Source organism: Arctopsyche grandis, chromosome 6 (genome assembly GCF_051622035.1).
Source record: "Arctopsyche grandis isolate Sample6627 chromosome 6, ASM5162203v2, whole genome shotgun sequence".
Lineage (NCBI taxonomy): Eukaryota > Metazoa > Arthropoda > Insecta > Trichoptera > Hydropsychidae > Arctopsyche > Arctopsyche grandis.
In genome coordinates this window covers 23063194-23207372 of record NC_135360.1, presented here as the reverse complement: position 1 = coordinate 23207372, position 144179 = coordinate 23063194, and positions in this window count along the sequence as shown.

The window sequence follows — 144179 nt, the reverse complement described above, 5'->3', positions numbered from 1 at the left end:
TATGGTTACTTTCTTCGGGGTTAAAAATCCAGAAACACTTAAGTGCCTGAAAAGCAACGTTTGAGTAGTTAAATTTGAGAAAAGTTGTTGAAAAATTTCATCTTCCGATGATTGATTGTAAAAAATTCACCTAAATGATGTCTAAATCAATCTCTAAGATCAAATATTCAGAAACAATACATATTACCAGTTCACACTCATAAATTATGTATTATTAAAGAAAAACATTCGATCCTTTGCGTTAAACCGTCCCTTATAATAAATAATCTGGAACGGACACAACATGCGAAATGAGTGTATCTTACAATATGTATAATTAGGTCACTTTGTTTTATAATAATACATTTTATAATAATATAATAATACATCATTCAGGTGTCAACGGAAATGTCACATGTAAAAACATTACGAATTTGACATCTTAATCTGCTTGATCTATACAAATGGACCTTTATGTGCATATTCATAACCTTTATGTGTCACCTAATGGTACATGTTTAGCCGAAATATGTACATATGCCAACTATTATATTTACAACACAAACAACAGTTAGCATACATATAGATTAAATAATAATTACGACATATGTTTTGTTTTGAGAGAAGCTATAGAGGAAGCAATGAATTACATTCACATTAGTACGGATCAATCAAAATTTCAAACAAAGTGTAATATTAAAGGTTCAGAACTTACATATGTATGCATGTTTGTACATGTGTGTGTGTGTGTTATTGAATTGTATGTAAGTTGTATGAAAAGTTCTAGCGATTTGGCAATATGTGAAAACTTCAAAGACGGGTCTCGATCTTTCGACACTTATCTCGCGGAAAATCACAGGCTGCGGAATCAAATAGTAATTTTCTGCATTTTCGTCGTGGAGGGTATACACACATAAGGTTTCGTATGCAAAGTGTGCCGGTTCGTACGCTTACGAATGATCGCATTTATCACACGTATTGCCGACAATTTGTCAAGCAGTCAAATGAAAAACTCTCGTTTTGCGTTCGAGTAAATCTGCGTCCAAACCTTACGTTCTCCTGTGTCGACTCAGAGCGGGAAAATTTTGGAAAATTTGCCAAACTTTGCGAGGAAACGAAATGCATTCGAACAATAGAAACAGTCGTTTGTCAACTTCGTATGAAAATTTGATCAAAACAATAGAAGAATAATACGTACATTTTCGAACAATATTCAAATAAAAATAACAAAATATAGTATTTATTTTTTATACGTCATATGAATATAAAATTTAAGTACAATATTGATGCATAAATCACCCAGCGTCGCCCAACTATTTTAAGTGTAATGACATAATGATAAATAATATGCATATTATTCAACAATTTTGGCATGCATATGTAATATATTATAATATATGTATATAGCTTTTGATAAAATACATAAATATACACATATGTAATATATGGAGATTATACACGTGTACAAATGTAGATTAGTTTTACATATTATAAAACCATTGTTGTTTGAATAATATATATAAAAACGGACGCGATGTATGTATGTTTGTATGTATTTATGTAAATCGACAAGTATGGAGGTTTTTATTTACTTATTTTTTACAATTTTACAATAGTGACATTACAGATAAGCTCCAGGTCGTCACTATGGCTAATTTATTACAAGACATTGAAAACTCATAATTAACGAGAAATCTAAATACATAATTACTACATATGTACATACATATACATGTAAATCGAAACAATACCTGACATCTATGGTCAGATATTACAAACATCGTATAAATACGATAAATAGCATTTTTTATGTAACATTACGAATTTTTCACATTCGATAAACAACCACAGAGACATATATGGTGAAAAATCTGGCGAAACCTGAGATATAACAATAACTCAAGGCATGCAACAGAAAATTGGGAAGGAAAAGCCAATTTTACAGGAACCGTTTCATTGAAAATCAGAAAAATTGGCAAATTCTGATAAGAAATGATCGAACTCGACAAACTAAGGTCTGGCCAACGACGAGACGCTTAGTGGGAATCGAACCCGTGACATTAAGCACGAAAGAATTCAATACTCACCACTAGACCACGCTAATGGTTAATTTTAGAATACCAAGAGTAGACGTTATTCATAGGGATGTGGCGTGATGACCGGTCGTGTAAAGGAGACGTGGGGAAGCGGGGTAACGGAGAAGTGGAAGGTGGGTAAAACGTCTGACATGTGCTCCTGATATTGAGCACCTGACTTGGAACGGTTGACGTCAGTGTCAGATGCGCAGCGCGGGAGCGTACACACGCACATCACAAAGACCTACACACATATTAAGTTATCATTTCAAACGGGTGAACGACGCCTATAAATTACCTTACACTTTATTTATATATAACACAAAACTTTATTTTAATTCGTGTATCAATTCCTCTCCGAAGTCACCCATTGAAATCAACGGGCACAACACTAGTGTAAAACAGAGCTTATTTTAAGTCCATGGAAAATCCATAGATAAATAACAGTTAAAATGTGGTATGATAAATTTTACATCGGAGTGTTTTTTTAATAAAATATAACTAATAATCTTTATTAAATTATACTGCATTGATTAAAATTTATTGGCAGGATTGAATATGCATATTTTTGTGGTATCATTATAAATTAATTTAAACGAAAGAAGATCGTAAGATAATATACAAATTATCCGCATTTTAATTAATTCGATACTTATTTTGGAGTCTTCAAAAGTGTTTCGTAAATATTTTCACTAACTTTTCAGCCTGCTTCTTTTGTGTTATTTTATCTCTCAGACATATTTTTACTTAATTTTAAATACGACTAATTGAAAGATAAATCATTGAATGTTCCTAAGAAATTTTTACACGGGCGCTTAGTGGGAAAGTGGGAAGAATCATGTAGAATAACATTGTGCTGAAAATATAAGGACTTTTCAAAGTCAAATATTTTACAATGTTTATATTTATGTTTTTATTGGGGGCTTAAAATAACTGATTTATGGTTTTGAAAATGTGTAAGAACAACAAGGTAATGTTGGAATCTAGTAGAATTAATAAATTGTTTACATTGTTTTAGTACTAACGTGGACAATAAATCTTTGGAGATTTGATTTTCAATTATGTATATACATATATACATATGTATATTTGAAAACAATAGTTAATAAATAAAATAATATATATATTTTTTCACTGGAAAATAACTCTTTCTCTCAGCTTTATATAAGTATATGATATAATATTGGTAGAGCAATATATAGGAGTAAACACGGAGAGACGGATCCCCGCAGGCTTACATCGCAAAATAAAATTACGTCGACGACAAAACCGGCTATCGCTTTCGCAAAAATAGAATAAAAATATTAAAATAAAAAATATACACGAAATGAAAAAAATGCACGGAGACGAAGAAGGGTTGTGCAAATTTCGCTTTTGGCGGGAAAAGCGCGCGCCGGGATAAAATACGCATTTGGCTATAACGCAAACAAACGTTTTCCGGGGAAAATCCCGTGAAAAATTCGTGGCCACGAAGACTTATATTTTCGTTGAAAAATTGACGTCAATTTTGAAGGCTTAAATTTTATTTTACATCGCTGAGCGTAACAAGCGCCAAAAAAGCGACCATAGCTTATGCATACCCGCATCATTTTTCTGAAGAAAATTGACGAATTTTACATTTTTCGCATATAAATTTATACACAAAAATGCACCCTTAAGGGCAATTGAAACCGACCGGTAAACAAATAAGAAAGAATCCCCAATATTTCGTCACACCTTATTATTATACATACATATGAACGCATGACAATCTCTCTCTCTCTCTCTCTCCTTACCAACTTTTCACGTAAAATCAGATATGTACCTATTTATATTTCATAATTTTAATCTTTTACCGTCATATAAAATCATTGACTATTTCAAATTATTTAAATTGACGAATCAAAAACTACCAAAAAATTTTTGGTTATTAAAAGATAACATTCTGTTACAATACAGTTGAAAGTAGGCTTTAATATGATTTTTTCATAGACTGATTGAGCTTTGATAATATCATAATAAAGAAATAAATAAAAAAATGACCACGTGTATACATAATACATTAATATTTTTTATTTTAAAAACAGAAACAAACAGCATTACAACGCATATAACACCAAAAAGGTTCTAAAAATTAATAACAACAATCAAAAAAATAATAAAAACTTTGAAAGAAAAGCATTGAATAATGGTATTGTGATTTTTGATTTTTAAATGCTTTTTATTATTACTAAATTATGTTCACAATACATCTTATATCTATTTTAATAGCTACTGATCTACTGATCAATAATGGTATATATACCAAGAAAAATGATCAAACAATAGATATTTAAAGCAAGAAAAATAACGACAAATAGGATCAATATGAAGGGGAATATTGTTAAAAGAAGAGCAAAGTCTACATATGTACTTAAATAAATAGGAATTATTGGTATAACAGGGAATGATTGGACATAATGAAAAGTTACGGAGATATCTGATTGGACATTCGAATAGGATCGTACTTAATAAATAAATACTATCAATTGTATAATTCAAAAGCTTAAACAAAAAACATAAATCATAAATCAGAAACAAAACGACCATTATGAAGAAATCTAGAGTTGCAGTAGAAATGGAACTTTTTATTTATGCGATCTAAATTATTAATATTTACTCAATAGAAAGGATTTCAAACAGTACTAGAAAATTGCAGATTAAATAAAATCAAGGCTATGGAATTTAAAAGGCTTGGATAGTCTTAAAATGGAACCCAAATTCCTATATGCCTTGTAAGTCTTTGGAATGTAATGTGGAAATACTTGGTAGCATTGAGGATCAACTGGTTATTAAGACAGTATTGAAAAAGATTTTTTTAAATTTTGATGTCGAATTTATTTATATTAAAATAGAGAAAATTTATTGGTAAATTATATATACAATATAAATTCGCATATTTCTAAAATTAATATATCAAAGTACATATATTAATTTTAATATACATATTTCATGACGGGATAGAGAATAGGTGATATTGCAATTAAAATTATTCATACATTCATAATTACAAAATAATTATCAAAGATCATTATTAACGTTCAAATTAATCTATTAACTACTATAAATTTGAATAATTTGCAATATATTTACAGCGATTAATATTTAACTTCTCGTGACATTTTTACTGCAAATGACTCAACCGGCCATCCCTCGGCCATAAAATTTACAACACCCCCGACTATAACTGTACATAATATTCAATTCAACCTTGAAAATTTCACACATAATTATTATTAGGAATAAAAAGGAAACGTTTTATCGCCATGTCACCAAACGTATGCGAATTTTTCACGACTTCGACTTGACAAACGACCCGCCCGGTGAGCTTTTAGCGCTTTTCATTCTTCCCCTCTCTAGCTTTTCTAGTTGGCCAAGTGAGTAATTAAGACTGAAAATTGGCGCAAAGAAGCTGCGCTCAACGTCAGGGTCTAAATCGCCCGGTTGGATAGCCGAGCAGCTGCTAACTGCTTAATTGAGCCGCGGGCACCATAATGGATCGGGGAGCTTTTATGCAACTTTAATTTTTCAGCCAAATTGACCTCGAAAAGATACCCGTGGTACATCCGCCTCTTCGCCCTTTCTCGACTCGGTGAGAAACTTTACAGCTTCCAGTCAAAATTACGGGCGGTCGGGTAAAGTGAACCGCGCCCGTAAACGCTAACCGGCTAGCTCAAGTCTTAAGTTCACTCTTCGAGACGCGGTTGAGTCCTTAATCGCACAAAACTATTAACAAATATGAACGGCTTAAAATATATACTTGGATTATACCTTGAGGATAACGTACAGGTAAATTTTAACGTTGTCACACCAAAGCTTCTGGATAAGGGTGAAATTATGTAGCTACTTTTTCATACTAAACTACTTAGACTAGAAAACATCGACTCAGCTCGATTAAGTTAAATTTAAAACAAATAAAATATACTAGTGCATACATTTTAATCCTAACTCATTGCACATATAAACAAAGAGAAGTATGAAATTTAGGATACAGTGCAAGTTGGGTGAATGAACGCCGTATTTTAGTCAAAAATAGTACTTGGTCTGAAAATAGAGATCTTCGATCAATGTATTTTGCCAATGATAAAGTATGGATGTGAAGATTGAATGCCATAACTTCTTAACAAAGTTCAATGTACTTTAAAAAATATGAAACACTGTATGCTTGGCATAACGAGGAGAGGTCGAAATCGGAATATATGGGTGAGAAGTACGGCAAATGTGGTTGATATAATGATGAAAGTAAACAAATATGAAATGGCAATAGGTGAGTCAGATGAACAGATGATATATTGACGATAGGATTGTAGGACGATAGGACGATTGTATGAATGGTACCAGAGAGAATGCTATAGGAGAGAATGTGCAAGGAAGGTGACAGGGGAGATGGGTCGATGAAATCAGAACAATATGTGGAATGATGCGGATGAGAGTTGCATAAAATTTAGCCAGCAGCATAGCTCGGTCGTTAAGCTTCTGCTTAGCGTTGAGAGGCGGCGGGTTCGATCCCTGGGCCCGAGCCTCGAATGAAAATGAATGTTTGTATGCTGTTGGTTAGACCTGGATTTGTGACTTCAGGTTGATCGTTTTCTATCAGAGTGTGCCAATTTTCTCTGATTACATTGTTGAAACGGTTCCCGGAAAAAAAATTGGCTAAAAATCCCTCCTATACGATATGTCACCTATAATTTGTTATTAATTAATGTACAATAAATAAGTTTGTGTACAAATTAATAGGTGTCTCATTGATTTACGAGTTTTACAGTGTGTCGTGATTCAGTGATTTATATAAAAAAAAATGCTGAATTGTAATTTGTAAATTTGTAATTGGCCAGGAAGGCGCATTGGGGTTTACCTGTAAGGCCTTCCTGGTATATATGTAAAAAAAAAAACAGAGACGAATAGAAACGTGTTGGAGAGGCTTTCGTGTAGCAGTGGATGGCGAATGACTTTAAATGGTGATGATATTTGTTCAAAGTTCAATTTATGATTAATCGATTTAAGCAAAGAGACTAGGCTTTAAAATTGACTTATTAACATCGAACGTACGTACTAGGATCCATTTCTTTTCCCGAAAAATCAGAAACCCTAGTACATACACCTACTAGGGTTTCTGATTTTTATGTATGTATATTAAAGCTAAAACAAAGTTATGGGTCGGATCATTTTATTTATAATATTAATGTAAATAATCGATTTTAAGAGCTGCACTTTATCATGCAAAGGGCCCCCCGTTTCTGGCCACTAATTTAGAATAACCAAAAAGCTTATGAGAAAAGATTTAATTTAATTATGTATATGTAAATATTATTAAACCAGCAACGTGGACTAGTGGTTAGAATGTATGCTTTCGAACACAGTGGTCACGAGTTCAACTTCCACATAATATCGATACACTGATTGTATCGTTAATACGAAAAGCATAATAGAATGATATAATACAAAACTGTATATTTAACTTTGAATCGTTCCGTAGCGTTGTCGTATTTAATGTTTCGTGTTAACTTGCGATTGTTTCGTAACAAAATACGACGACGACGTGAATGCGAACTACACAAATAAAACTTAAACGTATGTATCTATTATATGTAGATAATGTCTCTAGGTACATTGTTGATGTAATTCGCGGGTTCTGAATTATCTACAGTTACACTATTTGCCTCTGCTTTTCGGTAACATCCGGAGCATTGAAATTTATTACATTTAAGTGAGGCAGCCCCGCCTATAGTTTACGTCTTACTCTATTACATTATATTTATCTCTATAAGTAGGTATGTATGTTTAAATTGAAACGTTCGTAAAGTTTACCGTCGTCCGTTTTCGGCACGCTTCCTGTTTGTTAAATTGACCATGATAAAGAAAATGTTTCTGAAAGCCGACCTTTTGCGTTAACAATTTATACAAAAAAAAATGCGAAGAAAAAAAGGGAGGAAAAAATCCGTATTTTATGTACCCTTCATAGGAATAGCAATTCCATTGAATACCGATTCTCGCTTTTTAATGTTGCGAAATGAGTGCTATTGATGTGAAATGTCAATGAAGTTCATTTGGACATTTAGAGAAAGCAAAAGTGAGAAAGAGCGACACGTCATCAACTCACATATATGTACATATAATGCCGAGTAATTTATTACGATATTTAAATTTTTTTGAATTGAACTGAATTTTTACAAGATTGTTCGTCATATATTTTATGACGAATAAGTATCACACACATCTATAACAATATTTTCATATTCACAACTGAACTAAAACATATTATACTTTATATATGTACTATTTAATAACTAGTTATTTATTCAACATTTTTTTATTTTTGAAATTTTCTAAAAATATATTTACTAATTTAATTTAACGTAGAAATTGAGTGATTGGTGCTCATCAACTACTGGTTTACTAGTACTGATCATCTGATCTCGCGTTTGCGCCAAAAACGCCGTATGAATAAGCCGTATGCAACAACGAATAAGGTCTCGCGATCCATTGACCAATGACCTCTCTGTGCTGACACTACATATATGCTGTGTATAAATATTCCGCAGATATGTTCCGTGCTTCATTTGGAGCTGGATCGTCAACGGAACAACAATAAACTACCTCTACTACAACTCGCTGCGTCTTTCACTCCAATCTTGGAAACCCCTCTCCACGTCCATGCTACGACATAAAGTTTTGTATGGAATAGTCTTTGATCGGATAAATTTATTTGAGCTCTAAATTATTTAAATATATATATATATATATATATATATATATATATATATATATATATATATATATATATATATATATATATATACATATAATATCATATGGATTTATGTAAATCTTTAAGGATTTAAGATTCGTAGCATTTTAGTTGATTATTCAATAGCTTGCGGTATCTTTGTATTATTCAAATAAATTTGGTACAAATCTGGGCTTTCAGAAAAAATATATTATATATTTTTATTTTATATACAAAAAAATTAATTTGATTCTGTAATAGATTGCGCATTTTATTTCTTACTCGATCAGTAAGTCAAATAAAAATACTTTATATTTTCACAGATGTGGAAAACATAATTTTTGGGCAGATTAAATTGAAATTGGATTTTTTAATCAATTTCTTTATAAGAATGAGGGAAATTTAAATTTAAATTGGAGTTTAAGAAACTATCTTTAAAATACCCAAATAATAAGCTTAGTATGTATGTATTTGTACATATGTATATATGATTATATAAAGCGATGTGCTATTTCCATTCAATATATGTTTCGGATTTTATTTGCAGAGCTAGAACAAACTTTCAAAGCAATCAATTGAAATAAAATCTATCGAACTAATTATATTAAAATCATTGTATGCACATACATATGTATGTACTTCATCCCTAGCGCATCGTGTTTAATATTCAAATGAAAAAGACAAACATCACCGTGAAACGAACGCAATTGGAAAGTATCGTTGTAAATTTTCAACTCGTCAAACATTCAGCAGTGAGTGATGTTTAATTTTCGCGCCAATTTAACGCTTCGAATAACCCACCGATCACACTTTTGACACGGTTTTGATGCGAATTTTCGACATTTAAACTGCAAATACACATGCAGAGACGTCGTTAAATATTTACCCAGAGGTGAGAGTCGACAGTGATAGGGTGACACCTAACACTGGACAAACACGTGTCGAAAACAAGAAGTTACAAATGAGCGCAAACACTCGCGGCCACAAACACTAACAGGATAATCCAAATACGCCAAACATAGGAACCACTTTTCAACTAAAGAACCACCTGGGGATAAATTGGAAAATTAAAAAACGTCTGAGAAGTCTCTTATCATAGTTTGGCAATTTTTCTGAATCGTGTAGATTAAAAAAATCATGTATCACTTTTAATGCTAATATTCAGATCGCTTATATGCGTATATTCGGTCGGGGTTTTTCTAGAATTAGGGCCAAATGTGAACCTTTCTTGACATCATTATCGGCGTGCAAACACAAGGGGATCGTCCCGATTAATTGAGACGGATTGTGACCGGGTGGTGTGTTCTGCCTATTTAAAGAAGGTTTCACGTCATATTTGCTCAGGCCCTTCACGCGCGTCAAAGGGCCCGTCCGTCGCAATCGGATACCTGGATGAAATACATATGTATATGTATACATAAAGTATAGTATAAACGTGCTTTATAGATACCTAGGCGGTGTTCCCAAAGCAATTTTCGATTCGTATGGTGGGTAGGTAAATAGGTTGCTATATACATATTATACTATCTTCTAGTGAAGCCTACCATTAGAATTTCATACGAGGGCTCGTGTGCTCGTGTATCTACGCTTTCATTAAAACTTTGAACGAATCTATACATTATGTGTGTACTTTTGCTACCTTTCTATGGGGTTTAATTTGGTTAATTAATTATGAAACTATTCGCTTGTTGATCAATTTTGGATTTACGTTGACGTTTGATTAAAATATTCCATTTTAAATGTATATATCACGCGAGGACTGTATTTTTGTACGTTTTTGAACATATGTATGCGTACAGTACTTTTAACGTACATAACAATATCAGAATGATCTTCTCACTTGCCGTAAAACTCATGTACATATGTATTATTTATATTATTTTATTTTACATGTGTAGGTATGTATAGTGTATATGTATATAGCCAACAGTGTGGCTTAATGGTAGCGTGTATGTTTAGCACCAAGTGAATCAGTGGGTTCGATCCGCTTTACTGCTGGTTAGATTTGGGGGTATTTGTGACTCCAAATCGATCGATTCTTATTCTGCCAATTGCCAATTTAATCTGATCATTGTTGAATCGGTTCCTCAAAATTGGCAAAAAATCATCTTTCCTGTTGTCACAATTCTTCTGTATTTATTGTATGTACAATATTATTACATAAATCACTGTATTTCCAGAAGCTGAAGAACAAGTAATAACAATTAATTAATTAATTAATTACAAAATTAATCCATTGAGACATCTATGGATTTTAGATTTGTACATAATTTTAAAAATTGAACATACAATAAATACAGAAGATTTGTGACAACAGGAAAGATGCTTTTTTGCCAATTTTGAGGAACCGATTCAACAATGATCAGATTAAATTGGCAATTGGCAGAATAAGAAACGATCGATTTGGAGTCACAAATACCCCCAAATCTAACCAGCAGTATAGTGGATCGAACCCACTGATTCACTTGGTGCTAAACATACACGGTACCCTTAAGCCACACTTTTGGCTATATACATATACACTATACATACCTACACATGTAAAATAAAATAAAATAAATAATACATATGTAAATATACCAAGAAGGCCTAACAGGTAGACCCCAATGCCCCTTCCTAGACAATTAATTACAAACATGGCAGCATTTTTATTACATAAATCGCTGTATTTCGAGTAAGCCATAGAGACATCTATGGAGTTAGACTTGTACATACATTTTTATATTTTGTACATAAATCAAATTCAGATATTTGTGTCATAGCGAGTAGAATGGTTTTAGACAATTTGACGGAGGAACTGTTTCAACAATGAACCCAGATAAATTGTCAAACTCTGATAAAAAACGATTGACTTGGAGTCACAAATATCCAAGTCTGACCAGCAGTATGAAAAATCAGCACGGGATTGAAACCGGTAACCTCTCAGTGCTAAACATAAACGCAACCACCGAGTCATACTTCGGGCTATTATATTATATTATAAATGTAAATCTTTGAATCAAAGTTTATTTTTTCGTTTTGGTGTATGTACATACTTATAGAATAAGTATAAAACTTTTTATTAACCCTGTTATTATCTATTATATTGCAATATATGTATGCTTACTTTAAATTATATTATAAAAGTGGCTTATATAGAAAAGTAAAATATTTGAAATTTAATTATTTTACGGAATAATTTGACACCTTTCTCCATTGTCAGTTATAATTTATCTTATTTTAAAATACGACCTTGAATAGTCAAACCCTACTATAAATTATTAAAGATAATTTAATTACAACCGAAAAGAATTTCAAAATCCTTCAATTTCATTTAAAATATGATGAGATTATAATATAAAGCTAATAATAAATTTAAAGTTTATTACATAAATTCTATTGTTATCCTTCAATTACACTGAGCAACAAAAAAAATTACCGGAGCGTAGACTAATCAATTTATACTAAATTTGACTCAGTAAATTCGAATTTGACAAATTTTTTTGTTGGCTTCTTCTGGTTTAATACACAAAAGTGACTATTGGAATTTATGGTTTTTTTCTATAAATTTTGATTTATTGTTGCTTTAAAATACATACTTGTAATTAATTATCTAGCGAAATTTGTAAAATTAATATAAATTTTTGACTTTAAAAATCGCTAGATATTTAAATTTTAAAGCAATAAAAAATCACAATCAATAGAAAAAACATCTAACTATTGATTCCATTACACATTTTTAGCACTGCAATACCAGATTTTGATTTGGAGACTGCAAATGCCAAAAATCTGTAAAAATTGCGCTTTTTTTCAACGCTTATATCTCATAAACGAGAAAAAGTCAATAAAAATCATTGTCATATTCGAATTAAGTCAAATTTATTATAAACTAGTGGTATTACCCGGCTTTGCTCGGTATTTGTAATATAAACCGCTTAAACATGACTAATCTAATAGTAAACATTTTATTAAACTATTTATATAAAATAATATATATATATTATTTTATATAAATTTATTTGAATATCCATTTTTTTTTTATTAAAATGACAATCACGAACAAACAAACATATATACTAAGTCTCTTTCGAAATTATATGTATATCAGAATCCGGCACCTGCACCCCCGGAACCTTCGCCCCCGGAGACTTTGCCCTTGGCGCCTTCGCCCTCGGGGACTTCGAATCCTTTGAATCGAAAAAAATCAAATCGGCACCTATGAATTGAAAAAAAAAATCGAACGTGTCGTCTACGACCCAACGAACGAAGGTTAAATACATACATACATACATATATACAAAGTCTCTTACCAAATTATATATTAGGTTGATTAAGCTCCACTACAGTAAGAATAAAATGTTATTTTTTTGTTGCTCAGTGCAAAAACTTTGGTCTTGCAAATGTTGATATAATCTATTGTAAAAATTAATATGCATACTATTTTAAACGAATCAAACAAGTAAAATTAATTATTTTTAGTTTTGTTTTAAATACATAAATATATCAAAATGTGAAATTGATCCATCCAATTCGTATACATATGTACATACATACATTACAATGATTGAACTTTCCAAGCGTAAACACACGGAGAATATTTCTCTTTAAAACTGACACTGTCCCATATTTTATGCAAACTTTCAGACCATAGCTGGGTAGATTGATCTAGGTATTTCCTGCCTTTTTTGTTTTTTGGTCACTATGTCGTACCTACAGTGCGGTGTAGTACCGTGACGTTGCGGTGGTGATAAATGGGCCCAGAAGGAGACTTCGCGTGAGGGAGATTGCGGCAAGAATGCACCTGTAAAGTGCATCGAAATAATACACAAACACTTACAAATGTACATATATCGCATAGGATCTTTCGCAACATAGTGGGATACCACTGCAGTAGGCTTACTGAGATACTTCAGAAGAGACATCAAATAGAAATAGAAAAACGAGTCTTGTTGTTACCTGCATTTGACGTGATTTATACGTAAGTACTTCACGTAAAATAGTGTCGTTTTTGTTCATGTATTTATAAAGGATATTTTCCGCATTTTATATAAACGTACTTTTGAGCTATTTTAATTCGTGAGGGTGCATATTAGCGGATATAATAACACAAAAATACGTCTTTATTAAAATTGCAATACATAAATCCGAGATTATTCCTGTGGAAATAGAATTCGAACCGAATTAGAATAAAGTTAGCTATAATATGATGAATATTTAATCTGGTGACGTATAATTTAATTTTTTTTTATTTTTAAATGCTTTTTATTATTACGAAATTATTTTCACAATACATCTTATATCTATTTTAATAGCTACTGATCTACTGATCATTTTCTATTTTACAATTTAATTTAATTTGGTTAGTAATCACAGTATTATATTATTCTAATGTTAATCTAAAGCATAGTGCGAAAAAGAGCTCAAAAACCTATTTACAATCCTTATAAATGTTCATAATAAATCTAATACATAATATTAATTAAAGACTCTCTAAAGTCGATGACCTAAAGCAGATTGTGTTTAGGTAATCTGTGTTTATACCAGAAGGGTATAGACATTTTGTTGTAATCACCGAGACTCTTCACAAGTGTGTTAGTATGGTTATTAGTGATTCTGTAATAGAATCTACTGGTTAGTTTGTTAGTAAACGTATAATTTAAAAGTCCACAATTGAATCAAAAGTATGTATAATTGGATGAAATTTTATATGAAACTATTGTTCACGTCATCGATGTATACTATGCTACAGTTGAAGTATATTTTCAGTTTCAATACATTCCAACTGCAAATTTAGGTCATTCATCATCATATTCTTATACAATATTCAAGTAATAAATTTCTACAGCTGCAAATACACTTTCAATAAGGTGCATCAATTGTAATGCAAATGTAATAGTTGAGCTTTGACAGCTCTGATGTTTTAACGAATGCTTTCAATTTCAATAATGTGTTAATATTTGCTAGATATTACGAATAAAGGTAAGCACCGTATTACGATTATACTAAGAATGTGTTCAAAATAATAATGTAACTTTTAAACTCAATTTACTAGTCGAGTGACGTTTAACGAAAACATAATCTTTCCATCTTACCTACATAGTTCCAATTTATAGTTAAGCTGTATTGTCAGTTGTAATATATTTTGACCAGGTGGAATGATTCGCCATATGAATCAACTAGTCAAAATATATTACAACTGGAAGATACACTTCAATTGAAACATACACAAAGAATATAAGAAAAATCTTAAGCTATGGTGAATTTAGTTTAATTTTAAATACAGCGTGTAAATCTTTTCGGTTCTGGTATTTTTTTTAATGATGACGAAACGTATTTTAGGTGAAAATTTATTAAAAAAAATTCGCAATAAAGTTTTGTCCGTTTTTTATCCCGTCAATTTAACTCAAAATGTTAAAGCGCAGTTGAACGAGGCTGTTAAAAATTCATGACGTTAACAACGCTAACTTCCCTAAATAATAAATACTAATTAACAAGTCCGTTAAAATTTTCCCGTGATTACTTTTCATTTTGCAACTCAATTTTTGGAATAAATACCGTTGGGAAAAAAATAGCCATATTTTCAAGATTAAATCGAAATTTTACACATTTAGTGTTAATAAAATAGTTTGAAAAATAAAATTTTAATAAAATTGAGATTATTCCAACGAGTTTTTGGAAAAGGGGATGGGAGGTGAGTACAATGAAAAGGACCGCTGTGAAATTCCTTAATAAATATTGACTGTACACTTTGGTTTAAGCCGAGTCAATATTATTCAATGACTTTAGCGTTTAAGGTCGAGACGTAAAGGGGGTAGGAGAAAGGAATGAGACGAAGGAGAGATTGTGGGATGGTAAACGGGCACCTATACACCCCTGAGCAAAATCGGAAAAAGGGCAAGTTCATGTCCATGATGAAATTAAGTTGAACAGATGTCCGCTTCTAGGCCGGGGACGACCCTTATTCGAACCCGTACGAACTTTTCGTCCGTTCGAAATGTTTTGAATAAATTTTGATAGGAAAACGAATGAACCCCCGATATTCGATTACACGTACACGTGGCCTATTCAATTACGGACTAATAATCTAATAAAACCGTGTTTATATCTAACGAAATTTTACTTAAAATCTACCGATCCAACTATTCGATCAAGTAAAAATGATGATATAACTAATGTAATTTGAAGGACGCGGTAGAGAAATGTATGTTATAAAACTTAAAATGTAAAGTTAAAACTGAAAACATTTAAACTGCATTAAAGTTGGACAGCTTTACTGAAAACTCTGAGAATTGTATTAATTATGAACTTTCAAGTTGCACACCAGACAGCTATAAGTGAATATATGAATACTTCATTTGGAGCGAAACTATGTATATGTAGTTGTAACCAGTGCCGTAATTAGCTTATTATGGGCCATATACGTTTTAAGCAAGCAAAATTTTATACATGTGTAGTATATAATAAACAAACATATATTTACTCAGGATATATGTATGTACATAGCCAGTGGCGTGGGGTGGAAATTTCTCTGTTTCTATCGAACAGCTATATATGTATGTAGGTGTGCGCGAGTAGGATACAAAAGGATGCGGTATGACGTCCCAGCATCTTGTATCCTATTCCCGCAAATGTAAATAAAATTGTGCGATAAAATCCTAATATATTGAATATACATATGTAAATTCAGAACCATGCGAAAAAAAGTTCCCACCCCCCTCATTTAAAAATAATATTTATATTTTATTATATTAGATATATACATATATTATATTAAAAAATCAATTAAAACTTTCTATATTTGTGTAAGTAATATATGCACATATGCTACCTATGTATGTGTACATATATTGTCAAGAAAAGAGACATCTATTATGAAAAAAATATATATTCAGATTTGACAAATGTAAATGCAAAAAAGTATTTGAAATAATATTTATTTATTTATTTCATGTTTGGACCATTGTAGCATTACAAGAATACCTATTGCGCCACAATGGTCAATAATATATGAATGTATGTAAACTATTATTAATTAAACAAATATAAAAAGAAAATAAATAATAATAGTAATTATAATATTTGTAGTTAAATATGTGTCTCGAATAGGCTCCTAAACCACTGAACCGATTACGATGGAACTTTCAGGATTTGTTGTATGCATGTCCGGAAAGATTACTGTGAAAAAAATCGCCCAAAAACCTGAACGGAAACGAGAAAAATGGGAATGAGTGTTATTGCAACGCTATAATTTCAAATGTTTTCGTGTACGTGTACACTGCCTGCGTTTTTCTGACAAATTGGAACGAGAACGGGAACGGGAACGGTAATTGTATGCGTTATTGTGGCATTGCAACGCATGCCGGGTTCAGCTAGTATATTATATAATAATGGATCATATACATATATAATATCGTTATTCTGTGTATCTGTGTGTCTGTGTATCTGCGATAACGCTCGACGTACTATAATAGTCTTTTCGATTTGACATATACATATATGTACGTAACAGTTAAAACACTGCTAACAAAACGTACGAATATTATAATGAAAGGAAAAAAACTTGTACAATGTATGTACATATATATACTGTTTGCTACCAATTTTTCCTAGTAGTACAATGTTTCCTCTAGGCAAGTCTCTGAGCATTTATTGAAAATTTATCTAATTAAGTATTTTTTCTATTGGTGTTTTATATTGTTTATATGTAGGAAGGGAGGTAGTTTTTACCATTTTTTTTCATATTAAACAATTAAATATAAATATTGAATTAAATATATTTAAAAGGTATTTGTAAAAAATTCGACCTCGTGCGGATCGAACACAGGACTGACACATTTCTTTTATTTTTTTTTATTTAATGACTTAATATGCCAACACCCATCTGATGATATTTCATCGGGTACAACACTAGTTATATAATAATTTCATATATACATAGTAATGTTATACATAGGTATAATAATGTTACATATTAGCTGTTAAAATTGAAAGTGGCATAAGTCCATTTTTCTTTTTTTCCCTGTAATAAGTTTATTCTGCTTTTCCGAGATTCTGGACATAACAGTTTGTGAATTTAATCAAACAAAAATTGTGTTTTTGGAATTGAAAATTGCAATATGGCCACCATCAAATATTTATTTAATAGTTTTGGACCATTGTGGCATTACAGGAAGAACCTAATGCGCCACAATGGCCTACATTTGAAAAACATATAAAAACAAGTATACTGTAAATAAAGGAAAAAAGCAAAAGCAGAAAACATGGTAAAATAAAATAATAAAAAAAGGTAACAAAAGGAAAATAATACCTCATTCAGAGAGAAAAAAAAAATAACAAAAGTGTAAAAATTAAAAATAAAATCCATAAATCCCATTCTTTGTTTACACTGAGCAAAATTAAAATAGTATATAAAAATGTACAAAAGAGAAAGAAAAAATAAAATAAAATAAAACAAAATATGAATAAAAAATAAAATCACAGCGAGGTCCAAATGGAAGAGAGTAGATTAAGATTCCACTCATTCATCACATTCAAATTAAGAAAGTAATGATGAGCGCAGGTTACCAGATAAATATGTTAAGATAATATCCGACAATCTACGCTCCCCAAGGTGGAAAATATCACATTCAGGGACAGCAGCAACGATTTCATTGAGAAGTCGAATAGCTCTTGGAATAGGAGCCATTCGAAAAAGAACTGTGCGAGCAGCAGGTACAACCATTAAATGATGATGTCTACCACGCACATAATTATTAGGGACATAAAGTCCCAACTGTTCCAGCAACAACGGGCATGACGTATTACCACGCAATAGCTGGAGAACGAAACGAATTAACGAGAAGTTTCTCCGAAGTTCAAGGGAATTATACCCAAGCATGCCCAAAAGGAAAGGAGTAGGATAGAGATATGGGTAGTACCCATACTCTTTCTTATAAAGAAAACGAAGAAATGCTTTTTGCACTTTTTCTATAATAAGAGAGTAGTTTGCTTCATGCGGATTCCACACAATTGCATTATACTCTAGCTTACTTCTAACAAGCGAGTTGAAAAGCAAGCGAATAACCGCTCATATATAAATATAACCGCTCATATAATAAAATGTAAGATATAATAATTTAATTAAAATGCGAACGTCATAATTGTGTATTTCATTTATACGCACAGCCTTCAGTTCATTGGTTGCACTATTAACTGTTATATTAAGATAAGTATTTAATAATAAGCTATGTGATCTGTAATTGTGAATATGATTTATCAATATATTACAAACGTGTTGATTTCCGAGTAATGAAAAAATTAACGGACTCAGTCTGAGTGCATACATATTGTGTCAACCCAGTATTAATGTTGCTGTCGATTTGCAGAGAAGTTTGCCTCAAGTTCTCAAAAATAAATTTGCAATTTCACTTACATATCTGCTTTAAATATTAAAAAAATTCTAGTAATTTTATTTAAAAAATATTCTTTCACTCGAACAAATATCCTTCGAATATTAGAATATTTCTAGATGATTCAATATGTCTTTATATGTCCAAATATAAAAGCTTCGGGGGTACATATTATTATTAATACAATTTTTTTACAATTTTATAATTAAAAAAGATAAAAATCAGCCACTTGGCTGTGACGCCCCAAGACGTGCACGTGCCTAGTATGTTGTACATTTGAGCCGGCCCTGATATTTATTTAAAATCATGCTTTTATAACTTATTGAGACATCACCTTGTTTATTATATTGCATCTCGCATTACAACGCTGAGGAAAGGTTAACGCTTTATGTAACTTCTTCTCATGTTTTAGCTTTCCTGGATCTTTGTCTGACCTTTCAGCGATCGTACATATATAGAAAAATCATAAAGCGATGTACAAAACTATAAGTTACACTATCTGCTGGTTTTTGGTATAATAAATAGTATTACCATTTTAAAAGTAAAACTAATAATTTCATACTAAGATAATTCATTTTCAATATCCAATATTTAAGTTGAATACACAAGAACCGCCTCCAAATGTAATATGATATAGTAAATAGTTAGAAATCATTATCATTCGCAATCCACTGCTAGATAAAGGCCTCTTCAATACGCTTCAATTCGTTTCTGTTTTGCGCAACTCTCATCTATCTCATCCCACGCATTTTTCTAATTTCATCCACCCATCTTCCTGGTGTCTTTAATTTCACCATTTTGCATTATCTTGGGTACCATTCTAGTATTTATTTTATCGACCTTTCTTCTATTCTTCTATATGTGTGGTCTATCCACGTAGCTCTCTTTGTTATACTGAGAATACAGCGTTTCTCACTTCTTTAGATGCTTTGGACTTTGGGGCTCAATGTCCAAGTTTCACATCCAAGCATCATTACTGGCAAAACACACTGATCAAAGATATGGGGAAAGTGTATTTTGTATGGGGAAAGTGGTATTTTTATATTGAAAACTGTATTCATTCATTCAAATGCACTCCATCGTAATTTCATACGTTTCTTTATTTATTTATATTATCATCTTATATAATGCTAGGTAAATAGTATATATGTTGGAATAAATAAATAAAAATTTTCGCTTACAAATAGAAGGAAATATGACATCGAAAGACAGTTTCCTATCGCCAGATAGATATCACGACATAAACTCACAGTTTCATTCGACAGCGGAAAGCCATAAATTTCGAATCTTTTAACCCTTTAGTTTTCCACATTTAAACGGCACAATTTAAATTTCACCCATAATTCAATGCCAAAACTCTCGTGAAGATGATCGATCGACCGCCACGACGCAATTCATATCCCGAAACATTCTACAATATATACAATAATTAGTCTCGAATTCAACATCAAACGTCCTAAGCACTCGAATAACACGAATCCAGACGAAAATCTCGCGTTATCGGTAATTACGAGAGCGTGCGTAAGTTACGATACGAAATATTATTACACGAGCGCTATCAAGTATGGTAACCCTATCACCATTAATTTTACACCTCGTCTCCGTTACAAAGGCCTCACTTTATCGTCACCCTAACGGGGCGTTACGACCGCAAAACACATTCGGCATAGCGGCCACCAAAACAACGCGAAACCGTTATTATTCATCCAACTCTGTATGTGTGCCGATTATACCTACATATAATATGGGGGTAAGTATGGAAACGCAGATAATATAACTCACTCGACACTAGCCGTGGGAAAAGTGACGCTAAAAGCATATTATGTTACGTTTTGACGTTGTATTTTGACACAGGCGAAACTTGACAAAATTAAATCAACGGGAAAATGATGCCTCACTATGTACGAGGGTGAGGTCGCGAGGTGAGTTTTCACTATAGGGCAGTTGGTTGAAACTAAAGGGTTCGTTGGAGTTTGGGTATGTTCGCGTGGGTAGTCATTTTCTGCTTCTTTTATAATGTAATGTAATTTTAAAGGTTGAAAGGTTTGAAGTATTATTATATTTCATACTAAAACACCCATTATATAAATTTTTATTCAAAATGTTTATCTGATGGGCTCAAGAGGTTTGGTTATATTTCAAAAGCAAATAATAATATAAAAAAAAATCTGAATAAAAGAAGATAAAAAAAAAACATTGAAATATTTCTTATCTCATTCGTAACACACCTATCTATGTATGTATCAATATTTATTAATAATTCATTACATTACATAATTCTTTAGATTGTGTAATCTTTAATTTAATAATATATAAGTAGAATTATGCTTATATTATTAGATTCATTGAATTCGTATTACTTTAAGATATGATATTATATTTATTATGTATGTATGTATGTATTATATATTCTTCTTACTATAGAGTTTGGGCTAAAATGTAAAGTTTCTGTGGAATAAAATAAAATAAGATAGTTCTGTCATATAAATTAAGGCGTTCAAATACCTATACATGAGGCTCTTATCATTAAAGATGGCCAAAGGCGCTTTTTGGAATTTTATATGTTTTAACGTTATTTTGTTCTGCTAGTCCGTAATTAACAATTGTAACTGTCAAAATCGGCTAAGTTTGGTTCTAAATTACCTTTAAAAACAGGACTTAGTATCAAAACTATCATGTGTAATATTATATTACTATCAAAACTATATTTTATGAAAAAAACGTAAGGGGTCTTTGGCCATCTTTTATAACAGGGGCCTCACATGACCATGAATTAAATATGAAATATTTCAAAGTGAAAAAAAATTGAAAATGATTCGAAATAAATATGAAATATTTTTCAATTGTAGATAAAGAATTCATTTTTATAATGTATGTATGTATATAAACATAATATGATAAAAAAAATAGTTCAAATTAATTTATATTACGATTGAAATTAAGATAGAATAATGTTTGTATTATAATGAATGTTTTATATAATAATATGTATTTCGTTATGTTTTTTCATATTATTTGATAATAATTAAAAAGCATTTTATTAATTTTCAATTTTGATAGTAAAATTAATTTTATGTTATATCAAAAATAATATATTAAAATGCCCGATACAGATCAATCATTTTTAAATAATTACATTTGATTAATTGAATTCTGTTCAGTTTTGAATAGAATGAAAGAAAATTAATCACATTTTTGACACGACGCAAAATACAATAATATAAAAAAAATAGTAAATACAATTTTTTCCCCTTTTATCGAGAGAAAGAGAGAGGTCGAGAGAAATTAATTACAAAAAAAAGTAAATGGGATATGGACGCAAAGGATGGGAAACTTTTCTCAGCGGGCGATCACAAATAATTTTCGGCCCGTGATAAAACGATATTTATTTTTCATTCGACGGAAATTTTCCGATATAAAAAGAAAACACCTTTCTATTGTGGACGGATTCACTTGTTTTCTTAATTGCTAGCATCGTTAAGATTGAAGCGTGATAATTATCGATACGCTTGGAATACATTTTTCGTTTACCTTTTTGATGTTTCAATCATCATCAATACCGAATAATAATAAGAACAATGAATCAATTCATACACATGAAAAAATATCAAATTCAACTGATAAAAAAATTATGTATGTACTAGTTATGGATATAAATTATACGACTGTGACTGTGATTGTGAGTGTACCAATTATTTGAAAATGGAAAATTATAAACGGAAGTTATATCTTATTTTCGCATAAATGACGTTCAGAATTCAAAACGCATTTATTGATATGATAAAACGGTTCAAATTTCATTGTAGTAATTACAACAACTTTACCGTTCATATTTAATTCAATTTTAGCTTGCATTTATTTTAACTAAACCTAGAATAACTTATGAACCAAATTATTCAACTTTATTAAGTTGAATAATGTTAACGACACTGTTTGCATGTAGAATTTAATTCTGACAAATGCAAACACGCACGCTATCATATCCACAACATCGAAAGCAAAAAATTTCAACTAAATAAATATATAGACATAATATAATACACAGACACAAAAATGAAACGATTAAAAACGTCAATAATTACCTGAAAGACACGCAGATCAATCGTGCATCGGCAAAAAAAATAGTAAGCAACGTTTAAAAATTCATGATAAATAGATAAGAATAGACAGTACACACTGACGTTTTGCACGTTCAACCGCTCGAATTTCGGTCAATTAACAAACTTTAATCGGCAGCTGACACGCAAACGTATTCTACGTATCCCCGACAATTATTTGGAGAAACTTTGGGAAACTGTCGCGGTGGAAAGTCGTGAAAAGTTGCGGTCTAAATTGACACGTCGCGGTCGAGGCGTGCTCGCGCGAAGGTTGCTTAGGCGCGACTGGCCGCACACCGGGTACGCCTACCCTTCATGCAATTGCCGCATGTTTGCGCAACACTGACCCTACCGTTCTCTGGCACTTTGGAACATATATCTATGTATATGTTATAATATGTGTGTGGGAGTCGGATGATATTGAAAATGAATGAAAAAAGTGTGATTGAGTTGAGGAAAATCCGGATGAAAGTGCATTCCGATTTGATTCAGCTGCTATGTCTGGAAAATTTTCATTCAATCGCAAGTTCAAATAGTCTACAGAAAGAATTGCTTTTGTATTATAATACTTATATAACCAGTAAAATACCTATAGATTTCCGTTCGAAGTATTGTTGACAAGTTGTGTGCAACTGGTTATGCATAATAGGCAATTAGCACTGATGAACGCAAATTCTGTGCAACAGATTAAAGATTTGAATAGAAAAAACATGTGACATGGTCAAATTAAGATTAACTACATACATATAAAAGACTTTGTTTTTCTGATACGTGATAAATATGTATACAATTCCGGTCTCCGTGACGAGACAGAATGTTAAATTACAGAAAACGCAAATATCGGAAGGCAAAGATCGAAAATCGAAAGATCTTAAGTCGAAAGATAAAAAAAAAATGGTGCATGGTAAACGGTACATACTCACTTACATACTAACTTAATTAAGCGCGAGCAGGATACAACAGGAACAATAGGAACAGGCTTTTCCTCCCGTATTAATGTGCGCGTGCAGAATACGGGAGGAAAAGCATGTTCCTGTTGTATCCTGCTCGGGCAAATTAAATGAGTATGTACCGTTTACCATGCACCATTTTTTTTTGATCTTTCGACTTAAGATCTTTCGATTTTCGATCTTTGCCTTCCGATATTTGTGTTTTCTGTAATTTAACATTCTGTATCGTCACGTAGACCCATACAATTTACATTTATTTATTTATACAGGTAAATCCCATTTAAGAAAATGACATAATAAAACCATATAATGAAATCTTATAATTTAATTTATTGCAAAATAAAAAAGAAATTCAGAAATAATAGTAAAATACCCATTTAAGTAAATTACATAAAAAAAGCATGTAATGAAATGACGATATTCAATAAATTTGCATGATTTGCAGTCGATAGTTAAAGTTTTTCTAACATTCTTTTCTTTAATTTTCACCATAGTGCCAAGTTCGAATTGGCACTCATGGCCAAATTCGTACATGCACATCATTTTAAATATATAATCAATCAGATGGTAGTGATAGTAGTAAATTTGAGGTAAGTAGACGATTAAGAATTTATTACAAGAACTAAATCGGACAAATTGGCAAAACTCTGACAAGAAACGATCGACTTGTATGTAGTCACAAATATCTAAATCTGACTAGTAGCACTGGAAAAATACTTATATTTTAAATACTTATACTAATATTTTAAATACTTTATTATACTAAATATTTCTATAATATTTATCTTATATTTCTTAAATATAACGTATATTACAATCAAGATCTAATCATGATGTGAATCTGGGAGCTCGCAGTCGCTAGCAACACACATTATTTGCATGAGAAATTCGACTTTATTTTAAATGTGATTTTACTAGTATGTGAAATTATATACGGAATAATGTTGTAAACTTTTAAACGCAAATTTTGAGCCTCAATTTTGTATGTACACATATGTACTAATATATCAATAGAATCGTCTTAGATTTAATATTAATATACGTATTGCTGTTTTGAATGAACTCCAAAATTTTATAATAATTTCACTAATGAAAATTTGATTAATCTAAGGGAATATAATAAAATATTATTAGATATTCAACTAAATGAACAATAAAATATATAAAAGTTTTAATGTATAGAACAATGTCCACATCATATAGATAAGTATCCTCTACAAAAATTTCCGTTCCTTTATTTGATAAAGGGTCAGTTTTTTTGTATTAAGTTTGTTATACGAAGTAGCTTACTTTATATAAAAACCTATCCCTACACCGAAAAAAGGACTGGAAAATATGTACATACATATTTATATAAAATATCTATCTACTTTATATATAACATTATCATTTCTTTGTACTTTATGATATATGTAAACCTTGAATATATTATATACCAATAAATAGTGTTTTGATGGAAAATCGCAACATTTTTAGTAATTGATTTAAATGTGGGTAATGACACGAAAGAAAGTAATAAAAAAAATTCTTGATTAAATTAAAATCAATTACGACTATGATCAACCATAAAATTGAAAATAAAACACATTTCTTTCAAACGCTCTCAGTTGAATAAATATATTGGCAATTGAGAACAAAATTGAACCAAGTCCATCCTGCAAAATCGAATTCCCTAGGACGTTTATATCAAACGATATAACTATTATCGATAGTATTGAATTGCGATAAAGTACAATACGCACCATTAAAATGATTGAGAAAGTACGATCAGCGATATCTTCGAGATAAAAGGATTGTTTTTCGAAAGAAATAGATTCAAATGGAACAAAAAATTGTATAAGGCGCTAAAGAAAATTACTTATCTAGTATTATAATCTCTTAGACAGCTAATTTATTTCGTTACATCAAAAGACTATATCCCATTTGACCAATTATAAAAGTTCTTATTTAGGAAATATCTGTTTTTTTAAATTTATTGCAATATAAAACGTGATATTAATTCAGTATTGTAATGAATACAGCTAGAATAATTGAGTTTGGTGACATAGCACTGTCGGATACAAGATAAATCTACTGTTTTTACCAACAAAACACCAGACAAATTAAGTCTGACATAAAACCAAATATATGATTGTTTTGGAAACGACTTTCTTCCCGATAAAAGGGTGTTTTCGTAATTGAAAAAGTTTAAGTTTCAGAAATTTTACCCTGTGGGTGAGATTAGAGCCAGGACACAGAATAACTTGACAGTAACAAAATACTGTTGCGCTGTTGATAAAGGTTTATCCCATCAACGAATGTATACATACAAATGGTTCAAAAGTATTGCAGACACAATGAAAAACAAACACACTCTATTCTACATGCGTAGTTTAGTTATTTTTTACGCGAACGTTTTATATACGCTGACGAAAATACTAAAGTTATTCTTTGTACTTTCGGGGCGATCGTTTGTAGGAAAATCTTTATTGGTTCGCACAGGAATCACGACACAAAGACAAGCCAATACGATAGGCAAACATACACGATATAAGCATACAAAAAAAGAAAGGCCATACAGAAGGGAGTTCGACAGGAACGGTGACAATGGTTAACAAAAGGATTCTCGGTGGTCGTAGTGTAGGCGATAAACATCGCCGCGGAAAATCTACAATCGGGATCGAATCGTCGCGGGAAAATCGGATGAAGAGCCGGTAAAGGGAAACAGGAGAGTTGTGAGAGGGGAAAAATCGAAAAAAAAAAAGTGCCCGTTACGGCCGGCCCGGGAAATAACGAAAATTGGAAAATCTGTCGATGAGGTTGGAAAATGCGCCGATCTCAATTAATACCCAACGAACATTGTTTTGCGATTTTTTTTTCATTGTTTAATATCTCATATGTCATTTGAAATACGAACGTACGGTTGATGAAAAAATACGTATTTTCCTGTGATGTCGTAAATTACTATTTTATTAGTTCAACACATTTTATATCAAATTTGAGGGTTGTTCAAATATGTAACTGATATTTTTCAATATATAGGGATATTTTTCAACTTCACATATATGTACATATAAAATCTTTAATACAATTCGAAGCTTTGAGGATTATAAAATTTAAATTTAAATTTCTAACATAAATCTGATTTCTTCAAAGGATTTTTATATAATATGTTTACATATGTATGTACTTAAAAAATATGTACATACATTTGTCATATTTTCGATGAAATATTCACATATTTACATGCATAACTATAACGTTAGTTAGCTTATAATAATATCAATTGGCCCGGTGTTGCTGGCCAGACCTTAAATATGTGTGACCCCAAGTCGATCGTTTCCTATTAGAGTTTGCCAATTTATCTGATTTAATTATTGAATCATTTAAAAAAAATTGACAACCTACCCATAATTTTAAATTTATAATAACAATGGTATATGTTTATATAAAGTACACACATAAAAATTTCACCATAGGTGTCGCTTTGGGTAATAATGTAATGTACATCTAACATGTACATTCGCCTTCACAAATCGCTTCACGACGAGTGTACTAATACAGATACAATACAATTATACAATTAATACAACCATTTTTATATGATGCGAATTCATACAAACTTCATCCACGGTGACATCTATGGAGAAATTTTTGCGGCATTTTATCATAGAAATTGGCGAGCCTCAAGACGCTGAATAATTTGAGATTTGCAAGAGAGATTGGAAAGCAAATGCCAATTGACAGGAACCATTTCAATGAAAATCACAAAAATTTGCAAACTCTGAAAGGAAACGATCGACCTGGAGTCACAAACCAGAGTCTGGCCAACAGCTACTAGTAGAAATCGAATCGTGACCACTACACTCGAAAGCATAATATGATAACTAGTAGACTACGTGGCTGGTTGTACGTATATTATATATCCTTTTAAATATTATATTTTATTTTATTTTAATATACAAGTATACCACAGTGTCTTTACAGGTCACCCCAATATGATACTGTGACCAGACAATACATAAAAGATCAAAAACATAAGAAAAAATAAAACAACAACAATAAAACAACAAATAAAATAAAACATTAAAAAAAATTGTACATAAAAATTAAAAATTGAAAAATTGAGAATTAAAAAAAAATTGAAAAATCAAAAATTAAAAAAATTAAAAATTACAAATTGAAAATAATAAACAAAAATCACATATATATAAATATATAAATAGTTTAAATTGAATTAAAAGTAAATTAAAAAGCTTGCACATATGCGACAGTTCCATGCTTACATTCTTCAAAGAAAGTGTTAAAGTCCCCTACAATCAAAATATTTTTACTCCTTAAAAAGTTAAATTCCTCTTGTAATTTATTAAAAAAAAACTTCAGAGATCTTATCGTTTTGATTTGGAGGAAAATATAATAGGATTGGAGTTGATATAATAGAGAGAATATATACTGAAATGGGAATGATATGGCGGGTCACATAGCTAGAAGAATAGACGGTTGATGGATCACAGAAGTGCTCAAATGGTCCATGAGAGAATTTAAAGGTTGCACCCTTTAATCAAGAAGATCATTGAGAAGATATGTGTATAAAATTAGAAAAATGTGTCGGATGAAATAGATGAGAGTTGTCCAAAACAGAGACTAATTGAAGCGTGTTGGAGAGGCCAACAGTTGTCTTATTCTTTACCTTGTAATAATATTATACGTATGTTACATTATTACATTGTTATTTTACTAATTAAATGAATATATTGCAATAGATATGTTATATTAAAATGACAAAACACAATAGTTCGCTTACGAGGAACGAATCAATGAAGGACACGGAACAGAAATAGTGAACAACAATGGATGTCTCGTACATATGAAGATACATGAGAATAATAAATAATTATAGTGTGTGTATGTGTGTATGTGGGGAGGAAAAAAAGTCATAACATAAAACATGTTATTACGTACACTATTTTTTCTGATTACGGTACGTAAAAATACGAGCATCACGTAACGATCTTAAGGGTCGAAAATCACCACGCATTTTTTCCACCTTTTTCCGATATATATCGAATTCGCACGGTTCCACACAACAACGGTGATAATAATAATAGTAATAATAAGAATAATATACGAAAGATATAGAACACCGTCGATAAATGTATATAGGAAGAACGTAGTAAGCCCTTTCGGCGGCTGAGAAAAGCGCTGCATCTATTTTCCTCTCCGAGATCACGTACATAGTTTGTTGACTTAATTTGTTGTGATGTGGCTGTCAAAACGGCTAGAGAATACAGAGTTAATTATTTTCGGTCTTAGTATTTTTTCCGGATACATATGTACATGTGTATGTATGTATGTACATATGTACATATGTATGTATGTAAGTGTAACTTCGTCGAAATACAATAAATCTCGACATACCCAGTAGGTGTGAACGTAAACTTTTTGTACGATCGTAAACTATTTATTTTCTTTTTTTGTTCGCCATTTTATGCTTTTCATTACGTCCTATTTCATGTTCGCAGAATAAAATCACTTTAAGTACTACAATACTGTGTCCTTTGAGACGATTAAGCGAACTTTTACTTATATTTTTCGTATAAAAGTATGTATGTACATATATGTACATATTAATGTATATAATAAATGTATGTAAAAAAAAATCTTTGATCTGTGATAACATCATTAATTTCATATCACAAGTCATATCTGAAAACTTATTTTACTATGTGATATAATTTTTTTAAGGAGATATGAAATGTCTGTGCGTAATTTTAGAAACTGTCAATTGATATTAAATATCATATAATTCGTGTATTTAATCGCGATAATTTGGTTTGGCGAAATTTTATTTTACCTACATATATAAAAAAAGACGAAAATACCTGAAAATATTAAATCTCAGTATCAGTATTTTATTTTAAATAAATACTCTTTTAGTTCTGGATTTGTTTTATATTCGATTGAGGATAAATTTACATTATTCTATATTATTTAAGAAAAAAAATACATTAACCGAATTACAGAATTATTTCAATAGTAATTTGACAGGGTATAATCAAAAACCATTCAAACTACATAAATGGGTACCGAATAGATTATGGTGATGCTTTACATACATACATATATTGTATGTTACAGTCTACATATGTATGTGTACATTTCGTTCGTTGATAAACATACTAGTTTGTTCATACACGAACCATTCTGGCCAGTTATAATGCACACAAAATAATAATTTGATAAACGAACTAGTTTATTCATGCACAAATTATTAAGTAGGCTCAATCGTTTGACCTATCTGTGTATACATATATGTGTATAGATACAATAATTTGAATACTAGCGCAAATGGGAATTATAACAACGTTATAATGTGGTTTCAATATAATTTCCCTTTCAAATATCAAAAGTTTTAACAGCTGAAAGTTTCATACGACACCTGGCGGGTCTATTTGAAGATAGATTTTGGCTCTAAACACTTAAATAGTTCGTATATGAATAAACTAGTATGTTCATGAACGAACCGGAGTGGAGACTTGGACTGTAATATACATATGTATATGTATATGCTACAGCCAAAGTGTATTTTTAGTTGTTTTATACATATTCCAACTGGCGTTTTAGGTTATTCATATTCGAACACAACTTAATTTAAATATATTTCTAGAAGCCCAAATACACTTTCAACAATATGCACGAATTGTAATATAGCAGTTGAGCGCTTTTACAAATGCTTTAGAAATCAATAATGTGTTTAAATTTGCTAAATATTATGAATAAAGGTAATGATTACCGTATTACTATAGCTCTAAGAATGTGATCATAACAAAAATGTGACAGTTCCAATTAAATTTACTAATCGAGTGACGTTTTTATGAAAACCTAACCTCTCCATATTACCTGGTACCAACTTATTGTTGAACTGTATTTTCAGTTGTAATATACATATGTATGTATTTTGACCGGTTGGAATTTAATCCGCCATATGAATGAACTTACGTGGGTTAGACGGAATATATTCCAACTAGTCAAAATATATAACGACTAAAAATACACTTCAAATATAATGGTAGTTGGTACCAGGTTAGATGGAATATATTCCAACTTATCAAAATATATTACAACTAGAAGAAACACTAACATATGTATATATTCATATGATTAAATTAATTAAACAAATACACAATATTTCATATATTGCATAATTGAATGTAATACATACAGAAATGTCAATATAAATTTTCAGATATTCTAATAATAGCCCGGCACATTCCGTTTGTAAGTCAACACATATCAGTTAAATTGATTATCGCGCAATAATACTTTTGACACTTATAGTGTTAATACTACTCCAACAATTTTCTTTGCACGAGGGGATTTAGAAAAGTTGTGCCCTGCTGCTGCTGAAGATCACACCTAATCTTTCGATAAAGTTCACGCGCGAGAAAGTTTTCCTTTCAAATAATTTACTTGTTTGTTGAGTAGCATACCTTTGAATACACCTCGGCTCCGATAGACTTTTCGACACTCCAAACGAGTATACATTTGGTCCCGCTTTTTCCCAACGCCCACTCGAATTTTTACACCGAATTTTAATTAAATCTTCCCCTGTGAAACACACGTACATATAATTTTACCTATTTTGAATTTATACGCATTCGTGAATATCGCTCGTATTGCCCATTATCGCTTTTATTAACACTCAAGAGCGAATCGAGCTTTCCTCGACTATAAAAATCGCACAACGACGTACAAAATTTCGCTCGTAAAAGCGCGGTCGAGTCAAATGAAAAATTTTTCCAAATTACGAAAACCTTTTCGGCCATCGAAGTCGTAAAATGGAAGGACTCACGTGCATCGTATGTGCCTACCGACCCTGATCCCTAAAGGCTCATTCACACACATTCGTCACTGTCCCCCGTGCATATCATTCGCTGTTGTAAGCCCTTAACCCGACGCAGTAACCATGTGGTTTGCGAGCTTTCTATATTGGTCATATCTATTTATATATGTATAGAACAACTGGGGCTTTGAATACATATTAAAGAAAACTACATATTAAATCGAATGTATACTAAGCCACGACACTAAGACACGTTTAATTTAAAATAGCTAGAAATACGAAATGATCTCCCCATAACAATCTGACATATGTATCTGAAAAGAGCAAGATTCATGCTTTTGTAATAACAATCATAAGTCGATCTGTTGATTAATAGCCAGTCTACAGTACTGTATCAAAGTTATACAATTTTGTATGAAAGTCTCGTCAATTAGTATAATAAAAACATCTATTATCAATTGTAATAATGTTCAAAAATCAGATACATACAGGAAAACCATGTGAAACGTATAAGAGGTTAGTAAAAATAGTGAGCAGCACTTTTTTTATTGCAACAAAATATTCTAAGCAAGAAAATATCCACAGCTTACTGCACTGGTAGAGCTATTGCATACCAGTAGAGTAGTCGTGGGTTCAAGTTCTGGCGAAATACGCTAATAGCGAGATATTTTGATTATTAAAACACAGATCAACCGTCTCCGGTTAGAATTTTTACGATTTTTCTAGCTTAATTTTTGATACGGATCCAATAAATCGGTATTCTCCTACAGTACATAATAAAAAAAATTCGGGTGTGATCAACCCATGACTATATCTATGTATTTTAGGAATATAAAAAGTATAAAAAACAAAATTCGATTATTTTTGGTTGAAGTAAAAATATTATTGTTCAAAATTTATCATTTTTATTACATGTAAAAAAATTCAGTCTAATCCGTTGAGCGGCTTAGAAGATAATTGAATCCAAAAATTTAAAAAAGAGGACACCTACGTATAAGGGGAGGTACTTAAAAGTACGACTTAAAAATTTTAAAAATAAAATTACTTATGTAGAATCGATAATCATTTTAGCAACCGATACCAAGTTTCAGTTTGATAGGAATTACGATGTTCAAAAAATCCTCATAATACACAGACAAACATTCCAACACACACATTTTTTCTAAATCCAGATCATGAAAACATGTTTAATGATTGATTCTGAGTTCGAATCAGTAAAAATTTCGAGTTACACAAATAAAATGATTTGCTACATTATAATCCGAAATATCTAATTACGGTGTTGCTTGAAAAATATAAGCCGATTTCAAGGTTCAATATTTATTAATCTCATCAATCATCATTTAAACCAATCCGCCATCCACTATTGGACGGAAGTCTCTACAAAACGCTTTCATTCATTTTTATTTTGTTCACCTAACCCCACACGTTTTCCTTACTACGCTCATCCATCTCACTTGTGATCTACTTTATGCCCTTTTACACTTTCTTGGACCCAATTCGAGCATTCCTCTTTTCGACCTTTCGTCCATTCTTCTAATTACATGACCCGTCTAATACCATTTCAATCTCTTCAATCGTTCTATCATGTAAATTTCCAGCTACTACATATGTAAATATACATAGTTGTACCTTTTAATCACGTTTCGTTTCTTGTCTCCCCCCCCCCCGCATCATTATTTGAACGCACTGGACTTTGCACAAAATTCGCACATTCAATGTTCAAATCATATATTTGTAGAAATAAATATAATATGGTGAATTTTCATGCGGTTCACTGACCAAACCGGCTTTGACACACCCGATCTAAACAGTCTGGAAGTATCGCCTTTTATTCGGAAAGGGCACCGTTTCTTGGGATATTTTGTCGATGCTTACGGTGCGCGCGCGTACGAATACCCCGAAAAAGGGGTTTCCGGGGGATGATCCTCGTGGGTGGGATGGGTGGCGAGGCATTTGTATGCGAGGTAGCGACTTTCGGGTCCCGCCCAACAAAATGTTCAACTGCTAAATTAAATCTGACAAGACGCCACCGTCATAGTGTGGAAGCAGGTGAAACTCGGGGAAAGAAATGCCAACGGCGGGTGGGGAGGTGTTGAGAAGAATGTGTCGCCGAATCTTACCGATGATAGGATGGGCGGGCGGGCGGGTTGAAATTTTGCAGATTTGCATGAAAAGTGAAGCGAAGATACCCATCTCTCACTGTACAAGTCTCTCACACCCACCCATCCGCTTCGGTTCACTGATTAAGTTCGTTCTATCCGATCGATGATAACCGAAGTCACTTCGAACTATACTACATGTATTGGAATTCTGTTTCTGCTTAGCACAGTTGTATGAAAAAAAAAAAAAAAAAAAAAATATATATATATATATATATATTAAACATATATTATATACATATATATTTCTAGCCAATAGCCCGAAATTGCTTAAACGAAAAAAAAGTAAAATTCCGAACTTTTTCATGATTGTTATATGTATAAATGTTGATTCTAGGTTCCAAGATATTGTATATATGTACATACATATGTATTTGGTAGTTTATGTTTGAAGCCTTATATTTTAGTTTAAGCCTTGTGACACCAGCGCCCTGTGCATCAAAACGTATTAGACTTCTCCCTTCCTCAATTATGGTACTAGAGAAATTATTTTTTAATATGCTATGGATATCCACCATAGGCATGTTTCATTTTTTTTACTTTTTTGATTATTTATTTTTTATAGGAGCTAGGGCCCACTAAACATCTATAAAATCGCCTCGTTATTATACCCACGAAAAGAGTCTAGCTTGCTAACTTTATTTAAAATTATTTATTTAATATTTATTTATTTAACGGTTTATTTAAAAAAAAATACGAAAATTAAAACACAGAAAATATCTTTCTCATACTGATGATGATTTTTTTTTTAAATTGGTCCAGTTTCGGAAGAGAAAACTGGGGAATACGAAACCTCGATTTTGTCGATTTAAAATAGGTATTATCAGGTCGAGGCGCAACTGTCGCATTCACTCAATATATACATATATCGAAGAAAGGAACGACAACAAAATTAAGGTTTTGGGCAGTGGCGGCTCGTGCATAGGAACTGCGGCGCTGCAGCACCCCCAGAAAAATTACAAAAAAAATCGCATTTACAACTTGTATTTAGATATATTTGACGGGTTTACGTGATGATCCAGAATGTTAAATTACAGAAAACACAAATATCGGAAGGCAAATATCGAAAATCGAAAGATCTTAAGTCGAAAGATCAAAAAAAAGTGTGCATGGTAAACGGTACATACTCACTTAATTTGCGCGAGCAGGGTACAACAGGAACAAGAGGAACAGGCTTTTCCTCCCGTATTCTGCGCGCGCACATTAATGTGCGCGTGCACCCTTTTTTTGTCTTTCGACTTAAGATCTTTCGATTTTCGATCTTTGCCTTCCGATATTTGCGTTTTCTGTAATTTAACATTTTGGCTCGTCACGGATACCGATATTTGACATACTCATTAATAATGATTATGACAAATATCTAATCATTCTTATTTAAATTATATTCACAAGTTGTAAATGTATACAAATGTGATTTTTTTGTATTTTTTCTGGGGGTGCTGCAGCACCGCAGTTCCTATACACGAGCCGCCACTGGTTTTGGGTACCAACCCTCTTAAGCCTTAATTTTTGTTTGTCCGATAAAGGACAAACAAAAATTTAATAGTGTATGGTAAATTAATTACAATTTTTTGTTTTTCTTTGACTTGTTTAAATCATATATTATAAAAATTCTTATTATAAAATAAATTAAATTGACATAAATATATTTTGATCTTTCAGTCATTCGCTTTGAGTGTTTGAATTCGTACTAAAGCGGCGCTCGTAAATTCATTTTAAATGATGCGATGAAATGCTGTCAAGCAGGGTAAATTTTGGCTATTATACGTATTATTGTACATATATTTTGAATTGTATATGTAGGTCTGTATTAAATTTAGCCTGTTTTAAAAGCCTAACGAGATTTTGAAAAAATATGATTTCATAAAAATTCATTTGAATCGTTCATCAAGAACCGTAAAAAACAAAAGCTGTTCGTATAATGCAAGGCTGTGGAGTTGGAGTCGGCATCGTAAAAAATCATCTGACTTCGACTTCTTTTTTTATTATTATTTTTAAATGATCGTATTAAGATATGTTTTAACTAGAGTCTCTAATTTTATTATAATACATTACGACTAATACATTGAAATTTACTAACTTCTTTGTAAAAATCATGAATCTAAATTATGAATATTATACAATATTATAAATGAAATCATTGAATTGCACATATTTTGATGTGTTCTGGCCAAATCCGATGATTTCTCCGGCTCCGTCTTTTTCATTCTTATTTGTTTAATGAATTGATTTGTTTGAGTATGAAATTCATACACATATGTATATGTAGGTAGTATGAATGTGCTTAGTTTTTATTTATACCTTTTTCATAACTAATAATTCAATAAATTGGGTTACATATCAATTTTTAGTGATTTTCATTTTTATTAATTCATTTAATTTTTTTATATTTTGAAAATCGCTATTATTTTTATTACTAGTGATTTTATACGTTGGCAAGGAAAGTCCATCTTACTAAAACCGTTCAAGTTGGAGTCAATAGGTTTTTGAGCTCTTTTTCCTATTATGCTTTAGATTAAAATTAGAATAATATAATACTGTAATTACTAACCAAATTAAATTAAAATTGTAAAATAGAAAATGATCAGTAGATCAGTAGCTATTAAAATAGATATAAGATGTATTGTGAACATAATTTCGTAATAATAAAAAGCATTTAAAAATCAAAAAAATCAAGTTGGAGTCGGGTTTTGGAGTCGGGTTTTGGAGTCGGGTTTTGGAGTCGTAGTTTGGAGTCGCAGTTGGAGTCGAAGTCGGAGTTGAATCATAAGATAAAGCCGGAGTCGCAGTTGTAATCGGAGTCGGTAAATTCTGATCCGACTCCGCAACCCTGAAATAATGTAAACTATCTCCGACCACTATGATTTTATTACACAAACAAAAATTCAAACACAATTTGTCTACATTAATTTTGCATGAATTAAAGCAATCCTTATCCCGTCGTGTACATTGTATGTTCACATTTGATAAATCACCTTTTTCACTAAAAAAAAAGTCACACAAAAAAAAACACGCACAAAATAAAAACTCCGAAGGGACACCGAGATGAACGTCATACGTCACATAAGGAAAACCGATTTTTTCCTCTGAGTGACACTTTTCCCACAACGAACACAGAAATTTTTTTTAGTCCTCACGATCCCTACCCTATGTAAACTTCAAACGCAAATGTGAAGCTTCGCTCATTTTTCCGAGATGTTCGCCTGATTTACAAGCAACGCTTCGGGTACCGGACTGCGAACAAATAGCCCTATCTAGACGATAAATCAAGTTGCGGTCTATTTTCCGAAGGGTATATCGTACGTTGGTACACCACATCCATGCCATTTGCGTATGATACACCATGCACATATACACCCGTATAAAGTCCTCGAGATTAAATGGAAAAACGCGGGAAATTAACCGACAGTAAGTGGACAAGAACCGGCGACCCTTCGGCCCGCTTGATTTATACTGCGACCCTATCCAACGTCGAACTTTCTCTTTTTTTTATTTATTTTTTATACACTGCGGATTTGATATACACTTTCCATGTGTGACTATTTTGTTTCGGTATTTTGCACGAGCGAGAAATAGGAGAGTGTACTGGTCGGTCGGCGGTGGGATGGTCAGTGTCGTTTCAGAGACCGAGATTAGAGTGCCGTTTTTAGGTGATCTCGTAAGAACGCGACCTGGGACAAAACCGACCCTTAACGGCGAACACTACTCCCACGGGAACCATATCCACTGTTTGCTTCTTTCAGAACAATATTCTCTTTTCAGTATTTGCTAATAGCGAAATAAAATCCATTCCAACCTCGTTACACAATGCAGACTTCCCTCTAAAAAGACGACTCTCTATCTATCTGAGAACACACATATGTAAGATGATTTTGGCTCCTACATATGCTACATATTATCCCAAAAAACTACTATTTATATACGCACATATTTCATGTAAATTGTGTGCTCAATATTACAAATTTTCCATTTAAGTTTTTTTATTTATTTCATTCTATACATCTTGGCTACAGCAATAAACAACTTTATTATGAACCTGGGGATCAATGGTTAGCGTATAATGTTTTCAATTGTGTGGTCACGGGTTCAATCCCTGACTGTGCTGTTGGCCAGACCTTGGATATGTGACTCCAAATCCAAGGAAAGGATCTATCTGATTTCATTGAAACTGTTCCTACAAATTGGCAACCCCGTCCTAATTCTCACAAAATTCAAGCATACAGCATCTCGAATTTGCTGATTTCATCTCGAAATGCAAATCTATCCATTGATGTCTATGATGCTCTTTAAAATTACTATAAAGTGTTTATCGATATTTGTAATTGGCCAGCCAGGAAGGCGCATTGGGGCGTACGTGTTAGGCCTTCCTGTAAATATTTATATGGTATATATTTATATTTATTTAAAGTTTGAAAAATATAACAGAAAAGAAAATAAACAAAATACTAACTAAAGAAATTAGGCATAACAAAAACAAAACATATATATATATATATATATATATATATATATATATATATATATATATATATATATATATATATATATATATATATATATATATATATATGTTACACCGAATCCGTGAAATTGTCTATTACACGCATTCGGCAAGATAATTGCCGAATACGTGAAAAATGCAAGCATGTTGCCCAGTTCACGGATTTGGCAAATTTTTTGGCGAATTCGTGTATTCGGCAAGAATTTGTCTGCTCAAAGCATGGAGTCGGCAAATAGACAGCAGCGCTCCGGTGTTGTTTTTTAGAACTTTACATAATTTCTACTACTACTATCAATTATAATTGAAATGCATATAGTACATAATTTCTAGTGGCCATTACCTTTTATCATTAATTCTTTACACTGTAACAACTCCTGTGAAATGCGCTAAATTTAAATATGAGCAAATTCTATCTGTGACGGTGAGAAAAGTTGAAAAAGTTGTTAAAATTTTTAATATTAATTTATATATATATATATATATATATATATATATATATATATATATATAAATTAATATTAACCCATTACCATTACCCATATACGTAACAATACGCGATTCACCTTGATCGGAAAATTTGGGCTTGATCAGAACATTAGAACATCTGAGCTTCTCATTGCCAATAACCGTCGCATAAAATATACAAAATTGAAACCAAAAATGAAGAAAATGAAAATTTGGTGATACCAATTGCATTGTACATATGGAGTCGAGACATGGATGGTAAAAAAGAGAGAAAGGGACATGCTAGATTGCTAGATGCCCGTGAAATATGTTGCTGGAGATGGATGTTGCGTACTTCATGAACCACAAGCAAACAAACCTTTCCATCCTCAAGTGGTGGCAGTTTCAGAAAAACTCTCCACAACAATCAAAAAAGGAATTCTTTCTTATGTGCAAAAAATGAAAAAAATAGCGGCTTAAGCAGGTCGTCAATCCAAGGTGGATATCATTCTCACACTGACTGTTGAGTGCGGCTTGTACTGAATTCCCCTTCTATCTCTCGCATCATCGAGGCACATGTACAAAGGGCTTTCCGCGAAAATAATTAATCAATGTTTTTATTTTGTATTGACAAAATTCTAATCATAGAGATTTTGATGAGGAACACATGAAATATTAAGACCCTGCATTCAGTATATTTGGATAAATAAAATAAAATTAAAGTCCTGGTCACTCGCAACCCATCACAGTGCGGCAAGTGCTAAAATGATGAAATTAATTGTATTATACCAATGTAGAGCATACTAGTAGCTCACAAAGCTCGCACATATGCCTTTTTGCGTGCGTACAAAGATTCAGTCACCTGATATCGAAATATCAAAAGACGTGTCATAGCTAATTCCCCCCATGAAAGCTAATCCCCATAGAGACCTATTCCATTTTGAGGTCAGAATAAGGCAATGTTAAAATATATACATACATACATATGTATGTATATATGTATACGTAAATTATGTAGGTTAAATTAATTGAAGAAATCTTAATTATAAAAATATAAAATCATCACTAGGGAGATTTAAAAATAAAAATTCGTCTCAGAGAGGCAAAATCAGCTTTTATTTCTTGGAAATTTCAGAATAAGCTGCTCCCAATGAATAAAGTCTGGAGAATCTTTCCATTCAAAACAGACAGCATTGTATGTGAATTTCGTAGAATTATTCACGTGTCAAATAAAATATACGCAATTCAAATAACATTGTGCAAATAAAACTTTTGATATGTATGTATGTATATTTTTTAATGATGAAATCAAGCATAAAATTTTAAATACAATCTATTATATAAACACATCTCTCAGTTACACATCATTTGACTTAATCCCTCAGTTACACATCATTTGGTCGAATGTGAGCCACTCATAATGTAATGTTACATTCAATATAATTTTAATACGCATATTTAGTTTATTTAAAAAAAATATCTACATATATAATATAAAATATAATAGTTACATTTTTCTGAATCGTTCGATTGTTATATATTCTTGGACTACCTTGAAAGTGTTTCTATAAAATTATTTCCGAAAAATATATATACTAATATAAAGCTGGCACCAAATACATACATACATCCGAATTGAATATTCGACGTCGTTCAAAAGAATAAGCGTCAACCGGAAAAATGGGCGCTATTTTATTTTAAAAGGGTCCCCCTCGTCTTCGCCTGGAAGCTTCGTGCAAAAAACAAGGTAACACCTTTTCGCATGTCCGTGTCCCTGCACGGTAACGACCTTTAAGAATTTTCTCCCGATATTCGAGGATAATGCCCGAACAAACGACGTCCCTTTTCGACGGACACGGGGACGGAGAGTTATTCCGCACTCGATAATAAAGTGAAAGAGAAAAGCCTACGGTAAGAATTTTTACCGTACGATAAGGATGCGCACATCTTCCCGTCCCACGACAAGCGGACCCTCACCATAAATGGCCATTTTTTCCATGTGGAAAGTCCAGGCGAAACGTGTCCATTATCCTCGGCGAGTCCATTTAATGTCTCCCACTCACCCTCCTTAACTCCACATCCAGCAAGACATTTTTAACCGGAAATTTTTTTGATTATGTCGTTCAATGATATGCAAAGTTTCACGCTAAAATATTTAAAAAATATATTATAACGAAATATTAAAAATCAGAATTAAAATTAAGAGTTAATATACTAAAAATAATTTTCCAAATTACATATGTACACACATATGTACATATGTATATACCACCATACAGCTGTATTGAAAGGGTCAAAGAAGAATGTCAAAAATTCAAATCACTTTCATGCGATATGAAGTTGAAAATAATGGATCGTCCCACATTTGAGACTTGAGTAAAAGATTTTAAAAATGAGAGGCGATCTAATCAAAGCTTACAAATTTATAACCACCAGAGTTGTCTTATGGTTAATCTTGTAACATTTAACAAAAACACTCATCTGATTTTAAGTCATACCCTCGGACTCCAAAAAGATTCTTATAAAAACATAGACATTCCTATTTTTCAAATATAATGTTTGAAATAGTCCAACAAATACATTTTTTTATGGACTAATTTATTTATGTTTTTTTATGCACAATTTTTATTTATTCCTCTAGTTTTTGTTTTTATTTTATTTTGATTTTGATCTTTTTTTTTTGGTGTTATTAAAGTATTTTTTTAAAAACAAATAAATTAATTGTATAATTGAATTCAGTTGGATTTAAATTTAATTTCTCATTTTAATCTCAAATAGCAAAATCGATAGTATGTAATAGTGGATAGTATGTAATGCTTTCGATTGTGTGGTCATGGGTTCTATCCCCGGCTTTGTTGCTAGTCAGACCTTGGATGTGTGACTCCTAGGTCGATCGTTTCCTTTCAGAGTTTGCCAATTTATATGATTTCATTGGAAACGGTTCCAACAAATTGGTAATTTTGTCATATTTCTCGCGAAATTTAAGTTCACAGCATCTCAAAGTTTGTTGATATTTAAAAATGCTGCAATAAATGTGTCCATAGATGTATGATGATCGATATTTGTAATTGGTCTTGAATAATACTTATGAACAATGTTGACCATAGATATCATGTTAATAAAAATGGATGTGTACTTGTATAAAATAATTTTTTTTGACATGTTTATATATTTTTTTAAGGAAACATGTAACAAAAACAATATTTCAAACAAATTGATATAAAATAAAAATTCAAGAATTGAAGAAAAATAGTTTTTATGTAGTAAATATCTAAACGAGAGCAAAGAGTAAAAAATGGGCCAGAAATTTTAATGAAATGTAAAGGAGGAGAGATATAACAGTAGCGAAATACTTACTCAGCGGAAAAATTTTTTTTTTGAAAATTTAACCTAACGAAATTAATTCATAATAAACAGCGAAATTTATTAATAATATGTATATTATGTATTTGTATGCGCTTACGGAATATATTATACTAGCTTTATTACCCGGCTTTGCTCCGTATTTGTAATATAAACCGCTTAAACATGACTAATCTAATAGTAAACATTTTATTAAATTTATTTGAATAGTTTTATGTTATATAAATTTATTTGAATTATTATTTTTTTTTATTAAATTTATTGTCACGAACAAACAAACATATATAGTAAGTCTCTTAAAAAAAATTATATGCACACCTCCGGGGTCTGCGCCCCCTAGGGGTCGAAGCCCCAGGGCTTCGCCCTCAGTGCCTAAGCCCCGGGAACTTCGAATCCTTTGAATCGTAAATAAGCGAATTATTTGTACGATGACGTCAGAGCAATGGACTGTTGACGAAAAATACGTAGGTACATAAATACATACATATACGAACAAACTTTAGTGTTTTATATAGTGGATTTTACGATTGTTTCCGCGGACCCATCAAGTCACAGTCGTAAGGTTATGACGTGGTTTAAAATATAATTAATGGAAAATGAATTGTGCCATTCATGCACAATAAAAACGAGCAGACGTCCAAATTTTATTAAATTGTTGGTATGAAAAAAAAGTCAAGTATAATAAAAACATTTCGGGCGGAAGGAAGGAAGGCAGGAAGTGTTTTCCTCTTATATTATATAAACATGTACGTATAAATATGTATATACATCTTTTATTTTATTTTTTATTTTTGAAGAAGACATTGGGGCGAAAAACTCGCAAGAAATCTGCCGTCTGTCTATTTTCATTGTCGTTACTTTTCTTTCCGTACGCTGCGTTACTTTCCCGCGTACCTGCGGGACTATATGAAAAAATTCCTGTCGGCGCGTTTTCCCGAATGTTTTTTTTCTCAGTACAACTTTTCAGCCTGGAAAATTCAAAGAGATTAATTTTCCACTTTAGAGAGTAAACGGTTTGTTGACGTTGCGTTGAATAGTTCCCGCAAAAACCTCGTATGGGCTTTTCTCAGATCAAAGGAAACAAGACGTTAGTTTCAAGAAAATATAAAACCCATACGTAGGCTGCAGGAATACCTTTTCACCGGCTTTTAATAGGAAAATCTAAAAACTTACGCCTCTTACTAGCTAACTCGGAAAAAAAACCAGATGAAAACACATGAACCCGAACTGGAAAAATAGTCGACGAATACGAAATACTAATGCGATTACGCTTAAAAGGAATTATGTGTAATTTTTCGGAACGAAATTTAATCCTGTTATATATTCGGATAAAATTGTCAAAGATCGTACAGCCGCGCCGCGCCGCCAGACTCAAGATTTAATCTTGGCAAGAAACCGGGATTTAATATGGTAATATAATAATCCTCGACGATACTTTACTTATGTCATGTTCGCGCAAAATCTATTTATAATACCGTAAACATAAAGAGACATCATAACCGTACAATATAATATACAGGCTTGTAAATACCGATCAAGTTTTCAGCAGACAAGTATGTAGGTTTACTTATTATTTTATATATGTATATAAATTTATCAAACTATACAGAATGAAGCAGGAATCAATAAAACCAAAGCTGAAAGTATGCACTAAAACCAAAACAATGTCTAAATATAATGTGCTAACAAATTCCAAACTAGAAGTTAATCAAATAGCCATCTACTTTAAATTACATGTATGTGGGTGTATATAATACTTACTGAACATACTAAAATTTTAAATATAATATATAGAAATTTTTTTATGCAGTAGGGCAAAAAATAAAATGATATATTAAAATAAGAGAAAAACTACACACATACTTATATCAAATGATTTAGGTTCCTTTTATTTAATTTATTCAATCAATCACGCACACTCGTATTACAGATCCCTCCAATGTCATGTACTATACAGATCAAGAAATATCAATTTTAAATACATAATTATTATATGATTTCACATTAAACACAACACCTATGGTCAAACATTATAAAGAAGCACTATACAAGGCAAATACGATCAACATCCACAAAGTCATCCATGGAGAAATTTTGGAGCATTTATTTATATTACACTAGCGAAAAACCGAGATGCTGAATAATTCGAAAGCTTGCGAGGGAGGTGGACAGGGATGCCGATTTCGCAGGAATCGTTTAATTTAAAATCAGATAAATTTGCAAGTTCTGATAGGAAACGATCGACCTGGAGTCATAAACGAAGGTTTGGCCAGCCACAACCAGTGAGACTCGAACCCGTGACTACTTTGTTCGAAAACATTATATTCTAACCACTAGTCCTCGCTGCTGGTTATATGTATATTATTATTATTATTATATTATCCAGCACTGCACGTCAACAGCTCTGCTTCTTGAAAAGACTTCTTCTTACATATCTCCTTTACATTTCACATGGTTTTCGTGTAAGTGGTAATTTTTTTATATCTCTTATCCGATCGTTTTCATACTTTGCCATATTGCTCATTTTGGTCATCAATATACGTTAATGTATCGTCTGCCATTATTTTCATACTACATACATGTAAAGCAGAACTTGGCAACCCATGACCCGTTTCATGATTTCAAGTGTCCCATTTAAATTCTGCAAATATTTGCAAAATTTTATTTTTTGGCCATATATACAAGTGCCTGATTGTATTTTACGACTAAACCGCGTATATAGTTGTTAGGACCAAAAATAATTGCATCTTAAAGAAATATTTCTTTACGAAATCGGAGAAAATGACCATGAAATCAAATGATTTTTTTACAAACCTCCTTTTAGCCTCACTTACGAAAAAATTCTGAAAAAAATTTGCCTCTTATCCGATCGTTTTCATACTATGCCATATTGCTCATTTTGGTCATCAATATAAGTAAATGGATCCTCCGCCATTACGATGGCTGCAAATATATCGCGTTAGACGCGTTTGAAACTTCTCCCACGAAAAAGTGCCTGACGTTTATCCAGTATTTGCTAAGACTCTTCTCACTTTTCGCCATGTCAGATTTCAATTGTTTAAACGCCTATAACTTTTTTCTTTTTTCACTCTATATTTTATAATTAAGACTTTTGTTCTTAAGTACCAACTGCTGTATAGTATGAATAGATTGGTTCGGTTGCTGCTGTTAACGTTAAGTCACATACATATTACGGAACATATGTGTCTATAATGAATATTTTTTGTAGTTCTGTTTATGTGCATTTTCCGGTTTTAGATGTACTGTAATGTAATGTAAATACACTTGACAACGTACTGTTAGTGCAATTGACTATTGAATGGTAGATTCCAAGCCTATGTACAAGCTAAAAAATGTAATCTATACTATTTTTATAACCAAAATTTTCATATATTTTTTTTAATATAACTTAATTTAATATGTATATATTTGTGTATAACAGCTATTGAGATGTTCCCGTAAAATTTGTTATCGTCAAAATCTTCACAAAATCATCCATTATCACTATCGATTCCGTCGTTTACCTCAAGAAGGCGTGCGGAAACATTCGAGGAAATCTTTTCAAAAGGAACAACACTTAAAAAAAAGTTAAATAAATTATTATATGTATACATGGTTAATGCATATAAATTAAACATTTAAATAGACCAATGATTAATATGTTTATGGCAAAACTTTCCGAGCGGTTTCACTCTCGCCCGACCGCCGAATACGCACTATAATAAAAGCGAGCATGCGCAACACCGCAAACTATAAAATGGCAAATCCTATTCGTACATTCTCGAGAAATACCTTAAATAATATACCTTCATATAATATAATGTTCATTTTATTGGCAGAACGAAAACAACAACGGAAAACCGACCGAGCGACCGCAGACTCCCTTTGACTCTTCGAACACTCGGCGCGTCCCGACCGCCAATTTCCCGGTCCGTGATTTTACAACCGATATAAAAATAAATAAACGCTCGTACCCCTCCTCGGGACCACCTTTCGAATTGACCTTCTCTCGCCCAGCCACCGAAAGGGCTGAAATATTCAAAACGTCCTAAGAGTGCGCGCGAAGCAAAAAAAATCTTTAAATTTCACCGCAGAATTTCGCGATGTTTATTCATCGCTCTCGTAAAAACGGAACGGGGATCGTTTGCATACATCAAACGAGGATGAAAGGGGATGGGGGATGCTACGATGAAATGTTACGTTAATTTTCCCCTGATTCGCACCAGCCTTAAATACACCCCCTCCTTCGAAACAAACTCTTTGCCTAAACACTGCTTTCCAAACTGAAGAAATGAAAATTATGGGGGGGGGGGTATTTAAATCATTTTTAATTGATAAGCATATTTTTAAAATACGTTTACAAAGAAATTCTTTGTAACTCACATAGTAAATATTTAGATTATGTAAATAGCAAAATTGCCTGGCAATGCTTGAGAGGATGAATGTTGGAAAAAAAATCCTTTCAAAGGTTCTAGTCCCTTCGATAAACCATTCAAAGCCAGAGTAGCATGAAATATTTTACTAAATTTGGTGATCCTACCTTAAAAACAGTAGATTTACATAATGGAAAAACATAAAGACTTTCTTTTTTATATAATACAATGCTTGGTGATTGCGTTAATGCTAACCACCGAGAGGTTCTCAATTCATGTCCTGGGTTGATCTTGATTGAAAAGAATTCATTCGGATTATTTTTGCAGTACTATTGGTCAGACTTGGATATTTGTGAATCATAGTGAAGTCGTTTGTTTCCTATCAGAGTTTCACAATTTATCTCATTTCATTGTTGAAACGGTTCCTCGTCAAAATTGATCGATTTTTCTTCCACTACTTTTTTCGAACCTTTAAACATGTATGCTCTTCGCGATAAAATTCAAGTGTAATCCTTGTATCAATGTGATGAAAAAAAAAATTTCCTCTTAGAAAAGTCAAAAATATTGTGACCACACGATTTATTCCACACCGGTGCAAGTATCAAGCTGGAAATTTATATTTGTATTCTTTACTTAGAATTGATAAGGTTTTGGTCAGAATTTGTATACCGGAAGTAGTTACATTAATTATTTTGATTTTTTATCTTTATAATATTTACATATAGTAACGGTGTCACCCACAAATCATTCACGGACTTCACACTCAATATTTATTTATTTATTTATTATTATTACAATAACAACAATAACAATTACCGCTGTGACCTGACAGGTTACCCAATGCGTCACAGCGGTTATAAAGTATTGTCAAAAATTTTCAATATAAAGCATTGTCAAAAAAACGAATATGGGTAATACCCTCTGTTGTCGTCACTAGGGATTACAATACCGAAAGTACCGATACCGGTGGTATCGGTATTTGACCGAAAATAAATTTTTGGTACTATCGGTACTATAAACTAAATAAAAGCTTTTGAAAATCCACAGATTTATCAAAATAATTTATCTGACTTTTACAAACGATTGCAGTGTTCATAATTTACACGTTCATTTGAACTCTATATGATTTGATACATGTGGTACTAGCAGCAGCGTGGTCTAGTGGTGAATCTAGAATTATTTCGTACTTGATGTTACGAGTTCGATTCCCCGCTAAATCTCGTTGCTGGCCAAACCTTGATTTGTCTAGGTCGATCGTTTCTTATCAGAATTTGCCAATTTTTCTGATTTTCATTGAAACGATTCCTGTAAAATTAGTGTTTCCTTCCCAATTTTCTGTTGCGAACCCTTAGTTATTGTTATATCTATGGTTTCGCCATATTGCTCACCATAGATGTCTCTGTGGTTGTTTATCGAATATGAAATTCGTATTGTTACATGAAAGTTATTCATCGTTATTTATCGTATTAATACGATGTTTGCAATATATGTATACTGACCATAGATGTCAGATATTTAGATTTACATGTATCTATGTAATAATTATGTGGACCAGGAAGGCGCATTTGGGGTTTACCTGTTAAGCCTTCCTGGTATATTTTTATATACATATGTATGTGAAAATATGTATGTAAAAATAAAAATAAATAAATGTGTCATTGAATCGATTAAAAACTATAAACCGTTGAGTGTAAAGTCCGTGAGTGATTTGTTGCGGAACCCTCATAGCCGGTATGTGTGAATGTGTACATATGTATCTTTCATTATCGAATTTTGTTTTTTATACTTCTTATATTTTCAAATACATACATAAAGTAGTGGGTTGGTCGCATTCCAATTTTTTTTTACTTCTATACGGAAAAAAAGGATTGTACATATTTCGGTAAAGTTCAGCATTCGCTGGCCGAATAGACGAAAGGGCGCGGAGTTTGAATTCGCTTTGGCGAAACATCCGCGAAAAGCTCTGTGCAAATACAACGAGGTTCCCGTCAGACCGAATATGCTTCCGGGTGGGAGGGTGGGTGTTGATGGGGTTATATGGGCTTAATTCGTTCAATTTACGACGCACGATTATCGCGAGGTCGTGTGTGTTTTTAAGCACGTGCGCTCGCTCGATATGCCGAAAGTTAACACCTCGAGGCTCGAACCCGGAGACTGGAAACAGATTCGAGATGGGAAGATGGTTAGACATGCGTTACGGTATTCAGTTCGCGAATTTATCATCGCGATAAAATTTATGTGGGATTTTGTGGTGGATGTGCGGCGACACACAAGACCATTCAATTCAACTGAGCAGAATGAAATATTGACTGAAAACTATGAATATACATATCTACTTCCGGCGCTAAGATTTAATTAAAATTAGTTTTATGAAATATGGATGAAAGAGTATGTATGATGCATCTATGTACGTACGTGGTGATTTATTATTCAAAAATATTTATAAAAAAGCATTATGTTTATTATATGTATGTACATATGTCGTTTGAACTTGAACTTGAACTTGAGACGGGAGAATTTATGACTATTATATTATTTATATGTAGTGGTAGATATTAAGAGGATGATAGAATACCATGAGTGTTGATGTTTTAAATTTAAGCTGTTGTTTGGCAAAATGGTCTAAAAGAGCGTCTCTCAATCTAGTTGCATTATGAAATACTTATAGTACTTATACGTATGAATTCAACAATGAAACGTTTTTAATTGTTGCTCATTTAGTCTAAAAAAGGATTAAAATTGTTTTAAAGAGGTATTTAGATCAACGGAACTTTAATTTGTGCTAATTATGTACATACCTATGTATGTATACATTTTAAACATTTTAATTTATATAACTAGCGTTTCTGATTTCTTGGACTTTTTTAAATTCCCAGGACACGGAACACATGTATGTTTGATGTATTTTTTTATTTTATTTATATTTTAATTATTTAAAAGTTATTAAAATAAAGTTTATTTATTTTTTCAATTAATCATGCACACTCGCCTAACATATTGATCCAAAACGGCGAGTGTGCTAAATATATTAAGACTCGGGAAATTATTTATTATATTACAAATATTAAAAACATAATTATTACATACATACACATTTAAATTGAAATATCTATGGTCAGACATTACAAACATCGTATACAATACAAAAATTACATTTTTCATGTAACAATACGAATTTTTACATTCAATAAATATCCACAGAGACGTCTATGGAGACAAATCTGGCAAAACCTGAGATATAACAGTAACTCAAGGTTTGCAATAGAAAATTGGAGAGGAAAAGCCAATTTTACAGGAACCGTTTCAATGAAAATCAGAAAAGTTGACAAATTCTGATAGGAAACGATTGACCTCGACAAACCAAGGTCTGGCCAACAACGAGATTCTAGTGGGAATCAAACCCGTGACACCTTGCACGATAGAATACAACATTCACGACTAGACCACGCTGGTGGTTGGTATTAAAAAAAAGTAGGCAATATATTATATCTATTAACTAGAAAAGTTGTACAAATAAAAAAAAGCATCTTTGAAAGCACTTCAGAAGAATATTAAAATATTTAAATGAGAATTCGAAAGCTTTTTTCTAGATTTGGCACAAATATTTCCAGGAATGGAAATAATTCTTTCAGTTTCGGTCGAAGTTAGCTTTATATGTATTATAGCTAAAAGGGACGAAAACAATTTTTTTGATTATCTATTTTTTTTCTTGTCATCCTGTATATTTTAATTTATTTTTTAAAGTTGAGGCTATTTTTATTTCCGTTATTTTATACTTTTGTCTTTGTTAATTTCTTGTTTAATTCTTCATTCACCGTCAAACACACAATCGTCTGATCTTAATCAGAATCTTAAAGAGTTTCTTCCATTATGGAATCGTCAATACAACAAGGATATATGTAGTACCTACTCGCTTCATAAGAGTTTCAATGTTGGATATACATTTTCCTTTACTAAACCATTTTAAGAACGTTTTGTTTGAAATATTTTTCTGTTTTCCTGGGATTATATACCACGATATCCCGGGAATGTCTGTCTCGGATCGATCCGGACAGAAACCTTAGTTGTAACGTATCAAAATTTAAATAGAAAAACACGATGAGTAAAATTTTCATCATGTTACATAAGTTTATTTACATATGAACCGCTATATTTCAAAATGGTCCAAGTCCAATTTTTAGTTCCATAAACACTATTTCAGTTTGATTTACGTAATTCACAAACTGTTATCACTACTTTTAATTCAATATGACGGGAATATCGCTAAAGCAGAATTAACGTATTACAGGCCACCAGAATTTTGTAGAAGGCAAAATATTATATTCATGTTTTGCGAAATATTTCTCGAAATGAAGAAAAGTGGACTCACGCCACTTACAAATATAACGGCTTATATGTAAAGGTATAAAAACCCTAAAGAATAACTGCAAATTAGTTTCCCTATCATATTTTGAATCAAATCGACATACTTTAATTACATTACAGTACAAAAAAAATGAGCCCATATATAAAACAGCAAAAAAAAAGCCATCCAATTTTCCAAAAGCGAAAACTTTATATTAACAATCAATCCTGACATAACATTTTAATTGAATTTAGACAGGTAAACATCGAAGCCAAGCCCCTACCACTACTACTACCCACCCTTACATCAACTACGGGTCAAAAAAAGGTTTCAACCGCCAATTTATCCGTGGCGCACCTGCTCTAAAAGCGACCCTCAACTTGGACAGGCCTGTTACTCAACCCTGGAGAATGAACGAGAGAGACTTCAATTATATTACACAGACTTTACAGTATCGAATTCCTGCCATATATTATATAATATATAAGTCTATTACAATAGAACCGAAATGACAGCTTGTGTTTCCACCAACTGTATGCCTATACATACATATGTACATATACATATTATACAATACACCTAATGTTCGAATGTAAATCTCGTTTAGCGAGTTAACCCGCTAAATGGGTGCTCAACAACCAACTACCCGAGAGCACCACTTAGCATCATCGCAGCGACGAATCGTAAATTAGGATCGAAACCGACTTTGAAACGGGATCGACAGTCTGTATGTAGATACATATACATACATACATACATACATACTATTTAAATGATATGACCGTGTGTACGTACTGTCTAGTATATCGAAATGACTAAACTTGACTGCCAAGTATCCGGATAGTTGGGGGTAATTCGAGAAGCTTTCGGAAATCTTTACTAATGCCATTGTCACCGAAATCCCGCTTTACGATATCGTATCTATCAAAATCACAATGGATATATCCAGGGTAAAGTGTTTGGGATTTAGCGGCGAGTAGGTCTGCTCGGTGAGTGAGAGTATCCAGTGTGACGAACGTCTCCCATTAATCATCGATTTTCAAATTTGACTCGTGCTAATATACTTACTACGTTATTACAATATATATATGTAAATACATACTAATGATGATGATTTGAACGATCAATCTGCTTGTCGAAGATATTAATTCAATGTACTGATTAGATTTATTGGACTGACTTATTAGTGTGAGATAAATTTTGAGCATTGATATAGTACATTTCGATATTGTTTGAATAAAATCTTTTTTTTGGAAAGGTTTTCGAATAGAATAGTGTTTCAGTATTGATATCATAGTGTGAAATACGGCTAGTAATATTTACATAGTAACACACGCACGGCTTACATTAATTTAATTTTGGATCGATATCATATGTATGACATTTCTATTTAAATTATAAAAATTCTAAAAATAAATTTGAAATTATTAAAACAAAACATTGAGACCAAAATCAAAGGTTTTCTCCTAATTTCAAAGATAATTTCAATTAAATCTAACAGCAACAAAAATAAAAATAAGAACTAGTTACAGAACGTATTTACATATCTAATATATAATTTGGAAAGAGACTTTGCATATATCTAACATGTATTGCATGTATGTATTTGCATGACATATGTATGTTACCTTCGTTCGTAGTTTTTTTTTCGATTCATAGACACCGATTCGACTTTTTTCGATTCAAAGGATTCGAAGTCCCCGGGGGCGAAGGCGCCGAGGACGAAGCCCTTCACGCAGGGGGCGAAGCCCTAGGGGGCGCAGCCACTGATATATATATAATTTTGTATACATATAATTTTTTATAAGAGACTTACTATATATATTTGTTTGTTCGTGACAGTCAACTTAATAAAAAAAAAATGAGTATTCAAATAAATTTACATAAAATAAACTGTTCAAATAAATGTAATAAAACGTTTACTAACAAATTAGTCATGTTTAATCGGTTTATATTACAAATACCGAGGGAAGCCGGGTAATACAGCTAGTACTATATATGTATGTATGTACATATGTATGATCCGTTATATTTGGAAGTGGCGCAAGTCCAGTTTTCAGTTTCAAAAATACTATTTCTGTTCGGCTTAATTCACAAATTGTTATCACTTATTTTAATTCGATATGTCCAGAATCTCGGAAAAGCAGAATAATCGTATTATAGGTCACCAGTGTTTTTAAATATTTTTAAACGCAAAACATTATGTTTAATTTTTTTGCGAGATATATCTCGAAATGAAGAAAAGTGGACTGGGGCCACTTTCAATTATAACAGCTCATTTATACAAACATATACATACATACGTAGGTACATATAATCATCATCATCATTTACAACTATTCCATCATCCACTGCTGGATGAAGGCGTTTCCAAAACAATCCAAAATCACTCATCTCCCTCGCAGCTTTCCTTTTACATTTTAACATTCTCTCGGGTACCATTCAAGTACTTCTTTCATTCATCTATCGTCCGTTCTTATAACTATATGACGCGCCCATTGCCATTTCAATCCCTTCACTGTGTCCACTATATTAACTACCCGTTGTCATATTTCTCACATACATATTCCGTTTTCTATCTCTTCTTGTCATGCCAAGCATATAGCGTTCCATAATTTCAAGTGCATTAGATTTTGTGTGGAACTTTGGCGTCCAATCTCCAAGTTTCACATCCATATATCATCATTGGCAAAACACACCGTTCGAAGATATCTGTCTTCAAAGTGGCATTTTTGTATAAGAAATGGCGTTCATTCGCCCAAATGCATTCCAACCTTATTTCATAAGCTATTTATTTAAACTTATAAGACTCAATAATAAAATATTTGTCCTCTCTTTTAAACGCTGAAAAATAATATATTTGAACCCGTCTACGCCGACGCAATAATTCACGTTATATTTAATTTTACCGAACAGAAATTTTCTTCAAACGGCACGATAATGAAAAAAAATCACCGAAAATTCCGACGAAAATTCTAATCACTTAAATGATCGATTAATCGGACAAGAAAAAATTACTACAACAAAATTGCCGACAAGCTCAATTTTTTTCAATTTCCTTTCGCACGATTAATGTTCAATATTTGAATTTCATTTTGAACGCAATTTTACGTGCGTATTGAAAAACCATCCAACTTCATGTACATACATATACATATATGTGGACCCAATTCTCATTTTCTGGAACCCCTTCAAGAACATATCTCATTCTTTACATAACCGCATAAGATTAGTGAGGCTCAAACACGAGGGCCAAGAATTAGCTATTACATACTTCGAGTCAACACACTTAACGATGTGCTATACGTACTACATTGTATATAACACGTGTAATACATCACATTTTAATAATGTAAATATTGCTCTTGGAGAAAAGGAGAGGGTAAGGGGTATCTTTATTCGGAGAACCTTTTAAATGAGCCCTTGAAATCACCCCATTGAGAAAACCCTCCACCCCCTATCCATCCCAACTCCTCAGATGCGTAATCCGTTCTTGGCGCAAATTGAATGTCGCCCATCAATCATTACCGACGTCGACAAAACAAATTCTAAGTATCAACAGTTTGCGGGAGCAAGAAAGTGAGGAGGGGGATAGAGAGGGAGGAAGGGGGATGAGCGACAGTGGGCGGTGGACTTGGCGGAACCCTCGGGCTAATTCCGCGAAGAATCGAAAGACCGCAATCTTGGTCCATTGAGTGGAAAAACTTATAAGCTCCGCATAATTTATTATTCATGAAGTATTAGGGCGTAGGCTGCTCGGTGATTTAAGGGTGGTGCGGGGTGGAAAAGGGGTCGTGGAACCCCTTTGTGGCGATATTGTGTTTCGCCGCATATTCTCGTGTTATTGTCGAGTGATCTCACTATTATTTGACACTTTGTGTATACACGCATATTGTATGGATGGTGGCGTGATAAAACAAACGCGTTATATTATTACAAGTGAATTTATTATGTTAATGTAATATAATTTTGTTCAATTTATTACCGTGAGTCGTATCCAGGCACGTACGTACCTAGAGTTTTTCTCTAGGGAGACTATTTACATACATAGACTAAGTAAAATGAATTACAAAAAAACGAAACATAAAAAGTAGCATAGGTATAAAAAATTACTTTAATTAAGAAAATTCTTACTTAGATTTATGTATATTTGCGAGGATACATGCAAGCCATGTACATAACTGTGGAATAAAAATGCCGCCTTTAAAATCTCACACTGTCTCGTGTACTTTTTTATTACCCTTATTAACACTTGCCTGACTGTGCTAAAAAATTCCACTAGCGACTGTGCTGGACGCCAAGGGTCCAGTTAAAAATGTGTGTTTTAAGTAAAAATAAAGCAAAATCTGCGAGCTTTATTATTGTAATTAGCTCTATAAATGATTTAATCGTGTATTAAACGTCGAATAATATAAATAAAAAAATCTGGATAGACCGTTAAACGCAACGTATGGGATTTCCCCTCTATCCCGCGTCTATAACATAATTCGAATTATAGAGGCTTTGATGAGGAATACATAAAATATTAAGATCCTGCATTCAGTATATTTTGAAAAATAAAATGAAATATAAATCCTGGTCACTGATAGTACGGCTAGTGTTAAAATCTAACGTATTTTCTATTAATTTTTAATAGAGTAAGAAAGATCCATTTTTTGAGTAGTAATTTACTGGCCTGGTGACTTGGAACTAGTCGACTGCGAGAAAAACATGTTAAGCATGTATGAAATATTATATTAATTTCCGCAAATAACCGCCATAAACGAAACTTCTATTAATCCCAATGAAATAAACGAACTTTTTTAAAGAGCAGCTCTGATATTTTCATATCCGCAAGAAATCCTCATCTGGGGCATATTTTATGCCCTAGATTATTATGTATGTACATATTTTATTTTTATTTTTATGCTTATGCCTATATATGTATACATACATATATCACGAAGGACAGATATATCATCAATTCACTTTCCTGGCCAAGTTTTTACAGTATCATAGATACATCTATGGACAAATTCAATAATACTAATATTTCGGTAATTCACACATTTTACAGAGTGGGTAGGATATTTGAAATATTAGCAAATCCGAAATTTTATTAACTCGAATTTGCAAGAAATGTAAGAGGTTTGCCAATTTGCTGGAACCGTTTCAATGAAATCAGATAAATTGGCAAACTCTGATACGGAAAGATCAACCTGGAGTCACATATATACATATATGCAAGGTCTGGCCAGTAACATCGGGCCAGGAAATGAACCCATGACCACACAGTTGACAGCATTACATACTTATCACTGAGCTATGTTGATTATATGGTTAAATGTTCAAGATAGCTCAACATCGCTATAAATATAATATTACACAGATAAAATGAGTAGTTTTAAATCAAAAATACCATTTTGTCCGAAGAAAATGTTCTTTGATCGATGTGTTTTACCAGTGATGACCTATGGATGTGAAACTTAGACATTAAACGCCAAGTTGCTATACAAGGTCCAATGTACTCAAAGAAATATGGAACGAAATTATGGAGAAAAAACAGAAAACGAAACACGTAGGTGAGAAGTATGACAAGGGTTGCGGATATAGTGGATAGAATAAAGAGATTGAAATGGCAATGGACGAAAGGTGGATAAAATAGGTGCTAGAATGGTACCCGAGAGAATGCCAATGGGTAAATGGAAGACCGCAGGGAAGATTGGTGGATGAAATTAGGAAGATGTGTGGGGTCAGATAAATGAGAGTTGGGCAAAACAGAAAAATGCGGAAGCGTGTTTAAAGAAGTTTAAAGTGTTTAAGCGTGTTTAAAGAAGGCTTTCGTCCAGCAGTGGATGGTGAATAGATGTAAATGATGATGATGATGATTATGACATTGTGTAGAGCAAGCTGATACTTACTTACACACAATTAATTGGATTGATGACATACAGTTACATAGTTCGTAGTATTACATAAGTTTTATGAAGAAAATCGCACATATAAAACACGACGTCTTGGTTGAATATATCAACTAACGCGGCCTTCATATCTAGTCTTCAAAAAGTTTCAATATTTTTTATTTTCTATCCGCAGTATAAAATCCGTCAAAACTGAGCGAACCAAACAAAGCATTTGGCATAATCTGTTTTGCACTTAAAATCAAACGCGATTATCCCCTCTTCCGTATATAGTATTCCAATTTTATCGTCGCAATCAATGAAACTAATGTGTCAAACGAGCCCTAGCCGTAGTTTCATGCAAATTTGTCGAAATTTTTACAGCAACGTGCAATCGTGTCGAGTTCGAGGGGGATTGGATATTGCATCGTTCGGGAAACGCCCGTTTCGTGTACTGGAAGCGCATTCGTTTTTGATTAAAAAGGACATTTGGATCGATTAGGACCGAGAGAGCTCAATCTTGACAAGACCGTAATTTCAATACATGTCAGAAAATGTAAAAAAAACTGTTCAAAATCGTATCAAAAATATATACCACCGTACATGTAGAAAATGTGACTAAAAAATGGCAAGTAATACATATTATAATACATGATAGACGTATGTACGTACAGTTATTATTTGTTGACAGCTCAGCATCACTGGATCCACTCTTGTATTATTTTCTTGCATTTTACGTGCACTGATATATTTTATTTATTCCGAAAATTAAATTACATATTCTTTTGTTTAAATAAAGCGAAAAAATGAACTAAACAATTATTTAATACGACACCTTAACGGCATGATTCAAATACCCAACAATTAATCACAGAAATACAACACCTTTATATTGAAAAGGTGCAATTTTTTAAAATTCACAATCATATTAAATAAAGTGCAATAAATAGGATCACACTTTATGGTAGGATTGTATTAATTAAATTAAATTTTGATAGGAATTGATATGACAGGAGAAAATTTCGTTTGATCAAAGGTTACAATACGACACCTTAGTAAGATATGGGAATTGATTATTTGGTGGGTTAAAAAAAGTGAAGTAAGAAGAGGCTCAGATCAGTTAAAAATTAAGATCAATGATCAGTAATTTATTAAATAAGTGATCAGTTAAACAATATAAATGATCAGTAAATATTCATTTTCCAAAGTAAATATTCATTCATTTATCAGAAAATAAAAATTTTTCGGTCTGTAATTAATTAAGTAAGTGATCGGATAAATAATATAAATGATAAGTAAAACCAAATAAATTATTATTTTTGACAGCTGTATGATAGCGCGTCGCCCATCTTAGATCTTAGCAGCCAACACTTATTTATTTAAGGGTCAGGTTAGGTTAGGTTAATTTAAGATTAGGTTGATAGGGTTGGTATTTATTAATTTAACAGATACGATAAAACTGAGACAGTGAGTCTGAAATGAAGCTGGAGCGAGGGGCGAGGACCGTGGGGGTTGAAAACGGAGAGGGGTCAATATTTGTTTATGAACGATGTTCAAGTTGTTAAGCCGGGTCAAACACATATCTGAGAAAAAGTCAGTCAAAGGGAAAAAGCAAAAATCAGGAAGCCAGTAGCGTCAGGAAGAGAAAAAAAGCCAGTTGAATAACGAATTCGAAGTCCAGGAGAAAAGCGAGAAATCAAAACACAAGTGAATGTCAGATTTTATCAGTCTTTTTTTACTGATCAAAATGTTAATTTTTTACTGATCGGTTAAATAGAGGCCCGGAAGTTATTATGCAATTTATAAATCACTTAATTTATATTTATTAATTTAAATCACTATTTTCTCGCGATTGTATTAAAACTGTTATTAAAACGCGATTGTTGCGCGAAACTGAAGCAGTCGCGATTGACGCCTCTGTGTGACTGGCGGTTTTATTTAAAACAATCGAAGTCTTTTTTATTTAAAAATTTCGTTGTGAAAACAAAACAAAAGACGATCGTTCAATTATTATTAATCGGCTATGGATTTTTCTCGAACGTCAAAACGGTTGTCAGTTTCGCGTTTATAATTGTGTGATCATTTGACGGTTTGCTCAGAACATTTCGCAAGATTACATCACCTGTCGATAATATATCAATCTCAGGTATGTTCTGTTATAATTATTATTTTTTTCTTTTCTACATTATTCCATACATTTTATTTTCGACCGTTTGATCTTCTATAGAAGTATGACGGTTTTAAAAATAGCTAGGCTGCACATTTTTGGAGTGTTTTAAAACAATTTTCATACTATAGATTTTTTATTGTTTTTTTTATGTTTAATATGGCCCAGTGCCCTATCAAAGGATGTCTCTTTGTGACGAAACATAAATTAAAATTGAATAAACTTTTAATTGCGTTTCGTCTCCCCTTGCGTTTCATCGCCGTGAAATAATTTTTGGATGTTTGTTCCGTGAAAAATGTTATTTTATTAAATTTTCGATGTTCCCTTTAATTTAATTTAACGGCAAGCGTATTTTTTCCGGTGGCTGTGAATTCATCAAGACGCAAATTTCACTTTTGGTCTTACCCGATGAGAGTATTTTTAAATAATATAATAATAAAAAAATTCCCAAGATTATTTGGCTGGAGTGTTGACATACCGTTTTTGACCGACATTCACATACAATATGTACATATGTATGTACGTTTTTACAATATTAAATTTACAATAATCATTCAAAAGTTTCGGTACAGTAGTTAATTTATTTATATATTTTAATATATACTAGATATAATTAGCTAAACTGCTGGCTTTATAAAGGGTATCATTCATCGTCCCGGCAAATAAAAAGAATGCCCCTCTCTAAAATAGCTCGCACGACAGATTTGGTTTTCGTCCGGCAAATCAAACGTCAAATGGGTTGCCAGTAAAAAAAATTAAAAATTTGACAAAAATAAATACCGACTCTAACAACCTAATCTTAAATGAATAGGGCCAACCCTAACTTAACCTAACCTAACCTAACCCTTAAATAAATAAGTGTTGGCTGCTAAGATATTACGATTGCCCAGTGAAAATGTAACTGGTTACGATTTCACTGAAACGTCAAATTTTATTTTATTTACTGGCAACCCGTTTGACGTTTGATTTGCCGGGCGAACGCCAATTCTGTAGTGCGAGCTATTTTAGAGAGGTTAATTTGACATTAAATGTCGTGTTGACATTTGTCGTGTAATTTATTTTACAGCCGTGCTCAAAATATTATCCCCTTTATGAAGCATTACTGGTCGAAGTGCATTTCTTGTTGAGTTAAAAAATGAATCCACCTTATGTATTATTATTGCAAGGACTAATTTTTTTCGTCATTGTGTTACGGACAATTCATGCATTTTAGCATAACTTTATCGCAATACTGTTATCCAACTGTAAGTCACCAAGCAAATTAATGTGTAATTATATATGTAAGAAATTTATTTATTCAACGGATTTATAGCGGTATAAAAGGTGACATTTTTTTTGTGTTGTGACCATCGCTCATACATTCATATATAATGTAATGCTATATCAAAATATGTAGTTATAGATATCGGATTAAATTACAGTATACATGACTGTGGAAGAGACACACACACACACACATACATACATATAGACAGAAAAAGGGAAGGGAAGGTTAGAATAAAACACAATCTCTAAACTAATTTCGCAGGACATAAAACTTGTGGACACCGCGTAGGTGCCGGCTAATGGGCCCACTTAATTTACGCGGGTCAAAAGTAAATTTGCGGCCGACATACATCGGCTCAGGGGCGCTCAACCAACGGTCCTTAACCGCCGCCACGTCAGATACCATCTCCTTGTCTGGGTCTTATCTTGTTTGGTCAGGCAGGCAACAAACGGGAGAGATACCATTTAGCGGGAGGGCCTTCTTCTGCGGACCGCAAACACGCGGGAAATTAATCCGATAGAATAAACTTACACTCTGAACGATATAAATACGACGTGGAATCGAAAATAAGTAAAAAAAAAATAATTATAAACAAATATTTTACAATACAATATGTAAATATTTTTAATGGGTCTACCTCACGGCACCGAAAGTCAAAAGATCGAAAAAGCAAATATCGAAAATCTTAAGTCAAAAGATCAAAAATAATGGATGCGGTGCATCCGCTCTAAAATCGCCAGACAAATTGAACGACAGATTAACGGACGGCTGCTTTAAATGCAATTCTCATCTTCTCGAATGATAGATTGCACATCAGATGACGGGTAACCTTTCGATGTGCACAGATGCAATTATTAAAATGGTAATTATTAAAATTGAGTTGGATCTTTCAGGCGAGTTTAATAAGGCAAGATTCGATAAGTTCCGAATCTTGCCTTATTAAACTCGCCAGAAAGATCCAACTCAATTTTAATAATTGCATCTGTGCACATCGAAAGGTTACTCGTCATCTGATGTGCAATCTATCATTCGAGAAAACGAGAATTACGTTTAAAGCAGCCGTCCGTTAATCTGTCGTTCAATTTTTCTGGCGATTTTAGAGCGGATGCACCGCATCCATTATTTTTTGATCTTTCGACTTAAGATTTTCGATCTTTTGTCTTTCGGTGCCGTGAGGTACACCCGTTCATCTGATGTGCAATCTATCATTCGAGAAAACGAGAATTACGTTTAAAGCTGTCGTTCTGTTAATCTGGTGATTTTAGAGCGGATGCACCAAACCCAAAATAATGTATGCATGGTAAACGGTACTATGTATATATAATATATATATATATATATATATCAGTGGCATGCGGTGAAATTATCTCTCTTTTTGTCATACAGCCTCGTTTAATGTGCGCGCGCAAGATACGGGAGGAAAAGCCTGTTCCTCTGGTTCCTGTTGTATCCTGCTCGCGCAAATTAAGTGAGGATGTACAACGGGGGGAGAGAGAATTTTACCGCACGCCACTGATATATGTACATAATAGCCGTTTTTATACGAACGTTTTCGATTTTTTGACTGTCGGTGCGGTGACGGGCACCCATTTTGAATTGCCAGATATGAATCGAAAACTATTATTGAAAACATTGTGTTTTCAATTCACCTTTCTAATGTTGCGATAGTCTATAAATAAATAAATACTCTTGAGAATGGAATACTACAAATAACATAACACCGCAACAATTATTACTATTTCAATAAACAAGTGGAATGGAAACATAAAATATCAAGATATTTAGTTATATTTGGGTCTTTTTACTTTATCTATGTATGCTCGAAGAAACAATAGATGAAGTTTTGTGATTTATATTTCATATATGTTATCGGACATATCGAAATAAAATAAATGATAACAATTTGTGAATTAAGTCAAACAGAAATAGAGTTTTTGGAACTGAAAATTGGACTTCCGCCACATTCCAATATAACGGCTCTAATGTATGTATATATGTAGGTTCCAAATGTAAATTGGAGGCCATTTGTCGCAAGAGCACTTTTCCAATGCTCAAAGACTGAATTAATGCTTCGGCCATGGATCGATCCTCGAGGCCGGCAATGATCAAACAAGCCCCAACACACTAAACGTGTCTGCAGCAAATGATATTGGATGCAGAAAAAAAATGGACGAAACGCGTTGATGTTTAGTATTTATGCGGTGTCGGTTTTCAGGTTGTCGCCGGCGGGTTTTCTTCGCCCGGCGATAAATCTGTCGCGTTGAATATTCGTATCAGCAAGTGGCTTGTTTCCCCCTACAAAACGAAAATGTGTTCTACTAGGTGTACCGAGTAGCATCTTGCAGCACATAGCAAGACGGATGACGTGTGGAACTGAACTGCTGAATAATTTATGGAAGCCGCAGCCAGTTTTGCCCGTCGACTAATTAGGACGAGCCAGGCCAAATGTACGTATTATGTGTACGTATCGGATTTCATTGTACCCCCGCGTCTGTCTCATTCTGCTCGTGTACGTATGTATATATGAATATATATATATATATATATATATATATATATATATATATATTGTATGCTTATACATACAAAAGCGAGGTGTTTCTTTGAAATCGAAATTAATTTCAAAAGTTTTGCACGTAGTGTTTTGCTCCGTTGGCAAAATCACACGTCCGTAGCGGAAATTGTGATATGTATGTATATACATACATAGTTGATGATTGAGCTGATCAGATCGGTGCACTTGATTGTTTGTGTGATTGCGGCATGTGCAACGGTTGTTTAAGATAATGTATGTACTATGTTTAATAATGGCGCAATCTGGGATTGATTTTATGTACTGTGTACAAGTATGTAAAAAACTAGGTTTTCAATGCCTATTTGAGATTTGAATTCAATTTTTTTCATTGTTTTGTATAGTAGTCGGAGAATTAAGTTGGAGAAATATTCTTCAAAATCCTCTGAGATCTTTCAAAACCTGTATTCAATATTTTATTATTATTTTTTATTATCGAATTTATTATTTGTATTAATAACTGTGGAGTTGTTACGAGCCATAGATACATTTTAGATTCTGTTTACGTTCAACATTATAAAAATTGTTATGAGGATAGCTTTCAGCTATATATGACATATACGTATGTATGTATGTATATAATATATATATTTATATATATATATATATATATATATATATATATATATATATATATATATATATATATATATATATATATATATATATATATATATTTGTATGATTACCAAACCTCATGGGTTCATATTTAATTCAATACTTTAGAATGGCTTTACCGCCATTCTAAAGTATTCTTAATAAATAAACGTATAATAAATAAATCATATCATAAAACCAAAATGAATATTTTTATACTCTCGAGATCCACTATAGTACATACGTATATTAATTTTACTTTGTTTATTTGTACAGTTTGTAAGACATTTTTTTTCGTTAAGAAAACCACGTAAGAAATATTGTATGAACATTTTTTTACTTTTTCAAAATAAGAATGTTTACATTGAAATTTTTTTGATGAATTCTTGTCAAGAATGTTTGAAAGGACATTGTTATATTGTATGTATCATATTAAATTTGTTCTAAGAATTTTCAAATATATGAAAAAATATGTATGTATGTATGTGTGTATTCACAATATAAAGCCGTATGAAGTTTTCTTTCTCTGTGCGTCCTGAGAAATTTTCTTATGAAAGGAAAAACCAATAAGTAAATTTTATTTTTAGAATAAACCTGGATTTGGTGTACCCGTGAACGATCGCCAGGCTATATTTTACGGCCTTTCGGTATTAAAAAGGTCTTTCGTATTATAAATCTGAACGAACCGATTTTGCCCTACAGGGGCATCCTTTGGTGCGCGAAGCGAAAGCGTGAATAGAGAAAAGGACATCGTCTATTTTAAATGCCGTCTTTTTATTATATATTCTCTTCGCACGCCTAAAAAATGTCACATTTATTCGGAAAGTGATAACTATATGTGACGTCTCTGCTTTTTATCGAACTGAAAAATAACTATTTTTACGGTTGTAAAATCCAATAATCTCCGAGACGAGTGAAAGAGTAGGTAATAGACACGCTCGAACTGAAACTGTACGTAGCCGCGAATGCAATAGACAGGTAATTTGGTGGAATCGTTAACGTTTTCCATTAGTTTTTCCCAGGCAGAAGCGTTACATTGCCGCCGATTGGATATCGGACACACAGAGATTGGATAACGATTCGGAGTCGGTCCGTTCGCAGTTGTAAGTGGTATGACCGGATGCTGGAAAATTACTTACTGCCAGTTTCAGAACGTTACCGAGGAATCGTCACCGTATTTGCTGAACGTTCCAAACGTGGTCCAATCTCGTTCTTTTAACAATTCATCTGATCCACTACCCCCCCCCCCCCCCCACTCAATCCCTTCCTCTTATAGTTCGCATCCGGAAAATTCTGACAAATGTTTAATATTTAATGCGGTGCAGCACTTTGATCATTTCCGACTCTTGCTGTGCGATTCGTTCTACTCTCGGTGCTACTGCTGTCAGAGCGTTCCTCCCAGATGTTTGTATCTAATTAAACTGTGTGCATCTTTGATGTTGAATAATTTAAATGTTTGTAGGTTTACAATTTAATTACTAAAAAATATATTCTTGCTTTTAAAACGTATATTCGTGAAAGTTGTGAGTACATATATAGATATATTCTATATCTATGCGTGTGTATTGATAATAATATCACCAAACAACAAAAAAAAATTACCGGAGCGGAAGTTTATCAATATTTTCGAAGTTTCGCCCATTTATTTAATTAGAATATTTTTATTAGTTTTTTTTTTTTTAATTTCAAATGCTTTTTATTATTACGAAATTATGTTCACAATACATCTTATATCATTTTCTATTTTACAATTTAATTTAATTTGGTTAGTAATCATAGTATTATATTATTCTAATGTTAATGTACATACATCATAATAGGAAAAAGAGCTCAAAAACCTATTAGTTGAGTTTCGTTTATGACATACATATGTATGTATGAGCGTTTAAGAAAATGCGAAATATTTACAGTTTTTTTTTTGGCTTTTGCAGTATATTTATTCAAAATTTAGTATTGCTGTGCTAAAATTTAGTATTGGAATCAATAGTCGGATGTTTTTTTCTATTGATAATGATTTTCTATTGGTTTAAAATACTTATTCGAATTTAATGGGTCATAGAAGACGTGTTTTTTGTTACTGAGATAAATTTAGATAAATTAAAATTACTAATAAATTTTTTTGGTACTATTTTGTCTTTTTGATGAGATCTTGATATTTAGACTTTTACACTAATTATTAATAATTGAAATTTGTGTAAAATAAATTTTCAAATTTGTGGCAATTTCCACAGACAAATGATTGATTATATATTTTTTTACGATAAAGCTTAACCTTGAGAACTCTATTTTGTTCACCGAAAGGATGATTCTTTAAGGATTTCAATAAAACATTTAAGAAAATAAATATATTTGCACGAATTCTAACCATAAATTATTCTTGATTCACAGTTCCAAGAAAACTGATAAATTAAACACTTTTGTATTATTTTATGCAATACAGACACTATCGTATTCAAAATAAAACCTATTATTCATACCCAAGTGGTATTTAATTTTAAGAATTATTTATATAACAAAATGGATACAATGAAACTGATACGCGTTTACCATTTATATATGTATGTATATAAATCTAGCTTACTAATATTTTATTTAACTTTTCAATGATGAAATATGGCTCAGAGCGAGTACAGGAGTTGGAAAATATAAACAACGACTTCAACGGTATTGGAATCGCACAATATCGAGCTGTCATACATTATATGATTGCGTATGGCAAAAATAACAATATTCGGGCGTTATTAGAGAGGCATGTTTTCCGAACAAAGACAAGCGCGTCTTTTATATTCAAATCTGAAGCTGGGCATCGCTTAAGTTTAATATTTAAAGCGGTTCAGCGGCTTATCTCGGGTACGTTAGCTAACTTTATGCTAAGTGCGACAATATATCTTGCAGATAAAACAAATTATAAATACAACTTACGGGTATGGGGAAGGCTTTTTAGCATACACACGAATCGCATAATGGACGCGCGAAGAAAACGACACCCGAGTAATGAATTTTCTGGCGCCGGTACTTTTTTTTTTGTTTGTTTTTTGAGTTCGTTATTGTTGATGTTTTTTGCGCGAGTGTTTCATTTTGTCGCTGTTTTTTTCGGGGAACGGACGTTGCCACCGGAAAAGCTGGGAAAAGCGTCGACGCCCACGTCGACAGGCCCGCGTTAAAATACAGTAGTTTTTCCCAGAAAATTTTACCAGAGTAAAGCTTCATAGACGGACGCGTATTAACGTTGGACGTACATAATAAATTAATGTATTACTTGTTGAATATAATGGCATGTTCCATATATTTTTACGATTTTCCATACCTTATACATATTATGTCTTTTGGATAATATTTTGTTTGGGTATGTTTAAATTTAACAGTGATATTTTGACCTTTTATTTTGTGAAATTCATTTATGCATGAAGATGGATTACAATCTTGTTTTGAATTTGCTTTGAAAACATACGAAATATAATAAAAAAATTACATTATTGAATATATTTCTATTTTCAATGTGTAATTCAATACTTTTATTTTTCATTTAATATGAACCATAAAAGCAAAGAAATCGGAATATATATGAGAATATTTATTGTATGATAAGCTTTAAAAATGGCCACTGCAATATTCAATCGACTAAAAATCTTCAATAGGTTCTACAAATGAAAATTGTTCGAAGCAATTCGCAGAATTTTGTTTAAATTCAGTCTAATTTAAATTTGAATCATTTGGACAAATTAAAATATCACGCACAATCATACGAAGACTCTAGATAATTAATTTTTTATTGTATTTATTTAATACGAATTCGGTCTTAAAATCAATTTGAATGACGGCTCATCGTTCTCGACCATCGGAATAGTTATCCGTTCAAATTCCAACAAACTGAAAGGTATTCGTTAAAGCCGACGTTTTAATTACTACAAAGAATGGCTGTGGTCACGAGATATCCTCGTGAAAATCCAACTAAACCTTCAACCACCAGCCGAAAATTAACATATCATTTTGCACAGCTAGTTTGTTCTGTCTCATATCGAGTTTATATAATGCTACTTAGTATTGTTCTATTTCGTTGCTAAGCAAAACAACCTCTTCTCATATTCATATTATGATCCTATTGCATTGTATATGGATCATTCTCAAAAAAGTCAATCTTATTTGTTTTGTTCAAAAATGGCGAATTGGGGATGGGAATCGGTATGAGCCAATGTGGCAAACAAAATAAAATTTAGGTTGTTTATCAGTGGTGTGTAATGAAATGTAATGCAATTCAAGATTTATTTTAAGCTTAAATTAAATTAGGGACTTTTTAACATATGAAGGAGGTTGTATTTACAGTTTTAGAAATGTATGTGTATAATATATGTATCGCTTAAGGATCTGAGTGACACTTTGCGTCATCGAATTGATGTGTTGCTGATGACATTGTCAGCTATGAATAGGTCCAAGTCCGTTGATGGAATCCCAGCCGGTTACAAAGCCCCGCCGTACGTCTGTGTTATCGGCAAACTATGCAATTAATCAAGGTGCTAAAACCGAGAAGCAGAGGTGCTAAAATTCCTAAACGCGTGGTTCGCATTCTGGAGCCGGGTACCACACCAGTACCGCGAACCCTCGCTCGTAACACCTTCCCCCTATCGACAGATCAATAACATACTTTCAATCCGATCTTGCTTTGAATGAAGTCGAATTTTATATGGGTTTTGCATATTGGATGAGTTACTTGTGCGCATGATAGAAATGATGAAAAGAATTTGTGGAATTTTTATACCACACGTGAAATAGGCGTTTATATATGTATGAACCTATACATATTGTAATAGGTGTGTACATTATAAATGGATATATTATAATTATAGATTGTTACGTGGGTTGGTATTTTTGGGTAAAATTATGTTTAATATTATATTTGTAGAGTTAATATAATACATGTAATACAATGCTTATTACAGTTCTTAGTCTAACTTTTTATAAGTCATGCGATATTTATTCGGTATAATAATATATATGTTTGTATGTATGTATGTTAAAATTATAAATTACTCAAAAAAATTCGCTTATTGTGGAGACTTCTCAAATCGCATCGAAGTTAATAATCAATTCACGGTTCAATTAAGGCGAATTATCCCATTGATCGGATGCGAATTTAAAGCTTTCTCGTAGACGTTTACGACGACTTTATTTACCTTTCAACTTATACGAATTTGGGCGAAAAGTAAATAATTGTCGCTTCGCGAATTCCGTCGCCGAGTTGCGAGAGCATTAAGTCGTTCGAGTGGATTTTTCGAAAGTCTCAAAGTGCCTATTGGAAAAACTTTCGTCATGAAATCAAACGATTCAAACTCGATAACAACCTCTTTTTGCGCCGTAGATAGATAGAGATAATATAAGGGCGATCTGTCTCACACAAGAATGAACCAATTCGAATACAAATATATGTACGTTTTGTATTAAAAATGGACGAGATATGTATGTGTATGTGTGTAAAATCACATATAGGATCTGTGTGTATTATTTGCGAATTTATAAAGGTGTGTACTTCCGTTCCAGGTACAACAACAGCTTACACAAGGATTCCCCCACAAATAGGCAGTATCGTATTACCAAACCAACAATTCAGCTCTTGTGGGCGTGTGCGTCTACATATCTGAATCGTTTTCGCAAGTCATACTGTTCATTTCGCTAATGCCTTAATTGAATGTTCGATTCAAACGTTCCAATGTGCAATGTATGCTACATATTGCATGATTTTCTGTGTTTGTATTGTACTTATCAAACATCGTATTGGCTTCATCTATGTAAGGTTCGTTCGACGTATGAGTTCGTTCAATGTAGGTATCCAATTAATATATGTGCATACAAATACTTGATATCATAGATCAAAGGTACCCAAGCTTTGGCTGAGAGCTAGGAGCTACTTTGCATCTAAATATTTATGGTGATCGACTTTTAATAAACATTTTAGAATTTTTTTGCCTTTTTTTATTTCTAAAAGTTAAAAGTATTCACTTTAAAAGGCAAAATATCAAAATAATTTTGTAACTTTCGCAATTATTTTTATAAAATAAGTTCTTTAATTTTGAGGATTTTTTTGGATTCAATAGATTCAATTTATCATAAGGTTTCAATTGTGTTAACGTCATTTTGCGATTCTGCATCGACTGCAATTCTAAATTTCCCACATCCATTGGAAAAATCATTGCATGGTTTTTGCTAGACTTTGAATATTATTTTCATTCGTATTTGAGGATGGTGATAAGAAACAGTATGCATATATTATGAAGCTCATTAATGTCGGTAATCTCTTGTTAAATTGATGCATTTTTTTGTTTTAAAAACCATTCCTTTTTTGATAAAGGTCGCATTATTATCCTTTCCCTCAGTTAAAAATGTTCTTATTTATGGTAATAACTCTCGAAACCTAACAAAAATATATCCGTTGATCAACCAACTAACTTCATTGTGAATCTGCAAATGTGCCTCATTTTCTTTCAAAAGAATTTTAAATTTTCTTATCCGCAAATGCTTTACATCTATTAGAATTAATTATTGTTTATTAAGTTTTAAAATAAGGAGATAATTATTGGTTTCAAAATTCACAATCGTAATTGGGTTGGACCAAATGTTGCTTCGCGATCGACCGGTTGAGAATAGTTTGGCATTAGCGTTGGCTGAGGTAAGATTTCATAACGTTGATTTAAAAGTAGACTACTATTTTGAAATAAAATCACTGCAAATGTATTTATTTTTATGTATTTAACAAAGTGAACAAATCCCAATGCGCTTTCCTGACTAATTACACTGAGCAACAAAAAAAAATACCAGAGCGGAGACTAGCCAATCTTTGCTAAGTTTGACCCACTGAATTCGAATATGATATTGATTTTTGTTGGTGGGTGATCGTTTACGAGATATGAGCGTTTAAAAAAATCCGCGATTTTTACAGTTTTTTGGCTTTTGCGGTCTTTAACTCAAAATTTAGGATTGTTACGCTCAAACTGATTATTGTAATCAATAGTCAGATATTTTTCCTATTAATAGTTATATTTCATTGCTTTAAAATACTTCTAATTAATTGTCTAGCGAATTTTAAAAGTCAAAAATATATTTTTTTTTACGGATTTTTTTTCCGTGCTATTTTTCATTTATTTGGCAAATTTTTTATTTCACCACGTTTATAAGAATTGGTTTTTTATTTCTATATTTTTTTTTATCTAAACGTACTAACTAAAGCGGTAATTGCAATTTAAATGCTTTCGTTGTATACATATATGGTTGTATCGCGTAATATGTTAGGGCAAGCGAGATGGCATGTAGTCCGACCGCTGTACTCTGTGAGGTGGATAGAAATATTGAGATAGAAAACCAATTCTTATAAACGTGGTGAAATAAAAAATTTGCCAAATAAATGAAAAATAGCACGGGAAAAAAATCCGTAAAAAAAAATATATTTTTGACTTTTAAAATTCGCTAGACAATTATTTAGAAGTATTTTAAAGCAATGAAATATAACAAATATTAGTAAAAATATCTGACTATTGATTCCAATACTCACTTTGAGCGTAACAATCCTAAATTTTGAGTTAAAGACCGCAAAAGCCAAAAAACTGTAAAAATCACGGATTTTTTTAAACGCTCATATCTCGTAAACGATCACCCATCAACAAAAATCAATATCATATTCGAATTTAGTGGGTCAAACTTAGTAAAGATTGGCTAGTCTCCGCTCTGGTAACTCAAAAACGTGATTTTTTGTTGCTCAGTGTTACAAACAATTATAAAGCATCATAGAGACAGAGTGGAGTAGCATTTTATAATATCAGCAAATTCGAGATTGACTCGAATGAATTACTATATGGATTGATTTATTTGACTATATGGATTGATTTATTTGAATATTTTGGTTTGATGCCACAATATGATTATATATGGATGTAATTTTTTCAATATTTCTTATTTTTCGAGTACCTACTATAATAATTTGATTTAATTCAATGAAACGGCACGTTCAATTGAAACTGTCGAATATTTTTCCGACTCATCAATAATACATATTCTACTTTTTTTTCTTGAAAGGGGAATGGAAAAATTTTGATATACATACATAAAGTATTTCAACCTAATTTAAATATATTGAAATTGAATTTGAAGTATATTTGTAACACAAAAAAATCTTATGTTAAATGAACGGGTGTGGTGATATTATCAAAATAAATGCTAAATAATGTTTTTTTTTTCACTTAAAAATGTCAAGGAAACATGTGCGTAAATTAAATAATAAATTGACGGAGACAATTTGTAGCTTCCGAAATGCATACAAAAAGAAAATTCGTCTCATGTTTGCTTGTGCACGGAATTGTTGCATCCCTTTGAGGTATCTTGCGGATGTCGAAAGTTGCCACATCGAGTAGTAGAATTCCAACTCGAGGTGTCGCACAGTTTTCCTTTGCACAACTCAAAGCGATTCAGGAAGCTCGTTAAGTTCCGACGCCGTTTCTCTCGATACATTGTGTTAGAGTTAGACTGTGCAAACGTTGTTGATTATACAAAAAAAATGTATGTACAAAACTAACAACAAGCAGTTGTATACAAGGATCTTAACGTTGTAAAACCTCGTTTCAAGGGTTCGTTTGCAATTTAATTCCCGGAAGGGTCATGTGCACTGCATTCTGCATCGCACTAGGTAGGGGTGCAATGAGATGGTATGGGATGGGATGAAATGGGAGATTTTCTAAGAGTGCTAACAAGAAACACTGCCTTTGAATGCAGGAATGCAATCGACATTCCTGAATGTTTCCTTTTACCCACTAGAGTGGATATGGCAACGTGTGTATTTGATCCTTATTACAATCGTTGAACTATGTACTATCGGATGATTGCGACGTTTGATAGCATCAAAGAATGTTCGCACACGTGTTTTTGAAATAAAACTTCCTTACGCACGGTTCAGTGAATTCGATTTATGAGATAGAACGTGTTACAAAATGTTGCACTTTCAAACTTTTGAGCTTAAATGAAACGCTGGGAAGGCGTCTACGGCTTCCTTCCTCCATTTTTTGAGAATTATCTCAGAAATCTAACAAATCGTTCTTATTTGGTGTTTTAATATAAGTTTTGATACAATATAATATAAAGATAGATATCTATAACCTGTGCTTCCCAATTACTTTCATGTCACGACCCCCTAAATTTGAAATAATTAATTCCCGGCCCCTAAAAAAAAATTTTTTCTAGTTAAAAGATTTATTTGGCAGTAATTATTACAATTATAATACACATATTTATATTCAGTACAAAATTATAGGAACTTGCTTAAAATCATTTTTCTAATATAAAATCTATACACACATGAAACAATTTAAAGCGATAGATGAGGTCGCATGTTTTTTCATAACAAATTGATATCGGGTTCAATGTCAGAAATGCTAACTCGCAAAGCATCTTTCAAAGTCTCCGTGGAAAGGCATGACCTTTGCTTATTTTTTAATATAAGTAATGACGAAAATGCTGTTTCGCATAGGTACCTAGTTGCGAAAGGAATAAGAGTTACCAGGGCTTCTTTTCCAATAGCAGGATATTCTTGCTGTCGCCTTAACCAAAATTCCGAAATACTTTTTTCATTAAATTCCACTTCAAGCAAATTATCTGATCTGATATCGATCAACTCTTCTTAGGCTGTCCACGTAATATGATAATATTTTAAGAACTTGACAAACGGTGTTCGTATCCAATTGTTCCTTTCATTCTCATTCAAGTTTGGGAAATATTTCCTTAAATACATACATTCCCTAAATATGTAATGTGGAAAAATATTCATACATGAATAATTGTACTTTCTATTGAATATTTTCGAGGCCCCCGCAAGAAATCCTACGACCCCCCAGGGGGTTGCGACCCCCAATTTGGGAAGCACTAATCTAGACTAGTGGTTGGCATATACTATGTATGCTTTCAAACATAGTGGCCACGGGTTCGTGTCCCACTGGTTGCTGCTGGACAAACCTTGGTTTGTGACTCTAGATCGATCGTTTCCTATCTGAGTTTGCCAATTTGTCTGATTTTCATTGAAACGGTTGCAACAAATTGGGAAGCTTTACCCATTTCTCGTAAATTTACAGTTTTTCAGCATCTAGAAATTTAACAATTTATATAAAAAATGCTCCGAAAATGTAAGTTTATCAAAAGTTCGCTCATAATCAAGTATGTGACGAAAAGCGTATGATTTTTTTAGACATAGAATCACATCTTTCGTGATAGTGTGGCGTTCAGACTCGTTTCTAGTTCGAGGTTATCTCTCACATAGCAATAAATAGGTACATATACATATATACATATAATATTACATATATTATGTATATTTACATATACTATAATATAATATATTAATATATTACATATATTATATTTACATAAACGGTTGAATAGAATATCTAATATATAATTTCAAAAGAGATTTGTAACTAAATATGTAAGTATGTAATATTGGTTGGTAATAAATCGAAAACAAACCAAAGTTTCTATGACGACGATTCGATATATATTTTTTCGATTCAAATAAATGTAATAAAAAAAACGAATGAATATTTACTATTAGGTTCGACATGTTTAAGCTTTTTATATTACAAATACTGAGCAAAGCCTGGTAAAACAACTAGTTACTTATACAATATAACCTAACCTAACAATAGTATTTATTTGGATTGGTGACATTCAGTCAGTCAATAGTAGTCTAATAGTAATTTGTTTATTCTAAAAATTTATAAAATACGGCAAATGTTGGGATTAAATCAATAAATCCTACGTACATATATTCAACGTTTTTCTATGTATGTATGTATATGTACATATATATTTTCAAGTATTGATAATTTTTGTAATGATTTTTTTCGTGGGTATTTACTAACGCTAGGATGTGCGTAGTTCAACGTTTTTGCACAACGGGCGAATCCATTTCGGCCCGGTAGTTTTTTATTTTATTTGTGACCGTTCAAATGTAAACTTTTTGTTGTAGTATAAGCAAAGTATGTACTTAATATTCCGGAGGCATCGATGGGTCTACGGTGGCAAGTCTCGCTGTAGCAGACGAACCCAGTGCTATTTTTCCTTTGGAGGCCGTCTGCTCCAAATGCCAAGGGAATGGCGGCTGGGCAATGGGGTGGCTTAGTAAGTGTATTCATCTTTTCCGTTAGACGTTATCAGTTCGTGAGATTTCCCTCAGGCTAACGACGCCCCCATTGTTGTCCTTAAAAGGGATCGTCCCTCGTACATTTCTCTGGGCCTTCGTGACGAAGAAGTGAGCCTTCAGTCCTTCCCCTCTAGATGGATATCCTAATACTTCAGCCCTAAAACGATCAGACACCTACAGCCCCTCCGAATTCGACAACCTTGACCCTAAATACAGATGCTTGGAATGTGAAAACTTTTATATTCATACATAAAAATGTATGTAACAGATTTATATTTTTGTGACAAATGTATTTCATAGAGCGTTTCAATTAAATGCATTTTCATAATAATAATAATAATTCATTGTTCTATTTATATAGTGTATTTATTTTTCTATTTAAATATCACAAGTATGGACATTAAACGAGATTTATTTGTAATACTATTGCACTGCTTTTTTTCGCATTTGTCAAACACATTTCTGAGATGCAACGCTTCAACACTTTGCTGAAAATCTCCTCTGATCCTTTTCAGACAAGTCGCAACAATAAATTTTCCTTACGTGGCCTACGGCAAAATTGTGCATCTCTTTTTTGTCTGTCCGAGAGAAATTCCTCAGCGTATTCCTTTGTCACTAGATATTCGCATTCAAGTTATGTTGCAAAAAAAAAAAAAAAAAAATATATATATATATATATATATATATATATATATATATATATATATATATATACATATATATTATTATTGTATAAATATTTTTTTATGAAATTACTTAATTATATATATATATATATATATATATATATATATATATATATATATATATATATATATATATATATATATATATATATATATATATATATAAATATATATGCATATGCGGTATATTTTAATTGTATTTATAGCGCATAAAGATAATATAAATTTATCTGATCTCTAATAAAATACAGGATGTACATACATTATGCTGTACATATGTATTATAATATCTAATGCATTTCTAGTTCCTGTCGAAGAAGTCGCTGATGGCTTTTGTGTGTGTATTTTATGAGGTTCTACATAACAAAGGTTAAGGGGGCCCGAACAATGTTTCCTAAAAAAAAAAAACAGTTTTCATGGTTATATTCGAGTCATTTAGTCTCGGTTAACCGGAGTGGAGGCTTTCATCGCTATCATCACTCATACATTATCGCGGCGTCAGATTAAAAATTCAACCCTTGCGAGGGCGGCGAACGAGGATTCTTTAAAAGATTTAATGGACCGAAAAGCATCCGATATCGATATTGAGAAAAATATGCTCTCGTTACGTACAGGATGAAGGGGGAGAGTGGGGGTGAAAAAAACCGCAGCCCGCCAGTCAAAGATACGCGTTTATATCTTTCGACTTTTGGGGTCAAAGTGAGGGTGGGTTTTGGAAGCGAAAGAAGGGAGAAAAAAAAAGTTGGCCGATTCAGACGGAGGCGAAAAGGGCTACGGGTATCCTAGGTTGAATTTCGTTTTGATAGGCTTTTAAAAAGGAAATTTAATTTCCGGCTAACGTATTGAAGTGTTGATGACGACGGGGATAGATTCTGGAGAGAGCGTCGTGAGGGTCACTGAATCGGGAACGATTCGCCGTAGTGTCGAGGAAGTTGTTATAACTCAATATTATTGCTCGGTTTTCTAAGAAAAATTCGTTTTAATTTTCGGTAAAAAAATATATAGAAAATGTCAATTTTAAAATTAATGCTTATATCCCGCCGTTGATTTGTTTAATATGACAAGTTTTTTTTTATATTTATGTAGGTACATATTATATATTTATGTGCATGTCTTCTTTTCCACTATTTACATTATTAATATGCAGTATCTAAAAATGGAAATAGTTTTTTTTATTTCTATTTGACTCAGTTATTAAATTATCTTTCAATTGTAAGTAATACATATATGCATAAAGATATGAAGAAAAAATATGAAATCTACGTCTGCAATTTAAACATGATTCTGTTTCATAAATTAATAAGTGAAACGTAAAAGAGGTTAGTAAAAACAGACACTGCTTTTTGACACTTTAATTAATAAATGTATTATTATTTTCTGACGAATTGAAAAAATATTTATAAAAATAATTCACACCTTACCTACAAAATTAAATAAATAATCATTGCCATATATCTATGTATTTATATACACAGTTGTACATACGTACATATGTACAATTATACATAAGTACCTAATATCAAAAACGAGGGATCTGATATATTTTAAATTGCACTAGATAATTCTATCGTATTTTCAAACTATTTTGATAAAATTTCTACATAAAATAAAGTTGAAATGTAGCAAATAGTGTTGAAAAACCACAAAACAAAAATATCAAGGGAACAAACAAATTTCGACAGGTGTAGAGCGCTTATTGGACATGAGAAAATTACAGTTTACCACACGGTATATGTATTTTAATGAAAGTTTTTTAATTTAAAATTTCAATGTTATAGTATACTAGCTGTATTACCCGGCTACGCTCAGTGTTTATAATATAAACCGCTTAAACATGACTAAGCTAATTTAATTAAAAAAAAAAAAATTTAAAAATTTAAAAAAAAAATTTAAAAAAAAAATTAAAAAAAAAATCAAAAAAAAATCAAAAAAAAAAAATCAAAAAATTTTTTTTAAAAAATCAAAAAAAAAATCAATTTTTTTTTTTTGCCTTCTAGGGCTTCGCCCTCGGCACCCCCCTGAGCCTTTGCCTTCTAGGGCTTCGCCCCTCCACGCCCCATGAGCAATTGCCGTTTAGGGCTTCACCCCCATGATCAGTTGCCTTTTAGGGCTTCGCCCCTCCGCGCCCCCATGATTCAAAGCCGTCTAGGGCTTCGCCCCCCTTAGTTAATGCCTTTTAGGGCTTCGCCCCCCGCGCCCCCAAGATTAATTGCCGTTTAGGGCTTCGCCCCCCTTAGTTAATGCCTTTTAGGGCTTCGCCCCTCCGCACCCCCATGATTAAATGCCGTCTAGGGCTTCGCCCCCCCCCTAGTTAATGCCTTTTAGGGCTTCGCCCCCCGCGCCCCCAAGATTAATTGCCGTTTAGGGCTTCGCCCCCCTTAGCTAATGCCTTTTAGGGCTTCGCCCCTCCGCGCCCCCATGATTAACTGCCGTTTAGGGCTTCGCCCTCCTTAACTAATGCCTTTTGGGGCTTCGCCCCTCCGCACCCTCATGATTAAATGCCGTCTAGGGCTTCGCCCCCATGATCAGTTGCCGATAAGGGCTTCGCCCCTCCACGTCCCCATGGTTAAATGCCGTCTAGGGCTTCGCCCCCATGATCAGTTGCCTTTTAGGGCTTCGCCCCTCCACGTCCCCATGGTTAATTGCCGTCTAGGGCTTCGCCCCCATGATCAATTGCCGATAAGGGCTTCGCCCCTCCACGTCCCCATGGTTAAATGCCGTCTAGGGCTTCGCCCCCATGATCAGTTGCCTTTTAGGGCTTCGCCCCTCCGCGCCCCCATGATTAACTGCCGTTTAGGGCTTCGCCGCCCTTAACTAATGCCTTTTGGGGCTTCGCCCCTCCGCACCCTCATGATTAAATGCCGTCTAGGGCTTCGCCCCCATGATCAGTTGCCGATAAGGGCTTCGCCCCTCCACGTCCCCATGGTTAATTGCCGTCTAGGGCTTCGCCCCCATTATCAGTTGCCTTTTAGGGCTTCGCCCCTCCGCGCCCCCATTATTAAATGCCGTTTAGGGCTTCGCCCCCCTTAGTTAATGCCTTTTAGGGCTTCGCCCCTCCGCGCCCCCATTATTAAATGCCGTTTAGGGCTTCGCCCCCCATAATTAATGCCTTTTGGGGCTTCGCCCCTCCGCACCCTCATGATTAAATGCCGCCTAGGGCTTCGCCCCCCTTAGTTAATGCCTATTAGGGCTTCGCCCCCATGATCAGTTGCCGTTTAGGGCTTCGCCTCATAAGGCTGCGCCCCATGGGGCTTTGCCCCATGAGGCTGCGCCCCCTTCGGGGCCCCATGGGGCTGCGCCCCCTTGCGCCCCCTTCGGGGCCCCATGCGGCTAAGCTCCATAAGGCGGCGCCCCATAAGGCAGCGCCCCATAAGGCGGCGCCCCATATGGCGGCGCCCCATAAGGCTGCGCCCCATAAGACAGCGCCCCATAAGGCTGCGCCCCATAAGGCGGCGCCCCATAAGGCAGCGCCCCATAAGGCGGCGCCCCATGAGGCTGCGCCCCCCTGGCCCCATGAGGCTGCGCCCCCTTTGGGGCCCAATGAGGCTGCACCCCCTTCGGGGCCCCATGAGGCTGCGCCCCCTTTGGGGCCCCATGGGGCTGCGCCCCATGAGGCTGCGCCCCCTTCGGGGCCGCATGCGGCTAAGCTCCATAAGGCGGCGCCCCATAAGACTGCGCCCCATAAGACAGCGCCCCATAAGGCTACGCCCCATGAGGCTGCGCCCCCCTGCGCCCCCTTCGGGGCCCCATGAGGCTCCGCCCCCCTGCGCCCCCTTTGGGGCCCCATGGGGCTGCGCCCCATGAGGCTGCGCCCCCTTGCGCCCCCTTCGGGGCCCCATGTGGCTAAGCTCCATAAGGCGGCGCCCCATAAGGCGGCGCCCCATAAGGCTGCGCCCCTAAGGCTGCGCCCCATAAGACAGCGCCCCATAAGGCTGCGCCCCATAAGGTTGCGCCCCATAAGGCTGCGGCCGATAAGGCTGTGCCCCATAAAGCTGCGCCCCCTTTTGAGCCCCATGGGGCTGCGCCCCATGAGGCTGCGCCCTCCGGGCCCCCTTCGGGGCCCCACGGGGCTGCGCCCCTTGTGGCGCCCCTGGCGGGGCCCCATGAAGCTACTCGTGAAACGAATAAAACAAATCGGCGCCCATGGATCGAAAAAAAAAAAAAATCGAATCACGTGTTCGATGACGTCACCGATCTACGGACGACGACGACGACGACGACGACGAAGACCAAGGATATTTACATACATACAAAGTCTCTTTCCAAATTATAGATTAGATGACATCAAAATACTATTTTCGTACGATAAGCCACGGCTTTGTACATAATTCATCGGGAAAGCACAAGGTTACATACATATGTACATTCAAATACTAGGTACGCAGCGTATCTGTAACTATTGTGCTCCGAAGTATGAAGCTGCCGAAGGTCTGCGATTATTATTATTACTCCTGAGGAATTTTCCGCGTGAATTTTTCCACTGGGAGACGACGATATGTGAATGTCGGAGAAAGTGATCGGTTGCATACTGCGAATTAATGACCCCGGGATTCGCGCTCTCTCTCCCCACAAAAGATCCCTTTTTATCCGCAAATCCAGCGTTTTCGGATGAATCGTTTCCTATGGAATTTTGCAAGAAGAAAATATTCTGCGGCTGAAGGTAAAACGCTACGACAGAGATGGTCGTGCGTTTCGTAATATACGATATATTAAATTTTCTTTGGCTGTGTCGAAGGGAAAAGTTTCCTGAAAAAAAATAACGATACACTCTTATGTGTGTATGTATTGTGTATATAAAAAGCACTCTAGTACATGCATTGATATTATATAATTGGAAATGTTCAATTTAAATAAATGTTCCGATCATTTTTTATACTCGCGCATTGTAATTGAATAATTAAATAACAAAGACTGTGTTTTAAATTTTAAAAAATTTACTTCGTGAGTATCATTGTATCAGCAGTGGTTTTCTTACTTTGTTAATATAATTTATTTATTATATATGTACATTCCTGAGTTTTGTAAGTTCTAAGTTTGTAAGTAACGCAATCATCTAGCCAGTAGTATGGCTCGGTAGTTGCGTTGATAGTAAGCACCAAGAGGTCGCCAGCTCAAACCCGTGGGCTGATCGCGATTGAAAAGAGTTTATCCTGAATATAATCTCTAATGCTGCTGGTCAGACTTGGATATTTGTGACTCCCAGACGGTCGTTTCCTATCAGACTTTGCCAATTTATCTGATTTCATTGTTAAAACGGTTCCTCCATCAAATTGGCAAAAACCAACCTACCCACTATGTCACCACTATTTGAATATGATTTCCAAAATTTTTTATATAGATATATAAAGATTTCTCTCTAATTTTCTTATATATAGTACTAGCTCAAGCCGGCATGCGTTGCAGTGCCACGATAACGCAAGCAATTCCCTTTCCCCTTCCAGCTCTTGTTTTTCCCGTTCCCGAGTTAAAGTCATGGTAATCTGAATTATCCAGCGTTTAACACGCAGGCGGCGAACACATTTGAAACTATTCAATTGTTTGTTTATTTTACCCTAACAACGCAGGTGGCGACGTGGAAAAAATTTAAGTTATTGCATTGCAATGGCACTCATTCCCATTTTTCCCGTTTTTGGGAGTTTTTTTTGACATAAACCATCGCGGACATACGCACAATAACTCTCGTAAGTTTCATCCTAATCGCTTGAATTGTATAGTAACGCATACATGACAGACAGGCAAACAGAAAAACATTGATTTTTATTTGTATTATGCTTATATGTCTGGTCATGGTGAGGCATTAGATTATTCTGTAATGTCACAGTGTCTAATATGTAAATAAAAATATGTCGGTACGTACTATTTTCATTCGACCAATTATCCAGTAAAAACTTTTTCTTAATGCGGCCCTCGGGTTGTCAAAGGTTGAACAGCTACATATATGTATATGACATAAATTATGAAACAATTCAAACACAAAGTTCGAGTATGTACAACTTCCTTGTTTCGTACATAAAACACTTATTATTTAATTAAAACAAATTACAGAGCGCGTGTAACGCGTCGAGCAATACCAAAACCACAAAAGTTAATTTATTTAAACAAATTAGTCTCGTTTGCGCCGTGACGTGACCCGTTCGGGACGGTGCATTGGGCGCGTAGGCGCCAAGGGGTTAAATCCAAAATGATGGCGCCGCTTTCGGCGAAATGTGTGACGTTTTAAACCGCGCGCGACTACAATAACACTCGCGTGCTATATTTAATTAAGCAGAAATAACAAACATTTAACCCGCAAGACCCGGGCAAACAATTCCCGCGTATGATACGCCACCTCATTTTTAGTTTGTCGTCGGCAAACACGTTAGTAACCGTCGTGTCGGCAGGGACCGTAAATTCTGCTGGGAAATTCGCACGACTTAACAGCGCAACCGGTTCGCCTCGCCCGGTTAACCGGTTCGTCCAAACGACGTCGGATGAATATCCCTATTTCTCTCTCACTCTCTCACTCTCTCTCTCTCTTTCTCTATTCCTCTCTTCTGCGTAATTGCGTAATTTCAAAAGGCATACTTGTTTAGCGAAACAAGCGTAAATAGTGAAATACGTACACCACGCAAGGCAAATACGCGCACTTTCTACGATTTTGCGTTTATGTTATGTATGTATGTATGTAATATGAACTAGTAACCAGGCATTTTTACACTTGATAAAAAGTGACCATTGTCGTTGTGACACGTCTTTACGAACAATCAGTCAGTTGAATGACTGCGCATGCGCATTTTCAGTGTAACATGCATTCTTATGTACATATGTATGTACGATCAGTGTAGCCTGTAACGAAATAAGCCTTTTATATAAAAGTGGCAAGTGGCCACGGTTGTGCCAGTGCCTTAGGTACCGGGTACCTTTAAGGCCAATGAAATGAGACCCATTAGTATGTTAACCTGTTGTTGAAAAATTATTAGAACAAGTGGTTATAAATGAATTGAAAAAATTTGTTGTTGTGAATGATTATTTGACTGAGGAACAATCAGGTTTTAGAGTGCGACATTCAACTAAAGCGGTCATTCAATTGACCATTTCTAGTTGGATGGGAGCGATAGACGATTCTAATAAGGTTGTTGCAGCTGTATTCTTAGACTTTAAAAAAGCGTTTGAAAAAATAGATAGGAGAAGATTGATAGAGAAATTCAGTAAGTTATGATTGGGTGAGTATTAAGTTGGTTTGAATTTTATCTGAATAATAGAAGACAGAATGTAAAAATCAATGAAAGAGTTTCTAAAAATTTGATTATTCCATATGAAGTACCACAGGGTTCTAAATTAGGATCTCTGTTGTTTATTTTATATATTAATGATTTGGTAAAAGTATTTGATGTATGTAAAGTTCATATGTTTGCGGATGATACGTTATTTTAAATTGTTGGTGATGATGTGCAAGTTATGAGTGATATTTTGTGAAGGTAATAACAGTATGTAAGTGATTGGTTATGCGAGAATAAACTGAAAGTAAATTTAAGTAACACTAAGATTATGTGGATGAATAATAGAAGCGCTGTGAGTCATTATGGATGGGAGAGTGGTAGAAGTAGTAGATAATATTAAGTATTTAGGCATAAATTTGGATTGTAAATTAAGTTTTAAGGTGCACGTAGCTTATATTATTAAAAAAATGGCAAAAAAAGTTGGTGTACTTGGTAGGTTAAGAAATTCATTAAGTATAAAACGAAAAATATTAATATATAATTGTATAGTACGGCCTCATATTGTATATTGCGCTACTCATACTGTATCATACGCTATTTTTGAATTCGAATTCGTTGAAATACTCGAAGTAGTAAAATAACATGAAGAGCCATTGAAGACTATATCAATCTCATGCCCCAATACCCCCAATATATTCTTCAGACTGTCATTTTCCGCTTTACAGATCTTGTTGCATTCTTTTCCTGAGTGTCCTTTCAGTGAATATGTACATATGTAGTCTTGATTTTTCAGCACTCGAATACTATCGACCCTCTTCTGAAATTTCAACCTTCTCGCATAATGGTTTTCGATGCAATAGAACGGATTAAGTAACGGGTCATCTTACATAAATACCAGAATCACTGACATAATTTTTTTTTTAACTTTTAAATGCTTTATATTATTACGACATTATGTTCACAATACATCTTATATCTATTTTAATAGCTACTGATCTACTCATCATTTTCTATTTTACAATTTTAATTTAATTTGGCTAGTTATCATGGTATTATATTATTCTAATGTCAATGTACAGCATAATAGAAAAAAGAGCTGAAAAACCTATTTACAATTCTTATAAATGCTTATAAAACATCTAATACATAATATTAGTTAAAAACTCTCTTAAGTGGATGACCTAAAGCAGATTGTGTTTAGGTAATCTGTGTTTATACCTGAAGGGTATAGACATTTTGATGTAATCACCGAGACTCTTCACAAGTGTGTTAGTATGGTTATTAGTGATTCTGTCATAGAATCTACTGGTTAGTTTGTTAGTAATGTCTGTAACAAACGGAATATTATATATGGCATGCAGTTTTTTCAAGTTGGTATATATGGGTGTATTATAAATTATTTTTAGGGAATTATTTTGTATTGCTTGGAGTTTAGAAAGGTTAGTATTCGAGGCGTTATTCCATACAAGTGAAGCATAGGTTAATAATGGTAATATGGGCGCGCGATATTATTTTATTTTATTTTGAAATGATAAAGAACTATGGCGATTAAATATTGGGTATATTGAGGATATACATCGCATCGCCTTGCATTGCGCTCCCTCAATGTGAGGTGCCCATCTCATTCTTTTATCGAACGTTACTCCTAAATATTTTTTTATTACTGTCTGCCATTTCAGACTTTCTCCAGAGGGGATTTTCAGATCTGAACTTGGCTTATGCTTTCTAACACTAAAGAATACGGCGTCTATTTTGGTTTGATTAATTTAAATTTTCCACTGAGTGAAGTGTTCCGTCATTGTTTTAATTGCAAATTCAAGATTTTTAATAATAGTGTCTGGTTTTTTGCTACTTGTAAAGCAAGCGGTATCATCTGCATATAGGGCTATGTGACAGTTTTTTGGAATAGGTATGTCATTTATATATATATGGAGAACAAGAGTGGGCCAAGCAAGCTCCGCTGCACACAATTTTATTGAAATTGTTTTGACAAATGTAAATATTATAAATGTTAAATAAATAGATCATACCAATAAAAGATTGGTCTATTCATATATGTAATTTTCGAAAGTAATCTCACTATTCCACTTGTGCTTTTTTTTATAGTCATGGTTTATTTTTCTTTTTGCGGATTTTGACGGAAAACGCTCCACGATGGACGTCAAGAAGCTATGAAAAAGTTTCGAGGGAAAAAGTTGGTGCTTACGTCTAGCCGCTGGCGAGTTAATGCGATAATTATGAAAAGATTCACACGTCCAACAGGTGATAAGTGCCGAGTAAGACACATTTTTATAATAAAACATGGTATATTATATTGTATATACTTTTACAAAGCGTATGGCCGACTTTCAGATTGGGTACACTTTAGCGGGAAAAAGCATACGTTCACGTGATACAGACGTGACAAAAACCTCAAGCCGGAACGCAAACGTTTCCGGAAAAGCGCAAAAAGCGTCTTTAGCAGGGGACGAGACTTGCTTCATAATTTTTCGTAATGTGATAAAACGGGGAGTGTAGGGGAGGCGAAAAATAAAAAAATAGCGAACGGGTGAAATTCTCGCGAGTAGAGCAATTTCGCGTGTTTTGTGTCGCTTTTCGCGACCGTACAAATTATTGCAACGACACATGCGTGTGTGCCTTGTACAGGTAATACCCCGAGATTTGTCACCTGACACAGGTGTTAAAACCCCTAGACGTTTCGCATTGTAGCACTGTAATTTTTAGTCGATTTACACGTACGCACTTACACGGAATGGTACATATAAATTCAAACTAGCTAAATTGCAAACACATTGACTGCAATATATGTATGCGTGTATGTATGTTTGTGTCACATTCATTTTGATTATATCATTATATGATTATATGTTTATGTGTTTATGTATTGTTATAAGGCCTTTTTTCTCAATTTGTTTGTACACAAAATATTACAGGAAAATCATTAATAATTTTAGTTGAAAATAATCAAAACTTATTCACGCACGGTAGAGTGGATTGGATTTTTGCATCTACACGTGATACGAAACGTTGCACTTCCATTTATAATCGTCTTCCCACCCCCCTCTCTACAATTGAGAATTATTTCATCAACCTGTTTTTTATCTTGTATGTAAATTTTACGTAGGTACATATAATTATGTAAGTTTCGTTGATTTGCATTTCAGTTGAATCTGATTTATGTTCATTTGTATTTAATTTAATTATGTGGAATATATGTACATACATATGTACTTGTGCTTGAATATATATTATATGATACATAAACCAGCAGCGTAGACTAGTGGTTAGCATGCATGCTTTCGAACATTGTGGACACGGGTTCGATTCCAACTGGTTGCTGCTGACCAAACCTTAGTTTGTGACTCCAGTTCGATCGTTTCCTATCAGATTTTGCCAATGTATGCTTTGTTGATTCTAAAAATTGTATACTGATGTTTGTAATTGGCCAGGAAGGTGCATTGGGGTTTACATGTTAGGCCTTCCTGGTATATACATCTATATGTATGTAAAATAAATAAATATGATACTGTATCGTAGAGATTGGGTAATTGGTACTCGTCGACCACTGGTTTACTCGCACTGATCTCACGTTCGCGCCAAAAAGGCCTCGCCGTATGAATAAGCCGTATACAACAAACAATAGGTCACAGCACAAGTTTTCAATTCAGGTTTTTCCTTTCAAGGTAATGTATTTATACCACATAAATTACCTTTAAAATATAAACCTGAATTATTCCAGCATCTACAAACTTAAAATTCGATAGAAATTTAAAAATGGACATACAATATCTGTGCACCAAGCCATATGGATATAATAATATATGTAAAAACGGGTATGTGGTGGACGCGCGGGAAAATATGGAGATTTCAAAAAACTAGTTTTAGAATTCCAGGAGTATACGTTACAACATAGGGATATAGTGTGATGACCGATCGTGTCGAGGAGGCGCAGGGTAGCGGGGAAGTGGATACCTGAGCGTCTGACATGTGCTCCTGATATTGAGCGCCTGAGCTGGAACGGGTGGCTTTAGCGTCAGATACGCGGGATTTTACACGCATACACTCATCCACGAAGACACATACACATTCATTCATCATTTTCATGCGTTTAATGAGCGCTAGAATTTTTACTATTAATACGCGGGCGCGCCTATAAATTACCTCACACTATATTTATATATAGCATATAACTTTATTTGAATTCGTGTATTAATTTTTTTACGAAGCCAAACGTTTTAATCGACGGACAAAACACTAGTATACTATGTATAATAGTTGTAGATGTCTATGCAAAGAATAGGATTCCTTGTTTTTATTTAGTATAAGATTAACAAGAATTGAGTTCCGAAATTAACTACGTTCCATCGCTGTACTTCCCAAGCTACTCGGAAGCTTTCATTTCTCCTTCGCTTTAAATCAAATCTGGTATAGTATTTGTATCATGTTTACTCGTACATGCATAGAGCTCCACGCGTTTCCGAATTTAATTAACATCTGTACCGTTCCGGAATACCATTCAGTAGGGTAGTATGGTTATTAATATTATATATGTATGTAGTACGTTTCAAAAGGGTAGTTGGATTGGACCACTGCTCAGTTCCCTCTCTAACCAGTAGCAAAGCAATGAACCTACCGAGCATTGTGCTAACAAACACAAACCAAAAGGAACACAATACATATATCTATAATATTATATGTACATCATACGCTCGTGATTTTCCCTAATCCAGAAATTCCGCACAATGTTCAGGTGAGCGTTTGTTTGGCAGTTCCGAATTCGACGTGTAGGTACCTCGTCCAATTGTGATCGGTCGAGTAATTTTCTATTTGTATTGTCGTGTTGTATGTGTTTAGGAGAACGGTATAAAAATAGTGGAACGCAATAATTCCGAATGGATATTCTCGAGTTGAGTTGAAAATAAAACGGAACGAGTGAGGTATGGGAATGTATCGTTTGTGCATAATAACTTTTTATTGCGCTCGTTTCGTACGTACGACACAAAGGAAAATAAGAAAATGGAAAAGTGCGCCAACGTTGAAGGAAAATGAGCATGAGAGGAAAAAACCGGCCGTTAAGTATTTGATGTTTTAAATGTTGAATTTTTGATACATTGAAATTTTAAACAGAGACGAATTCAAAACTGAAGACGTCGCATGATGAAAATCTTTAATTTGGTTGTGAAAGTTACAAGAGAGAAATTAATGTAAAATATGTATGCATACATACATATACAAATGTAAATAAAAAAATCTTTAAAAATAAAATAAATTTGAATATACAGGTAGTCCTCATCTTAAGACGATTTGCAGAAAATTAACGTTAAATTGGGCTGCTGTTACGCCACTGCCCTTTGGAAGAAGTTGAATCTCACATATTTTTGAGAAATTAGTAAATATGCACATTTGGAAGTGAATAAAATTGATAAATTTTCTTAATATTTTGACGTTTTGTATGCAATTCAACTTACGACCAAGATGCATGAACATATCTCCGTTGTAAGTCGAAGAATGCCTGTATAAAACACCTGTAGGTATTATGTAGTACACAGTATTGTGAGGTTTTTGATATTTTTAAACCATCTATGTACGTTCTGGTTGGAGTTTTTCCAGCACAATAAAATGAATGCATCCAAATATTTATCAATAATATAAATTGATATTAAATTTATCCTTGCCGTTTAACTTATTTTTTATGTGTAGTATATTTTTATTCACACATATTCTCATTGAGATGATAAAGAAACATCCACTGAATGAGTTTCTCCGAAGGAAAATATATGAAACGATCAAACGTTAAAAAATTACACATGTACGTATTATATATTAGAGATGTGAACGTTATTTACAAAATATGGAAATATGTGTGTTTATATATGTATGTACATAAATATAAACTATGTATGTAATGTGGATAGAAATGAAGGGATTCAGTTTTTTAGCAAAGCTCGAATTTTCGCTTACATTTTGGCAAATTTATGAAAATAGTTTATAAAAAATATTTGCGGAATACGTTTTTGAATGTTTTTCTCTTTCAGTCTATGCATATATACATATGTATGTATGTGTGTGTATATGTATGTTCATAATATGCGTAGGAGTGGCAAATGAGAAAAATGTTCGAGATTATCATCTTCCATTTTCGTTTTGAGCTTTGCTTGAAGTTTCGGATCGGAATACCACTCGAAAAGCTCACAAGTCAAGCTCAAGGGAAAAAATTACTTTTACACGTAGGCCAAAAAAGTCACATTTTGCGTGTAATTTTTCATTCGCTATCCAGGTGGAGAAATCTCTCGGCTCGGGTTTGCCTTGTGTGAACATCATTAGGCTACGGAAAACAGTAAATCTTAATTCCGAAAGGTAATTTGAAACGAAATTTACTTTATTCAGCTCATATTTTAATTTTTGTCATCACATACGGATGAGGACATAGTACATACATACATACATAAGTGTGGTCTGTCTGGGGTTGTAGAGTTTGCGGGTTTATATTTTATCTGACGGTTTTATAAACCGATATGAGATAAAGGAAATCGCCTGCATAGTCAATATCATTGCTGCAGTTTCCCAGTATATACAAAAATTTTCCGCAGTCATTTTTCACCGTTTACCCGACCGTGTGGATAACGATGTATAGTTTGGTAAAGTGCTGCGTTGGCCCACTGGCCAAATATTGCAAATTCTTTAAATAAAAAAGTGATAATACATAAAATGATGTGTAGTGAAAATTTTATATCTAACGCTAGAAAAGTTCAACTTAGAAAATGACAACTTCCATCCTAAGCCGAGTTCAGTGGATCACGATATGATACTTTGTAAGAACTTTGCAACTACTTAGCGAAGCTATAGAGTGGAAACTTAGTTGGAAAAAAAATCTAACACACTTCTTAGCAAAAAAAAACTCATCACCATTATACTATCGAAGAAAATCGCAATACTGTCTTATATAATCATATAATTTTCATTGTTTTATATTTCAGAATAAAAAAATTATTTATTTATTGCCTGTCTATTTAAATAAATATGTAAGTAGATAGGTAGATTAGGCCGTAGGAGGAATTTCAAATTTCAAAATTTTTGAGCCCTGATAATACAATGCCCGGGAAACCCTATGGTATATATGTTTTTCCATCATAAAATTTTCAATGAAGAACTACCGAATTTTGATACACCGTTTCAGGTTACCTTGATATAGACAGTAGACTATTTTTGGAAGGGTTCAGAGTTGATTTTTCCTCAATTTTCAACCCTCTGAGTAATGCCAAATGAAGCCCCAAAAACGCCCAGCTCTACCGAGCATGGTATACAAAACCAAAGTAGGTTGTATTTACATATATTCACATCTTTTAATATACAAAAGACCACTAAACATAATATTATCTAACTATCTAACTTCGAACCAAAGAGTTCGAAGCCTTTATATAGGGTTTTTCAACTTTCATCCTCCCAAGTGACACCTAGCTATAGTTCTTTTAAATTATCGTGCTAGACTTTGTGCATTATTTTTTTTTATTTTATATCATTGACCAAATTATTATATAGTAGTATATTTTAAAATTGTAACGATTTCTTTTAACGGAAAAGCAACTTTACAGCTTGATATTAAACCGGAAACATATCGTCTAAGAGCGCATCCGGCAATATAAGGAGAGAATTTCACCCACCGGTCTTTTAGCGGCAATTAACCGGGCAAGCCCTTATCCGGTGCGGTTTAAGGGTCAAATTTGACCAAACCCCTACCCGCCGAGTGGGTGGGCTGGGGGTCATTTTTATGGGGGTACCGACCGTAACAATGTGCGACCGTGTTACGAGATGCCGTAACGAGCCGTTTAAAAGAGTAATTCGCGCATAACGGCGCGTTCGGCGTTACGTTTTTACGATAGAGAGGGCGAGTGCCGAGCGTTAAAGGGAAAAAACTGACCAGTGAAGGGTTTGGCCCGGATGGATAGTTTATATTCTGGGTCCACTTAACCCCAAGGGCACGTCTTTGGTATTCACGGAGTAGATCGCGACCAACTAGTGGGTCGTTGTCGGGTTATGGATAACTTAATAATTTGTAATAATGTGGTTAGATTTTCGATGATTTACATAGGTTGTATTTTTGTAGGGGTTTGACGCTTATCTGTTAAATATTGCCCTACTGGTATTTATGTACTTCAGTTTTAATAAGTAAAAAAAACTGTCCAACAAGTTCATAAATTTGTCTTGAAACTCTTTTCTGCAACTGAATTAAAATCGTACACGTCTTTTATTTTGGTAATTTATGTTAATATTGGCCTATTTTTTAAATTGTACACTAGATGGAACAAATAACTTTTATGTTTTTACATCATTTATTCTGAAACTTTGAAAGAAATGTTTTTTTTACACTATTAAATTCGCTTCAATTGAACTTATTTTTTAGCGTCCAAATAGCTTCCAAGGTTCTTTTAAATTGTTATTTTTGTTCGATTTGATTTATTTCGAAGGATATTTAAAGAATACCTCTGTTTTAATCCTTATATAATTGTGAGCGATGGTAAAAATAGCTCAATATCAAATCTACAAATAAAGTTGGAATCATTTTTATTGCTTTTTGATTTTTTAATGATATTTGATAATAGTTGGAAATTTTTAGAGACAACTAGCATTGAATTTGATTGGCCAACTAGCTGAACCCGGTATGCGTTGCAACTTTAACGCATAACGCATGCAATTCCTGTTCCCGTTTTTGGGTGATTTTTTTCTACATAAATCATCGCGGGCCTGCACACAAAAACTCATAAAAGTTTCATCGCAATCGGTTGAATGGTATAGGAACGCAACATGACAGACAGACAGACAGACAAACATTGATTTATATATATTCCCTATTAATCCAGAGTATTGTATTTCTATATATGTATGTATGTACATGGTTACATAGTTTTATATTTTGAGTATGTCAATAAGAACGAACGAAATCTTTTGTTTTAAAAGAAAAGTTCGTTTTGTATCTAATTATTATACTATACCACTGACCATGTAAGATTGTGTGAGGAAAATTTCTTTATTAAATCAAATATTGTTATGATTCTTTTCATATACTATTCTATAAACTTTACCACGAGAATAAAGATACGCTACATACATTACAACTTTTTTTAACTGGGTCGTACGAGGTTCGGATATTCAATATGGTTTCCGATACAGACTTGCGGTCCTAGTTCGGGCCAGCATGGGCAATCGCCCGTCCCCCGTACACACATCTGGTGAGACAAAACGGAGGCGGGAGAGGAGCGCAGGGAAGATTTTCAATTTTGATATGATCGAAGGAGGTTCTAAGGCCTATATAAGCGGTGAAAACTTTCGTCCATCAATCTTTGGGGGCGGCTCAAAGTCGCATTCGGGCTCACCTCCAGCAGCCTTAGAACTTCTGGGCCAGCGACCAACCACCCGCCCACCCACCCGTGCCGAAACTAAGCGAATATCAAAGAATATATCGCGGAAGGGCTGTCGCCGGTCATTACTCAAACTGGGCCTCACGTACGCCCGCGGCCTAATACGAATAGGCGCTCCCGAAACTTATAGGCCCCCAAAGACGTGGGGCGTATAAAACCATTTTCGTTATTTGTAGCTCTTGATTAGTCTCCTGCCTGCTTGTTTCCGAAAAAAAGATAACTTTTTATATAATAATATATTATAAATACTTAGTGATATTGATATTCGTATTAGTTTATAGCATAAAATAATATATACCCATTTATAAATAAACTTTTAAAACACAACATTAAAATTTGTTCCTGAAACGCACCTAATTTTTGACTGGACGAGAGAAAATTCACTAATAATGAAGATACTCACGGTAGCTCGATTAAAGATAGTAGGAATATAAGCGATAGGGAACAAGGAAGTTGAAATATCAAGACAAGAAAATACGATTTATTCTATTGATCAATGGGATTCACAAGTGCTCGGAAAGACCAATGTGTTTGCCCTGGGTTTGGTGCATCCGCTCTAAAATCGCCAGATTAACCGAACGGCAGCTTTAAACGTAATTCTCGTTTTCTCGAATGATAGATTGCACATCAGATGACGAGTAACCTTTCGATGTGCACAGATGCAATTATTAAAATTGAGTTGGATCTTTCTGGCGAGTTTAATAAGGCAAGATTCGATAAGTTCTGAATCTTGCCTTATTAAACTCGCCAGAAAGATCCAACTCAATTTTAATAATTGCATCTGTGCACATCGAAAGGTTACTCGTCATCTGATGTGCAATCTATCATTCGAGAAGACGAGAATTGCATTTAAAGCAGCCGTCCGTTAATCTGTCGTTCAATTTGTCTGACGATTTTAGAGCGGATGGACCGCATCCGTTTGCCCTGTATGAAAGTTTTGGCTGCAGATAGTATGAGACCAACTGAGTTAATGCCCACCTTGAAACTATGCATACTGAAGACGTTGGTAAACCCATGGAATTGTTTCAAAGAAAATTAGATCAGTTTAATAAACAGAAGCAAACAAACATTCAAGAAAATAGTTTATGTTCCGTCAAATGCATTGCTAGCATCGTTCAAAGTTTCTTACAGAATCACAAAATGTTAAATACACATACAATAAGAGAAATACTAGTTTTGTCAACAGCTATTGATATGGTTGAAATAATGTTCGGCGAATCATACAGTTATAAGAAGAATTTTATTGTTCTGACAATTATATTTGTATTTTTTTGTATTAATACATTATTACTGTTTAAAAATGTGTTTGTAATATTTTATGAAATAAATAAGAAGGAGAGGGGAGGGAGGCACCAAGATAAGATTTTTTCTAGAGGGAGGCCCAGTAGCAATTAGTTTTAAATCCACTGCGTTACCCTCAATAAATCCACTGAATGCGACAAGCTACTAAAAACCCTATTGCTATATTTCAATGATGTCCACATTGTAAATGTACTAGAAAATGGTAATAACAATGAAATAAACAAAATTCTCAAAATCGAAATTCGAAATTCTCAAAATCTAAAATCAATATATTTATTAATTTAAAAATACACACGTTGATCGTTTTGGATATCAAATTGCAAGTTATGTTCACGAATATATGTAATTACATGTACATATATAGGTACATTTGTGTAAATAATTGATTGTTTTATTTGTTGCAGACGCTGTTGAAAATTTGATGGGATGCAGCCTTTTTCGACTTCAGAATCAGGTATGTAAAAATAAATATTTTACTCTGTAATTTTATATTCAGTAATTAGGTATTTATGCAAAATGTAAGTTTTTTGTGCTCTTGTATTAAACAGCGATGTGTATTTTGTATTCAAATAATTAATTTCAAAGTTTTTAATAAGTAAATAGTTTCATAGTTCCACAGCCTATCGGCTAAGATCTATGTGTAGTAGTTATCTTGAAGAAAATGTTATATTTTTTAATTATTTGTAATTTGTAAAGCAAAATGCGTTCTAAGAGTTGTTTTACTTCGATGTTAAAGAAGTCGTGTAAAAAAGTATTTTAAATTTATGCAAATTACAAGTTTCATAAACATGAAAAACTTTATAATTTTGTAATATGATACCAAGGCACACTTAACTTAACGACTAGTTTTTGAAGTTAAATTTAAGGTCTTTTTAAACGCCACTGCAATTAAGTTTAGTAAAATATTATTTTTTTTTTAACTTAATACATTTTAAATTGACTTTCAAATTGTTTCATATAAAAACTTTCAAAATTTTATTCCAGGTTAAAGTTTTGTAGCTTATTTTTAATGAATGATTTTAATTTTTGTTTTCAAATTGTGGGAATAGGTATAATTTAAAAGTATATTAAAATATTTTTTATCGACAGGGGGGCATTTACGTGCCAAATATCATAACAGCATCAGTCGTATCGTCCCGTTGAACATCTGTAAGGGGCAAAAGGCGCAAGCATCCATAAAACCGGTATGTCACGTGTGTCGTTAAAACTGTTTTACAATGTCTTTATTTTCTTTTTGTCCTACTCTCGTCTTCAATTTTGTGCCTTCCTTTTCATCTTCAACTTTCGTTTTATTGCTCGCTCCCTGAGACGAGATTTCTTCTTCTCCATTGCGGAGCTCCTGCTGGAAAATGAGAAGCGGTCCACGAATCGCCATTATGTTCTTTTTTGTTTTCGTTTTTTCTTTTTTTGTTTGTCGTCTTTCTGCGGACCCTCGACGTTTTTCTTTGAATTTAAAACGACGAATTCAGTTGCACAATTTAAAAATTAAATTTATTCAAATTCCCGTTTCGATTTACATCGCAATCGTCCTGCTATGTATTCAGGCGGTGTAGTATATAAAACCTTTCGAGACCGGTGTCTGCAATATTATTAGCGAAATTTAGATTATTTAATCTTTCATTAAATCTTTCCTCGGACGTTCGAATCGAATTTCGAATTCTGTGCGAGACTCGCAAGAAAGCTTTTGCATCTTAGTACTTTTCCTATCACTCCGATGGGATACTGAAGAGCGAAACTTTTGTGCCAGAGCTTTGGCTAGATAAGTTCATGTCTATAAAGTGTTCTGAAGCTTGGTCGTATCAGGTAAAGACCAGAACAAACTACGTGCTAATTTACAACAATGCGGTCGACAACATTAGATAATCGGCTAAACTAATTAAGCTAAGACAAATTACCCATTCGCTCGTGTACCAGCAATCGATAACATTAAATATCAATTTCCTAGGAAAAGTATTATTTTTACGTGGTTTTATTTAACATGACGATATTATGTATGGACATGAATTTTTGCAATTAATTTTTGATACATTTATAGTGTGAAGATTTACTTGAAGTTTTGAAATACAAATATATCCGATCATAATACAATTTCGTAACAAAATTCGAGTTCACTTCCCCTCCAAAACTATTAACAAGTCTTTGGACCATTAGCGTGAGTGGTATAAGCTATGTTAGATAAATGGTAAATGTTTATTTTGTTACCATATCAATTAATCAACATTCGGTATTTGCAATGTAGTGAGTAAATATATTATACTGTGAATAACATAAATGTGCTTTTATATGATATCATATTTTATTTTTATTTTTATTTTACATATATACCAGGAAGGCCTTACAGGTAAATCCCAATGCGCCTTCCTGGCCAATTACAAATACAAATGCAGCATTTTTTTATTATAAGTCGTTGAATTGCGAGACACTGAAAAAACTCGCAAATTAACGAGACATCTATGAATTGTACATAAATTTTTATTGTACATCCATCAAATTTCAAATAGTGGTGACATAGTAGGTAGGAAGGATTTTTTAGCCAATTTTTTTTCCGGGAACCGTTTCAACAATGAAATCAGAGAAAATTGGCAAACTCTGATAGGAAACGATCAACCTGGAGTCACAAATCCAGGTCTGACCAACAGCATACTCTGAAAAATTCATTTTCATTCAGGGATAGAACCCGGCACCTTCTTGACGGTAAGCAGAAGCTTAACGTCCGAGCTATGCTGCTGGCTGATGGCTATATTCGTTGATGGTTTAAAATATCAAAATGTGCATCTCATTATAGTAAAAAATGTGTTGATGTGATACTTCCACGGTTTTTCAAATTCAAAAGTATTTTGAATTCAGTAAATTTAGTTTCAATTTTAAAGAAATGGCTTTGAACCAATCCGTTCTGTAAAAAAATAATAAATTTTCTTTTATTCACATCATAATAGCAGTAGAAGATCAAACGATAATATATCTCGGTTTTTCGCGTCTACTTGCCCTTTTGTAATATTTCTATTTCCGCGGAAAAGCGCTGCGGTTTTCAATCGCGAAAACTTATTCGCCGCTGATAAAACTTTCGGAAGATCCTCTGTGGTAGCTTTTTTTCATTCTCCCTTTTAAAAAGGATTCATCTTCGTCCCGACAGAGAGAAATGGTGTCCTCGGGGCATCGCCGACGCTCATGTGGTTTTACAACAAACGAAACCAGAGAAACACTATGTATGAAGTTTCTCTTAGCCGCACTGCGAAAAACATTAATATCACGTACATATATGTACATGATAATATTTTGCAACAACCGATGTGCGATATATGAACATACATACATACATACGTACACTTTGCATATTCATTTCGAATATAAATCACAAGTATTTTTTTCCTATTGTTTCAGCGATACTAAAATTCGCGAGTGCTATCTTAATATGCGTCGTAAGATTTCTTTCCCTCTCTCTTTCGCTGAACTTTGTCCGGCCAAATCTTTTGTGAAACTCTTTTGCGAAGTCGACTGACGAGCGCTCGGAATAATTAATTAAGCTGTAAGTTGAGAAATATTACTAGTTTGAACAATAGTACAAAACTGTTGCTCGTAGTTTGGTACGTGTCGCGAGTATCGTTCCATTTTCTCATTCAAACGGCCCCGACTAAGGGTTTTCATTTAATTAAATCTGCTGGAAAAGCTTTGTAGTGAAAGATTAAAAATATTTTAAAAGAGTGTTTATAAACGATAGACGCTTACAAAATGAAACTCTATTATGTCCGACTGAAAACTGGCAAAATTTCAATGGAAAATCGCGTTATGTTAAACCCGTAGACTTTCGCGGGATTACCAAGGAGTGCTCGTTTCGATATCATACTAACACCGTTTTGGATTATTTTTATTAGAATTTTCTTATCTTAACTATGCAGGAATACTTTTTTACTTCACAGTCTTTTGATATAATGCTAATAAAATTACACGCACTGTAGAAAGGTTCTTAGGTAAATGAATATTTGGAGATAAATCTTAAACCATCGATAAATGGATTTCACCCAAAACTTTCTTGTTTTTTTATTATTTTTTTATATACAAGTACATGTGAAAAATATCAAACTTTCGTTGTTGATTTTAATCATTTTTACAACCCCGAATTATTATTTCACATGCTGGTTACAAATTATGTCAAATACAATACAGGTCGTTCGTTTCCTATCAGATTTTGCCAATTTATTTGTTTTTCATTGAAACGGTTCCAACAAATTGGCAACATTTCCTAATTTCTCGCAAAATCTCGAGTTTTCAGCAATCTCGAATTTCGCTGAATTGTATAAAATGCTGCAAATTTATAAAAAATTGGCCATAAAAATGTGGATGTTAATTGATATGTATATATGTATCTACTGATTGTTTCTGAATTGTTTAAAATGCTACAAATTTACAAATTTGACCATAGATGTCTCTGTGTATATTAATTGATATGTATTTATTTACTTTGTAAAATACTAATAATATTTGTAGCAAATGTACAATGTTTCTGGACAGGAAGGCGCTTTGGGGTTACCTGTTAGGCCATTCTGGTATAAATTAAATATAAAATAAAGTAAATGGCTTAAGCCGAGGTATGATCAATTTTATTAATTAGGTTTTTTTTGATTTTTAAATGCTTTTTATTATTACGAAATTATGTTCACAATACATCTTATATCTATTTTAATAGCTTCTGATCTATTGGTCATTTTCTATTTTACAATTTTATTTTATTTGGTTAGTAATTATAGTATTATATTATTCTTATGTTAATATACAGCATAATAGGAAAAAGAGCCCAAAAACCTATTTACAATCCTTATAAATGCTCATAATACATTTAATACATAATATTAATTAAAGACTCTCTAAATGCGATGACCTAAAGCAGATTGTGTTTAGGTAATCTGTGTTTATACCTGAAGGGTATAGACATTTTGTTGTAATCACCGAGACTGTGTGTTAGTATGGTTATTAGTGATTCTGTCATAGAATCTACTGGTTAATTTGTTAGTAATGTCTGTAACAAACGTAATATTATATATGGCATGCAGTTTTTTCTAGTTAGTATATATGGGTGTATTATACATTATTTTTAGGGATTTTTTTTTTATTACTTGGAGTTTATAAACATTAGTATTAGAGGCGTTATTCCGTACAAGTGAAGCATAGGTTAATAATCGTAATATGAGCGCGTGATATTATTTTATTTTATTTTGAGTTGATAAAGAACTATGGCGATTAATATTGGGTATATTGAAAATATACCCCGCATCGCCTTGCATTGCGCTCCCTCAATGTGAGGTGCCCATCTCATTATTTTATCGAACGTTACTCTTAAATATTTTATTACTGACTGCCATTTCAGATTTTTTTCTCCAGAGGGGATTTTCAGATCTGAACTTGGCTTATGCTTTCTAACACTAAAGAATAACGGCGTCTATTTTGGTTTGATTAATTTGAATTTTCCACTTAGTGAAGTGTTTCGCCATTGTTTTAATTGCAAATTCAAGATTTTTAAGAATAGTGTCTGGTTTTTTGCTACTTGTGAAGCAAGCGGTATCATTTGCATATAGGGCTATGTGACAGTTTTTTGGGATAGGTATGTCATTTATATATATGGAGAACAATAGTGGGCCAAGCAAGCTCCCCTGCGGAACACCAGCTGCGACTATTTTTGGAGACGATAATTCATTATTTACGCTAACCACTAGCTTTCTACAACCTTAGGTTAGATTATTTCTCATGTATGTGCTAAGAGGGCTGGACACCAACGCCTTGTCCATACAAACGTATTACACTTCTCCCTACCTCAATTATGGCACTAGAGAAATTATTTTTTTTAAATTCTATGGATATCCACCACGGGCATTTTTCTGTCTTTTTATTTTTTTGATTAGCTATTTTTTATAGGAGCTAGGAGCCACAAAACATCTATAAAATCGCCTCGTTTGTACACCCACGAAAAGAGTCTAGCTTGCTAATTTAACGGTTGATTTTATTAAAAAATATGAAGACACAAACATAGAAAATATCTTTCTTATACCGATGATGATTTTTTTTTTGATCCAGTTTCGGAGGAGAAAACTAGAGAATACGAAACCTCGATTTTGTCGATTTAAAATAGGTATTATCTGGTTGAGGCACAACTGTCGTATTCACTCAATATATAATATATGTATTCATCGAAGAATGGAACGACAACAAAATTAAGGTTTCTGGTATCCAGCCCTCTTAAGCTTCATGTACAAAAATATACATACATAATATCAAATGGTTTAATTAAATATTTGAAACATTGTCTATACCGTGAGAAACAATTGCAATAATTACATTCATAACGGTAAATATAATGCACTTTCATTGTAGTATAACAAGTATATAAGGTCGTAATTTGAGTCGGCCGATGCGGCATGCAACATTATCTCGAAGCCTATTCCTGCAGCGCGTAAAGATAATGGTTCTAAAGTTTTTTAGTCGTAAAAGTTTATGGTAACCATGGAACGTACTTCGCACGCTTTGCAAGTCCCAAGTCTTTAGTACGTCCCACACAGTCGGAGACGTCAAAAAGAAAACTTTTCCTCGGGGCCTAATTCGTCATTCCGACTACATTTTCATCAAATCCGCAAGGCGAAAACTTAATTCCAAAGAAAATATAATATTAAATGTGCTCGCTTTTGAAAAAATTCATTTTTACGTCTATTTTTAATATGAAAATATCGCACTACATATCCATGTATAGTATGGCTTATCCAACCAATCATTTCCGTATTTTAAATCATTTTAAACTTTGTATTATATTGTTTCAATTAATTTCTGTTAAAAGTCAATTCGATTACTCAAGTTTACAAACATTATGTCAGAAACACAGTCCCCGTCAGTTTTTCTTTTAAATGCTAATACAAGGTACATATGTATTTGCATTCACCTTTAGTTCAAATTTATCTTTTAATCCTTTTAATTAAATAATTTAACCAATTAAAAAAGTTGATATTCTTCCGAAATATTTGCCTTAATCGGATGAAAACTGGAACCGTTACATTATATACGTATGTATGTAACATATGAGTATAAAAAGCTTTCGCTGGATTCGTTTTACTGCCTGTGTGTATCTTCACTTTCATTTTCCCGTACATATATACACATGTAGATATTGTACGTTTAAACGAATAGCATTGGTGAACTTTTTTACGGTCAAATTGGCTTTTGTTCAGATTGACATTCGACATTTTTGTCAGTTTTCTAATTACCGCGTCCCGCTCGTTTCGGCCTCAGTTTGTTTGCCAATCGGCTCAACTTCACCGAAGCATATAATTGGTACTCTAAATCAATAAAAGTTACAAGCTTGTGATTTTTCCTAAGCCTATTTGTGTACGCATGTATGTATGTATGTATGTATATCATTTGTTTTTCCGGAGGAAAAAAAGTCGTGTTCGAACGCTTCGGTTGAATCGTATCCAAATTTTCATGAATACAGATTCAATAGAACGGAAATTTTCCGTTGTGTATATGCTTTATATATTGTATGTATGGGTACGCTCACGCACCGGGAAAAAATAACTTAAATATTTAAATCGCAACATCGGAATTACAAATTGCGTATCGTTCGTTCGTTTGAAATCAGATAAGATATTTTTTGGTTAGGTACCTATTGTGCTCGTGTGCATGGTCCGCCATGAATAATGTAAAAAATATGTATACGCCAGATAAATCTTACGAAAATATTTAATGAATAATATCCCGCGGTATAGGGAATTCTGAGTAATTTCATTTGTTCAATTTACATTTAATTATGGCGGCCTAATCTTGCGCGATTCTGTACGACCTTAATTTAATTGTGATACTTAAGAAGTTGCACGATCTAATCAACCGTAGGCCAATACTCTCCGACAATTCTGAAGCTACTACGAGATGCTACATCGTCAATGATTTTGTAAAATTATATATATATATATATATATATATATATATATATATATATATATATATATATATATATATATATATATATATATATATATATATGTACATAATCATTGATGTTGTCATCGTCAATGATTATTTACATACATATGTATGTAAATATATAAGCCTCAACCTTGTATTTTAAACTTTTTGTTAATTACAGAAACAATATTTTTATTTAAATTTAGAAATATTCCATATCCACTTCTGCAGGAATTTTTTAAATCCATAACTGTATAATTAGGGACAAATTATTGAAATTATTAAAAATGATATTTTATTAATTATTTAAAAATATTTTTTGCATATACATATGTATACATACATATGTATATGTACATATACCAGGAAGGACTAACGTATAAACATCTATAAACTGTATAGTTAGAGACAAATTAATGAAATTATTAAAAATAATATTTTATTAATTATTTAAAAATATTTTTTGCACATATGTATATGTACATAAACCAGGAAGAACTAACGTATAAACATCTATAAACAGTTTATAGACTTATTTTTACAGAGCATTATAGAGACATGTTGGTAAAACTAGCATTTTTGTAAATCGGCGAATTCGAGATGCTGGAAAACTCGAAATTTGCAATAAATAGGTCAAGGTTGCCAATTTGTTGGAACTGTTTCAATGAAAATCAGATAAATTGGCAAACTCTAATAGGAAAAAATCGACCTGGAATCACATATCCAAGGGTTTTCCAGCAGCACCGGGCAGGGATTGAATCCGTGATCACTTGATTTGAAAGTATTATATGCTTTCAAACCAAGTGGTTACCAATCTATGCTGCTGGTTAAAAGCTAATATAAAAGTCGATAAAACAGTTTTTGTTCATTCCCAAAGAGGAAATAAAGAAATGTGTGAAATTAGGGTGGAGTGCATTTGGGCGAATGCACCCCGTTTTAAATCAAATATTCTATTTTTCAAATAAGAAAAAGAACTTCGATCAACGTGTTTTGCCAGTGATGCCGTATGGATGTAAAACTTGCGCCAAAATGTTACACTAAGTTTAATACACTCAGGGAGGTATAGAATTGTGTATTTTAGGCATAATTAGGAGAGATAGGAAACGGAATAAATATGGATGAGAAGTATGTACATACATATGAAAAGGGTAGTGGATATAAAGAGTAAAGAGATTTAAAATGGCAATGGGTGGGTCACGAAGTCAACAGAATAGAAGAAAGGAAGATGGGTGGACGAATGAGAAAATGTGTGGGGTAGATGGATTAGAATTACGAAAAACAGAATCGTGTGGGAGCGTATTGGGGATGCATTCATCCAGGAGTGGATGATGATGATGATGATGATGATATAGTAAATAAATTAAAAATTTCATAATAAAGTTACTCCCATAATATAATATATGCGGTGCAAAGAGGTAATAAATAAAAACAATACCTAGCGTAAGCTAAGATTGCGCCACACGGCACGCTTAGGGTTAGAAAGAGGAATGGGGTGGCTTAGGTCAGTTTTCCCAGAGACAAAAAGGCATTATTCGAGCATCGAACAGAGAGGTAGCAGGAAAAGGGGGTTATATGTATGTAGTAGGTTCTCAGCATGCAAAGCCCACTAGTGCAAGCGCGCCTGTAATTTATCCGAGTGGCCTGAAAACAATTTGAGGGTCTGAAAGCTCCCCCGGTGGTCGCCCCGAAGGCCAATGTTTACTGCGGACCCGCGGTATTTATTGCGACCGGGAAAATACCTCAGCCGAAGCTTTATTGCATGACGTGGAGCTTTAAACTTTGCGGCGGCTCTAAGGCTCGCGATCATTACTTGCCTGACAAACGTTATGCCGTCTGAGGTTTTCGGCTTATGCTCGGAGAGCTTTATTTTTCTTATTTTTTTTTATTATTGCACGTACACTCGGCGCTGTGCTCTCTCGTGTGTGACGTTTGCTATGCGAGCTACGAGACTGTGAGCTTTCAAATTGGACGAATGAAATGGTCGCTATTTATATGGCGATTTGTCAGTGGAGCAATGGTGCTCTCGTTGCAGTGTATTTTTACGTTTTTTTTTTCGTTATATATATATATATATATATATATATATATATATATATATATATATATATATATATATATATATATATATATATATATATGTATATATTTATTATGCTGTATCCATATGTATGTATATAAAAGGCTTATTTCGTAACGCTGATTGCTCGAAGATTGCTTGCCACACACACACTGACACTGACACACTGCGCTAATGTGTGATTTTATTATATATTTTTTTTGTATTTTTATTTATTTATTTTTTTACATATATACCAGGAAGGCCTTACAGGTAACCCCAATGCGCCTTCCTGGCCAATTACTAACATTGCAGCATTTTTTTATTATACAAGTCACTGAAAAACTCGCAAATTAACGAGACATCTATGAATTGTACATAAATTTTATTGTACATTAATCAATCTCAAATAGTGATGACATAGTAGGTAGGAAGGATATTTAGGCAATTTTACCGGGAACCGTTTCAACAATGAAATCAGAGAAAATTGGCACTCTGATAGGAAATGATCGACCTGGAGTTACAAATATCCAGGTCTGACCAGCAGCACTACAGATAACTCAGAAAAATTATTTTCAATCGAAGTCAGCTCATGGGATCGAACCCGGCGCCTCTCGACGCTAAGCAGAAGCTTAACGACCGAGCTATGCTGCTGGCATAATTATCTTCAACGACATAGTATTGGACAGTTCATTTTTCGAGTTCGCGTTTACCTCTATTCAAAGATGATATAAGAAGAGGCGGCAGCAATAAACGAGTTCGATAATACCGAGATGTGATGACATGATGATTTTGTTGACTTGCTTCGCTTAGGAGATATGTATGAGCGTTTAAAAAAAATAGGCAATCTATAGATTTTTGGCTTTAGCAGTCCTTAATTCAAAATGTGGTATTGCTATGACAAAAGTGAGTATCGTAAATAATATTTAGATGTTTTTTTTATTGATTGTGATTTTTATTGCTTTGAAATACTTATAATTAATTATCTAGTGAAATTTAATAGCCAAAAATATATTTTTTTGTACAGATTTTTTTCCATGTTTGTATATTATAGATTAATTGATTAAATAATATTGTATCATATGTAGATGGAAGATAAAAGATCAATTAACCAATAATGACGAAGCAAGTAAAATATTTCAAAATGTAAGGCAAAGATGAAACGACAACCCTTGATAACTCAGTTATAAATAAAATTGTATCAACTTTCTTAAAAAATATCTCAAACATTCAATTCCCCAATGAAAACTATTCAATTAAAAGTTCATGATACTACGTCAAAAATTTCCAAATTTAAGTGCATGATATTTAGCGTATCAGTATTACAAATAAAGTTACCAAGAGAAAAGTATTTATTTAAAGTGTACCAAATGAAAAGTATCTAATTTTTTTATGTATAAAGTAGATGAATTTAAGTTCCGTGTAATTAGAGAATACTATCAATAATTAAGTTTAATTATATATTTCCCTCTTTTAAACAAGCAAAATTTTCAGGAATCTCAAAACAGTCCTGATATTTTCTTTTTCAAACTACATACATATATATGTACATACATATATACATACATATACATATGTATGTATTTTCATTTTCCATCCAAATGTAGACTCTGTTCTCGGATTTAGTTCGTTTAAGCTGAATTCATTCAACATATTCAAAGTTATATAAAATTTGCCACAAATATAATTATAATATTATATTATACAAACATAAAGTTTTTTAAACTTTAAAATCCACTTTTTTGGCTTTTTTAAAAAAATATATAAAAAAAATTGTACATCAATAATGATATGATGGTTAAACCCAACGATTGTTTTAGTAAAGTTAAATTTACTATAAATAAATAAAAAATATTTTTCCTCTACATTAACGATGCTTTGAATTCCTTTTCGATTTAGTTACCATCACTCAAAGCTTTTTTTACATTTTTCTCTTTCAAAGAAAGTGTATGTTCTATGAGAAATTATACTCACATAGCGAGTTTTCAATTCATTATGAGCGCAAAGTGATAAGTTTTCCCGCAGTTGTTTACGTCTTCGCTAAATATCTCTTTTGTGGGATTGGCCATTTTCTTTCTATTGTCCGAAAACTTTTCTATAGCAATCACGTCATCAACCTTTTATGTAAATTTGTCGGAACATATTTAGGTTCATTGAAAAGCGTTCCGTTTTCGTTTGATCAGACTCGCTGGAAACTTACGCAATACGAATAATTAAATCGGTACATTGTTTCGAACGTCACAATGCGGCAAAAGCGGCAAGTTTTTGAATCTCGGGAAGCATTTCAAAATATGTGCATATCTTGTTGCTTATTGTGTGCGTGGAATTAGCGAAATTTCTTCCGGAAAGAAAACACGGAAACGAATTCGCGAGCTCACGCGTTCGCAAAACGCGCAATCCATCTTCTTCCTCGAAGACAGCCAATTTCTTCAGAAGTGGCGAAACGTGTGACAGGTGAACTAATGCGATATGGCTTTCAAGATTTGCTCGGCATAATCCAACCGAACGAAATTGATTTGATGTACGCGTTGTACCAACTTGTGCTCGGAGAAAATATGTATGCTCAAAGTATGTAGCTCAAAGGCTTCACTAATTCTAAACGATGTACATACATATGTACCTGTATATTTATCCAAAGAAGCCTTCTATGGCCTTAATATAATACTGGAAAGTTTCAAAGTTGATTTTGAAAATGAAAAGCTCCATTGATTATTTATCCCATGGCCAATTTTAGATCTATAACATTCGAAAGAACTAGCCTTGCCAACAATCGTGTCTGTAAATTAGAAAGCATCTCTACCAAAGCATTCTGGATTGTGCAATAAATTTATGAAAGTCTGCACATTGCAGAAATGAAATTGCACGAAGGTAAAATATAATAGGAAAAAAATGAAATAGTCTGGAATCGGTGCAATTGTGCAGACGGCCGCGTAAAATTGTACGCGAGTTGACTTAATTTCATCTAGTTGCTTTGTGCTCCATTCAAAGAAATACGTATCTCTAAAAATAAGTGATATTATTTAGTAGAGCTCATTTTTCCTGTTTTGTTTGGTATTCGCCCAGGTAAAAATTCATAATGCGAAAGATTACGTACACCCAAGTACTACAATGGAAGTGGGTAGTTGGATAGACGCTTTTGTTCTTTAGGCGTACGCTTTGTTGTAGCCAACGAATGAAAATTAATAATGTCTAATTTAAACTGAGAGTTTCGCAAAAGCGCAAGTCTGTACTATTCAAAATGCCGCAATACAAACTTAAATTGTTTTTAAACTTGCGCTTTGATAAATGACTTTATGGTTGACATTTTGAACGTTGAATTAACGTGTTGTGTCTATCAATAAACATGTATGTATATGATCTCGAATTCTTGTGTCATCATTTTTTATGAAAAATATTTCGTGCAAGTTTTAATTAAAATAACTGTAATAAAGTTTTAAATTATATTTTTAATTTTTTAACAGAAAAACGTTGGCATCAACCTAATTACTTTTTTTTTCTTTTATGGCAAATTTTTATTTAGAATTGCACTGGTGGTTTTACAGGCATCTCATGGATCGTCAAAAAAGCCATTTTAAGAATACGTAAAATTGTTATAACCGTTATGAATTTCCACTTAATATCTTAAATATAATATAAGTATATAATAAAAATATTTAAAATGAAATATTATACAAAGATGAATAGTACATACATAGATATAATTTTAATATACATATTTTGTACTAATTTGGAAAACAGTTAACAGGAATTAGACTTGGCGAGTTTATAAGGAAAAGAAAATTTAGTGGGAAATCGGGATTTTTCCGTACAAATATTGAAACTTTTCTTTTTTTTCCAAAATATCAAATTGTTATAAAATCTGCTTATGACCGACGGGTCATAAAAAAAAAAACCTCAAATTTTTTTTAAAAAAAATATATGTATACACATAAAAAAAATTGGTAAGTTCTCATAAGTAACTACGGATCTGGAGTCACATGTATCCAAGGATTGGTTAGTATCACTGAGCCAGGGATAGAACCGATGACCCTTCAGTTGATAGCGTTATACTATAGGTAACCACTGAGCCATGTTAGGTTAGGTTAGGTATGCATTTTAATATTAAATTTTCTTATTAAAAATCTTGATTTTTAACTAACTTGACAAATATTGTCCAACACAGCATGAGAAAAATGTTATGCCATCTTTGAACTTAATCTGTTAACTCAAATATTAAATTTATTCTTTCAAAATCAAAGTTCCAATCACGAAATTGTGATTGGAATTGTATTTTCTCTAATTTTTTTCCAACAATTACATTGATTTGTATTATTTTGTTATGTATTAGTGTTGTGCCCGTTGATATTTCAACGGGTAGTTTCGGAAAAAGAATAAATGCATTAAAATAAAATTATATGTGTATAATAATAATAACTAACAGTAATAATTGTCAAAATCGGAACTGAAATAGGAACCCGCGAATTGAAACTGAAATCATAATCGGGAATCAGAACTGAAATCGTATTTGAGAATCGGAACTAAAATTGGAATTGGTAATCAGAATTGAAATCTGAATCGAGAGTTAGAACTGAAATAGGAAATGTAAATCGGAACTGAAATAGAAATCGGGAATCGGAACCGGAACCGGAATCGAAATCGAAATCGCAATCGAAATCAATATAACAACTAAAGTTTGTTATTTTTAAATCTTCATACTTGTCGATGAACTCGTATATACATATGTACATATGTACATACATACGTCTTGTCCGTTTTTATACATATATGTATATTATTTATTTTCAAGCTATTATTTACTTCCGAATGCATGCTATTTTTACATACCTCCTTTACGTTTCACATGGCTTTCGTGTCAGTGGTCATTTTTATCTCTTATCCGATCGTTTTCATACTTTGACATATTGCTCATTTTGGTCATCAATACACGTTAATGTATCGTCTGCCATTATTACCACATTAAGATCTCATATTCTTACTAGTCTTTCACAACTGACAGTGAGTTATACGCATATATGAATTCGTGCAAATGTACAAATAATATATTTCACGAGTATTGTCACGAGTAACAATAGAATCACACGTGTGGGATCACACGCTTGACACAGACAAATAAGCAAATAACATCTTAGAGATCAAAATAGCACTCGGGTACAATTGTCAAAAAGAACAATATTAAGCGGCCAGATGATCTTTTCGACCAGACTATTTGTTTTCGAAACTAAAAAACAAGAATAATTGATAAGCTTTTGAAGACGCGTTCTTGACGGGGTATGTACGCACCACCCAGTTTGTTTTGCCGAATGAAAGTATGTATGTATGTATGTATAGGTACATACATATGTGAGTATGTTTTGTGCAAATAAAATAGCGCTACAGAAAGTCACCGAACGCTATACTTCATCCAAATGTGACGATCTGTATTCAGGGCGGCGAGTCAAACGGTACACGTGCTCTCGGCACAGGGTGTGCAAAAATTTTACGAGCGGATCACGTCTGCACATTCTGGCACGCACATTTGTCTGTCGTTATGGCGCAATGGATATGCTTACAGTTTTGTAATGGCGCATTTATACCGTCGACACCCCCTATTTGAAGTGACGAACGAAAACAATTAGACTAAACGTGAATCACCTCACCCATTCATTGAATTTGAAATTCTTTCGAACACCCTTTGGAGTAAACTTTGGGATAGTTGTCGAAAGACTTGACAATAGCTTAATGCAATAGGGTTTGTTTTACCTGTAAACCTTTTCTTAAATATTAAGAATCCCCTCAAACAAAAATAGCAAGCTCAAAGTGGATTAATAAAATTATTATTATTGAATAAGTTACAGTTAAGGTTATCATATTTCGTGAATGAAAAACCCCAAAATGGCCAATATTTAATTTTTGAAGAACATTGCATTTATGGTCATTTTTAACATAATAATGACGCAATAGTGCAGACAAGGTCAACTAATTATATTAAACAAGAACAGTATTGTAATAATACACTCAAAGATGCAGCACGGGACGTGTACGTGGGCTCCAGCGATGAGAGGCGTATCTTCACACCGTAGTGGTTGCTCATACTGAGGTTGCATGCGTATATGTAATTCGTACGATCGTATTATTTAAAGTTTCTCCTACATACATTTCTTCAAATATTGGAATCATCGTTAACGATCACTGTCAAATCGAAGTCAACCAGCAGCGTGGCCAGGGTTGTAGAATAGCCGGTACGCGCCGGTACGGCGTCCCGCCACTATTTATCGGCACCGGTATGCGACCCGCCATAAAAATTTCAAAAATCAAAAGAGTATAAAACTTAAATTTTTTCGAAAAGTTTTACCACTTTTGAAATATATTTTTCACCCAAACTCGACGAAAAAGAGCGCTGCCGTACAAATAAATGCTGTCAGGTTCAAGGATAACACATGTGAGGCACCAGATGTGTCTTTAGCACATTTAAATATTGGTCCCCATTCATGGATCCATTAACGAAATAAATGGACTCGGACCTTTTTTTTCGATTATGACGGCTCAAACCATTGTAGGGTAGATGTTCAGTTGTACTATCGATACATGAGGGTAGGTAGGTACATAGTTATCAAATGAATTAACAAACAAACGCCTTTGTGTCATGAACTGAAGGATACATTCATCACTCGAAGATTGCTTTGAGGATACATTTGATGCATTTCTTGCATAATGCAAAAAAAAGGTCTGATTTTTTTTTGTATGGTCACGGGAAGTTACGCAATAAATTAAGGAGTAATGGGTGCGTATAAAAAAAATAATTCGGTATATATGTATGTGAATGTTGGTAAATAAAAACGATGTCAATGAAGATGAACTCTGGAAGCTATTATAGTTTTCTGAGTTTGTCACTATTCTTTGTTAAATTAAAGTTATAATGAATTGCATGTTTCTAACTTTGTTTTTTATTTGTAGTGTCGTTATGTTTACTAATTTTTAATACCATTCCAGCTTCTAACTTTAATGACAAAGAAGAGGCTTCCGGCATGTAGCGTTTTCGACCTTAGAGTCATTTAAGAAGAGTCGAAATTAATTATGTAAAAATGTATGTATTGTAAAAATTGTGCAAAATCGGGCGTACCGGCACCTCAAAATTTAGCACTACACCACTGAGCGTGGCCTAGTGGTTAACATCTTATTTCGAGCAGATGGTCATGGGTTCAATTACCACTAGAGTCCCATTGTTGGCCAGACCTTGGTTTGTGACTCAAGGTCAATCGTTTATTATAGAATTTGCAAATTTTTCTGATTTTCATTGAAACGGTTCCGGTAAAAATTGGCATTCCCTCCCCAATTTCTCTTGCACCTTGAGTTGTTCAGTGTCTCATGGCTCGATGATTTTATACAAAATTGTTGCAAAATATTTCTCCATAGATGCCTCTGTGGATGATTAATGTACAAAAATATTCGTACTGTATAAAATGCTGAATTAAAAATGTTTGCAATGTAATTTGCAATGTTTGACCATAGAAAAATGTAAAAAGTATATAATGGTTATGTATTATATGTATGTAATTTGATATGTTTCTCAATATGTATCGTCGCTTTGGATGCATTCTGTTAGACGAGTGTAATAAAATAAAATAATTAATTGAATAAATAAAAAAAAATCAACGATAAAATATCACTGAAAACAATCACTGGGTTGAGTACAGATTTGGCGTACCGGAATAGATGTAGCGATTTGTTACCAATATCTACATATGTACTTCTTAGTCTTCACTTTATTCTTGCTATATTCAAAGATATTGACAATTGCTCGTACACAATTTTATCCCTAATGATTTTTTTCTTTTTTATTATTTACATATACGTACATCATATGTGCCATGACAGGAATTACCTCTATGCATCACATATGGTTTAATTAATTTTGTAAAATTTTTCACACATTAGTATATATAATACAATAGAGACATGTAATGTATGGACAGCTAATTTGCGAGAAATTGATTATTAATATATGTAAGTAGCATATTTTTTTAAGATTCGAAAAATTCGAGATGATAATTCAAATTTGCCAGAAAATTAGGCGAAGGATACCGATTTAATGGATCTGACACAACAATTACGCTAAAAAATTTGAAAATCTCAACAAGAGACGATCGATGTGTGTTTTAATAATCACAAGATATTTCCAAAAGCGTATTGATCGATTCTCTCCAATCAAAGGTGATCAAAAAATACATATCATTTCACGCTATTCAAAGTGTTGTCGAAAGGAATTTTTCTATTTGAAAAGATATGTAGTATGCGACCTCACTGGAGCTTCGAACATTTGACACTATGTATTTTACTTGCTTTATTGGATTACTCGTGTTATTCCCTTCGCTCTAGTTTAGTTTATAACGACATCAACAAGTTTATTACCACGGACCTTAGAAATGTGCATTCTACCGTTAAGAAGGTCCTTTCATACTGCCTTGTTACATAATGATTATGTTTAGATCCTTTCTAGAGTTAAATGGGAAATGACAAAGTAGATAAGCGTCGTCCTTTGAAATACGCATGTCTTTCCGTTCATTTTGATTGTATTAAATCTTGGTTGATGCATAGACTTAAAAATATCCTTCAATCTACTTTGTACCGATTTTTTAATTCTCATATGGATGTTAATTTATTAAGTTTAATTTGGTTCAAGTTCAAGTTCAAGTACTATTTGAAAATGATTTCAAAAAATTATAATCGTTCAGGGGAGACCCGTGATGACATCATGGTGAAATATAAATTTTATAAAATAAAAAAAATCTACATAAAAATATTTCCCCATGATGTCATTACGGGACTGCCCAGAACGATTATAAAATTTTGAAATATTTTCAAATAGTGGTGACATGGTGGGTAGGATGGTTTTGCCAATTTGATGAAGGAACCAATTCATCAATGAAGTCAGATAAATTGGCAAACTTTGATAGGAAACGATTGTCACAAATATCTAAAGCTGACCAGTATTATTACAGACTATACTCGGAATTCTTTTCAGTGGAGGCCAATCGACGGGATCAAACCTGGTAATCTCTTGGTTGTTAGCATTAACGCAACTTCCGAGCTATACTTCTGGCTCATTATAAATCTGAAAAATTACTTATAAATTTTAATAAACTCTTCAATTTGCTATTGAATTTATTTAATATCTTTAATATAAAAAAATATATATATTTTTATATTTCCTAGTAAATCGACCATTTAGCCTAAGTTGGTTAAGTATTATATAATCTTAAGTGTATATAAATAATCAAACGGTGTGTAAATATGATATTGTTGCGTGGACGTGAAGGGGGGTTTCCAGAATCGGAGAAAGACGCAGGAAGATGGGTAGTAGCGGTTTATTCGTGTTCTCTTGGCGGCGGTCCGGGCTGGAAAATGAATTCCATGCCGAGAACGCCCCATATTTATACTCGCTGGACACAGTACACATACATACATACATATCTCAACAATCATTGGTCGATGAGTCAGACGATCCCTTTGGCCGTTGCATACGGCTGATTCATTCGTGGAGGCCTTTTTGGCGGGAACGAGAGATCAGGTGATCCGCGGTCGTGAACCATCAGTCCACGAGCGCCACTCACCTAATCTCTACGTTACAATATTGTAACCTAGAGATCAGGTGATTGCTGCTCGTCGACCACTGGTTTGCTAGAACTGATCATCTGATCTCTTGATCGCGCCAAAAAGGCCTCGCCGTATGAATAAACCGTATACAACAACCAATAAGGTCTCGGGATCCATTGGCCAATGATCTCTCTGCACTGAAAGTATACGCTGTGTGTTAATATTCCACGGATTTGTTCCATGCTGCAGTCGGAGCTGGCTGGTTGGCGGATCAAGATCAATAAACTGCTTCTGCAACCAATCGCTGCGTATTTCACTCCGTTTTCGGAAACCCGCCTACACGTCCAAAGTACAATATTCTGTACATTTCGAAGACATATAAAACACATATGAGTAAATATAATATAGAAATTGTATGTGCTTAATATGTACATATTTATATATACGTACACATTTATGTAAAGTGAATCAATATGGGATTTTTTTTTATTGAAAATCTAATATTATTTCTCTCTCAACTGTTATAAAAATATTTTGATATTTAGTCGCTTTAAAAAATCGGAATATATTCAGTAAGCTTTCAATAGTATTTACATTTTACATTCAAAATTTGAATTTTCAGCCGTGCATTTTCAGCGTGCACTAAAGTGATGTACCTACGTCATTTTTCACGTGCCAAACCGAATAGTGCTTTATATTCCGAAACGAACCTACCTGTATATAAATTTTAGCTCAAATATGAAATCAAACATATTCCTACATGATGTACAATCTATGTACATTATATATGTATGTAAGTCGATGCAGATGCGATCGAATCCAAGTCTCCGTAGACCATATGGTCAACTGCAACAAGCTGGGTAACGTGCCAAAGCCACTCACTCAAACGCATTAACCTTATTAGAATCGAATTCCTTTTCAACTGCATTCTGGCTAGTCGGAGACATGTTCTTTCCGTCGAGAAGCTGTTGCAAAGGTACGTGCAACCGAGTTGCATTCGAGTGTTCCAATCAAACCGAGAAAACAGAGACGGGAGGACAAGAAGTTCTCGTTCGGCATGAACGTGAACAAACTAGCACTATAAAACATCAGAGGGTTTCAAAGATGCTCCATTTAATTAGTTGTGGAAATTTTACGTTCTTGTATATTTTATATTATACATTATGGATGTTTTGAGAGTATAAATTTGACCGTTTCATATTTTACGACGGCGTTAAATATTCAGCAATAACAAGTTGGATCTTTCTCTCTCTCAGTATTACAGGCCAGTTTTAAAATGGTCCTTTTTAATATGCGCTGTAAGAGGAGGTGAATTCGAAATCAGTTCAGGAGCAGTCAATCTCACGATATTTTCTTTCTACGTGTATTGAGTATATTAAATTATGAAAGCCATGAACGTGGCTAATTATTATTGGAGGCGTAAATTAATGTATGTTCAATATGTCAAGATAAAGTGATGTATGAAATTAGGATGACACTGAACGCCAAGATTCTACACAAAGATTAATGCACTCAAAGAAGTGTGGAACGCTGTATGCTCGGCATAACGAGGAAAGATAGGAAGCGGAGCACGTGGGTGAGAAGTATGACGAGGTTAGTGGACATGGTAGATAGAGTAAAGAGGTTGAAATGGCAATGGGCGGTCCACGTGGCTAGAAGAATGGACGAAAGATGGACAAAAAAAAGTGCTTGAATGGTACCCGAGATAATGCAAAAGGGTAAAAGGAAGACCGTAGGGAAGATGGGTGGACGAAATTAGAAAAATGTTTGGGGTGGAATGGTGTGTTGGAGAGGCCTTCATCCAGCAGTGGATGGTGAATGGCTGTAGATGATGATGATGTGAATAATGATTTTTTGGATATGATGAGTATACTAGAGATGTTAATATTATATCTTAATTAGTTTGATATGCATATTTGAGTTCTAAATACACCGATAAATAAAAAAAAATTTTCTTAGCGGAGCGGTAAATTAATTAATCTTTATTAATTTTAACCCATTAAATTTGAATATGACAATGATTTTTGTTGGTTTCTTCTTGTTTATGAGATATAAGCGTTTAAAAAAATGAGCATTTTTATAGATTTTTGGCTTTTATAGACTTTTAAATCAAAATCTAGTATTGCTCTGCCAAAAGTGAGTATTAGCATCAATAATTTTATATTTTTTTCTATTGCTTGTGATTTTTTGTTTGAAAAATATATGTAATATATTTTTCACAACTACGTTTTTTACAAATTGTATATGCAATTAAATAAAAAAAATCTAATTGTTTATTATCAAAAATCAAATATTTTGTACAAGTTTGGTTATGATGATATTTATTGTTCGTAATTAAATACTATTTTCCGATATAAAATGTTCAGATTGGTCCAATTTACCGCAATCGGGTCAATCGTTAGTATCCAGGAGGTTGGCCTGTTTTATTCACATAGAGATCGGTCACGCAGTTTAAATTTATAATATTTGACAAACGCGTAAAATTAATGATTGTCCGAAATACGTGTAATTCTTGCGGAAGTGAAAATAATTGACTACCCCTGCGGGTTTATCCAATCTCTTGTGCAAAGCACCCAATGGGGTGTGAAATAATTATCCTAAAACCGAATGGCGTTTCGAAGCTATTACATCCCATTTCCATTTTCCCCTTTCCCACTTTCACCTTTAGCGACAATTTTCATTGCAATTATATTGTACATATAGCTGAATGGTTTACGATTGTCGAAAGCATTGTTGCCTCCTTTTCCTCCTCTCCTACCCCTCTATTTTCCTTTGCGAATGAGGTGGGTATTGAATTTTCATTGAATAGAAGACACCTGCTTTAATTGAAAATTGTACTTAACATACAAATATGTTTATCAATAATTTATGTAAACAAATACATAAACAACGTATGAAAACTCTCAACATGTTTTTATATTATTATTTTTTGTTATTAATAGCCTAATTAAATACTTAAATTAAGTTAGACAATCTTATATGAGATTATCTCATAAAATATCATAAATTTTTTGACTCTATGTTTTGTATATTCAACATTTATTTACCACAATTATAATAAAGACGTATTTCATCTATGTACATACATACATTTAATTTTCTAAGAAAGATTTATTAAATACATATCTTTGAACTTTCGTTTAAAACGTTACAGAAAGTTTCAATTTCTTTAGTACGTAGTTTAATGAATTTTCTCTATACATGAGTGGCTGTTTCTAACAAGTTGTTTAACAAAAGGCAAAAGTGAGTTTATTTGATACGTACATTTAAAAATTACTTAGAAACAATAAACTCGAGTACAACTTTCATATTTCGGAGCGGAATTGCTTTACTTTCAAATTGAATCCAGTACGCGTTTTAAGAATTATTCAATTCAAACATTTCATTGCGTACAATGTGTGATAAGTGATTTTACATAAGCCTTATAAGGGATTATTTACTTTTATAAATATATTATATATCAATATATTATAATATATAGGTATTTACATATGTTATATATGTATAACTGTAGATACCTACATTTTGTGTTATAAAGCCTTTAATAATAGTAGGAAAGGAAAATTTTACGAGTAAAGAGGGATTTTCCAATATTATTTTTCGACCTTGTGATTATATTTTTCTCTGGCGAATTTTTTATTAACATATAAAAATATTACACGTCCTACGTAACAGTACACCTACGTAGAATTTGTAATAATTCTTTTTCATACATGTAGAAAATATCTATAAAATTTTATTACCTTATTTTATTCACTGTATATACATATGCCAGCAGTTTGGCTTAGTGATAGCGTATATATTTAGCATCACTGAGGTCATAGGTTCGTGTCCTCGCCACTGCTGGTTAGATTTGGGGGTTTTGTGACTCCAAATCGATCGTTTCTCTATCAGAGTTTGCCAATTTTATCTGATCATTGCTGAAACGGTTCCTGAAAATTGGTATTAAATCTAATCCTGTTGTCACAAAAATCTGCCTGTGTATAATTTGTATTAATTATACACAGTAATCTGAAATCCATAGATGTCACTATGATTATTATTTCTGATTAATTGTTATATTCTATATATTCTGATTGTATATGTATGTATTACTGTATTTCTGATTTCTGATTGTTTATGTATTTCATTAACGTACACCCGTCGCATTGGAGCAAATCTGTAATGGCGAGTGTGTATTGATTTGTGACAATAAAATAAAATAAAATATATACCCATACGCACGCACATCCATACAATATTGAAATATATTCGTATACTAAATTACATTATGAACGCTTAGCGTAAAACTTTCCCCAAACTAATCCATTAAATCCCCTATAGGAATTTAGGCTCATTAGTTTAGTTGCACATAGTTAGCGATTTTAATACGATCTCCCCGAAACCCCAAAGTAAATGATAACCTTGAAACTTGGCGTCGCGATAATATTCCGCTTAAATCGCGAGTAATCAACGATCATAATAATAATGATGAATATATAAAAAAATCACTCTGGGAAATGTTTATAAAATGTCGTCTCTAAAGTGTTGTAAGTCCCCTCGGAACAAATTGGAGGAAGCGCAGCGTAATCTCCATTTAATGACTCCGACGGATGCGAGGGGATGCAACATTGGCGTGGCGTGTGCCAACTTTTCCGCAGGTTTTATGGCTCGTGAAATATATTATGATGAAAGAATTGGTATAACGATGGGTGAGGAATTTTCCCGCCGGAAATTCGGTGCTAATTTAAGTGCCGTAGTGGTGTAACCCGATTATCCATTTATGTATGTACATATGTATTGTAAATTTTGCTCGTTTCGGCGCGCCGAAAAATCCATTTGAAAAATTGCAATTGCCTCTCTCTCTCTCGTTTTTATTTAATTTGTTGTAAATGTGGGTACGAATATTTTGTACGGGTTCTATGTATAGAATGTAGGTGGAGTACGCTTTCGACTGTTTGAAATTTTCTATTAAATAACTTGTGCAATTTCGTTGCGCGACTGTGCTTGTTGCTTTTGATGTTGTTTTTATTTTCATTGTCTTCGTTCCGGTTCAATTATGTGTCTCTTTAAACGAATCTGATGTGTAATGAAATTAAATTTAATAAAATTTTGATTAAATTGAACTGTGTCTCATGTGATGCTATTAACTGGAATTTTTATGTCATAATATGAAATATTACATATACAAATAAATGATATCCATATGTGTTAATCTATATAATATGTTACCATTCAATTTCAACGGCATTTAGATTAAATGTACATACATATATAACCAAGGAAACTCTCAACGATTATTTATTATTCTCAAAATAATCAAGGGAACATGAAAATAATTACGATTTTCTGAAAAAAAATGCATGTCTCCTACACAAACACGCATTGTGCTTTGTATGGGGACTTTCGGGTGAAACGGTGAATTCTCTTTGATAAGTTAAAACTCATCATAAATGACTCATTTAAACTTAAAACGATAACCAATAACTTTTTGTTTAAATACTTTGAAAATCAAAACAATTCTAAGAAAAGAGAAATAATATTTTTTTGTAATTAAATAGAATAAATCTAATTTCTCAGTTAGTTTACAATTCAATAAGCCTTTCAACAATTTAAGTACAGGTACAAATGCTTTATGAGTTATCGAAAATTTTCATGGTCATTTAACAGTCCCCCTATACTTTAAGGCTTAAGATTTATTTGATTTTTTTAAATCACGCAAAAGGTGGTTGTATATAATTACATTAAAATTAACAATTCCGTCATAGCGAACTTAGCTATTACAAGAAAACTGATTACATCATATATTTATGTACGTACATACAGAAAAAGCCAAAAAAATGTTATACTTTAAATACCGTAAATAATTAATGAAATATTTATTTTTATTTTATTTTATAATAAAAGGTGTTATATGTAGCTGATGAACCCAAAAGGTTTGTTAATTTATATTACAAAAATATAAAAACCCAATAAGATAAAAATTACATCAAATACAAAAAATAAAATATAGAACCAAAATAACAAAAACTAGAAATAGATAAAAAAAATACAATAAGAATTAACCTAAAAAGAGGAACTACAAAAACCCACTAATTTTTAGCAAAAGGTTTAGTTTACAGAACGTTACCAAATCATTTAATACTATTCTAAATTTTCTATTTGACTAATTTTCTATTATTCTAAATAGACTATTTTAAATTTTAACGACTTTTGAAAAGAAGGATATTCTGATTATTTTGTAGTAAATATCTTTTTGGAGTCGGAGACCTATGACCACTCAGTTGAGTGATTTTTTTTTAAACTTAATGAGGCATTGTAATGGTTATTCATAATTTTAAAGACTTCAATTAGATCAACTCTCACTTTTTGACCTCTTGAGTGAAAACCTTTTTTTTAAATATCATATCGTATGAAAGTGACCTTTTCTATACATACATTGGTCTTATTTTAAAATGAGGCTTGATTACACACTCAATCAAAAAGTCTTTTCGCGTGTTTTAAATTAAATCATTTCCACGGGTACTAACTTAAATAGGTATATTTATTTATTGTACAAAATCACCACCAGAGAGGAGCATGGAGAAAGTGTTCTTAGATTTGTAGAAGTACGGTAGTCCTTCAGCATATGAAGTTACTCGTGCGTCATATTCCCTTTCAGCAACAAATTGAACAATATTCGAAGTTAATTTCCAAGTTCGGCACGTGAAAAGCGGCTTCGGAGTTAATTTCGGCAAGGCTTGGCGCGCGGCGCGAATATGCGCGAACTTTTATTCGCGCGCCCATTATTCCATATAATTTAGCAGGCCGCTTTTCAGACGCGAAAACCTTTTCAGCTTAAGTTTCCCGTCCCGCAATTAAATTTTACCAAGCACCCATGCTCGTTTTCTTCACAGGAAACTTCTCGTTTGATTCGAAATCACTTCTAAGGACTCGTCGTAGACGTGTGTGCACTTCTCGTATGACCCACCAACAAACAACTCTTCTGAAATGTAATATTTTTAATTTAGCTATAAATTATCAAGTAATATTTATTAAATTTACTAGAAATAAAAAAAAATCCTTATCTTTTGAAGGTCATCATTTCATACTTTCATATACTTCGATCGAAAAAAAATAGTGTTATTTAATATTTGCCATTTTATAAACTTGTCACTAGGTAGCAAACAAAATGTTGAACTCGATTCCTATAGGTCGACGATTTTTATAATGAATCTGGCACACAGCCCAAATAACTTCAATTCTTTGTTTGATACAATAGAACTTGCTGAAAGTAAACACCGTTTTCGTATTCCTCTGGCGAAAAAATAACTAAATTAATTTTATAATAAAATACCAACGTTAGAAAAAAATGCATGCATTACTGTGCAATATTTGAATGTCTTAGCATACATTCATAATTTGTACAATTGTTTTTACTTTACCTATGTACGTAGTAACAATAGATGATGTTTTGTGATCAAAAGAAAACTCGAGTTTTTACTGATTCGAACTCGGAATCGATCACTGATCATGTTTTCATGATCAAGAAAAAAATGCTGTGTGTCTGTGTATTTTGGAGATTTTTTGAACACCGTTTGTTCTATCGAACTGAAACTTATTATCGATTTCCGAAATGGTAATCGATACGAGATAAAATTTTTTTCAAATATTTAAGTTGATCGGAAATGGTACCTCCCCTTACCCTAGGTGTCCTCTTTTTATATGTTTTTGAATTAAATTATCTCCCAAACCACAATCAGACCGAAGTTTTTTTTACATGTAAAAGAAATTATAAATTTTTAGTATTTTTTTTACCTCAATAAATACTTTTACTCTAGAGAGTTGAATATTTGTGTGTTTTTCTATGTTTAACTAATTTTTCATATCCTAGAATTTTAAGCTTAATACCAAGTTACATATTAAATTTGGTGAACACCCATGAACCGGAAGTGGAAGTTTACTCTTGTTCGATTTTTCTTCCAGTATCTTTTCAACCCTCTAAATATGTGTGCCCTTCACTATAAAATTCAAGTATAATCCTTGTTTACTTTAAATGTCAGAAAGTTACACTTTTTGTGTGGGCCATGATGTAGCAGATATCTGACAAACATCAATCACATATAAAGTCCGAAGTTTCGTTCATAAAGAAGCGAATAATACAGTGAACATTCCTATTTGTATGTGGTATTAAAGTATCACATAACAAGAGGGTATTAATCACTGTGCACCCTGCACACAAATCTCCACTCTTGTTTCCCCGTTTTCCTCGGGCTGGAGACGCAAAGCAGATTTTTCATTGCACTTTTCCAGGCGTCCCACGATCCCACGCCACGAGAAAAAACAAGGAAAAATACCGCAAACCAGTAGAATGGCGGCGGTCCATCCACAACCACTGTGGTGAAAATATCTACGTATCCCAGCTAGTCATGATAGTGTTTATGTATGTATGTATATAGTACGAGCAGCTAGTTTTCCATGGGGTTAGACTCTTCGGTAACTAGTTTCCGTAATGCTCGGCAATCTTTCCCTTTATTAAATTTCTCATATGAACCGCGAACCGAGCGAGGATAGGAAACGAGATCTCCCTGCGTCTTCTTTCGCAACGCTTTCACTTGTTTGTAATGCTCTGGGCACTTATTAAAAGCAACCCTTTCGTAAGTGGAGACCTGTTTCGATTTCGTTTGGTGAAATACCAGTTCACAATACCTACAAAATATACATAGAATCAACTCGGTTCATGTAACATGCATGTACACGTATAATAGTTTCATTCTAGTTATATTTTGGAATTCAAATACTTTTCTACATATTTTCAACTCGTATTTACCTTTGTTATGAAGTTTTAGCTAACCAACATTTTTTTGAAAGATTCATGAAATACATAGCTTCACAAACGTGTATGATTATAGAAATTAGGATTTGTATGTTTTTCTGCTATGCAAATCCACTGTTTTCAACTAATCAAAGAATTTGGTTCTCTTATTTAGGTGGTAAACGTATTTTGAAAGTTGTTCGGAACCCATTAAAGGCTTTTTTACTTGAGAAACAATATTTATGTATATGAAGCTTTGTGATCGGCCAAGTTTCCATTCGGTCGAAATTCCGTTAAAGTTCCGTACAAAATTTACGTTAAAATCTAATTACTTTGAAAATGATTTTAATAATTCATGTTCTCTTTTGATTATGATTTTTTTATAAATACAGTTTTTTTAGTCATATATAAAATTTTCTTTTCCTTTAAATGCTTTGCCAATCCAAAGAAATGATTTTTTTTAAATATAAAATGATGGAAATTTGTTCGTTTAATTATTTTTCACACAGTTACAATGACTTTTGCACAACTCATAAGTATGAATGTAGATGTTTATATAATACGTAGGCATATGTTCTTGGAACGTTACTTGAATATATTTTATCAACAAATGTACGCAATATTCCACGAATCCTAAATTAGCACAGCTAACTGAATACAGAGGGAAAACTAGAAATTTAACACACGACAGTTTCGGGAGTGGCCATTCATCCTCACACGTCACCATAACACTTTGCTAATTAGCCTGGAGAGGGAGAGCACTAACGAGGCTTTCTTTCGAAATTTCGCAAACTTGCCAAGTATCCAGCAAACTTAGAACTGACACAATAGAACTGGGGAATAATAATATCAGTATCGGAAACCGGACACGTATAAGATATTATTCACGGGCACGTTACGGCACACGTGGGAGTGTGTGTGTAGTACAAGACATGACTTATTCGCCAGAATTGATTGTCGGCAAAGCAGGGCTCTGTTATCTGGCGCAGCAGCCAGCACTTCCGGCCATTATTGGTCGTAAATATTGAATATTAAATTTTCGTATCTGCGAGCCGCCCCTGTATTTCCATACGTGCGATTGTTGGAGGCCTCGGCCGGTCAGTACACGTAGTGTGGGTGTTGTAACCACAAGTCATTTCGTATTTATTACTATCAATTTTGCGGTTTTACATCGCCAAATTTAATCAATGTATGTGCCAATTCAAACAAAAATGTTTTTTTTTTTTATTTATAGAGACTTGTTATTGGTTATTTTTTTAATATTTTATTCATTGTATACATTGTTGATATTTATTGCCAATTACGTCGAGTTTGACAAGTTTATTGAAGTAAAACTTCTCTACAAACAGTATAATGAGTTCTGTGGCTGAACGCGTCACGAAAATTTTCAACGCTGAAATATTTCTTGACACTAAATGAGAACGGCGTCCCATCATTCCATCCCCTTCCTATTTAAGAACAAACAATGAAAACTCAAATTTAGAATCAGTATTCATTTTAATTTTCCTTAAAACTAACTAAAAAATAGTTTTAGCAATACACTTTCTTGTGTGGATCTGTCTTTGATGAAATTGTCTGCTAACAATTTCTAACCACTACAATACTTAGGTTGTATATTCGTTTCAAATTTTGATACATATGTATTTTTTTATAATATTATACATATAATAATATTATATACGATTTTTTTTTTACCATTTGGCAAGGTTTTTTAACACTTAACACTGTACATATAATAAACTGACTTTGGGCTATTATTTGGATCCTTACGAAAAAATACTTTTTTTACATATAAATAAAGTTTATATATAATATAAACGTATAATGGTAACGGGATTGATGAAAAATTTTACTATAAAATAATTTTATCAATAAGTAAACAATAAGAATATATGAGTTATATGTATAAATGTATGGATGTACTTATATATTTGAAACTGAAACAAAATAACGTTTCAGGATCATTTTTATATTTCCAATGTACGAAAATGTGATGCTAAGTGCCATACTTTATTATACAAAGAGCCGCATACGGCTGTAAAGCCGCTGGTTTCCGACCAATACTGTTAAAAAATGAAATTTTAAGCCGTTTTCAAATACTCCGTTTCATTTAAATTGATAACATTGAGCAACAAAAAATCACTTACCGCTTGAGTTTTAGTACGTTTCGATAAAACAATTTATATAAACATAAATAATCCTTATAAAAATGATAAAGTGAAGAATTAGTTACGGAAGAACTTTATTACGGAAATAAAATGTAAAAAAATGCATTGTTTTGACTTTTTTGAATTTGCTAGATTAGAATAATTAATAAATAATTATTAATTAATAATTAAAACATAAATTAATTAGATTAGAATAATCAGAAGAATTTCAAGGCAATAAAATCTTAATCGATAGAAAAAATATCTGACTATTGATTCCAGTACTCACTTTTGGCACGGCAATATTAGATTTTGAATTAAAGACTGCAAAAGCTAAAAATCTGTAAAAATTGCCCATTTTTTTAAACGCTCACATCTCTTAAACGAAAGAAAACCAACAAAAATCATTGTCATATTTAAATTTAGTGAATCAAACTTAGGATAGATTTCCGCTCCGATGTCCCCGATGTGTCCCGAACCAGGGTCGAGTAAGATCCCAGTATTTTTTAATCAAAATGCAGCTTTTCTCAATACAAAAGGGTTCAATATACATATATCTTATTAATCATTTTATACATCAACATAAAAAAGTTTTAGTCCTATAGCATGTTTTTGACTATTTTTGTATTAAAAAATAACAACAAGTATAAACACGCAAACGCACATACATAGGTAAGGCCAACAGGCAACTGCATGACTCAATAGCCACGTGCCAAAAGCGACGAAAATAATAGATTAAGAAAATATATCTCTTTCCCTCGCATTGATTCATCGATCAACAAGAATATATATGCAAGCGAACAGTCAAAAATATGACTTATCGCTACCGCCTTTAAATCATATTTTGGAACGTAGAAATGTATTAATGTATTTTTTTACGATGTGCCCCTCTTCTAAATCATACGAAATCTATTAAAATAAATTTCTTGTAGTTCATTCTAGGAATACAAGAAATATAGGGTGTATAGCTTTGAAAACCAATTAGTTATTACGAAAAACGTAACAATTGGCACTTGCATACCCGACTTCGGTGAGGGATGTTTAAATTAAAAAATTACTTATCGATATTGATGAATTTTAAAGAAATATCAATATATGTATGTACATGTAATGTGTGACCAAACATGTGGAAATCATTTATATTATATTATTCATACTACATTTAGCTGAATACAAAAGAAATTCTTTTTTTTTATCAAATACCATTATTATTATTATTACTATAATAACATGTCATAATAAAAAAGACATCGTTAAATCCGACAGCATTTGTCTGTCTCGCATACATTGTATCGTATTTCTTTACATGTGACATTTCCATTACACCAATTCGTATTGATTCCTTTGTCGTTAGCATTCAGCCGTCCCTCCTTGTTTTGCTTTTATTCCGATTCTTCCCGTTCTCGGGAAAGCCGAAATTTATACCGAAACGTGCGTGTCCCATATTTAACAAGTATAATGTGGTCGCCCTATACCGGCCCCAGACGACGAATCTCTCGTCTGGCGAGTTGTGTAAGAAAATACACGGTGCTAGAACAAGTCGCATTTATAAACCTGCACACTTGCACAACTTTACAGTTTCTCAGAGGAGAACACGAGTGCATCCAGGCTGCAAATGCGATCTGAAAGACACCCCCCTCCCCCACCCATACTGTTACCTCTCTCCCGGCCCACGTTGCTCTGCATAATTACCCCGTTTCGATGCATCAAAAAGTCATAAACAAACATACCGCGGGTATCGCTGGGAATATTCCGAGCATGTGAAAAACGGCAGCTCGCTCTCGAACAACATAACAACTCGGTTGAATTATTTAAAAAATAATATTATCTTTGCATATTACATATACGTTGTTATTCTCGAGACGATGTCTGGTTGTTCAAAATCATTCGCAACTTATTCAAATCCGTCTCGAACGAGGAGGCAAATTGGCTTCCTGTCGCACGCTCCTTCATCCTATCGTATTTCATAGCATCGAGTGTAAAATAAGGTGAAAAATGATGTGAATAAAATATAAGATTTTTAGCAATTAATTTTGATGTTTTATTATATGTATACGTATATATTTTATGTATGTATGTATACGTATATACATGTAATAAAAGTATGCGTGTAGCTTTTCGGTTTGATTTAGCGTGTAATTAATTCAGCCTAGAACAGTTTAGAGGTCGAACTAAAGTTAAGTTAATTAATCGGTGGTTTAATATATCAAATTGAGGATTTATGTACAAACATTTTAGATTTTTAGATCACATACAAACAGGGCCGATGAGGCGGGGGAGCCCGGGTAAAGTTCTAGGGCCCCGACTACTCGATTGGCCCTACTGTTATATCATACTTTCTTATTCAATTATTTTAAAAAATAGCAATCAACATGAAAATATTTTTCTAATTTGAATAATATATCTATTAGATCTTTTTTTTACTTTGTACGCAGTAGCAATAGATGAACTCGAGATTTTGACTGATTCGAACTTAGAATCGATCACTGATTGATTACGTTTCCATGATCTAGAAAAAATGTGTGTGTGTGTGTGTGTGTATCATTGAATCTGTGTATTTTGGGCATTTTTTCAACACCGTTAGTCCTATCGAACTGAAATTTAGTATTGGTTACTAAAATTCTTATCGATATGATGTAATTTGTTTTCAGATTTTTAAGATAATAGGAAATGGTACCTCTCCTTATAGGTGTACTTTTTTTTTAAGTTTTTGAATTCAATTATCTCCCCAACTGCTTACCAAATTAGGCTGAATTTATTTTACTGTAATATAAATTATAAATTTTATATACAAATATTTTTAACTCAATCGGAAGTAGTAATTTTACTCTAGAGAATCGAGGTTTTTAATGTTTTTCTCAGAAATCTTTTTGTTTATTGAACTGAAATATCATATCTAGAAGTTTAAGAAGTGGCAGTTTACTCTTGTTCGATTTTTTAGTTAGTCATAGGGATATTTTTCCTAGGACCCGATATTCCGCTCGGTGGTCCTGCATAGATACATATGTACATATCTACATATATGTAAAAAAATTTGCACAGTTAAACATATTAAAATTGAATTTTACTAATACCGTTTAAAAATTTACTAATAAACAAAAATTTAAGTATAAAAATAAGTTCAAAATATATATTATTTTGGTAATTTTTATGCGTTGTATTTCCGTCTGACTCTGTGTGCACCTTGTGTCACTATGTGTCTTTGTGCAAGCGTTTTCTGTATTCCGCTGTGATGAAATACTATGGTGTCTTTGTGCGTGCCTTATGTCTCGGTGCGTTGTGATTCGGATAAAGCTTTAAATGAATCGAAACATAATAACAACAAACCGATAATAGCCAGCAGTTTAGCTCGTTTGTTGCGTCAATGCTAACCACCGAGAGGCTCCCGAGTTCAAGCCTTGCGTTGACCTCGATTAAAAGAATTTATTCGAAAGTATTTCTGTAGTACTGCTGGTCAGACTTGGATATTTGTGACTCAATCGTTCGTTTCCTATCGTAGTTTTCCAATTTGTTTGATTTCATTGTTGAAATGGTTCCTCATCAAATCGAAAAAATCATCCTACCTACTATTTATCACCACTATTTGAATATGATTTCAAATTTGTAATGTATAAATTTATAAATTTACAAGTTTAATACTATATGCAATAAGAATGGTTTAAGCAATAAAAGAGTCTTAACAGCTATCCTTACCACGCGTTCTTTCACAAATTGAATCTTATAAAATTCAAACTTTTTCCCCTTTTCTTGTATTAATGTACTGAATGCATGTTTGTATTTACTCGTGACTTTTTTATATGTAGGCAATTAGGCCTCATTGTTCGTGAGTAATGTCATAAGTGTCAAATACTATCACAAATATTGACATGCGGGTGGGTTACGAGCATAAAAACAAAATGGTATATATGTATAAATGTATATTACATAATATTCTTTCACAAAGTATTGGATACCTTTTTTTGGCACAAATGACAACCACGACGGAATTCATAACGGGAAGTATTCGGAAAGTATTCGGCGGGGGATGAGACGATGTCGATCATTTCGCATTCGCATCCGACGAAACCGCCAAAAGGTGGTTCTCAAATGATCGATTCGCGAAAGCTGACAAGAATTTCAATACGAAACGAGCAGAACGCAACGCAGGCTTTGGGGGATGATTGTTCTTTGTTTTCGCGGGGTGAAAGTTAAGTCGCCTCGTAAAATTGGCGCTTAAATTTCACCCCGCTTTGACATAAATTAACTCGGATTCAAGTTCAAGAGCATAAAAGTCGCGTAATGGGCGAGAATGCTATTACAGTTTTCGATTTGCGGATTATTAGCGCCACGTAGTAGTGGAGATTTACGAGTGCATTTCGAATGCATATTCTCTTAGTATGCACGTAGTATGCAAGGTTCAATTTCTGTTCGACTATTGAATTTGTGATTTATTGCACAATAACAATTCCAAGTAAAACAATGTACACAATAATGTTTCCATTGCTGCAAATATGTATTTTAATAGTAATATTAGAAATACATATGTACGTACATATATTAAAAGATAATATCAAATTTTCAATTTTTCTATGAGCTCATATACTTTTTACAAATTCTTAGAATTTCCGTGAAAACGAGTACCCATCAATTCTTTTCATATATAATTTTATAGTCAAACTAATTTTATTCCTGTTGGAATTTCAACAGCTGGTTTTGGAAAGAAATTAATATATGGTAAAAATAAAATTAATAATCTCAATGTTTTTGCAAGAAGGGATTTTTTGCATAGTGCAATTTGGCTGTCATCGTCGGAGTGTTTGCAAGACCACGCGATGTCGATGACAAAGTATTGTCAGGACTTAGCTCTTTAGTCAAGAATTAACTGCAATTAACTATTTAGTTTTGCTCGCAACATCTAAATTAGAAGGAGCTGTTATAGCAGTTTCAGCAGTAGAAGAGTTGCAGGTATTTTTACACAGTGCTTTCAGTTCATGTTTTGTGTATAATTACACGTGGTATTTGGTACTCATGTACAAAAGTTTGATCATATGTGTCATCTTGGGTAACCTGTAGTGCCACTTATGGTCGGTGTTGATCTTAATATACATATATAGGTACATATTATGTAATGGATAAATAAATGTGTAGATAATAAAAATCAATTTTTAGTAAAAATATTGAAATACTGTACGTTTATGTTTAATAAATAAATATAAATGAAGCTTAGGATGATTCATCCGCAGAATTACTATTAGAGAGTATCAATAATTTTGAACAAAATCAATATATTTATATAATGTTTTAATGGTCAAGTTAGGTCGTTAAATTTTTTTCTTTAAGATTTTGAACGAAATCAACTTAAACTGCAATTCTCTACGTCTCCAGACGATTGAACATCTTTTTGTATTTGTTTCAACTTAACTTGTAAAAGCTAGAAACTTTTTTGAAGTTTATATAGACATGTTTTAAGTTGGATAAACGTGTTGCAAAGTTTCTTAAACGCAAAAACGTCGATTTTTATATCGCATCCTGCCGCTTTCTAGGTTTGAGAATTCGTATCAATTAAGAACAAAAATACTTCTTTATTAAACTATACTAGTGATAGACCCAATGAAAATTTCATCAGGTGTATTATATGTAAGTAAAAACTACTTACCTACCGACATTAGTATAAACAATATAAAACAGCAATAGAAACATTAATTTATTAATTAAATTAATTTCAGTAGATGGCGCTAAATTTTCGTGGCACTATTTTCCAAAGGAAATATTGACAACAAACAATATATATACAGGTTTTTTCTTGATTTTAACACCCAAACCATACTTATATGTATTTATTAACCCTTACATCCATACAAAGTATGTCTCTAACTTATATTAGATATGTAGGTATATAAAAATATAATATCTTTGCGTAGAAATGCGATCCATCACCTTGTCGCGAAACAACACAACAAATCTATACACGAATGAGTTGGAGGCGGAATAAAAAATATATTCTTTACATTTGTGTAGATAGACGAGGGCAAAAACATATGATGGATTAAAGTGTCATATATTTCACTGCTCACAAGTACATATACACATTATCAATCTCGGAAAGGTTTAATGTATATTTTCACGCGGAATTATCGCGCGCGAAAATAAAGTGAAAACAATACCCCGCGGGGATGTCTAGCGAGCGTGTGGGAATAATAAAGAAAAGGTTATATTTATTTTTGTTCTTTGAATTCTCGGCGGAATATACTTATATACATATAATTTTAGGTATACGCTGTTTACAGTCAGTGTGGATAAAGTTACAGTGACATGTCACGTGTCGGGTCGTTCGCATCTCACACTTAATGCGAATTCTTATCGAAAATAATGTTATTGCTCGAATGACGGGTCGCACGCTTTTCCGTCGTCCTCTCTTGGATTTTTCCGACGGGTGAAAAAGTTCCCTCGGAATAGATTTCCATGTGGGAAAAAATGTCGGTGAACTCGCAGATGTCTGCCTGGAATTTTCATGTATAGAGTTTATATATACATCTGTATGTACTATGTTGCAAAGACCTCCTATTCAATTGAGTTGAAGGAACATTGTTTCATTTCATTGGAAATCAATCAATTTATAACGAATAAAAATCACATATTGGAATTAAAAAAAATATATATATTTAATATATTCTTAGTACAAATTTATATTTGCGGATACCCTTTCCTTTCTTCGTTGGGAAATAACGCACAAAATTATTCAAACGTTTCCTTCCCGGTGTTTATATAAGTTATACTTATACAGTAGGTAGTGTAAAATACGATTTTTTTCAGTAGTAATATGTAGATTGTTAAAATATTTTCAAATCATATTAATGTTCATACTCAGATTAATATATAAAGTGTGCAAATTATGATTTTGATTATAAAAAGTTTTTGTGATTTTCATTTGACTATCGTTTGATATCTTAGCTACGAGGTAAAACTTTCGTAGCAACGGGTATTATTTTACATATAATTATGTGCTGTCTTTCGAACTTACATACATACATATATGAGTCGTTATATTTGAAAGTGGGAAGTCCAATTTTCAGTTCCAAAAACACTACTTCAGTTTGACTCAACTGCTATCACTACTTTTAATTTGATATGTTCAGAATCTTAAAAAGGCAGAATAAACTTATTACAGGCCACCAGTATTTTTAAATATTGTAAAACTCAAAACATTATATTAAATGTTTTGCAAAATATTTCTTGAAATTCAGAAAAGCGAACTTACGCCAATTTTAAATACAATAGCTTATAACGGCAAATGTACGAAATATTATATAGATAAACGTAGTGAAGTTTTTGGATCATTACTATTGAATATTAATAGATTTTCGTATGATGGAATATTTTTAATTATTTCTGTAGATGAATTTGTACATTCAAACTTCATCCTAATATGATTTTCGCACTTTTTTAATATAAATTATTATATTTAGAATAGTATGATTTCGATATTTTATGATTATGATATTTTATGATTATTTTTTTTCGAGCTTATTAGACAATCTCTCGTGAAATGATCTAGTGAATCTTTTACGATAATCAAATATAAAAAGCAACACAAAGCTAGCTGCTAAGTTTTATACATAAAATATCATAACCGAATGCAAAACGTAAACACATCAGGTAAATTTAACCGTTGTCGCAATAGCATTTTCCCATAATATACATTGTGATTTCACCAATAATTTATGCTGATTTTCCACCAGCATGAAAATTAGCTTACTGAATGCGTTATTTCGAATGACAATCACTTCCGCCTACCACCCATCGGCTTCCAATTTAATTTCCGACGATTTGTACCATTTGCTAAAAAGCACTGGCAAATTTCGAGATACATTCCAAATCAATCAGATACATTCCAGCGGAGGGTGGGGGGGGGGTGGAGGGATATTAAAAGCTAAAGCGTGCGTGTACATTTTTCTCGATATTGTTTGGTTTTTTATTCAATTGACGTTCGTGTAAATCAAATCGGGACTTATTGGATGCGATCGGTTGACTTTTATTACCGCACAGGGGGTAGGAAATCGACCTGCGTAGCCTTTTCGAAAGCGACATCGAAATTAAAGCCATTTTTCACGCGGATCGTTATGAAATCAGCGGACGGCCGCCATCAGTCACGCTGATTGCCAATATCAAACAAAATGTCTTCGTTAAAAATTTGGCAGTGAAAAACTTTTTAACGGTTTGCAGCCGCTCGAATTTCACCGTGCGGAAATTCCGCGGTTTATTTTTTTAAGTGATAATAAGCCACTTTCGTGCTATCGTCAAGCTTATAAATAATGTTTATGTATTCATATTTTTTTAGAGTAACTCTTAAATTTTGCGTAAATATATCATATAAAGTAGACGCTTTAGAGACAAAATTTTTCGTGATTAATTTTTAAGTAAGCACGATATGATATCAACGGAAATTCCACACCACTTAAATTCGTACAGTATATATATTCATATACACACTTCAATGAATGAGTCATATGGGTAGGACTCTATATAATGGAAGCTCATGATTTGGAAAGTATTTTAATATCCGCAAAAAAGAATACAGTTATTATTAGAGGCAAGGTGCCGCTCATTGTTCCATTGTTGTAAATCCTTTGTAAAAAAGGTTCGGCAAACCTTTAACAATGCATTTACAACATTTGAACAATACGCGGCACCCTCTGGGTCCGAGCTTTAGTTATTATATAATGTTGATTTCAATAAATATTTCATTAAATAGCCATCAGCATGGCTTGGTGCTTAAGTTGATACTAAGCACCGAGAGGTCGCAGGGTTCGATCCCATGAGCTTGAAAAGATCGATTGAAAAGAATTTATTCCAAATATAATCTTTAATGCTGCTGGTCAGACTTGGATATTTATGACTCCATCCATTTAAGTTCATCGCTTACTGCCAGAGTTTTTTTAATTTATCGGATTTCATTGTTGAAAAGGTTCCTCCATCAAATTGGCAAAAACCGTCCTACCCACTGTGTCACCACTGTTTGAATATGATTCTATAGTTGTCACGTTGATTTCGAGTTTTTCAGCATCTAGATTGAATTATTCAGCGAATTATGTTATAAAAAAAATCTGCAATGTTTGTAATTGTCCACCAAAGCGCATTAGGGTTTACCTATTAGACCTTCCTGGTATATACATACGTACGTAAAATAAAATAAAATAAAATAAGATAAAATAAGCAGTGTCTGCATTGTTTTAAAATTAAATATATAATGACGGTAATCTGTGTATGTGTGTGTGTGTGTGTGTGTGTGTATCCTAACGCTAGCCGAACATAGTGAATCGATAAAAAGCCTTAACTTTGTATAAATTCATTTCGTCGAGACTTTGCCACAAATCGAACCCGTGATCTCAAAATAGCCTCATATAGGTCTAACTGAGTTTCACGGTCTCAACCACGACGCCAAAGTCACTTCTTCAATCGACCTTTTTATTTAAACATTAATTGGATTTTTCGTTATCGCCATATAAAAATAAGTTATTATAATAATTTTATTTAGCGAGGTTTTGAACAATGTTTTTTTTATTTTCATAAATATATATTTTTTAATTAAATTAAAATTAATTGTATTTTAACAATAGGTACTCGAAAAATAAAATTGGATTTATTTTTCGCGGGTGCACTACCAATCGGCTACCGTCTCGCCCAGAAAACGTGTCCTTATATGTAATTTGTTATGTTAAATAATAATAATATTCAAAGTTACGAGGTCTGACCGTTTGTTTATAACCGGAAAATATTACATTTTGTAAACTTATTATAATAGCTAAATTTTTGTATGCATTAAATTAAAAATTGTAATACAGTGGCTTTACAGTTGTCTTCGACCTTACACTTTTTTTTTTTTTTTTTTTTTTTTTTACATATATACCAGGAAGGCCTTACAGGTAAATCCCAATGCGCCTTCCTGGCCAATTACAAATACAAATGCAGCATTTTTATTATAAGTCGTTGAATTGCGAGACACTGAAAAAACTCGCAAATTAACGAGACATCTATGAATTGTACATACATTTTTATTGTACATCCATCAAATTTCAAATAGTGGTGACATAGTAGGTAGGAAGGATTTTTAGCCAATTTTTTTTTTCCGGGAACCGTTTTAACAATGAAATCAGAGAAAATTGGCAAACTCTGATAGGAAACGATCAACCTGGAGTCACAAATCCAGGTCTGACCAACAGCATACTCTGAAAAATTCATTTTAATTCAGGGATAGAACCCGGCACCTTCTTGACGGTAAGCAGAAGCTTAACGTCCGAGCTATGCTGCTGGCTATTTTGATTTTTAAATGCTTTTTATTATTACTAAATTATGTTCACAATATATCTTATATCTATTTTAATAGCTATTGATCCACTGATCATTTTCTATTTTACAATTTAATTTAATTTGGTTAGTAATCATCATATTCTAATGTTAATATACAGCATAATAGGAAAAGCAGCTCAAAACCTATTTACAATTCTTATAAATGCTCATAATACATCTAATACATAATATTAATTAAATACTCTCTAAAGTCGATGACATAAAGCAGATTGTGTTTATACCTGAATAGTATAGACATTTTGTTGTAATCACCGAGACTCTTCACAAGTGTGTTAGTATGGTTATTAGTGATTCTGTCATAGAATCTACTGGTTAGTTTGTTAGTAATGTCTGTAACAAACGGAATATTATATATGGCATGCAGTTTTTTCAGGTTAGTATATATGGGTGTATTATAAATTATTTTTAGGGATTTATTTTGTATTATTTGGAGTTTGGAAAGGTTAGTATTCGAGGCGTTATTCCATACAGGTGAAGCATAGGTTAATAATGGTAATATGAACGCGCGATATGATTTTATTTTATTTTGAGTTGATAAAGAACTATGGCGATTAAATATTGGGTATATTGAGGATAAACCCCGCATCGCCTTGCATTTCGCTGCCTCAATGTGAGGTGCCCATCTCATTCTTTTATCGAACGTTTATTACTGACTGGACCTTACACATGAATTATTTAGTTTACTTTTAAAATTACTGCTTCAGTTCCAATTCCGATTAATTATTACTATTCATATTGTAACTTTATTTCAAATCGTGTATCAATCCGAAAGCACCCGTTGAAATTTCAACGGGCATGAAACTAGTTTAAATATAATATTTGAAATGCTCGTTTATTCAGATCGGTTCAATACAACCATGATAAATATGTAGGTGCATAGTAACAAGGCGATGTTAAATCATTCAATAGAATAGTTTTTTCGGCGATTTTACAAACAAGGCCTGTTCACCCTTTTGCTCCTTCAAAGACGGAAGATTTCATCTCCGATCTTATAAAAATTATCCATTGGTACGGTGCAAAGAAAAGTATCTGCCGGGCACGTCCAGTCTGCACACCTCGCTCTGGGCACGTACCCAAATAAAACGTGGGCTTGGCGCGCAGACTCGCCACGGACATAGCCCCGACCCGAAGCCGCCAACAAAAACGACCCAGAAGGTAGATATAATAATATAAAAAAAGAAAAATACGTGTATTGTTCTATGACCATCTTGACTGGCTGTAAAGGCGGTCGTAAACGCCCTAGATTGCCGGTTATAAAAGCTACCCGGCCATTATGAAGCTGGGGCTTCGGCTGAAAGCTCCACGACGACGACGACGTATTAAGCCGAAGCGTGAATTTTTCACACCGCGAGAGAAAACAGAAAAAGAAAAATAAAAATATGTAGGTCCTCTCGTTTGCATCGATGCTGTGACACTTGAGCTGATCGCGTGTGCGAATACAAAGTTTTCACAGCTTTGTTTCGTATGCATACAAAATTCAAAGGCTCCGTGCTGTTTCTCTCCCTCGTATTGGCATTAGACGATGTTTCCTTTATCGGTGTTATCTATATTTTATGTGTATGGGTAGTTGTACGTGGAATAGTTCAAAACCTTACGGAACAAAAGTGAGCAATGGAAACTCTGGCTTTATATTGAGAGCATGAAGTCATTCGTGATTGCTTTTTGATAAAGCCTTTCTAAACTCGATTACGCTATTTCTAAAGCTGGAATAAAATACTGTCGAAGGATATTTTAGAATATAGCCAGATGTATGACTCGGTGATTGAGTTTATGTTTAGCAACGAGAGGTTACCGGGTTTGATCCCGTGCTAATCTTTAATGTTGCCGGCCAGATTTGGATATGTGTGACTCCAATTCGAACGTTTTCTATCAAAGTGTGCCAATTTATCTGATTTCGTTGTTGAAACGGTTCCGGATGGTTTTTACCAATCAAATTGGTAAAAACCATCCTACCGGCTATTTCCCTAATATCTGAATTTGATTTATGTACAATATGTAAAAATGTATTTACAAGTCTAAATCCATAGATGCCCAAATGGATTAATTCAGTAATTAATTAATTGTTAATTTCGTGTTCTTCAGCCTCTCCAAATACAGCGATTTATGTAATAAAAATGCTGCAATATTTGTAATTAGCTATATCGGACGCATAAGGGTTCATCTGTTAGGCCTTCCTGGTATATACATATATAAAATAAAAATAAAATAAGAAATATATGCACATCTTTAAAAGAAAAAGAATAACTGATGGTGGGATATTATTTAATAAAATTTATTTTGATTTTTTCAACAACTTACAATTAAATAAATGATATGAAATTTTAAATCATTTTATAATGGAAATATATTTCTATACAAGAAATCGTTCAAGTAAAATTTCATATTTGTTCTTTGAAGACATTTTATTCCAGTTAGATGGTTTGTAACTTTCAATTTAAATAAAAAATTAAATATGAATTTCAGACTTCTCTTAATCCGATATTGAGAGAAATATTTCCTCGTAAATAGAAATGTTGAAGTAAATAACAAACTTATAAATATCATTTTCGTTTGACACGCTTGAAATCTTCAGGGGTAAATCGAATGAGATTCTATTTTAAGAACGGTTCTTACCAATAAACATCCTTATTTAATACCTGGAAATATTTCAAACTAAATGCAGGCTAATACTATTTTAATAAACGTATATAAAATAATATTTCAGATACGGTGGCATTCAAATAAATAGCAATCTTCAAAATACATTTATAAAATACTAGCTGTATTACCAGGCTTCGCTCGGTATTTATAATATATATAAACCGCTTAAAAATGACTAATCTATTAGCAAACATTTAATTAAATTTATTCAAATAGTTAAATATTTTATATAAATTTATTTGAATACTCATTTGTTTTTTTTTATTAAATTGACTGTCACGAAAGAACAAACATATATAGTAAGTCTCTTATAAAATTTTTTATGTATATATGCGCCCGCTAGGGCTTCGCTCCTGGCGTCTGCGCCCCCTAGGGCTTCGCCCACGGGGCCTTTGCCCCCGAGAACTTTGAATCCTTTGAATCGAAATAAAAAGAATCATTTGTTTGATGACGTCACGGATTTCTACGATCTAGCGAACGAAGGTTACATACATACATATATACAGAGTCTCTTTCCAAATTATATATTAGATATTAGATAATATCTTTCTCTTATAAATATAAAGATATGTATGTACATATGTACATAAATAATTTGAATACATTTGTTTAAAATAAAATAAGTAACGGCTATAAATAAATACAAAATACATATAATAGATTTATACAAATATTAAAAAAATAATGCTAGCAGTTTACTTTTTCCCCGAGTTAAAAGATTTTTCGACTTCCTTTGAGCTACAATTTAAAATCTGTTTTGTCGCAGCGTGGATTAAAAAAACGTTGCAATGATAAATTCCGGAGATTAATTTAAGTCGTCGTTGATTTTTGCGCTTTTCAGCGTTGACTGTAGCACTCTTCGACCGAGTTGAGAAATTAAAGCAACCGTAGAAGGGGGAGTTCGGGTTTGGAAAAAAATAGGGAATATAAGTATACATAGAAGAGGAGCGGAAGTTGAGGTGGCAAAACCATTTGTCAAACTCACCTTTCTCTTATCTGCGGGATTGTAGAAGAAAATGTTTTCCCTTGTTAGCTCAGCCGGTAGTAGGCTTAACTAATTGCTTTAAGTTTGCACTGCAATAAATTTCAGTTCCAACTTTTCTGTTGCTATTAACCGCGCGGAAAACATTTAGCATTTTAACAGCGGGACGCGAGAATTTAATTTGCGATATTCTTTTTTTTTTTTTTTATATGTATATATTTATTTTCGCATGATAGATTGCGGTCACGTATAATATGAAAGACCCCTAACAATGATTAAGGAAATCTTGTTTTTGTCACATGAGAAATTACGGAAAAAGACACCGTTTCATTATAACGCCTACGTGGGAAATCACATTATCTCAAAAAGACCCTAAACGTATTATACTTATTTATAAATTTTTATACTATACATATATGTATGTATATAGCTCAGTTTTTTATAATATCTAAATATATTAACGGTAGCCGTAAAATGTCACCTTTAAATCGATACGGTAAATCTAATATATTTCACTTAGTTTTATTCTATTTTTATTTCTATTTCAATCGAACATGCACACTCGCCTTTACAGATCACTCCAAAGTGACGAGTGTACTAATACAGATTTAATACAAGCATTTTTAGGCAACGCGAATTCATACAAACATCAACGAAATTTTTGCAGCACTTTATTATAGAAATTGGCGAACCTCAAGACGCTGAATAACTTGAGATTGGAAAAAAAATGCCAATTTACAGGAACCGTTTCAATGAAAATCAGAAAAATTGGCAAAAAAATCTGAAAGGAAACGATCAACCTGGAGTCACAAACCTATGTAGATCTGGCCAACAGCTTCTAGTGGAAATCAAACCATGACCACTCCGCTCGAAAGCATAATATGCTAACCACTAGTCCACGCTGCTAGTCTATATGTAGTAATATATAATTTCGAAAGAGACTTTGTATGTAACTATGTATGTATGTATGTATGTATGTAACTATTTTTGGTTTAACGAACATTTTATTAAAACATTTTATTAAAACATTTTATTAAATATTCAAATAAATTTAATAAAATGTTTATTATTGGATTGGCCATGTTTAAGCGGTTCATATTATAAATACCGAGCGTAGCCGGCTAAAATCACTAGGTAATATAATACGGCGCTATTCAGGATAAAAGTACATATAAGATAAACCGTGATACACACAAATTTGATTGTCCAAATTGAACTGTGGATTTGCATAGTGAACGTGCACACATACTGTCACGTTCCAGTGGTTGCTTATCTTTTTAAAAAGTTAATTAGTATGATAACGATTCAATCAATATCCCCAATCATAATACAAAAAAAATCGAATCACATGGAATGACATATGCAACCGCATGAGTTCTATCTCTGCTAAGACTTTTTGAAGCTTTCCAAGCTTTGCATGTCTCGTCGTATTCCCAAACATCACTTAAATAGGACCAAAATCCAACAGATCCACCTGAAAATCATTGAAATGATTGCAATTTAATCACCTTTCCACTGACGGTAAAACATCTAAGAAGTGTCACTGCTGAGAATTTATGAAGACCTTGATTTAATGGCTTCAGTGGTTGTTTCTGACCGTTTTTAAAATCAATGTATTCCACCTGAAATAAAATAAATTGGTTATATTCCGATTTATCGAAGCAGGTACTTCACAACACCGGAAAACGTTACTGAAGTCATTGGTTCTTTCGAAGAATTCTCTCCGCCGATGATAACGATCCAATCTTCCACGACGACAGATGTAAAATCACATTTATTATTTCCAATGTCTTTGGATAGAGTCTAACTTTTCTTTTCTCCTTCAAATATTTTGATGGAATTTTCCTGATACACGTGAAACATTTTAACACTGAATCTTTTATTTTTCACGGTGCCCCAACAAAACCGTGCAGAACAAAATTGCTTTGACGAAACCGCGCGGCGACAAAATCGCGCAACGCATATATAAACAAATAAGCAAGAAAATAAATCCAAAAACAAGTAATATATGTAGATATTAAAAACAGTCAAAGGTATAAGAAAAAATCCGACAGAACACAGTAATGATAAAAAAAGGAATCGTTTATTTATTTTGAATTTGTGCTGATCCTTCGATATTATTTTTAATTTGGGACATTAAAATAATTATATTTAATATGTTTATTCTTGTTATTTAAACTTCAATAAAGTGTGAATAAATTCAAAAGTGCACTTTCAAAATTAATAAACGATTCTTATTTTATCATTTCTGTGTTCGGATCGGATTTTTCTTATACATTAGACCTGTTTTTAATATACATACTCCTTTTTTATTTATTTTCTTGTTTATATTTGTTTATAAATGCGTTGTCAAATACCGCGCTATTTTAGTTTGTGCGATTTCGCTCTGCGCGGTTTTGTCCAAGCGATTTTGTCCCACGCGGTTTTTGTCACGGCGCCATTTTTCACAAGATGCAATTTAACTGTCTCTAGTACATATATTCGAAAGGAAATTTTGAACTTGATCTAGAAAGTCTGACTTAATATTGGAACGATAAACTTGAGAGACGCGTAGAACTGTTAATTAAGAGCTTTCGCTCGCACTGTCCGATGTTCTGACGGCTAAATTCTTATATTTATTACAATTACAATAATAATAATAATAACAATAATTAAATACCGCTGTGACCTGACAGGTTATATAATAAATAATACAAATTAAAACTATAATTATAAACGAACATTAATATAGAACGAACTTGTACTTCGGGTACGGTTTATATAGTGAATCTGATGATGTAAATGTTTATCTTATAGCAATTTATTTTATATTATTTTTTTATGTTTCTTTTTATTTCCATTTAAGATTCTTGTATTTATTCAAAATTATATCAAGGCGCTGCACTGTTGCGGCATGGGATACGTAATAATACAAATGTACGTATATTTACAAACATTTAGGCAGAAAGTTATGTACAAACATTTGGGCAGAAATTTATCTGCTTTTGGAATGATAATCAATTAAAATATAATTATTTTAAGTCGTTATAAAATGAGGTAACATTTTATATGCCCATAAATATACGTCGCATTTTCGAACATAAACCATTGATGCTTTTCCATTTATTGTCATCTAAACGGGTATGCTCTTTTGTCGCGTGCATTTTTCGTATGCATCGTGAATTTACTGTGGAAATATATCCATGTATATGTACATATGTATGTACGTACATAATAAAATAAACATACCTCCTCCAAATGGGGTATTCACATCGAGAGACGAACGAGAGCCACTTCCGTGGTGATTTATGATCGTTCAAATTTCTTCTCCGCGCACCCCCATTTATAACCCAAACAAAGACTCGACATATATTGGCGAATAATGTACAAGCGGAAAACGGCGATTGTCTATCGCAGAATTCGCATATAAAAGTCCGCAATTTTGAAGGTTTCGAGGCATATATTGTTTGTTCGCGATAAAAAATGGATTCGTCTCTTCGTTCATTTTTCACATTTTCGGACTACGGGGTGGCTTCGCCCTCCTCACACTTCTCACGGCTTTCTGCTTCGCCCTTCCTCTTCTTCTCCGGTTTATTCTTGAGGGCCGATTCGAAGGGCATTATCTGCTTTCGACGTCTCGTTTTTGAATGGACGTTCGGTTGGTCCCACCGTAATTTCGTATCGTAAAATTTAACAGCGTAACGTTAAAATTCGGTATTCCGAAACGTTCGTCTCGATTCCGCCTTCGTTCCGTTTTATAATGGCGATAAAAACTTTTCGACGCATCAATAGATTATTAAATAATCAATTTTCTTTCGCTCAAGGTAAATTTTTCCCGTTTTTTCATCATAGACAACTGAGCATACATATATGTATGTATATTATATGTATACTTTCAGATGCGGAAATATACATCGATTTACCCATCCCATTTTTGTATAGATCTTTATCCCATTTTTCTATAGTACGAGTATAGATCTTTCATATTTTACATATGTATATATGTACATCAATATCTTATGTTCAATTTTACTTATGTACTATCAAGGCTGTGAAATCGGTTCAAAATTTACCGTTTACAACACCAACTTTATCTTATGATTCGACTACGACTCCGACTCCGACTCCGACCCCAACTCTAACTTGGATGATTTTTTTGTAAATAGACTTTTCTTGCCATCGTATAAAATTGTTAGCGGTAAAAATAATAACGATTTTCAAAATATAAAAATTAAAAAAAAAAAAACACAAAAATTGATACGTAAACCAACTTATTGAATTATTGATAATGAAATAGGTGTAAATAAAAATTAAATCCATTCATAGTGTATGTGTATGGATTGCATACACAAACATATCAATTTAGCAAAAAACTACGTACATAGATAAAGTAAAAAAGTATGAGACGGAGGAAGCAATCGATTATGGCCACAACACATCAAAATATGTGCAATTCAACGATTTTATTTATAATGTAATTTAAATGCATGATTTTTATGTAGCAATTATTAAATTTCAATTTATTATTGGATTTACTTCAATAACATTGGAGGCTCTAGTAGACACATACCGTAATACCATTAATTAAAGAAAATAATAAAAAGGAGTCGAAGTCGGTTGATTTTTTTTTACAACTCCGACTCCGCTTGAAATGCTCAGACTCCAGCCCCGAATTTTACACATTTTTTTTTGTTAGTATTTATAATGTTCCCATTTTAATGTTTGTATTTCTGTAAAGTATATTGAGAAAAATGTTTAAAAAACGGTTCATAAAAAATATGCAAGTTTTTTCGTTTGAAATAATGTTTCAATTACATATTATGAATAAAAAAGCAAAAACATTCCAAAATTAAATTTATGACGCGTGAATGCATGTATCCATATTTATCTTATGATCTGAATTTATTTAGAAAAATTCGACCAACTTTAAAATTACAAATACTTTATTTTATTTTATTTTATTTTAAAAAATCAATACCACAGAGACTTGACAGGCTGCCCCAAAGCGTCAATGTGATTTTAATACAAATAATATTATTACATTTGAAGCTATTACATTTGAATTTAAATTCAAATACGTATTCATTTGATTTAATAACTCCCAGTTTACCTTTTAACTAGTTTTAAATATTTCGAAAGGTAAATAATAATCTCAACTCTATTTTATGCATCAGTTGTATAAAGATCGTGAACTTATTCAAGTCGAAAAAACAACTTTAATAATATAGTTAAATAAATCTTATGTATGTACATTATGTATAATTAGCTTATCTTTGAATAGAACTTATTTCAAAATATGTATGTATACCATTTTGCACTGACAAGCGTAACATCTTCATTATAAAATTCATCCAATTATGTATGTATGTATGTATATGATAGACATAGAAATGATTGTACCGTAGATATCTTTCTATTTAGTATAACAAGCAATAAAATCAAACGCATTCGGCTCGACACGATAATTGATTTACAAACGAGCTTCGAATCAAAAGCTTCTGTCTCGAAGCTTTCGGGCGCGCGCACGCCAAACGAGCTTTAGCGCAACACGCCTCGTCCTTCATACCAATTACCGACGAAATTGAATCGCACAAGACGAAGGGGAGACTAGGAGGGTTGGGGGAGGGGCATTTTGATTTGGTGGGTGGGGGCCGGAACAGGTCAATAATTCGTCGTGTAAAAGGTGTCTCGTTAAAACGTTAAAAGGTAATTTGGCGTCAGACTTGTAGCCGAAGCTCAGTAAAGTGGTCATCAATTCGCACGAAGGATCACACCGTAACCGGTGTGGTTATACAGCCTCAAAAGTTACGACCGAATTCGAAAGCGAACGCAATTAAAGCTCCGATGCGTCAATCATGCCCTCTAGGTCTTTACATTATAGTATATTGCGGATATATAGTTAAGTACGTGTCTAAAAAGCTCAATGTTCCAACACTCGTACATTGGTCTTGGAATTAGCCTTCAAAGTGCTATCTGTTATATGTCTTCATATTATGTAGTATAAATAAGTCTGGTATTTTTTATGTAAATTTTTAAATACCGATTACATGGGAATCGTTAGAATTTTTATTATTATTGCATTATTTTATTTCAGTTGATGATTATAAATGTAGAAACGGATTCTTGCAATCATTTTTTGACCTACTTACGTCAATTCAATTTTCTTATATAAATATTTGCAGAAGGATGAAAATGAAACATTTTACTTAAAAAGTGTTTTATATGATATTATTCAACCCATGATGAGAAACCCTAATTATTTT